The sequence below is a fragment of the Salvia splendens genome, chromosome 18 (genome assembly GCF_004379255.2).
Source record: "Salvia splendens isolate huo1 chromosome 18, SspV2, whole genome shotgun sequence".
Classification (NCBI taxonomy): domain Eukaryota; kingdom Viridiplantae; phylum Streptophyta; class Magnoliopsida; order Lamiales; family Lamiaceae; genus Salvia; species Salvia splendens.
The window spans coordinates 1,504,208-1,635,525 of NC_056049.1; the positions used below are offsets into that span (position 1 = coordinate 1,504,208).

Here is a 131,318-nt window from a genome sequence, read left to right on the forward strand (position 1 = left end):
TTTAGTGTATTAAGTAGATAATAAAAATAAGAGAGAAAAAAAATAGAAAGAATAGAGTAGAAAGTGAATAAAGGGAGAGAATAAAGTAAGATGAAGAATAAATATTAATTATGGAAATGATTGAACTACGATGGAACTTTTGAAAAAAATGACTAAACTATGAGAGAACGAATGAAGTATTAATTATCGATTCTTGCATATCTAATTGTCACCCAACACATTTATGATCCGCGTTTCTATGTCTGGATAGGCCGCACACAATAATTTTCTTGAGTTTATTATTGGAACTCCTCATTTTGTTTAAAGGGCCGATGTAACCATTACTAGATCTCTCTCTTTGGTAGATGAAAATTGACAGGCATTTTTTGGTGAATGATGATTGACTAATAACGTCATGATGTCGTTGTTAGTATGCTTCTGTTTCTGTGTTTATGTGCGAGGTTAGATAGAAGGTTTATTTCGTTGTTCTTGTTATTTTTTTTTCGAACTGCTTGTGCATTGCTAGCTCACCATCTTTTAGCTTCAGTATTTTAAACCACACCATAAACACCCATCATCTTTTCCACATATCCGGTCATTCACTTTTTCTAAATGGGATAAGTTAATTGGTCACTTAACTTTGCAGCTATTTGGTGAAACATGATCTTGAAGATATTGTGTGGTTGTACCTTTGATGCATTATTTTGCTACCTTGTTCGGACCATACATGAAATAATACTCTAGGTGTCCTTTGAGAGTCACTTGGTGGTAGACAAAGACATTTTATCTAAATTTTATAGCCTTTGTTAGTGCAAGTGGCCCCTCTTTTTTTAATACAACGTCACATGATTGGTTGCCTTTACAATACTCAAATTTAATTTCTAATTGGTGGGTAGATATTTGACATTGAAAAAGAAGACCATGTGCCACACTTCACAACCATTCTTCCACTCTTTCCTTAGTATCATTTGCCTATAAAAGGGGTTGTGTTTGTTCAATTGGAAGAATCACAAGAAACTTGCCTAAGAGCCAAACTACATTTTTCTCCTCAAAATATTTTCATTAATTAGGGTTTAGTTTAGCATTATCTTTGCTCATTTCTTGAGTACTATGGCCTCTATAGTAGGTGAGAATTGGGGGTATGTGGACGGCCAAGATTGGCCGGAGAACTCTGAGCTGTCGCCACGAAACCACAACCTCCTCATGTCGTTACTCGATGAAACTCAAATTGATGAGTGTGATGATGAAAGGCTAACAAAACTGATCCAATCTTTGCAAGATGAGCTTGATTGTGCAGATCATTATGCATGGGAGAGTGATCATTTGGTGGATTGCCAATCATCGAACGACGATGAATCATGGGGTCAAGGGCTTCCCTCGATGGCGGTCGTTGATCATCTTGATTGGATGGATGTGGAGATGGTCCCTTCTTCACCTAGCGGTGGTGGTTGGTGCATGGATCACCAAGGACAAGGGGTGATTGATGATGATGATGATCAATTTGGTTTGATGAAGAACAACTCTTCTCCTCCCCTTCTCGAAGATGAGCAAGATTTTTGGCATGGACAATTTGAGTATGATCAATAGCTTACATGTAGATTCATAATGTATGTGGACAATAAATTTCTCAAGGTGTCATGAGAATTAACCTCAATTTATCCCCGATTTATTGCCCCAACTCCAAGAAGATAATAAATCTCTAATGTCTATACATGCTGTTTATATCGTAGAGTTACAATATAATCAGTATAATTATATTATATGATCAGTATAGTGTTATAATTGACAGAAATCCATGAGTTCCATCCTAAAACCAATTGGTGATAGGAGGAGTGGTCCATTAAAATTATATAGTGGTTTCAAGTCTATGTGAACACCGACGTGGGATAGTTGTAATATATTAGTTTAGTTTTATTTGCCAACACCCTCCCTCAAACACTTCAAGGTGAACCTTCGAGGGGTTGGACTTTTTCTGATCGATTGAACGACTTGTCCAATTTTTTTCTGATGGGTTGGATCACTGGCCCAAATTTTAAGCCCAGATATACTGCTGTCATTTTTTTTCGGTTTCAGTCCAGATATACTGCTGGATCAGTTAAATTTGACCCACAATCGGGGATCCACTCTGATATCATAATAGAAATCCATGGGTTCCATCCTAAAACCAATTGGTGATAGGAGGAGTGGCCCATTAGAATTATATAATAGTTTCAAGTCTATGTGAACACCGAGGTGAAATAGTTGTAATATATTATTTTAATTTTAATTGTCAACAATAATATACTCTAACATATCTTCGTGCTACAATCACTATAGTATAGTGGTATTACATAATATACTCTATATATTATTACACTCGATAATTGAACTTAAAATCTCATCTCTTTCAAGAAATTGTTATATTGAATGAGGCAGATAAAATAGTATGTGAATGTAATTAATATGAATAAAGTAGTTTGAAATTCATACCACTAAGAGCAAGTACAAAAAATTTCGATCTCGAATGACAGTTGTGTGCAATTTCTTATGGATTACGTCGAAATTAGAGAGTACGTCAAAGATTGTGATTTAAATTTTAAATAGCAATTATTTGTATAAAAAGAATTACTTATAGATCCATCATACATTGATGTAAATTTTTTTTATGGATGTATTCATTCCGTGCACGTGTGGTCTTCCAAACCCTTGTAGATACATTCATCAATTTATTGGCATTCCATCAAAAAGAGGGCAAATTGACTATATATTTAGGGAACTGTTTCTACAGAATAATTAAGTACTTATTTATGCAAAGTGTAGATGGGTGATAAATGATCCATCTACATACTCATTCTTAACAAGAATAATTAATAATTTTGTAACTATATTTCTTTTAATCACAGGTGTCATATTTTATTAGGAATATAATGGCATTTTTATTCACAACACAAATTTTTTACACAATTATCACTTTTAAGTTTTAATCATAAGAATAATCACACAAGTTTTTGTGATTTATTTATTCTTAATATTTGTTCACATGACAAATAGGTCAAATTATAGTTTTGTCTAATTTTCAATGTATCCATTTATTTATACGGGGTATTTGGTTGTTGGTATTTTTTGGGATCCATCAAAATATAATACTCAATCATTTATCAGTATTCTAAGTATATATAGGCATTTTTAAACATTAAATGATTTATGAAAATTCATACAAATTTTTAATAATATATACATGTGACTCATTTTTTGTATTTCACTTTCGTTGAAACCCCTCGAATAATTTTGGGTTTTATACTATTGGAATAATTAAATGCCTTTAGCCAAAAAAGATAACTCTGCTTTAAACAATTCAAATTCAACCGACCAGAAATGTCTCTTTTACAGTACGTGGAAGCAATTTTTATATTAAAATTTATTAATATAAAAAATATGGTGTTCAGTTAAATTGTCTGCGGCAGTGATCAGCATAATGTTGGGAAATGTCATGACAACGTGACCATTTATAATTCGTTGAAAATCTTGGGCGTTTCAGTGAGAACTTTTTTTAAATTTAAAATTTTGAGAATTGAAATCATATCATTTTCTATTCTCGATATTAATATCAGTTGATATCACAAATATATCAGTTCATGATATTCAATTAGGAACTATTATTTATAATCAGCAAACTGATATTAAGTCGGGAATCGATAGGTTTTATGATAGCTACAAAAATATTAATGTATTTGAGAACTGATATAGTTCTCTGTTTAAACTTTTAAAAAAACTCTGAGAATGGTTCCATCTTCTGTATCCACATAAATTCAATTATGAACTTGAAAACTTGAATATTGGTTCTCTTTGGTTACTCAGATGCTATAGTGCTTGAGAGTTTGAGTTTTTTAAGCCCTTTAGACGTTGTAGCTCAAAACAATTCAATTATCATCAAAGACTGACGATCTTTCTCTATTTATGAATTTCGATTAAATAGTGTTATCGGAGGAGTACCAATGACATTTTTACATGTGGCATTCATATTCTTTCTGTGTATTTTGTAGAATGTTGTTAACAATTGCTTTCGTTGTGAATTTATTCTGTAAAAGTGTCAAAGTATGAAAGATCTCTGTATAACGAGGTCTTGTTTGTTGTGCTTTTTTTAGACCTTTGTTGCTTCAACACTTGCAATGCAAAAATTATTTGAGTTGGACATCATAAGAGTTGCAATCAAAAGAAACACAAAAAATTACAAAAGTCTTCTACTTGAAAATTTTATGCATACAAACAACTAGCAATGCAAAGTTGTGTGCAACTCCTTTGTACAAATGATGATACCCTCAAACCTCATTGCATTTCTATATTAGTTTTTTTTTTATCAAAACACCATTATACAATACTAACACATACAAGAATCCTCCCTTCGCATTTTCAAACAAACATTACAAAACCTTGTCGCCGGCTGGAACCGCAACATCTCCGGTCTCAGAGGTGTTGCTAACGGAGAGGTTTTCCGTCTGAACGTTGTCCTTCAACTTCAATGAGTGGTCATTTGAAGCCGGCGCTGGAGGGGAAGCGGCTGAACTTGGAACGACTAAACCAGCATCCGTAACCGCAGAATCCACGGATGATGTAAGCGACTTGTCATCCGTGGAATCCAACTCCACAGGCATCTCTCCCTTCGTCTGTCTCATTTTCCGAGAGAGCGAGAACTTCAGCTCGCGAGAAGATCTTCCAGCGTGTTTCAGAATGCCCTTCGCCATGTCCTTGCCGTTCCCCTGGCTGGGGCTCTCCGGCACGGTTTCTTCACGCGGAGTCTTGGAAGACAGAGGTTGCGCGTCTTTCTCGTCACCTTTCGGAGTCTTGGAAGGCGGGGACAAAACGGAGTCGTCTATTATCAACTTGACACCACCTTTCTTGATGTTAGAAGACGCCTTGGTGTTGAAATTATCTTTGGGGGACAGTTCGGACTCTCTAGGCGAGGTCGCCTTGTCAGCTTCCCTCGGGCTCCGTCTGAACACTGACCCGATCTTTCTCAAACCTCTCTTGACCGGATTACCTGATTGCGGCTTGTTAGAATCCGAGTTCTCGTCAGTGCTGCTGCTCTCGTTCTGACCAGAAGTCCGTCCACCGACTGAATCACCGCCCTCGACTTGAACTTGTCTGCTGATTTCGTGACGTTTGCTATTCTTCGGCTTCCTTGCCTCCCACACTTGTGTGACCTCTCTGCCCGGATGGTGGATCCAAATCCCAGTCTCGGACTGCCCTTCAACGTCAATTGGGTCGAACTTATCTCCTGCTTTTGGGAACGATACTCTCTGAGACGAGTCATCCGCCAAGGAGCCTCTGCTTCTGTCACCACCGGCTTCTTCTTTCCTTTTCTCACCACCGGCATCTTCTTCACCGTTCGTACACTCTGCAGCCTTCTTTCAGCAGCTCGAAATGTTAGCACATCGGCTATTGCAGTAAAAACGAATAACAACAAACTAGCAGTCTATTATCAATGGATTTAGCTATAAATCGGCTAGTTTACGTTCTTTTTTTCGAAATCAAGTACAAGTTCGTGCTAATTTAAGTTTAAAGAATACCTTTCCAGTCAAATCAGATACAGTTACAGCAAGATGCAATCTTCCTGTCTTTATATTCTTGAGAGGTAACCACAAGTCATACCTCTGGCCATCCCGATACTCGTTGATGTTTATGCAACAATCTCTGCAACGATTGAAGACCGTTTTATATAAATCATCATGTGTGCAACATGAAGACTCAATATGGAATACGGCATTACATACAAAGATAAATAGATAAAGAAAGCAACGGCATAACCCTCAGACACGAAGGAATAAAGTCGAACGAGAACACACCCCATCTTGTCATCATATAAGTGGTCCTTATCAAGAACTTCAAAAATAAGCAAGTTATCTGATTCCCAAGTGAAGATAGGAAACTTGAATTCCTCGTGCCATTTTGGCGAAAGAGTTTTCTTCCTAGTCTTGGTCCGGAATTTAGAAAGGCCGAACTGTAAGTTAACATATGGATCCGCCAATCCTGAAAATCAACTCGTGTTTGAACCAGTGTATCTTGTGAAAATTGTAGAAGAAACGCTAAAACTAACCATTCAAGTCCGACGGATTCAGTTCAGTGGCTTCAAGAACTGTCACGGTAGCAAACGCTATTGATGCCTTTGCATCGACAGTGAACCAATTTCCTAAAGTGCGAAAAACGAGGTTAATGAGTAATTGAACTTGCGAAAATACAAGAAATGCAATACTAATAACATCACAACATCACTCAAGCTCGTATTAGATTTACAATTATAGCAGGTAGGAAATAAGGAAACCAAAACCGAACTCCCCAAGACAACGAGTTCAATGGCTATATCAGGACATGAGTACCTGGTTGAGGTGACACAAATTTTTCAACGTCAACCACCAGCATATTAGGCTGCAGAAGTTACAGAGAATAGTTAGCGAATCAGTTGTTTACGGAGAAAAGAAACCAAATAATATACGTCTATATACGAAACATAAAATTACAATATCTCACCTCCACCAGAGTTTGTTCAAAGACGAGGGACAGAAGATTATCCTAGTACAAGAAACAGACATTAGCATATTAAGGTAAGCGTGCAAACAACAGTCTCACGCCAAGCGTCCATGACTGTCTCCGTGTGTGTGTGTGTGAATGACGTAGCTATGTACTTACTATCCAGCCAGCTATCCCAGGAATCTCTGTAACATCGAGACCATGAGTGAAGAGAGGCTTCACAGTCATCTGAAAATATGGCGGTGCAGAAAAGCACACACGCAAGCGGCTAATGAAAGGCCATCCACGCAGGAACTTAACCCCAACCAATACCTACACGAAACATCTCGATCACTGCTCCATTTTTTCAAGAAAACTAATGATGATCACGGCATCAAATGACTTCATCTCACCTTTCCCTCAACGTGCATTCCTAGCATATGCAATTTAGTATACATTCCAAAACCCAATCTCTTGCTCAGTTTCACACCAAGTATAGCGCTCATATCGTCCGCAGTTCGGAAATTCATACCTAGTTCCAAAACCTGCAGAAGTTCAACACGAACATCAGGAACGTCACCACCCCATTTGCTTTGCTCACCAGCCTCACTTACCAAGTGGTCATCGCCATTGGAGTGACCAAGAACCCTCATTTCTGTAAACATCGGCGGGGTTCTTCCCAAGTAAAGATGCTGAAGATCAACATCTTTCTGCATTCAGGCAAACGGAACTATCATTAATAGAAGCCAAATCGACAAGGCAGCAGGTAAAATGGGGTTGTTTCAACTTCAAGTCATACCACGGTCCACGGCTTGTACTTTTTCAAGAACCATGGGAAAATAGGGAGGAGAATTTTCTGAGAAACGATCTCTTCCATGCAGATTGGCCATATCTTCTCAATAGCATGATTCAACCATCTAAGAGACTCGGAATCTGAAAGCACCTACCGAATCACAGAAAATATCAAGTGCATACAATAGATTTCAATGAAAGAGTACAAATAAAATAACTAAAAACATTGTCATAAAAAAGTTTTATAACTTCCAACGATATAAAGAACTGAGGCTCTGTTCGGTATCAACGAATTGGAGCCTTCAATTCCAATTCCTCCCAATTCCACAATTCGAATTCCATATCAAAAGTAGATAATTGGAATTCCAAATATTTATAAAATTGGATGCTTTCACACACTACACGCACACAACACACATGCTACACACATACTACTCACATACACACACACTATATAATTTCACTATATAATATCTTCAAATTCAGTTTCATATCAACAACGCAATTTTTACCAAACGAAGGATTTGGTTGAATTCATTCAAATTCAATTCCATAGAATACTAATTCCAATTCAGTTTATCAAACGGACCCTGATTCTTTTTTATTTAACTCCTTCAAGGCAAGCATCAAGAATATCTCTTGCTCTATTTTCTATTAAGGGGTCAACCTCATCAACCAAGACTACTACAAAAAAGGCATATTTTTAACAAAATTGAAATTGAATAAAAACCCCCAAAAATCAGAAATTATCATTCAATAGGAAGTGGAAGTTAATTACCCGTCTCTGATCGGACTCTCTCTTCTCCTCAAATTGCAATTTCTTTCTCAGTTTCAGCACATATAATTCATGAACCTTCAAACATCAACCAAAAATTAATCATCACGCAGAGCTGAAATAAACAAGAGTGATGGAGAGAGAGAGAGAATAAAAACTCACCAAATAGAGGTATATTAGAGAGAGAAAATACGCAATTGGATGGCAACAGTTGAATGAATTCAGAAACCAGAGAAAAATCAGCACAATGCACACATGATGCAGAAGTGTCGAGTCGAGAACACTGCCCATCTCCCTCTCAAAACCCTCTTAAATCAATTATTATTCACAAAACCAAATATACAAAAATCTCACGCACTAAAACTATACTAACATACAAAAAAAACGATCTTTTCAAAATCCTCCGGTCTACTGTTGACGGGGGGGGGGGCACCGTTGACTCCAATTTTACTATTCGAATTAAACGACGGCGGCGAACTCTTCTTTTTCCGGCGACGGCGTCGTATTGAAAAATTGACGCGGCGGATTCGCGGAAAGGTTGATTATGATTAGGAATTGTTTGAGTGAGGTAGTGGATTGAGTGTTGGTGCGGAGATTTAGCTGAGATGGCGGCGGGGGAGGTTGGATTTCTGGTTTTCCGTTATGTTTTTCTGTATTTGGAAAAATTGGTAAAATTGAGGGAGAAAAGGATTAGAGCATCTCCAATGCTGGCGGACGTCAAATAGCCGTCAAATAGCCTTCACACTGCCACATCATCAGCACTACAATTCTCCTGCCACATCAGCTTGCCACATCAACTGGACATCAAATAGCCATCAAATAGCCTTCACACTACCTATCCACATCACTAATAACAATTATATAATTTAATTTACAATTGTATCAACATACATAATTTAATTTACGAGACAAATACGGAAAATTCGAATAATAATATTAAAATTTAAAAAGTACATTACTTTTAAAAAAAAGTACAACAATTTAAAAAAATTACAAAAAGTAAAAAGTACATTAATTTAAAAAAGTAAAACAAAATCACTCATCGCCGCCGTCCTCGTCTCCGTCGTCGCCCAACGCTTCTTCACTGCCGTCGCCGCCGCCTCCGTCGCCACCTACGCCGCGGCTATTCCCGCCGGTGTCCCTCCTCATCGCCTCCAGTTCTTCACGCTGGCTCTGGAGCAATACGCGAAGAAAATCCTTCACCTCGGGGTCCACCGCCGCTTGGAAGTCGGCTAAGGTCTTCACCATTTGAGCGCGCGTTTGTTGGCGCGCGAAGAATTTGAGCTCCTCGGTAGACCTGCCGAGGGGGGATGCCGAATGGACATCCTGGGAACTCGGTGTGCCCCCCCCCTCGCAACCTGCTGCGCCCGCCTTTGCCCAACCGGGCGAGGTCGGCGACCGAACGACCGAGGAGTCGGGACCTCCTGGGCCGTCTCGGGGAGGTCTGACGAACCACCGCTGCTGCCGCTATAATCTCCGGTATAGTTCAGTCTCTGCCTCTTCGGCCAGCCAGCGTCGACGCCTGCCCGGAATTTCTCCGACTCGTTGAGCACAACGTAGCAGTTCCAGTAGGTGAACTCATAGTACTTCTTATCCGGATCGGGGTAGGCTCTTTCCGCAATCCTCCTGCAGTCTTCCTCTGTTTGGCCACTGGTCTGCATGCGGAGGGCGTTGGCGTACAAACCCGAAAATCGAGAGACGCCAGCCCTGATTCGGTCCCAGCACTTCCGGACCTCCTCCCCGGTGCACGGTCTCCCTTCAGGGCAAAATGCCCTGTAGGCTGCAGCTATCTTCGCCCACAAGTTGACGATCCTCTGGTTGTTTGAAACGAGAGGATCGTCGCAAACACTCACCCACGCCTTGGCAACCGCAACGTTCTCCGCGTCCGTCCACTTCCTCCGGCCCCGGATTTCGGCGCGGGGCTGCGACGACTCGCCGACCTTCTTCGCCTTGCCCTTCTTCTTACCCCGCCCTACTCCCTGGCTTTGAATGAGAGTTTCAGAAACGTCGTTAATATCAAAACCCAAGTCCGCTAAGGAGAAGGTCTCCGAATACTGTGCATCCGTTGGGGTCGATGTGTGCGAAGAACCGGTGGAAAAATCAAAAGTCAGCCGATAGGCGTTGTCCCCCCCGTGCGTCGCCTGCGACTGTGGAATCATATGTTGCGCCGGTGGCATCATCTGCTGCGCCGGTGGCTGCATGCCGGGTGCCCACCCCGGCATCATCTGCATAGGGGGCTGCATGCCGGGTGCCCACCCCGGAATCATCTGCTGCCACGGGTACACGTTGTAGTACCCGCTCATTGGAGGCCAACCACCTCCCCCAGGAGCCGGGGAAGTATGGGACCCTGCCCCGGGAGTCGGGGGCGTCTGAGACCCTACACCGGGAGCCGGGGGAGTCTGAGACCATCCCCCGGGATTAACTGGAGTACCTTCGTAGTTGTTCTCCATTGCTCGTTATTGATCTTGTACAGAAAGTAAGGTAGAGAGAGAGTACTCGTTAAAACAAGTGGTGCGAATGAAAATGAGGTTCAACGCGCGTATATATTGTGTTTTGCGAAAAAAAAAAAAAAATATTTAAATCCGACGCCGGTTTGGCGCCGATCCGGGAGCCACAATGGCGCCCGTGAGGATCGGCGTGGGAACCGGCGTCAGCGCGGGAATCGGCATGGCGACGCCGATTTTGACGCCGATTTCGCCCACGCCGGTTCCAATGGTTCGGCGTCAAACCGGCGTGGGCGAAAAATCGGCGCTCCGGTGGTGACGCCGACCATTGGAGATGCTCTTACGTGTCGGTACCACGTAAGGGGCCCACAACGCGGCTATGAAGTGGATAATTTTTTAAAATCTTAATTAAAAATGTATATAAGTATACTAAAATGGAGATTTAACGATGTGTGAATGAAAGATTTGGTAAGGATGTGAACGAAGAATATCCTTCAATAAGATTGGATAGAGACAAATATGGAACAAGTTTGCATGATGTGGCATAGAGAATATCCTAAAATTTGAAATCTTACATTATTTCAACAGATTAGATAATCAAATTTAATCTAGTTAATAAAAAGTGGATTAAATATATATAACTAATAAAAGAACACTAGTTTTTATTTTAAATCACTGATACTATAGGAGTAGTATAATACTACTATATCTTTACTCACTTTGTCTTATATGTTACTCACACTATTATTACAGTAATAAACTCTATTAGTATTAGTTATTTTATCAATTATACAAACATTTTTTCTATAATTAAAATTTAAAATTTTGTCAAAATAATCAAGTAAACATTATATAGAGATCCAAACCATCAAATGAAGTCATTAGATCAGTATCTATAAAATTTTAATATAAATATACTATTTGCAAACATTGTTACTCATGCACTCAGACCTCATAGTAGTTCTGCCCGTACTCGCGCTCATTTGTCTCGTCAGTGCCGCGCTGCGATGCCATATAATAAATGTATTATGCATTAAAGATAACTGGATTTGGATTAATCATTCAGTTAGGTTTATTTAATTATTTCCTTATTTATTTAAGTAATATAATTAATCTAATGAGTCATATGAATTCATCTTTAGACAAATATCTTTCCTTATCTCTTTTTTCTTTCTTTCTCCACATTATATATTTGTCCTTTTTTGACAATAAATAATAATGACCCACGAAAGACTATTAGCACGTCGGCAACAATGTCACTTTCATATCTTTGCAAATTGCAACTATTTTTTAAAATAAAGTCACTTTCTGATCATATAATTTTGTCAAAGATTAATTATGCATATAGTCTAGATTTGAAATAAGGGTAACGTGGAACCCTCAATGCTGTAACACCACTTATTTCTTGTTTAGTACTTAGTAATAGATATTTATCGTGACACGTAATTTAGGGTCTACATAACCTTCGAGCATAATTAACGAATATGAATATGTACACTTTTAACATACTTTTAGCATTATTCAAATGTTTTCGAGCAGTGTGCATAATTTTAAGTACTCACTAATTAAACATCTATTTTTCTCATATTCCATTTCATTTTTTTAATTATTTATAATTTCTAATTTAATTAATTTACAAATAAACAAAAAATACTAACATTTCATTATTACAATGAAAATTAATGATTTAAAAATATATAAAATTATATAACTATAATATATAAACTCTAAAATAAAATAAAAATAATATTGGAGAATAGGTATATTTATAGAAAAAATCAGAATAAAATAATTAGATTAAAATTTCCTTTTTTGAAAAATTAAAATAATGTAATTTGGTGGCTTTGATTGGACAATAAAATGTGTGCTCTTACACGGACACGCGTTTAGCAGCCCACAATGCCAGTAGAACTCGCTGGTACGTGCTCAAGATGGTGATTGAGCACGCCACCATCTTGGGCACGCGAGTGTGGTCAGGGGCGGACCTACATATAAAGGGGTAGGGCTTTAGCCCCCTAATGAATCTAATTTTTTTTAAAAATTTATATTATAAAGTTTCAAAATGTATCAATGTTTTACACATATTATAGTATAAAAGTCCCTATTGATAATTTAAATTACTTGAAAATTTATTTTTAAATAAAATTTTGAAAATTTAGCCCTTTCTCGTATTTATTTCTGCGTCCGCCCCTCGTATTTATTTCTGCGTCCGCCCCTTAGTGTGGTTACCATTATGTCAATAAGTAGAGTTTGACGATGGATTAGACTACATGGTACTTGGTAATAATATCAAAGCCGTAGAATTAAATGAGTAGGAGTAAATTATAAATTATAGCGACATATATTTGACTAAGAATTAATGGAGCAATAGCAACTTGCAAACACAAAATTAAATTGTTGTTTTCTATATTATTTAAATAAACTCTTAAAACTGAATAGGCTAAAAGCCTAAGAAGGTTATTTTCATTCAACCCATCTTTTTCAAGTAAACTATTAGTAAAATTTGTCTAAAACTGCTCTCTCAATCTAAGATTAAAACTTGGCATGAATTGGTGGGCTTTAATCTGGGCTGTAGTATAAAATGGTTGGCTTGAATCGGGCCATAATAAAATAAACGGCCCTTTCATATATAAACTATTACAAAGCCCAAATATGTCATTTCAATTGCTCCATGCAAAACTCTACCTTTTATCGAATAAATAAACTGGTCCGATTAGGAAAATTGCACACTTTCAAAGAATTTGCACAAAGTTTATGATTTTTCAAGCTTTTTTGTTTGTCTATACATGTAGAAACTTTTGATTTCATACATTTTCTAGTTGAGATTTTGATTCATGTACTAGAAATTCGTAATATTTGTGTAGTTGGTGGAAGTTCTAATGAGCTTTTTGATTCACTAATATCATTGATTTCTGGTCTTGATCAGGAAACATTTAAAGGCATAATGGCAAGTAAGTATTGTAATTGATGGTGAGGTTATTTTCATGGAAATTCATCATATATTTTCAGTTTCAAGAATTGCTGATGAAGCCCGCAGGGGCGTAGCGCAGTTGGCAACGGAGGGGCAAATCTTGCTGCAAGAATTGCTGATGAAATTTTGGACTTTGCACATTTGAACTTGTCATATCCCAAAATGATAGACCTATAGCAGTCCCAGCCAACATGGTTTGTGGTTTGCAAGATATTGAAGCCAATTTGTGAAAAAGAGTTTTTTAATCTTGGTCTCAAGATAATTCTTGTGAAATGGTGATTTGGTATTTGTGAAAAATGTTAAATAAAATTTTGAAACTAGGCCATGATATATACTGGATTTTGCTCGATATTTGATATTTTCTACGAATTTTAAAAGTTGCTAGTAAAATCGAAATCTGAGGTGGAAAGTTTAAGTGAGAGGTCAATCTATCAAACGATGCCATTTAAATAAGAAACTTTAGCTTAAATTTAGTATTTTTCACTAAATTAAAAGTTATTAAAAAAATCATTGATTCTGATCTAAAGCATTAGTAAAGAGAGATTAATAAAAGACATAGGCTGTGGATCTTGTACATTCAATTGGCACTTGTTGTATTTCCATATCTCTTTTATTTTTGCTAGAATCTTAAATTGTGAGAAATTAATTACAATGATCAAAATTATTATTTTGTGACCAATTTTTATGTTCATTTCAATACTACCAAATTTGAAATAAAGTTTGTAATTTTAAGACCATTTGCAGAATTGTAGTAACAATTAATTGAAAATTTTATAATAAAATATATAGAACAGAAAGAGTCTATCAATCCTATGCAAAATTATAATAACACGAAATATATAGCAAGTATAAATTAATTAGTGAATTTGAATTAATACAACCTTGCCCCAACATGATTGAACAAAGACGACAAGTGTTGGGGTCATGATCTCATCTCAAACTTTATTCCAACATATCAGAATAATAAGAAATAAAACAAAATAAAAGTAACAAGATTTATCAAATTAATAAATAAAGAAATGAAAGCGTCAGATTCACATGATGATTTTTGAGCTGTGAACATGAAATCGCCAGCCTGTGAACCGGTTAGGAATCCAACGTGAATATCTGCTGGCCGATTCCCTCTCTTCTGCGGCCACGATCTTCTCTCCCCAATCCCGATTTAACAACATTTTTTATTTTATTTTATTTATTATATCAACAATCCAATTCCATTCCCCATCCTTCTTCCTTCACTCTTTACTTCATCCGCAGCTGCTCAACTGCCTCCGCCGGCGACGACTGTGGATTCAATCTCCCCGCATTGTCCTCGCTTCGTGTCTGTCTCACTGATTTCGGGGTAAAGTTTGAGTCTTTTTTGGATTGGATCTGCGATTTCTTGCTGGAATTAGATTTTGGTACTTTGATTTTTTTAGAAAAATTGAATCTTGATTGTTGGGTTTAGTTTTGATGGGAAATTGGTTTTGGGGATTTGGACCCATTGATTAATTTTGCTTTGATTGCAATGCCAAGTAATTCTTCTTTGTGATTAGGATAGTTGACATTGACATTTAGATCTGTGTATGGCTGCATTGTTTCTTCAGTTTTTTGATTGGATGTAAGCATTGTAGCTTATTGATTGCCATTTGTCAGTTGAATTTGTAGATATTTAGAAGCTTTTGAATGGGTTTTCTCTCTTTTCTTGCGTTTGTTGGATTAGCTCAGTGGAAAGATTAGTACTCTTGAATGTGCTTCAAGATAATGGCCTATGTTGTTGACTTGCAGCTCTGAAATCTGATTGTGGGAGTAGCTTCCTGTCGAGAGATTTGTCAATTTCGATAGTAAATTTAGCTGTATTCGAGAGTTTAAGATGATCTTCTGGCTGAAAAATATGCTCTTTGATTACTTTTGAGGATTGCTTATGGTTTATGGAGAATGAGAACTTATTGTTTACTCTGCAGAGGCGAAGTTTACGTGAACGGAGATGGTGGCAAAGGGATTTACTGTTGACTTAAACAAACCCCTTGTTTTCCAAGTAAGATTGGTTTGCTTATTGATGAATCACGAATGCATTGGTTATATTTGTGTTTTTAGAGTGTATACCCTTTCTGCGTAGTGCCTAGAATCTTTCGTGTTTTTCTCTTCCATCATATGTAATCGAATAGTGGCTGTTAACGTTGATGCTATACATGATTCTTGCCATAATGTTGGTAGTCTGAGATTGTTAAGTAAATGGTTGTTGTCACAGTTTCATACGGTGGCCTAGAAAAAAGTATTTCGAGTATTCAACCCTGTTTATACATCTCTCATTCTTCTTGTTCTAATCCATTTCTCTGATCTTTCATAGGTTGGCCATCTTGGTGAGGGTTATCAGGAGTGGATTCACCAGCCAATTGTCTGCAAAGAAAGCCCTCGATTTTTTGGAAATGACATTGTTGAGGTATTGATGTTATTCACTGAGAAGAAATCTATAGCTATGCAATTGTTTTTCTTTGTTTTTTAAGTAACTAAACACTCTCTTTGAACAGTTTTTGACAAAGAATAAATGGTGGTACATTCCTCTTATTTGGCTTCCGGTCGTTGCTTGGTTCCTCGTGAAGTCCATTTATATGGGTAATACAATTCCTGATGTGGCGTTAGTGGCGGCCCTTGGCATTTTCACCTGGACGTTGATGGAATATTCCCTACATCGATTCCTCTTCCACATTGAGACGAAGACTTATGTGTGAGTTTGCTCTTACACCTTTCTCCAATTCGTCATCTTAGTCTCCGTGTATGTATCTCGATTCCTATCATCTCGTCTTTGCTAAACACACTGAAATTCTCAACAACTTGCAGGGGTAACACACTTCATTATCTTCTGCACGGCTGTCACCACAAGCACCCGATGGATGGTCTACGCCTCGTTTTTCCACCTGCCGCCACTGCTATTCTTTTGATTCCAGTGTGTTTTCTCTTGCCTTTCAAGAAACAAACACTCCTCTCCTTTTCCAGCCAAAAAGATTGTATCTTTCTTGCAAATTATGTTCTAATTTTTCAATTTGTTCACCAAACATCAATTGCAGTTCTGGAACTTAATTAAATTGGTGTCTGCTCCCTCCACTGCTCCTGCTTTATTTGCTGGTATACTTCTCGGTTACGTGATGTACGACGTTACTCATTACTACGTGCACCACGGGCAGCCAATCAGTGAATTCCCGAAAAATCTCAAGGTAAAAATGATGCCCTTCTCGCTGTAAACATATGAAAGAATCATTCCATTTCTGGTTCTACACAATAGGCCATATTCCCGAAGAGTGGCTGTAACGCGGCTTTCCCTCCTTTGTTATGCAGAGATATCACCTAAACCACCACTTCCGCATCCATGACAAAGGCTACGGCATCACTTCCTCGTTCTGGGACAAGGTCTTCGGAACTCTACCACCATCAAAAGTCGAAGGGAAGAGTCGATAATTTTTTTTTGCAGTGGATTCTTTCATTAGTATAAGCTACTAAAATCGCCTTTTCTGAACAAGCTTTTCGTATCCACCATTTGGTTCGTCCAGCTTCAACATGTACGTCGTGTTTCCTTAGCAGTTTCCGAGCAGTTGCACCTTTGTAATTTGTGGATCCAATTGTATAAGTTGCTATGGAGTGAGTGTGTGTTTATCTACTTGTTTAGGAACTGCTATTAATATGTACAATTTTAAAAAAAAATCAATTTCCAGTTTTAGATGAGTTCAAATGTGATCATATATTCAATTTAGATTTTTTAGTATGATTAAAGTGAAAATGAAACTCCTTGATGATAAAATTAAGATTCAAACATAGCATATATCTTCTAAAACTCTTACATTAATTTACTAAGCAAATAGAAATCAATGCATCATGCTCTTCTCCTCACTCTGGTTCATCAATGGCAGAGTAGGAATGCTCTGTTCATGTCTGAAGAAATTGCCAGGATCAGCCTTCGTCTTCACCTCGACGAGTCTGTTGAAGTTATCCTTGAAATATCTCGCTCCCCACGAGCTTGCCTGTATGAAGCTCGTGGCGTTTGTGTTCACTCCTAAATCGAGATCTCTGTAGTTGATGTACGCCTCTCTTGGGAACATGGAGGCGAACGCCGCCATGTAGTTGTACAGCCTTCGAATCCACTCCACGTGCTTGGCGGCTGTCTCTGGCTTGTCGTCGTTCCAAAGGCTCAGATACTGAATCATGAAGATCACTCCCTTTCTGTGTGGGAACGGAATCTCGGATTCCGAAATCTTCGACATTGTCCCACCGTAGGGGTTGAAGATCATCAATGGGGAGTCTTCTTCTAGAAGCTTCTTCCATAGCCCTTGGAGCCCTTCTTCTGGTATGGGAGTTCTGACGAAGTCTGACTTGGCTTTGAAGTAGTTTTTGAAGAGGGATTTCCCTTGTAGGAGAATCTCCGGCGGGGTGTTGCCCGGAAAGCCGGCGATGTAGAGGACGGACTGGATCCAGCTCATTTCCGTGCAGTCTTTCTTGGTGAGCCCGAGTTCCGGGAAGCTCTGTTGCATCACTTGGAGTAGTTGGTCGGCTCGTCCGAGGAAGACAGCGTTGTAGAGCGTCATTATCGTCCGCTCGTCTTTTCCGGCGGCTTTCGCCGGCTGGATGATGACTCGGACGAAAAGGTCGTCGTCGATGTTGTCGGCGATGTGTTGCCACTTGTAGAGTATCTGGGTGGCGCCTTGCTCGAGTGTCTTGGGAACCGTGAATACGGTGACAGTCTCGGGGACCGGGACGAGTTTGACCTTCCATGCGAGGATGACGCCGAAGCTGGCCCCGCCGCCGCCCCGGATGGCCCAGAAGAGGTCCTCCCCCATCGACTCGCGGTCGAGGATCCGGCCGTCGGCGACGACGATCCTTGCGTCGATCACGTTGTCGGCGCCGAGGCCGTACTTCCGCATCATCGTGCCGTAGGCGCCGCCGGTGATGTGGCCGCCAATGCCGAGGCTCGGGCACAGGCCGGCCGCGTAGCCGTGGGTCTTGCTCCGCTGGGAGATCCGGTAGTAGAGCTCGCCCACGGTCGCGCCGGCCTGGGCCCACGCGCTGTTATTCTTGAGGTCGACCGTGACGGAGCGGAGGCGGGAGAGGTCGAGGATGATGAAGGGCTCGTTCGCCGCGGTGGAGATGTAGGAGAGGCCCTCGTAGTCGTGGCCCCCGCTCCGGACCCGGAGCTGGACCCCGAGGTCCTTGGTGCAGGTGACCGCAACTTGGACGTGGTTCTCGGTGTAGGGGGTGAAGATGAGCTCGGGTTTGGGCACGGAGGAGACCAGACACCGAAGGTTCTGCGCGGAGGATTCTAGTAAGGCGGTGAACGAGGCGTTGTCGGGGGCGGAGAAGGCGGTGGAGAAAGGGATGGAGAGCTCGGAATTAAGAGTGATGCATTGGTAGAATTTGTCTTGGATGGTTTGGGAGGATGTGGGCAAAGATAGTGCAAGAATTGCTAGGGTTAGTGTGAGAAGGAATGAGGTTAGAGATCCCATGTTGCTTAATTGGTTTTGTTTTGAAGAGAGAGTGGGACTATATATAGATTTTGGTGGTGCTCTTTGGTTGATGGTGGTGTGACCTAATTTCATTGTCTTGTTCAAGATTTGGACATTATGTGTCCGAGGATTGAAGCACAAATTGCTCTGGGAAATTGCAAGATTTTTTAGGCCATGTTTTAAGACACTATTTTCTTATAGTAGGAATCATGTTTCTTGCCTTCTAATATCATCTCATTTGTTGCTTCAAGGGTGTGCCTTAAAGGTAGTTAAAATGTCATGTTAATTGATTCTTTTTGGACTCATTTTGCCACATTAATATACTGGTAAAGTTTATTGATTTGGATTTGGAGTTTTAGAGAAAAAAAAAATTGATCATACAACTTTATTTTATGGGGAAACAATCATTAATTTTTGACTAAAATATATCTGGAATTTTTAATTATGGAGGGAATTTATGCATAATGTGTGAAGAATGTTAGCCATAGCATGTTACTTTTGGGCAACTAAATTTGTCCAAATACGGTAGTTATAGAAAATAGAAATTCTCTAAATGTAGATAAATGATTTTTTTTTTGTAATTTCATTGATAGACTTCTAAATAAGAGCATCTCCAGTGGGCGGATGTCCCACTCGGACATCCCAAAAACACCTCCTGCCACGTCACTAGGACTTCCCATCCCACTGCCACGTCACTAGGACATCCACTGCACAATCCGCCCTTCCCATCGCCCTTTCCACTAGGACTTCCCGCAATAAAAAAAATCACAATAATGTAATTACGTAAAAACGGAATTATAATTTTGACACGGAATACGGGAAAGCAAAATACGGGCAAAAATACATAGTCATAAAACATAAAAAAAACATAGTTAGAAAAAAAACAAAATACATATAGAGTTTTAAAAAAAAGTGGTGCGAATGAAAACAAAATACATATAGATTAACATAAGTGGTGCGAATGAAATGAAGTTCAACGAGCCGTATATATAGAGTTTTAAAAAAAAATTTAATTACCGGACGTCCGGGTCGGACGTCCGACCCACTCCACAATGGCGGACGTCCGCCCGCCCGTCGCCCGCACGTCCGAGGACACCCGACGTCCTCACGGGACGTCCGTATCCGACCTTCGACGCCACAATGGCGGACGTCCGACCGGACGTCCGCCAGACGTCCGCCATTGGAGATGCTCTAACACTCATTGTGAAAATAAGCTGATAACTGATGAGGAAAATATAGATTTCGGGTACATATACTCGTTATATTATCCATTAGAGATGCCGAATTAAAGAAAGTAATTTAAAATTGAAACGAAAAAATGGAATAAAAATATTGATATAATTAATTGATTGGCCCAAATGGAAATGTTGGGGTAATGGGTTGCTCGTGAATGCTCTGTACATTATCGCGTGCACACCACAAAGCCTCTAATACGAAGTGCCACAATTAAAGTTTATATATTAACCATAGTTATAAATTAGTAGTAGTTGAGAAAAGAGACCCATCCATTCTTATCGGAACGTAGGAGAGTCGATCATTGGCTTTGAGTATGGAACAACTTTTAATTTATTTCTCGGTCTATGGCTCTATCCTTCTAGGTGTCTATAATTGAACGAGTAGATTATTATTGGGTCCTACTGTAAAACAAGGGATACAACAATAATTTTTAAATATTATTGTTAATATAATTATATAAAATTTTAATAATTGTACTCTTAATTTTTATTTTATTCCTAAAATACAACTCACTATTGCACATATAATTGTGGCCCAATAACTAATTAAATCGTTAACCCATGCTTGATTTGTGAGCATGCACTTATAAGAAAAAATATATACTTCTCCCTATCTACTAAAAATAGAGTCTTTTGGAACGACACAAATTTTACTGTTAAATTGTCAAAATATTGTCAAAATATGAGAGAGAATGAGAAAGTAATTGATATGGTGTTAATTGATATTGAGCCACGCTTTGTTAGTAGTGTAATGTGTCATGAAAAGATTTCTAAAAATAGAAAGTGGACATAATTTATTTCAAGAATCTAAATACTCAAATGTGTGAAAACCCTGTATGAGATTGGGTGAAAACCATGACTACAACAACAGCAAAAGATTGCAGTGTGTGCACATTATTAATTTTGAGAATCTTAATACTCTAATGTGTTCATACAATGATATTTCAAGATAAGTTAACCCTAGGAATTATCAACACAATCAAATAGTAATAACACATGATTTGAGCATAAACCAATATCTAAACCAACTCAAGGTGTTTAAATCTTACACAATCATACCAAACACAATAATATACATGTTTAAATCATACTTATCTGCAACTACACACCACTAAATACTTTTCTAAACCACAATTAATATTGAGAAAAATACACATTTGCAAGAATCTAGAGATTTTTGCTGAAATTTAAGCCCACTTGTTTGAAAAATGAAATTTAAGTTGGTAGTGGAGTGGTTGTTTCTGCATTATCATGAATGATAAGCCATCCACTGCCGCAAAGTAGTTTCCTCAGATGAATCCCACTTAGTTGTATGCAATTCTTGTCATAGTTTAGTGCAAATTAAACTAGTGATGTAAAACAAAATTTCCATGTACTATAGTGGTAGGTATAGATATATATATATAGTGTAACCATTTATGCTAAACTCAAATTTAAAAAAATATCTTCTATATTATGCTTTTCTTACTCTTAAAATATGAAAAAGTTTTTGGTTTCGTTTTAGCGTAAACCTAAAATATGTATTTTTTACTTAAAAACTCAAAATAGAATTGGTTTTGAAGTACCATTAATTAGAGCTAATAGTCTACCTTATTTTAGGTTTGTGCGATTTATAACTCAAATAGTTGTATAGTTAATGAGTTGCCAATGATTTCTATTTATTTATTTGTATTTACAGGAGGGCTATTAGCCAAAAATTAAAGTTATTTAGCAATTCTCAGTAAATAGGGGCTTAGAGTGGTTGATTATATATAAGCTATTCTCAATAAACACATCTTGGTTATGCCTTTGGGCCTAATATGAGTCCATAAACCATTAATATTTAATGGATCGTATACTGGGTTTTCCTCAATATATTTATGGGCTTAATATCATATTGATGGTTTTGTATCCTATTTTGTTTGTGTATGCGATAAAAATAAAATAAATGTTTAAGAACATTGCTAATGTTTTTAATACTTTTCTTGGTAATTAGGCATTTCTAATACCTTTCTGCAGTTTCAGTTGTAATTAAGATTATTTAAGAATATTATATTAATAGGAAAACCTAGGAATTAGGATGCACGTATGAGGGACATAAAATTCCATGACATTTGGCCTTTTAGATATACTCGACTTTGGACAACTCTATCTCTCTCCCAAATGGAGTACCTATACCCTCCACTTTACATCTGATCAATATATTATTTGGTTAAGATCTCTTAAATGCTTGATTTCATGAACTTTGATGTTATTGTGTATTGTGTTTACTAACGAGTGTGTGTATCAAAGTGATTTATATAAGGAATAGTTGGCATGCTTAACGGGAAGATTTGTGTTTTAGCACTAGGGTTTTTTACATGTCACTTCCATGATCCTCTTCTCCATTGGGACGCCCTGATGCAGGTCGTCGCATCTATCTTTGCCATCACCCTCTTCATTTTTTGGAAGGCCTTATTTGCGCAACAGAAACATCGGATTAGGCATGATGATAGATGTCAGCAACAACATTCATTATGTCTGATCCCATGAATTTTTGTTTTCGATTCCGTCACTAGATTTAACCTTTGCAACTAATAATATCTTTGTCCTTAATCTCATATGTATATATACACACACACATAATAATGATAATAAGAATAATATTTGTGCAGTTAGAGCAGTTTGACAAAATAGTAGCCCAACTATTATGCTCCACACACTCGTATATTAATGTCTACAACTACAAAATAATGATAAAAAGTTATTTCATCCAACTAATAAATCAAGATCAAAGTGTTCACCACCACAAGAAAATCGAGAAAGCCAAAAAAAAAGATAGCTAATAAATATCCGAATTCATTAAAATTTCATAAACTAAAATAAATAGAAATTATAAATAAGTACAAAAATCTGTATGACGACGTATCCAAATTTACCCCTCTATTTCCCTCCTTTCCTCCCTCCACGAAAGGGCAAAACCGGAATACTCTGCTCATTCCTGAAAAAGTTATCCGGATCAACCGCCGTCTTCACCTTCACCAGCCTATCAAAATTCCCCTTGAAATACTTCACGCCGTAAACTTTTCCGTCACCGTAACTGTTCTCGCCGTTATCCGTCGTCCCAATGTCCAAATCCCTGTAGTTCAGATACGCCTCCCTCGGATTCTCCGAAACGTACGGCGCCATGAATCCGTACATCTCCCTTATCTGCTCCACGTAGTCCTTGTCCGCCGCCTCTCCTTCCTCGTCCCAATTCACCGAATACTGAATCTTGAATTTATTCCCCGCGCGGTGTGGAAACGGCGTCGAAGATTCCGGAATCTCCGCCATTCTCCCGCCGTACGGATTGAACACTAACCCCACTTTCCCAATTTCCACTATTTTGTTGAAAATTTTCCCCAAATCGGAAATTGAAATTGTTTTCTTCACGTAGTCCGATTTCCGTTTCAAGAAGTTGACGGAATCCGGCGATCTATTTAAAAGTACAGATGGAGATGTTTTGTTGTCGAAATTCCCCCAAAACAGGACTGATTCAATCCATGATATTTCCCGGCAATCAGACTTTTTAAGCCCGAGTTTCGGGAATTGCGAATCCGTTATCGGGAGAAGCTCGTCGGCCCGGCCGAGGTAAAGCCCGATAAACGTCGCGCGGACGCTCCGTTTCTTGTTCCGGGTGACCGGCTGCAGAAGCGCCCGGACGAAAAGGTCGTCTTCAGTCGTGTCAGCGAAATCCTGATACTGGCTGAAGACGTCCGTCGCGTTGTCCGCCTCGTATTTCTCGAGGCGAAAAACGGTCACTGTGGCCGGGACTGGGACCAGCTTTATTTTGTAGCTGATGATTACGCCGAAGCTGGCTCCGCCCCCGCCGCGGATGGCCCAGAACAGATCCTCGCCCATGGAGGATCGGTTCACAATTCGGCCGTCCGCGACGGCGATCTTGGCGTCGACCATGTGGTCGACGCTGAGGCCGTGCTTCCGCATCAGGGTGCCGTACCCGGCGCCGCTGATGTGGCCTCCGGTGGCGACGGTTGGGCAGACGCCGCCGGGGAAGGCGCGGACGGGGCTCTGCGCCGAGATCCTGTAGTAGAGTTCTCCGAGGTAGGCGCCGGCGCCAACCCAGGCAGAGTCGGCGGCAGCGTCGACCTCGACGGAGCGGAAGTTGAACATGTCGAGGACGACGAAGGGGGTCGCGGAGACGTAGGAGAGGCCCTCGTAGTCGTGGCCGCCGCTGCGGATTTTGAGGAGGACGTTGAGGCGCTTGGCGCAGGAGACGGCGGCGGCGACCTGGAGGGCGGAGGTGGGGGTGATGATGGTGGTGGGTTTGGGGGTGGAGGAGAGGTTGAAGCGGCGGTTGCGGATGTAGGATTGGAGGAGGGTGGGGAATAAGGGGCTGTTTGGGGAGTAGAGGGTGGTGGTTATTTCGGATTGGGGGATTTTGGTGTCGGAGAAGCATTGGGCAAACGAGTCGTAGACATCTTGGGCGGAAGTGTGGGTGATGGTGAGAGTTAGGAGGATTATTGAGAGGGAAAATCTATTCATTTTAGGGAAGAGAGAGAGAGAGGTGCTCTTTTGCAGTGTGGTGAAAGATTAGTTTGGACGCACCTATATATTTATTGGTGATGGATTTAGGTAGAGAGGGAATAAAAGGAAGGATATGATTGGGGTGGATTCGGCTAATTCTCACCTTATGCAATTAAAATAATTTCATAACTTAATCATAAATGAATAATCATATGAGTTGTAGTCATCTCATTTAACTAAAATAATCTCACAACTTAATCGTAGATAAATTATCATATAATAATATGTCGTAGCAACTAGCAACCAAATAACACCTTATAGTAATAGTATATGGCATGGTGCATAAAAATTTAATAGGAAAAATATGAAAAATATATTATCTCTGTCTCATTGAAATACGCATTATTTCTTTTTTCGCTCATTGCTTACAAATAATCTACTGTATTTATGGAAATATTTTTTCATTCTCTCTTATTTTACCAACTATTCATTAAAATTTATATCATTCCAAATAATTTATTTTTATGAGACAGAAGTAATATTATTTTTACTGTATGCAATATAATGTAATATCCTCTTTTGACTTTGTGTTTTAAAATCATGAAGAAATCTAAGTGAAAAATTAATGCAACAGAAATGATAAAATGAGACATCGCATATGAAGGAAGCATTAGTTAAAGTTGAATACTCCATATCGGAGTGTAGGAGAAATACATATCGAAAAAAAGTAGTGGACCATGTTATAAAAAAATGAGGGAAGATTAAGTATAATTTCTTGCAACTTTAGCACATTGGATTTTGTGTTTTTGTTGTTTTACCAAAATGTAGACATGTTAATCAGTATGTAGGATTTCAGTGGAAAATTATTTGGTGTTAGTTAACGACAGGGTTAAATATCTATAAATTACTGGTTTTGAGAAGATAATTAAACTTTATAATATCTAATATGTTATATTACGATATTTGCCTTTACTAATTGAGTGACTATAGCGACTAATCATAGGGGATTAACAGTATGATTTGATGGATAATTGCATGATTGGAGGCACTAATTTCCGTGGTGGACTTGTGCACCCACTTTACTTAATTTCCATGTGAGGTTTTGACGATTTCTACGTGTGGAAAATATGTACGGAGAAGGATATATTAAATTGGTCTACGATGATGCACAGTTTAATTGATAATGGTGTCGTTCGATTGACATTAGTCATTATCAAAGATAATGGTGTCGTTTGGCTGACATTAGTCATTATCAAATGGTTATCTATCTATTATTAATATATTATTAAGTGGTTATCTATCTAGGGTTAAGTTACGAGATTCAATCCCATAAATTAAATACTCTCTTCGTCCATTCGAAGTCGGTTTGACTTTTCTGCACTTGTTTTATAAAAATGATTATAAATAATTAAAGTGGAGAAATGATAAAGTAAGAGAGAATAATGCAGAGAATAGTCCCTTAATATTTAATTTGAAATATAATCTTGTTAATCGAATAATCCGAAGATGCTTTATTTCTATCTAATAGATTGTGAAAAAAATAGGAAACCGTTATGATAAAAAGATAGATAAGAAAATGTTTTAAGAGTAAAGATAAATTAACAAAAATTGTACATACAAAAAGCCCCTTCTTTTTAAAACGGTTTTTATTTAAACCGGTTTTCTTATTAACTATTATTTCTTCAGTTAATTACCCTTTTGTTATATTTGTAAAATTAAATCACTATTAAATTACATAGACTATACATTATGGAAAATTTGAAAATATGGAAGATCACTAACAACAAAAAATATGAAAGTAGTAATGCATCAGGTTTGCTCAACCATTTTAATCCTATCTACTTGGTGTTCTTATATAGCGTGGAATCATATTAGGTTCCAATTGTTTCTTATTCTTAGATTGCACTCAAACAACTTTAAAATTATATGTATATATTATTATTCAATTTTTATAAATTAATTTTTTACAGAAATTTATGAAGAAACAAAATTATTTTTTATTATAAATTTATGAAAAGAATGAAACATAAAATAAATAATTTCCCACTTGTTAACATTAAAATTTACAAAATGATAAAATATAACAAAAGCAAACAAATGAAAACAAAACAAAGTTACTTTTAATTTAAAATAATTTCGTATGTAAATTTACACGAAAAAATATAAGTTAAAAAGAGAAAATGGTTATCCCAGACTCCAAGTCTCCAACATGACTTGTGCTATTACATTACTATAATTATGTTAATTCTAATTTATAGGAATAATATAGTAAAGACTACAAAAGGTTGCAAATGCCTATATTTATTTTGTGTAATGCTAGTATTAAGAAATAAAGTATGCATATATATACTCATTTTATACTTTAGAATTTAAGAATTAATTAAAATAATTGGATTCAAACGACTATAATAACTCTAAGATTTTAATTATATACACATGTAGTAGTAATTTTTATAACTTAGAATTTAAAGATAATTTAATAATGAAATAATTGGATGCGAATGGCTATAATTATTTTGTAATTCGTTGAATGATAACACTAAGAAATTAATTATATACGTATGTAATCGTTTTTGTAACTTAGAATTGTAAAGATGATTTAATAATAAAATAATGAGATGCGAATTGGTATTACTATTTTTTATTTCATTGGAGGATAACACTAAAAAATTAATCATATATGCGTATAGTCATTTTTATAATTTATAATTTTAAGAATTATTTAATAATAAAATAATTAGATGTGAATGACTATAATTATTTCTTTGGATGACAACACTGAGAAATTATTGTATACACATGTAGTTATTTTATAGTTTAGAATTTTAAAGATTGTTTATTAAAAAAATAATTGAATGAGAACGACTACGATTATTTAGTTCGATGATAACAATAAGAAATTAATTATATACACCTGATGTTACTTTTATTAACTTATAATTTTAAAGATAATTTTAAAGATGAAATAATTAGATGTGAATGACTATTATTATTTTTTAATTGGATGATAACACTATGAAAATAATTAAATATGTATATAGTCATTTATAACTTGATGATTTTAAGAATTATATAATAATAAAATAATCTGATTTGAATGACTATAATTGTTTCTTGGATGATAACACTAAGAATATATTACAATAGTCAATTTTATATTTTAGAATCATAAAGATTATTGATTAATAATATATAATGGACATGAACCATTATGATTATTTAGTTAGATGATAACAATAAGATTTTAGTTATATATACTTGTAGCCATTTTTATAACTTAGATATTTAAAGATGATTCAATAATGAAATAATTGTAAGTGAATGGCTATTATTATTTTATATTTTATTAGATGATAATATTAAAAAAGCAATTATATACGTAGGTAGTCATTTTATAACTTAGAATTATAAAGTTGATTTATTGATAAAATAATGAAATGTGAAAGTTAGTTTAAAAGATAATTTAGTTTGTATGGGGGAGTTTAAATTTAGAGGAAATGGAATGAAGAAATATCCTTTTTCTTGTTAATGGAAGAAGAAATTGTGCAGCCAATATTATCTACCTAATTGAATAGATCGATTCAACAGAATTGATTACAAACTATGCAATTGATTATGTAGTAAATCAATTCCTAAATATATAAACGTTGATGCAGGAAAACGCTTTCCTAAATTATTATAGGAGGGTAATTATGTAATACATCAAATTAATTAATAATTATAATTTAATTTTATATGTAAAATACCTAAAATGTCCAACTTTGTACATACAATTTTGTTAATTTATCACTACCCATGTTTTAAATCATTTGATCATAAAGCTAATCTTAACTACTAAAAGGATCATACATTTAATATTGTGATTCAAGTCAAAACTGTTTATTAGCAAACACAAGCTCAAAAATTGATACAGTATAATAATTCATGCATATTAATCAAATTATAAGTTTAAAATAATTTGCTGGTTATATCCGTTCGGTCAATTAAATTATAAAATAATACTTATCAACCGATTTTTAAAATATTCTCTCTCTGAGAAAAAAAAAACTTATTCATGGTTCAATTGGTAGGTAATGGAATTAATTAGGGGAAGATTCAACAATTCCAAAGTCAAACAAACCTTATATAGTTATTTTATGTTTGACTTGGTCTCTTCCAAATTATGTGTCCTAAAATTGCGCTATATCTTAGTCGCGTAAATGTCTACGCCGCATATTAAACTTTGGACATTTTGAAAATTGAAAATTATTATTCTACTGAGTTTGTCGTTATATGCATTTTCTAGATGATATAGATGAAAAGTATTTAAAAAAAAATGAAAAGTATTATATATGAAGATGAAATGTAATGTTTGAAAAGTCCCTGTTGTGAGTTATGAGTTGTGACATTGACCCTTTATAACATTTGGCATTTCATTTTTCGTGTATATAAAAACATTGAAATATCTTCAGAGATAAAGAAGAGCTATTAATAGGTTCATAAGTTGTGGGCTGTTGCATTATGGAATGACTTAATTGATAGAGCCACGAAAAAATATCAGTAAATTATTAAATGGGTGATTTGATTCTGATTGTTAGCAATCCAAAATTTCGACACTAACTTGTCTTCATGATTTACTCACGTGATACTATCGAAAGTTAAATAAAACGATTTCATATTTTAGACAAAGGAACTTCGCCGTATTATAACTAAATTAAATGATTTTTTGTCGATTTATGGTTTATTTTAAGAGATAATGGGATGGAAGAGAAAAAAAGAGAAACGAGGAATGTGATATAAGGAAGTACAACAAATGAAATTATTGAATTTAGTACAATACGATGTTTAAGCTACTTACAATGTACGTCATTTTGGCTGAATTTCGATAGTGTCACGTAAGTAAGTCGTCAAGCCTTGTCAGTAAAATTTTGATTGCAAATCAATAGGTTGATAATTTATAAACATATTTTTTAAGTTGACAAGTAAAATCAATAGTTTGATTTGTAAAATTAGAATTTAATGAAAGTTTATAAATTTACAAGAAAATACCCATGGTATAAACATTTCAAGGATTTAATATAAAAATTCACTTTCTTATGTTCATGTCTATAGATTTATTAGTCAAGTAAGTTTATATTAGAATTTATTATTAATTAAATTCATTGAAAAATTTTAATTATGAGAAATAAAGTTCAAAATCTTGACCCAACTTTTGTAATGTTGAGACTTGAGAAAGGTCATCCAATTTAATTATAGGCCCAATAGCCATTATAGGTTGTGGTTATTACTAGCAAAAATATTATACGGAGTAAGCAATAGTACAATGTTAGAAGAGCTAATGGACCAAACCATCAATTTATTTTAAAACCTATAGACTAAACGATAACATTTAATCAACTAAGTTGCATTTTATCGTAAAATTATCTAATTTCTATTTGGGTGAAACTGGAATGCTTTGCTCGTTTCTGAACAAATTATCGGGATCAACAATTGTCTTGATCTTCACCAATCTATAGAAATTTTCCTTGAAATATTTTAGCCCATAGACCTTTCCCTGCTCATAGCTATCTAGACCTCCATCATTGATTCCGATGTCCAGATCTCTATAGTTCAAAAACGCCTCCCTAGGCGATGCTGACACGTATGGCGACATATAATCAAATAGCTGGCGTGTCAAATTCACGTATTGATTCGCCGCCACCTCGCCGCCTTCTTCCCAGTTCGTCGCATACTGTAGCTTCGCAATGTTGCCGGCTCTGTGAGGGAAAGGCTTCGCCCACGACGGAATCTCCGCCATTCTACCGCCGTAGGGGTTGAACACCAACTCCGGAGCTTGCAATTCCACCATTTTCCTTAATATGAGCTCAACTTCTGGCTTTGGAATCGGCTTCTTTAAGTAATCCGATTTCCTTTTTAGGTAATCGACTTTTGGGGGTTTTCGATTCAGAAGAGCAGTCGCCGGAGTTCCCGGCTTAAAACTACTCCAAAATAGCACTGATTCGATCCAGCTCATTTCCAGACAATCTGTCTCTTTCAATTCCAATTCAGGAATTTTCTGGTGCATAAGGGAAAGTAATTCCCCTGATGCACCAAGGAACATTGCGACGAATCTAGCCCGATTCGTCGCGACGTTCGAGACGTTCACAATGTCCAGGCTCATCCTGATAAAAAGCTGCGGCGGCAGTTCTGTCGCCGCAGCCTCTACGTAACGGTAAACGAGGTTCGTCAGATTCTCGTTAAACAACCGTTGGATTCTAAAAACCGTTACTTTCGGCGGGACCGGGACGAGCTCGATTTTATACGACACCACGACGCCGAAGCTATACCCTCCGCCGCCGGTGATCGCCCAGAACAGATCCTCGCCCATGGCCTCCCGGTCGAGGAGGCGTCCTCCGGCGTCAACGAGCCTCGCGTCAACGATGTTGTCGACCGAGAGGCCGTGCGCGCGGATCATGTTCCCGTAGCCGCCCCCGCCGAAGTGGCCGCCGACGCCGACCCGGGGGCAGACTCCGGCGGGGAAGCCGAGGGCCGCGCTCTTCTCAGCGATGGCGTAGTAGACCTCGCCGAGGATCGCGCCGGCCTCGACCCACGCCGTTCCGGCGTCGGCGTCGACGTCGACGGCCCGGAGATTGAACAAATCTAGTATGAAAAAATCGGAGAAATCGGAGCGGTAGGAGAGGCCCTCGTAGTCATGGCCGCCGCTGCGGATTTTGATTTGGAGGCCGTGGGATTTGGCGCAGACGACGGCGGCCTGAATGTGGGAGATTTGGAGAGCGGTGAGGATGAATTGGGGCTTTGGAGTGGCGGAGGAATTGAAGCGGAGGTTGTTGAGGTAGTTTTGGAGGAGGGAGGAAAAGGAGGAGTTGTTTGGACTGTAGAGAACTGCAGAGGTCGGACTGGAGGGGTCGGAGTGGTCGTCCAGGCACCGGAGGAAAGACTGGTCAACTGTTGAGGCTGATGAGAGAGAAAATAGGAGAGCTAAGAAGATGAGTTGGATTGTTTTTATTGAACTTTCCATTTTTATTGTTTCTCTGTAAATTGGAGTGAGTTGGATTTGCAGTATAAATTGAGACGATGAATTTAGATAGTATCGACAGGCTGATTGATCATTGATATTAGCTCTTCTTGTATTTTTCAAATAATAAATTAAAATTTTTTTCCTAACTTTTATAACTTTAATGAAAGTTGAAAACTAAAAATAATTAACAAATTTCGGGCTAATCCTATTGAATTTTGAGCTATTCGGTTTACGGTCATTTAGATAGTGATCATTTTTCAGGTCATAAAATTTCTAATTCTAGTATTATTAAATTGTCGGACTATATAGAGTTTTAGACCAATCCATAAAATTTGGCACAGATAGAACATCGAAGGAGATCATCCCCTACCACCTTATCTTTTCAAATTTTCACAATTATAAAGTATTTAAATATATTCAAATTTAATGTAAATTATTATATAAAACTCCTAACAATAATTTCAAGAACCTAATTTTTTTTGCATAGTTCAAAACATTTTCCTACTACTCTTTTATTAAAAAAAGTACAAACTTTTTCAAAAATTAATATGCCCTTTAGACACCAGCTCAAAATTTGTAACAACTTTAGTTAATTCTATAAATTGCTAGGTCTTTGAATAACTTTTGTTTTTTTGTCTTTATACGCGAACAAGGATAAATCTTTTCCCGTATATACCTAAGAATTAGATAATTTAATTTGACCAAATCATTTGTTGCCGGAAAACAATATATTAAACCTCTTTTACTTATTCAAACTTGCCCTATTAGTTTAATAAAGTTTTCATGTAATGTTTTGCATATTTTCTATCTATAAAAAGAAAAAGAAAAGAAAACAAAGAACACAAACTCATCTCAACACCATGAAAACTCCAACCTTTTCTTTGATTCTTCTTCTCATCTTCTCGTCCTCATCGGCAGCTTCTGCCGCCGGTGACTTCCTACATTGTCTGTCTGAGAAACTCGACAACTACTCGTCAATTTCCAACATTGTTTACACCACAAGCAATTCATCATACACTTCCATCTTGGAATATTCCATCTACAACCTCAGATTCGATACGGAATCCACACCGAAGCCGCATGCAATCATAACCCCAGAACACGAATCTCAGATCCCGCCTGTCATATACTGTGCCAAAACAGCTGGCCTCGAAGTCAGGACACGAAGTGGTGGCCATGACTTCGAAGGGCTATCTTATGTATCACGAGTCCCGTTTGTTGTCATTGATTTGATCAATCTCAGTGAAATCACAGTCGATGTTGGGTCAAAAACTGCGTGGGTCGAAGCTGGTGCCACCATCGGCTCGTTGTATTACAGAATCGCGGAGAAAAGTCCGATTCTTGGATTTCCGGCGGGTGTTTGCCTAACACTCGGTGTCGGAGGCCACTTCAGTGGAGGAGGCTATGGCTATATGCTTAGAAAGAATGGCTTGGCTGCTGATCATGTGATCGATGCAAGAATAGTCGACGTCAATGGTAGAATTCTAGACAGAGGATCAATGGGCGAAGATCTGTTCTGGGCCATCAGAGGAGGTGGCGCTGCCAGCTTTGGTGTAGTTGTTGCCTGGAAGGTACTATTCAAAATTCGTCCAAATATGCTGTTGAGTTAGTTATATTTGTTTTAGTCCACAATAAGAGACTTGCTCTGATATGAGATTCCATTCTAAAATCAATTACTGCATCTCTCTTATAAAAGATATCTTAATCATAGCATGAGACATGATTTTAGAAGATTTTGTTTAGTGTGTTAACTGCACAAATAAAATATTTATAAATATATTAATATGAGAGTGAAAAAGTAACAGAAGTAATAATTATGACGGGATAAAATTTAGTTGGATATATTAACGTTGATTTAGATTTATTTAAAATGAAACTGTAATAATATGTATGAGACAAACTAAAAATGCATTAGAGTACATATAAATAGAATTGCCCATAAAACTTATATAGTCGTTGAAATTATGTCTTTTACACTATTGAAATATATGTTTTGAAATTGATATAAACAGGTACGATTAGTGAATGTACCTGAAAAAGTCACCATATTCTCGGTAGCCAGAACGTTAGAACAAAACGCAACTCAACTCATCCACCGCTGGCAATACGTCGCTCCCAACATCGACGACAATTTGTCAATGGGAATCATGATATCCCGGTCGAGCACCATACAAAACGGAACCACTCCGACCATCCGCGCCTCCTTCTCCGGGCTCTTCCTCGGAGACGCCGAAAAATTGCTGCCGCTGATGCAGCAAAGTTTCCCGGAGCTCGGCCTAATGCGAGAAAACTGCACCGAGACGAGCTGGATCAAATCCACCGTCGCCTTCGCCGGAAACCCCATCCAAACACCGCTGCAAATCCTGCTCAACAGAACTCAGCCCCAAAAAGGATTCTCCAAACAGAAATCAAACTATGTGAAGGAACCAATTCCTCAACAGGGCTTTGAAGGATTATTGGAAGAATTCTTCAAAGCAGAGGAAGCTACGAGAGGTTTATTGATCCTCGTTCCTTATGGCGGGAAAATGGCGGAGATCTCCGAATCCGCCATTCCTTTTCCTCATAGAGGCGGGAACCTGTACATGATCTCTCATCGTATCGGTTGGGAGGAAGAAAATGCTCGGGATTCGGAGAGGTACGTAGGCTGGTCGAGGCGGCTTGAGGACTACATGACTCCTTACGTTTCGAGTAATCCGAGGGAAGCGTATCTCAACTACAGAGATCTCGACCTTGGAGTTAACAACGTTGTGGGGGAGACGAGCTACGAGCAAGCAAGTGTTTGGGGCAAGAGATATTTCAAGGACAATTTTGATCGTCTTGTTCGGGTGAAAACCATGGTTGATCCGGGGAATTTCTTCAGAAACGAACAGAGCATTCCGCCGTTGCATTCCAAGTGGAAATGAGGGGATTGAGAAATCAATTTTTGTGGATTGTGCTTGATTATGAATAAGGCCTTGTTAAATTTGTGTTGTATTATCTTTTGTTGGTGTAATATACTGTATAACTTTGATGATATAATGAAATTGTTATTTTTTTATCCGCTTTTCTCCACCGAGTTAAATAATTTCTTAAAAACCGCGACAGTTAAATATGAGACATTTATTAGGAATTCGGAGGGAGTAACTTTTAATAGGGACTTTTCGCTCATTAGAAAAGATAACAATGAGATTTTGATTTGAAGGATTTTGAGATCTATTATTCGACATAATATATTGGCCAAATTTATAAGTTTTGATCAATATCAGAATTTTTTAAAAATATTAATTATATCTGTATAATTTTAATTGTGGTGGAGTATATTTTAATTGTCTAAGTGGAAAAAAATTCTAGCTAGACACATATATAAAAACTAAAGATTTGGCTAACTAGGTACTAGGTGTATCAAATAATAATCAGCCAAATGTTTTGTTTCTATCACACACATCGGCATACCTTTTCTAAATTTGAGATTATATGCGACAATGAATAAAAATGTTATAAATCGACTATTTTTAAAATTTGCAAAGTTGACTAAAATGGATCATCTATGGTTATTTTATTTTTTTGGCAATTTACTCCAATTTAATTATTAATGCGGCCAGATAATTAAGTAACTGCCATGTTGAAATTAATAATGGTCTTAGACGTTAGAACATGGGAATTAAAAAAAAAAAAATTTTAATCCATAATTTAATGAATTTGACTTGGATTAGTTGGTTTAGGTTTCCATCAATGTTTTTTAATTGGCTGAAGTTCAATTGATATTGTGAATGACATTAATGACGGTAGAAAGTTGAAACCCATACTTTAAAATGCATATTTGTATATAGTTCAAAAATATGAAATTTAAGTTTGAAAAATATGAATTATAAATTTATAATTATTAGACTATCCTCAAATCCAAATCAATAAGACAAATGAAAAAAAAACCAAAATTATGATATAACGAAATTAACTATAAATCGACCAAAGTTTGAAAATTTTCTGGCAATTATTTGAAAATAAAAGACAAAATTAGTGGTAATGCAATATTGAAAGAGTTTGTCAACTTGCATGTGATTACCAGAAGAAAATAATTGAGAAAAGAAAGGCATCTAAACAGGAAATGTTTTAATAAATAAAAATAATGATGATAAATAATAGTAATTGCTCCCCACATGTGAACACCCACCTGTATATAGATAGTGTCGCAATCTGAGCTCACAGCCAAGAACCTAAATGCCAAACCATATCGCTGCCAACCCGCTTTTGACAACATTTTCAAATTCAAGAAGTCACAGCAGATCTTGTAAGTGAGGCATAGAGTTGTTGGAGCCATTTCTGGGCATGGGCAATCAGCCATCATAAAAAGCTCACTCCAAATCAAAACTGGAGATACCCCATGTGCAGCTTGCTTAATTGCTTGGCCAATCTTCCCCGAGCCCAGGTGAACCGAGGCCCTCTAAACCCCATGTCACCTAAACTGTAATAAAAAATAATTTTTTGAAATAATGCACACACACTCGATCTAGAAGATGAGCTCCCTTGTTTCTCATCACTATTCAACATTGCGTTAAAGTCCCCAGCCAGAACCCATTGTTGGCAATTGAAACTAGAAAAATAACATATAACTGTCCCACATCGAAAAACTGAAACTAGTATATAAATCCATGGGCCACTCCTCCTATCACCGATTGGTTTTAGGATGGAACCCATGGATTTCTATCATGGTATCAGAGCGGGTCGCCTACTGTGGGTCAAATTTAACTAACCCATCAGTATATCTGGGCTAAAACCGAAAAAATGACTGACCCAACAGTATATTTGGGCTTAAAATTTGGGCCAGTGGTCCAACCAATCAAAAAAAAAATTAGGCCAGTTGTCCAATCGATCAGAAAAAAGGTCCAACCCCTCCAAGTTCACCTTGAAGGGTTTGAAGGAGGGTGTTGGCAATTGAAACTAGAAAAATAACATGTAACTGTCCCACATCGAAAAACTGAAATTAGTATATAAATCCATGGGCCACTCCTCCTATCACCAATTGGTTTTAGGATGGAACCCATGGATTTCTATCACCCATGGCTCACTTACCGTCTCTGCGATCAGCCCAAGATACTTCCAAGGCACACGACGACAAGCTAGTTGCGGGCTGCCATACACAAACGTGACAAACATCGAGCTCGGGTTGTGTCCTCTTTTCACTCTACAATGAATAAATTGCCGATGATTGTAAACTACTTCTACGGAGAGAAAGTATTTCCAGCAAATCCAAATTCCTCTGGAATAACCAGCAACTTCCACTCGATGTGAGTAAGGGAATCAATGTAAATGATAACATGATGAGATTAAATATTTGAGTTCAACAGTTCCTTTGTTATTACAATTATAGTATTTATTATGTATAATATTAAGAGACTATAATTCGGATAAAATTTTGAATTCAATCGGGAGCCACATTTTATATGCTAATTGACCAAATCTAAACCGATGAATTTTAAGATCTAATACACACATGCCATTTTTGTGTTTTTATAGCTAATCGAATCTGTATTAATTGAAAAGAGAATTTGTATATATTGTAAAAGATAAGTTCTGTTTAATTCAACACATATATGTATATTGTTGAACGTAGATTTGTATATTGTTTTAAACATATTTATAATTTATTTTAAATGCAAATTGAAAGAGCACATCTTACCTATAAATCTATAATCTATAATCTATAATCTATCTATATCTATAAATATATAAAGCCACAATTTGACTATTCACTTTTGCCGCCAAATTTCATAAAACGATACCCAAATCTTACTTTAGAATTTTAAGCTGACCTAAAATATTACTTTCCTCTGTCCCTGAAAATTTGTCACATTTTTCTATTTTCGTCCGTCCCACAAATTTTGTTATATTTCACTTTTTTACCATATTTGTTAATTGACCCCACATTCCACTAACTCATTCCTACTCACATTTTATTATAAAACTAATACTTTAAAAGTAGGACCCACTGTGTACTAACTTTTTCAACTCACTTTTCATTACATTTATTAAAATTCGTATCCGGTCAAATTGTGACAAAATTGAATGAACGAAGAGGGTACATTCTTTTAGAGTTGTCATTTATATATGTCAAATCGATACAAAGTAATTGTCCATAACACATTGGACAATAATACATTGATCATTACGAAGCTGCCAAATAGTACTACGGAAACATTTATCAATCTTCAGCCATGTGCTCTAAATCAGCCTCCATTCGTCCCACAAAAATATGATTCTTTTTTTAGTCTATCCACAAGAATATGCATTTTTCAGTTTAGGAAACTCTTTTCTCTATAATGAGGTGGACTCATTTCTCACTAACAATACTTTAATTAATATTTTTTCTCTTTACTTCTCTTTTATTTTACCAATTTTGCATTAAAACTGTGCCGAATTCAAAGTGCATATTCTTTGAGGACGAATGAAGTATTGTTGAAGGCAGAAATGAATTTATTAAACTTAAAATCTATTCAAAATGGAGGTAAAATAACTACAACTTTGCATATAAATACCAGCTCTCAATAACGAGTGTGTGCATATTTTCTAGAGAAAAACACAAAATTATTCTCTATCATAATAAGTTGACCCTTTTTCATATTTCGTTCGTACATGCGTGCGTCACATAAATATTAATTTGACTTATTATTGGCCAAAGACGATGATCTATAACATAATTTTAAAATTTATTGACGATAAATAATTTGCAGCTTTAATTTGCAAATCTCAAAGCGAAATTGTTTGATATTTGCAAATTAGGCTAGGGTATTATTTCTATATTGATTAATTAATTAATACTAATCCCTAAGTACTAGTATAATTATAGATAACTTATAGAACTATTTAGACTAATAATTTTAAAAGATGATTTTATTATGAAACCAATGAGAATAAATAATAAAGCTTAACATTGGAACCTGGAAGAATAATTAAATATAAACGAATGAACTATAGAACTTCGGGGTTCATTAACCAATCGATCTATCGATAATGACTTAATTCAACGTTCATTGTCAAATCATGTTTTTACTAGAACGATCATAAATTTAGTCTAAATAAAACTTTTCTGCATCTCTAAACTATATAGAAAGGTGTAATTAAAATAGGGTAATGATATAATGCAAACTCTATATATTGTATAAACTCCAAATTTTACAATACAGTATCAACACAGCGTCAATACAATGTCAACATAATATAAATTTTAAGATTTTGATGTCAACACAATGTCAACCCAGTGTCAACACAATGTCAACACAACATCACCGTTGACATTGTGTTGACATTTTCTATTGCTATTATTTAGTCATTTGTTGAAATTTTTTAATGGTCCAAATTATAGTTTGTATAATATTTAGAGTTTGTATTTGATTACATCCCAATTAAAAATATGATGATGGATATAGACATTTCACACGTGCACAAAATGACTTCAATTATTTTGTCTTTTATCTCTTCAAGCTCATTTGAATCCAAATTAAACAAACTCGTCAAATTAGACAGCCTCAAATAATTCTAACAATTAAGAATTAAGATCAGAATATTCTAAATATAGTATTATCAGTCTGTCAATCAAATCTGACCAAGTTTTGTTCAAGATTGACATGCCAAATTAACTCAGTTTTTTTAATTTGCATCAACTTGAATTTATTATAAAATACTACAACTACTAAACTAACTTTTCAAAGATCTGAATATACGACATAGAAAACACTTGAAACATGATTTTGAGCTAGCCTAACCCTTCACTATATCACCAATACAACCAAAGATTGTTATAAACGGCATGCATAACAAAAAGTAATAAAAGAGACAAACTACACTAGAAAATTATTCGTAGAGAAATTACAAATAAATTAGGATAACAACAATGACTTAACCTTATTACTAGAGCTAATTAGGATTAAATACATAACATAACATATAACATCACAATGGTCTTATTCATACCTAAATCTTAGATTTCTCACTCCCCTTTTTTCCACTTAGATCGCAACGGCGGAATGCTCTGTTCGTTCCTGAAAAAATTCCCCGGATCAACCATGGTCTTCACCCGAACAAGGCGATCGAAATTGTTCTTAAAATATTTCCTTCCCCAAACACTAGCTTGCTTGTAGCTCGTCTCCCCCACAACGTTGTTAACTCCGATATCGAGATCTCTGTAGTTGAGATATGCCTCCCTCGGATTACTCGACACGTAAGGAGTCAAGTAATCCTCAATCCTCCTCGACCACCTCACGTAGCTCTCCGAATCCCGAGCACTCTCTTCTCCCCAGTTGATGAGATGAGTGATGAGGTAAAGATTGCCGCCTCTATGAGGAAACGGAATGGCGGATTCGGAGATCTCCGCCATTCTCCCGCCGTAGGGCTGCAAAAGGAACGTCAAACCATCCATGGCTTCGTCTTTGTAGAACTTTTCCCATATCCCTTCGAAGCCCTGTTTTGGGATTGGCTTCTTCACGTAGTTTGATTTCTGTTTGGAGTAGCCTTTGGGCTGAGTTATGTTGAGGAGGATTTGCAAGTTTTCGATGGGGAAGCCGTTGATGCCGAGGGTCGATTCGACCCAGCTCGTCTCGTTGCAGTTTTCCCTCTTTAGGCCGAGCCCGGGGAATGTTCTCTGCATCAGGGGAAGCAGTGTGTCGACGCCCCCGAGGTAGAGTGCGATGAACGAGACGAGGACGGTCCGGTTGGCTGGTGACTGGGCAGTGCTCGGTCGGGATATCATTACGTCGATAAATAATTCTTTGTCGATGCTGGGAGCGACGTATTGCCAGCGGTGGACGATTTGAGTTGCGTTTTGTTCTAGTGTTCGGTCTACTCTGAAGATGGTGACTTTTTCTGGTACATCCACTAGTTGTACCTGTTTAGATTAATTTAAACGAGTACATAAGTTTGATGTACTTCTAATTATACTAATTAGGTTTATAATGGAACTTTGACTATTTATTTAAACATTAACTGATCCAACAATATATATCTTAACAAACACAAAAATATATAATCTAACAATATATCTACACTTTAAATATAAATTAGTATGACGGCCGGTCAAAGAAAAGAAGTTAAACTCCTAGAAATGTTTGACTTTGATATACTTTATTTAGTGAAAAATTATAGTTTTCGAATTATACCTTCCAAGCAACAACTACACCAAAACTGGCGGCGCCGCCGCCTCTGATGGCCCAGAACAGATCTTCGCCCATTAATTTTCTGTCGAGAATTCTGCCATTAACGTCGACTATTCTTGCATCGATCACATTATCTGCAGCCAAGCCATACTTCCTCATCAACAAGCCATAGCCTCCTCCACCGAAGTGGCCTCCGGCGCCAAGTGTCAGGCAACCACCCGCCGGAAATGCAAGAACCGGGCTTTTCTCCGCGATCCTGTAATACAAAGAGCCGATAGTTGCACCGGCTCCAACCCACGCAGTTTTTGCCGCGGCGTCTACAGTGATTTCATTTAATTTGATCAAATCAATGACCACAAACGGGACTCGTGACACATAAGACAGTCCCTCTGCGTCATGGCCGCCGCTGCGAATCCTGACTTCAAGGCCAGCCTTTTTGGCGCAGTGTACGACAGGCGGGATCTGAGATTCGTGTTCTGGGGTTATGATCACCTGCGGTTTAGGTGTAGATTCCGTGTCGAATCTGAGGTTGTAGATGGTATGTTCCAAGATGGAAGTGTATGATGAATTTCGTGTGGTGTAAACAACGTTGGAAATGGAAGAGTAGTTATCGAATTTCGTCGACAGGCATTGTAGTAAGTCACCGGCGGCCGAAGCTGCCAATGAGCACGCCAAGATGAGGAGAAGAATCAAAGAAATGGTTGGAGTTTTCATGGTTTAGAGATGTGTGTTTTGTTCTTTGTTTTTTTTGATTTATTTATAGACGGAGCTTTTCTATGCTAATAATGCAATTTTGTTTGAATATTACATCAGGTTTGAAATCCTATTCTTGTCTATGAAGAACTTTTCAGGTCAAATCAAATTATACAATCATAGTTCAGTCAATTGCTAGGCTAAATTCAAAATATTATACTTCTTCGTCCGCGAATAGGAGTCCCGGTTCATTTTTACCATAAATGGTAATAGGGTCCCACCTTCCACTCACATTTTATTTAAAACTAAAATATTCAAGTAAGACTTCTATTCCACTGACTTTTTTCCACTCACTTTTCTTAATATTTCTTAAAACCCGTGCCGCCAAGGAGTGAGACTCCTAATGGCGGAATGCGGGAGTAATTAAAATCAAATTTAATCCATAAAAGTAAACTGGATAATTGGTCAAATTGCGTTGTGTAAAGGGACATGCGTATGCACGAATTGAAATCTTTCGCGAAACATTAATTAAGTAAAAGTAAAATGGTTGAATTCTTATGAAATTATAAAGTTAAAAGCAGAAATAATATTAAATAAAGGCATCAACAAAGTGGAATAAAAGAATTCCAGAAAAACTAGAATTATATGCCAAAGGTGATACATAACGTCTACTCCACCTTATTAGCTTGAATAATAATCTTTTAATTGACTGAAATCTGAAATGAAAGGCTGAGGGCATAATGGTCTAGTACTAATTAGCTATCCTTATTTCAAAGTTTGAAAATATTAAAGGTTTATTGAGATTTGAGAATCTCCTAAGTCTAGCAAATCACTAAATAAAATGGACTCATACACAATATGAAAAGCAAATCACAAAATAAACAACTGATTTACATTAATGAAAAGCAACACAACTCAAATTTTACAACGTCTTATTCATAATCATACACAGTGTTCCCTAAATCTTTAATTTCTCAATCCCCTGTTTTCCACTAGTAATGCAACGGCGGAATGCTCTGTTCGTTTCTGAAGAAATTCCCGGGATCAACCATGGTTTTCACCCGAACAAGACGATCAAAATTGTCCTTGAAATATCTCTTGCCCCAAACACTTGCTTGCTCGTAGCTCGTCTCCCCCACAACGTTGTTAACTCCAAGGTCGAGATCTCTGTAGTTGAGATACGCTTCCCTCGGATTACTCGAAACGTAAGGAGTCAAGTAATCGTCAATCCTCCTCGACCAGCTTACGTAGCTCTCCGAATCCCGGGCATTTTCTTCTAACCAACCGATGGCATGATTGATCAGGTACAGATTCCCGCCTCTATGAGGAAAAGGAATGGCGGATTCGGAAATCTCCGCCATTTTCCCGCCATAAGGCATCATGAGGATGAATAAACCACTCATAGCTTCTGCTTTGTAGAAGTGTTCCCATATGCCTTCAAAGGCATGCTGAGGAATTGGTGTCTTCACATAGTTTGATTTGTCTTTGGCGAATCCTTTTGTGGGTTGAGTTCTGTTGAGAAGGATTTGCAACGGTGTTTCGATGGGGTAGCCGCCGAAGGCGAGGGTGGATTGGATCCAGCTCGTCTCGGCGCAGTTTTGCCTCACTAGGCCTAGCTCGGGGAAGCTTTGCTGCATGAGCGGGAGCAATGTGTCGATGCCGCCGAGGTAGAGTGCGAAGAAGCTGACAAGGACGGTCCGATTGCTCGATCGGGATGTCAAGACTCCGATGAACAAATCTTTGTCGATGTTGGGAGCGATGTATTGCCAACGATGGATGAGATGAGTTGCGTTTTGTTCTAATGTTCTGTCGACCTGGAAGATAGTGACATTTTTGGGAACATCCACTAGTTGTACCTGAATAAATTAATTTTAAAACTTATACTCCATCCGTCCACAAAAATAGAGTAGATTTGTCATTTTTGAATATCCACAAAAAATAGAACACATTTAAAAAAGGAAAGTTTTCAACCACTTCTCTCTTACTTTTTTCTCTTCTCTGTTGCTAATAATATGGACCTCACATTCCACTAACATTACTGCTCTCTTACCTTTTCTCCTTCTTTCTTACTTTTTTTCCCTTATCTCTTACTAATAATAAAGACCCCACATTCCACTAACACAACTTCTTTCTTATTTTTTCCCTTCTCTCTTACTTTACCAATTTCACATTAAAACTCGTGTCATTCATAATGTGTCCTATTTTTTTATGGACGGAGGGAGTATATCATTGTGTAGATAAATCTATTTTATATCTGATTGATTTTAAAATGGGATCCTACAAACTATAATAATGGTATCAGAGCGGGCCTCTAATCTGTGGACTTAAATTTTAATTGACCAAACAGTATATTTAGGCGAAACAGAAAAATATCTGATATAACATATATGTGACTTTTGACCTCTAACCTTCAATTTTAGTGAAGTGAAGTTTTTTTTCGTAATACCTTCCAGGCAACAACTACGCCAAAACTGGCAGCTCCACCTCCTCTGATGGCCCAGAATAGATCTTCGCCCATTGATTCTCTATCAAGAATTTTGCCATTAACGTCGACTATTCTTGCATCGATCACATGATCGGCAGCCAAGCCATACTTCCTCTGCATTAAGCCGTAGCCTCCTCCACCGAAGTGGCCCCCGACACCAATAGTTAGGCAACCACCTGCTGGAAATCCAAGAACCGGACTTTTCTCTGCGATTCTGTAATACAAAGAGCCGATGGTGGCACCAGCTTCAACCCACGCAGTTTTTGACTCGGCGTCCACGGTAATTTCACTGAGATTGATCAAATCAATTACCACAAACGGGACTCGTGATACATAAGATAGTCCCTCGAAGTCATGGCCCCCACTTCGAGTCCTGACTTCAAGGCAAGCTTCTTTAGCGCAGTGTATGATAGCCGGTATTTGAGATTCGTGTTCTGGGGTTATGATCGCCTGCGGCTTTGGTGTAGAGTTCGTAGCAAATCTAAGGTTGAAGATGGAATATTTCAAAATGGAAGTGTAAGATGAATTATTTGAGGTGTAAACAACATTGGAGATCGAAGAGTAGTTGTCGGATTTCTCGGAAAGACACTGTAGGAAGTCACCGGCTGCAGACGCTGCCAATGAGCACGACAAGATGAGAAGAAGAATCAAAGAAATGGTTGGAGTTTTCATGGTTTAGAGATGTGTGTTGTGTTCTTTCTTTTTTTTAATCTTTTTATAGATGGAGCATTGTCAAAACATTGCATCAGAGCTTGATTAAACTAACATTACTAGTTTGAAATCATATGCTTCTTCACTAAGATAAGTTAAGGTCAAATTAAGTTATCCAGTTCTCAATATATGGAAGAAGATTGTATTTGTTTATGTATAAAAACCAATAGAGACAAAATTATACAGTTTGAAATTACAATTGAATGAAAACATGTAGAGTATTTATTTTTACTTAAGTTCATGACATACATAAAAAATACCAAATTACATGAAATGTCAATGCTCTACGTCCTAATCAATTGCTATCAATAACTTGTTTAAGATAAGTACGTCACACAAACATAAATATAATCGATATTCAATAGAATGAGTCATTTTGTGTGTGATTAGTGAGATATACTATAAATTTATTTTAATAGTACATGTTATACCAACAAGAGAGCACAATTGGAGAAATCCGAATTATCAGAATGGAAGAAACCAGTGGATCTTCACCATAAAAAAATTAACCCTTTATTTATTTATCCCTAATTGTTATGACTTTTTGCAGTAACTGGTGGAATACAATATGAGACAATTAATAAAGACGAAAGATATTAAATGATTATGTGATTGGCAAACCTTATTTGAAAGACTTTCTTTTAGTTCCAAGAATGAGAACTACACATAATATAGAGACGTATAACATAAAATGCATGAAATTCTATTGCTCAAATGATGAAGGTGGTGTTGAGTTGGATTGGTATAACATTTTTCAAGTTACTAAATATACTTAAAAAACAAATACTCCATTCGTCTCCCATTAGAAGTCTCATTTGAATTCAACACAAGTTTTAAGTAATATAAAGAAAAGTGAGTGACCCGTTAGTGGAAGTGAGACCTACCTACCATTTATAGTAAAAGTGAACTGATACTCTGTAATAGCCGAAACTCAGATTCTCGAGAACTTCAAGATGAATACTAGACTTTGAATAAAGAATGAGAGAATATTTTATTTCTTGAATAGAAGTATAAATACAGTATAAAGATATTCAAGTCAATGAATTACAAATGCTAGAAAGAAATATACACCAACTAACATCGAACTTTTCGTACATGTTGGGAAGTAAGTCGAACTATACTATTACATGGTTGAGCCCTAGCAACTATGGCGTTCTTCACCATCAGGCCGCCACGACCCAGATTTCAGAAAATGCTCGAATGGGAGAGACGTCAAAGGAGCACTCTCTCCGCGGCTAGCCGCGCGAGGCTGCCAACACCTAGCCAAAAATAGACCAAACCACACGTTAGGTGGGAGTTTTGGATGCATAAATAAAAGACAACTAATACCATGTAATAAAAAAGGAGGAACCTTACCTTTCGGAAAGGTGAGACCGAGCTGGGCCGAGAAGGGCAAGGTCAGCCAGCAAATTCCCCTCCACCAACTGCACACTGCAAGGCTGCAGTTGACAGCTTGTACCACCTGCATTTAGACCTGCCATGGTAAAGGAAATCAGCCACAAATGCCATCTCCTGAGTGCACCTGCAACAAAGGACGAAAATTCATAAATAAGTTCAGTATTAGACCACACAATAAGCCAAAAACAGTTAAAGGGTGTGGAGAATAGCGTGGACTCAGCAACCCCACTAAAACCACGAGTACACCAGCCCCAAGATCAGTTAGAGAGGAACAAGGACTTAGAGTACATGCTCTGCAAAGCTGCAGAGAGAGAGAGAGCAGCAAGCTGCACAGCCTGTTAATTCCTTTCCAGCCAAGTACATCAGACATTGTGCAGCTTTCAGTTACACGATAGTCTATAAAAGAGGATAACCCCCAGCCCTTGCCTCCTCCACAACCAATTGTTGAAATTCTGGTGAGCTAACGAGTAAGAGAGGCTGAGACCAAGGGCTGGAACCAAGAGGCAGAGATCAAGGCCGTGTTACACCCCAACTGTAAATCTCAGCAGGTAACTCTTTCCCACAACCAAGAATTATAGCATCATGTAGACATCACAAGCATGTTAGAAAAACTCCATAGTTTCAGAAGCATAAGCATGAAACTATTATAGGAGAGCAAGTGGAATCGATAGCAACACCATACGATAGTAGTCTCGCAATGTCACTGACTAACCTAGAACGAGAACACGCTAGGCCATAACTGAGAAAGGAGGATATAGCAGAAGCCCCAACCGGACTCGAATAATCAAAGATGTTCTTTTAAGCTTACAACTTTGATTCACTAGAGAGTAACCAAATCATTAAATGCAAGAGAAGCTTAGCTTGGGAAAGGTCGTTTAACGACGGAGCTAGTCAGCGGGGAAGGGATGGGGAGAAATCTGCCGAACCGCGGTAACGCGCGACGACTACGAACGGCACGACCAGCGTCTCCACCGCTAACAAGCAGCGGAAGCTACTCGCCGAGTCGGGTGCAGAGGCGGCGGCGACGGGGCGTCGCGACAGAGGCGGTGCATCAGAGAGAGAGAGATCTCTGGACACCGATCGTCCCTCGCCGGAGACGGTGGCAGTGGAGACGGCGGCCACTGGAGTAAAGGAAACTCGACGGAGGGAGCTCGAAAGAAAGAAATCCGCCGCTGCTCTTCACGCCAAGCCGGAGGATTTGCAGCTGCTATGCTACTTCCAAATAGGGATTTGTTTTTCCCTAAGTTCTATTCCCGATTTTGGAGTTTGGAGAGAAAGGGGAATTAGGGATTTAAGTTTAGAATTTGAAATGGTGAAGAAGAATGAGAAAGGGGCCGACGTATGGGGGGTGTTCTTTTTCTCCTTGCCTAATTTGGGCCTCCCCAATTGATAAGGCAATTGGGCCTAGGCCTAGTAAATAAATGGTACAAGTTGGACAAGTCAACTAATATAGGTTATTTTGCTATGAGAGAGAAAAATACGTCTTGGGCCGATTTTAATTAAGTAAGAAATATTCTGGGCCCGAGAATATTTTTAGGACCATTAACTTGGTCGAAGCCGTCATCCTAGATCAATTTCAAAAGTATAATGGAATTAATTTCCTAAGCCACTGAAGAAAGGAATGTTTAAGCCGTGTTGAAATAATATTCGATAAATAATTAAAGCGGACTTTATTAGTCACAGAAAGTATTTTTAAATACTTAAGATAATCCGGGAATTTAGTGTACCCGCACAGTTCGGCCAGTTTCCGAATAAATTAAATCGCCGATTTAATTACAGAATATAGAGTTCTAATTTTTTAGAAAGAAGGAAATAAAATAAAGAGCACACGCTTAGGCATGCATGCATGCAAGATGAATAATTACTTAAAGCCTAATTTAAGTATATTAATTTTGTAAAGGAACGTCGTCGTACGATGCGTAATCTCAGGACAGGAAAGCGCCCGTTTGCAAGAGTTTAAGCAATTGAGGTGGGCTTTCTTTCTCTTCTTCCTCTTGAAGCGTGTTTTATGTGAAAACATGATTATTTTGAATGAGTTGTCATGCCATGTTTTGTTTTATGATTGCCTATCTGTTGGCTATGCCAAACCAGTTTAAATCGAATTCGGATCCCAATAGATCAGTAAATCCTACTCGGACTAGTGTACGCATAAGGACCGTGAGCTAGAGCCAGGTTGGCCGGTCCAGGGGTCGTGAGCTAGCGCCAGGTTGGCCGGCCCAGTGATCGTGGAATGTGGCCACATTCCCGATTCACGCAGTTTGATATGGCATATCATCAGAAGTTTAAAAGACTACAGTCTGTTTCAGAAAGAAATAACAGATTTTAGTGACCGGGACTTGTTTTTAGAAAAACCCCGCGTTCACTCAGCTTGGCTGACAATTAAAAGAAAACAGTTTTCGGCATAAGCCCACTGAGTATATCAAGTACTAAGCCCTGCATATTGTTTTCCTTAATGTGCAGGTTGATTGGTCGAGGCAGATGAGGTGTTGGGACAGAAGGCTAAATAATTAGAAGGATAGCTGGTGTAGTATGTCTTCATACATATTACATCTGTCTTGGAACTCTTCCGCTGCGTAAACTTAGACTTGTTTTATTAAAGACAATGTCCCAGAATTCACTCTGGTTCAGTATTAAGTTATCTTTATCAATTTCAGACAATGTTTCCTTGAATTAAGTTATATTCATGAGGAGTTGAGACAGTTCAGTATATTTAGTCGCGAAATAGCTAAACTTTCTTTAACTAGGGAGTTGTGGTCGTGACATACTCCTAATGGCGGATGACTAAAATGGTAAATCGGAACTCCTATTGACAGACGGAGGGAGTACTAACAATTTTTTCACATACCTCATAAACAAATAACAGTTTTTTTTAATGTACTTAAAAAATAAATAACTACATTAAATCTATTTCTTGAATTTGAAAATAATATACAATATTTTACAATTGACATACATTACCCAAGAAAAGCACCCTCAAATTTTACAACGTCTTATTCATAATCATACACAGTGTTCCCTAAATTTTTAATTTCTCAATCCCCTGTTTTCCACTTGGAATCAAACGGCGGAATGCTCTGTTCGTTTCTGAAGAAATTCCCGGGATCAACCATGGTTTTCACCCGAACAAGACTATCAAAATTGTCCTTGAAATATCTCTTGCCCCAAACACTTGCTTGCTCGTAGCTCGTCTCCCCCACAACGTTGTTAACTCCAAGGTCGAGATCTCTGTAGTTGAGATACGCTTCCCTCGGATTACTCGAAACGTAAGGAGTCATGTAGTCCTCAAGCCGCCTCGACCAGCCTACGTACCTCTCCGAATCCCGAGCATTTTCTTCCTCCCAAACCATACGATGAGAGATCATGTACAGGTTCCCGCCTCTATGAGGAAAAGGAATGGCGGATTCGGAGATCTCCGCCATTTTCCCGCCATAAGGAACGAGGATCAATAAACCTCTCGTTGCTTCCTCTGCTTTGAAGAATTGTTCCAATAATCCTTCAAAGCCCTGTTGAGGAATTGGTTCCTTCACATAGTTTGATTTCTGTTTGGAGAACTCTTTTTGGGGCTGAGTTCTGTTGAGCAGGATCTGCAGCGGTGTTTGGATGGGGTTTCCGGCGAAGGCGAGGGTGGATTGGATCCAGCTCGTCTCGGCGCAGTTTTGTCTTACTAGGCCGAGCTCGGGGAAGCTTTGCTGCATGAGCGGGAGCAATGCGTCGATGTCGCCGAGGTAGAGTGCGAAGAAGGTGACAAGGACGGTCCAATTGCTCGATCGGGATGTCAAGACTCCGATGAACAAATCTTTGTCGATGTTGGGAGCGACGTATTGCCAACGATGGATGAGTTGAGTTGCGTTTTGTTCTAATGTTCTGTCGACTTGGAAGATAGTGACATTTTTGGGAACATCCACTAGTTGTACCTGAATAAATTAATTTTAAAACTTATACTCCCTCCGTCCACAAAAAATAGAGCATATTTGTCATTTTTGGATATCCACAAAAAATATAACACATTTAAAAAAGGAAAGTTTTCAACAACTTATCTCTTACTTTTTTCTCTTATCTCCTACTAATAATATGGACCCCACATTCCACTAACTCTTACCTTTTCTCATTCTCTCTTACTTTTTCCCTTATCTCTTACTAATAATAAAGACCCCACATTCCACTAACACAACTTCTTTCTTATTTTTTCCCTTCTCTCTTACTTTACCAATTTCACATTAAAACTCGTGTCATTCATAATGTGTCCTATTTTTTTATGGACGGAGGGAGTATATCATTGTGTAGATAAATCTATTTTATATCTGATTGATTTTAAAATGGGATCCTATAAACTATAATAATGGTATCAGAGCGGGCCTCTAATCTGTGGACTTAAATTTTAATTGACCAAACAATATATTTAGGCGAAACAGAAAAATATCTGATATAACATATATGTGACTTTTGACCTCTAACCTTCAATTTTAGTGAAGTGAAGTTTTTTTTCGTAATACCTTCCAGGCAACAACTACGCCAAAACTGGCAGCTCCACCTCCTCTGATGGCCCAGAATAGATCTTCGCCCATTGATTCTCTATCAAGAATTTTGCCATTAACGTCGACTATTCTTGCATCGATCACATGATCGGCAGCCAAGCCATACTTCCTCTGCATTAAGCCGTAGCCTCCTCCACCGAAGTGGCCCCGACACCAATAGTTAGGCAACCACCTGCTGGAAATCCAAGAACCGGACTTTTCTCCGCGATTCTGTAATACAAAGAGCCGATGGTGGCACCAGCTTCAACCCACGCAGTTTTTGACTCGGCGTCCACGGTAATTTCACTGAGATTGATCAAATCAATTACCACAAACGGGACTCGTGATACATAAGATAGTCCCTCGAAGTCGTGGCCCCCGCTTCGAGTCCTGACTTCAAGGCAAGCTTCTTTAGCGCAGTGTATGATAGCCGGTATTTGAGATTCGTGTTCTGGGGTTATGATCGCCTGCGGCTTTGGTGTAGAGTTCGTAGCAAATCTAAGGTTGAAGATGGAATATTTCAAAATGGAAGTGTAAGATGAATTATTTGAGGTGTAAACAACGTTGGAGATCGAAGAGTAGTTGTCGGATTTCTCGGAAAGACACTGTAGGAAGTCACCGGCTGCAGACGCTGCCAATGAGCACGACAAGATGAGAAGAAGAATCAAAGAAATGGTTGGAGTTTTCATGGTTTAGAGATGTGTGTTGTGTTCTTTCTTTTTTTTAATCTTTTTATAGATGGAGCATTGTCAAAACATTGCATCAGAGCTTGATTAAACTAACATTACTAGTTTGAAATCATATGCTTCTTCACTAAGATAAGTTAAGGTCAAATTAAATTATCCAGTTCTCAATATATGGAAGAAGATTGTATTTGTTTATGTATAAAAACCAATAGAGACAAAATTATACAGTTTGAAATTTCAATTGAATGAAAACATGTAGAGTATTTATTTTTACTTAAGTTCATGACATACATAAAAATACCAAATTACATGAAATGTCAATGCTCTAGGTCCTAATCAATTGCTATCAATAACTTGTTTAAGATAAGTACGTCACACAAACATAAATATAATCGATATTCAATAGAATGAGTCATTTTGTGTGTGATTAGTGAGATATACTTTAAATTTATTTTAATAGTACATGTTATACCAACAAGAGAGCACAATTGGAGAAATCCGAATTATCAGAATGGAAGAAACCAGTGGATCTTCACCATAAAAAAATTAACCCTTTATTTATTTATTTATCCCTAATTGTTATGACTTTTTGCAGTAACTGGTGGAATACAATATGAGACAATTAATAAAGACGAAAGATATTAAATGATTATGTGATTGGCAAACCTTATTTGAAAGACTTTCTTTTAGTTCCAAGAATGAGAACTACACATAATATAGAGACGTATAACATAAAATGCATGAAATTCTATTGCTCAAATGATGAAGGTGGTGTTGAGTTGGATTGGTATAACATTTTTCAAGTTACTAAATATACTTAAAAAACAAATACTCCATTCGTCTCCCATTAGAAGTCTCATTTGAATTCAACACAAGTTTTAAGTAATATAAAGAAAAGTGAGTGACCCGTTAGTGGAAGTGAGACCTACCTACCATTTATAGTAAAAGTGAACAGATACTCTGTAATAGCCGAGACTCAGATTCTCGAGAACTTCAAGATGAATACTAGACTTTTGAATAAAGAATGAGAGAATATTTTATTTCTTGAATAGAAGTATAAATACAGTATAAAGAAATTCAAGTCAATGAATTACAAATGCTAGAAAGAAATATACACCAACTAACATCGAACTTTTCATACATGTTGGGAAGTAAGTCGAACTATACTATTACATGGTTGAGCCCTAGCAACTATGGCGTTCTTCACCATCAGGCCGCCGCGACCCAGATTTCAGAAAATGCTCGAATGGGAGAGACGTCAAAGGAGCACTCTCTCCGCGGCTAGCCGCGCGAGGCTGCCAACACCTAGCCAAAAATAGACCAAACCACACGTTAGGTGGGAGTTTTGGATGCATAAATAAAAGACAACTAATACCATGTAATAAAAAAAGGAGGAACCTTACCTTTCGGAAAGGTGAGACCGAGCTGGGCCGAGAAGGGCAATGTCAGCCAGCAAATTCCCCTCCACCAACTGCACACTGCAAGGCTGCAGTTGACAGCTTGTACCACCTGCATTTAGACCTGCCATGGTAAAGGAAATCAGCCACAAATGCCATCTCCTAAGTGCACCTGCAACAAGGGACGAAAATTCATAAATAAGTTCAGTATTAGACCACACAATAAGCCAAAAACAGTTAAAGGGTGTGGAGAATAGCGTGGACTCAGCAACCCCACTAAAACCACGAGTACACCAGCCCCAAGATCAGTTAGAGAGGAACAAGGACTTAGAGTACATGCTCTGCAAAGCTGCAGAGAGAGAGAGAGAGCAGCAAGCTGCACAGCCTGTTAATTCCTTTCCAGCCAAATACATCAGACATTGTGCAGCATTCAGTTACACGATAGTCTATAAAAGAGGATAACCCCCAGCCCTTGCCTCCTCCACAACCAATTGTTGAAATTCTGGTGAGCTAACGAGTAAGAGAGGCTGAGACCAAGGGCTGGAACCAAGAGGCAGAGATCAAGGCCGTGTTACACCCCAACTGTAAATCTCAGCAGGTAACTCTTTCCCACAACCAAGAATCATAGCATCATGTAGACATCACAAGCATGTTAGAAAAACTCCATAGTTTCAGAAGCATAAGCATGAAACTATTATAGGAGAGCAAGTGGAATCGATAGCAACACCATACGATAGTAGTCTCGCAATGTCACTGACTAACCTAGAACGAGAACACGCTAGGCCATAACTGAGAAAGGAGGATATAGCAGAAGCCCCAACCGGACTCGAATAATCAAAGATGTTCTTTTAAGCTTACAACTTTGATTCACTAGAGAGTAACCAAATCATTAAATGCAAGAGAAGCTTAGCTTGGGAAAGGTCGTTTAACGACGGAGCTAGTCAGCGGGGAAGGGATGGGGAGAAATCTGCCGAACCGCGGTAACGCGCGACGACGACGAACGGCACGACCAGCGTCTCCACCGCTAACAAGCAGCGGCAGCTACTCGCCGAGTCGGGTGCAGAGGCGGCGGCGACGGGGCGTCGCGACAGAGGCGGTGCATCAGAGAGAGAGAGATCTCTGGACACCGATCGTCCCTCGCCGGAGACGGTGGCAGTGGAGACGGCGGCCACTGGAGTAAAGGAAACTCGACGGAGGGAGCTCGAAAGAAAGAAATCCGCCGCTGCTCTTCACGCCAAGCCGGAGGATTTGCAGCTGCTATGCTACTTCCAAATAGGGATTTGTTTTTCCCTAAGTTCTATTCCCGATTTTGGAGTTTGGAGAGAAAGGGGAATTAGGGATTTAAGTTTAGAATTTGAAATGGTGAAGAAGAATGAGAAAGGGGCCGACGTATGGGGGGTGTTCTTTTTCTCCTTGCCTAATTTGGGCCTCCCCAATTGATAAGGCAATTGGGCCTAGGCCTAGTAAATAAATGGTACAAGTTGGACAAGTCAACTAATATAGGTTATTTTGCTATGAGAGAGAAAAATACGTCTTGGGCCGATTTTAATTAAGTAAGAAATATTCTGGGCCCGAGAATATTTTTAGGACCATTAACTTGGTCGAAGCCGTCATCCTAGATCAATTTCAAAAGTATAATGGAATTAATTTCCTAAGCCACTGAAGAAAGGAATGTTTAAGCCGTGTTGAAATAATATTCGATAAATAATTAAAGCGGACTTTATTAGTCACAGAAAGTATTTTTAAATACTTAAGATAATCCGGGAATTTAGTGTACCCGCACAGTTCGGCCAGTTTCCGAATAAATTAAATCGCCGATTTAATTACAGAATATAGAGTTCTAATTTTTTAGAAAGAAGGAAATAAAATAAAGAGCACACGCTTAGGCATGCATGCATGCAAGATGAATAATTACTTAAAGCCTAATTTAAGTATATTAATTTTGTAAAGGAACGTCGTCGTACGATGCGTAATCTCAGGACAGGAAAGCGCCCGTTTGCAAGAGTTTAAGCAATTGAGGTGGGCTTTCTTTCTCTTCTTCCTCTTGAAGCGTGTTTTATGTGAAAACATGATTATTTTGAATGAGTTGTCATGCCATGTTTTGTTTTATGATTGCCTATCTGTTGGCTATGCCAAACCAGTTTAAATCGAATTCGGATCCCAATAGATCAGTAAATCCTACTCGGACTAGTGTACGCATAAGGACCGTGAGCTAGAGCCAGGTTGGCCGGTCCAGGGGTCGTGAGCTAGCGCCAGGTTGGCCGGCCCAGTGATCGTGGAATGTGGCCACATTCCCGATTCACGCAGTTTGATATGGCATATCATCAGAAGTTTAAAAGACTACAGTCTGTTTCAGAAAGAAATAACAGATTTTAGTGACCGGGACTTGTTTTTAGAAAAACCCCGCGTTCACTCAGCTTGGCTGACAATTAAAAGAAAACAGTTTTCGGCATAAGCCCACTGAGTATATCAAGTACTAAGCCCTGCATATTGTTTTCCTTAATGTGCAGGTTGATTGGTCGAGGCAGATGAGGTGTTGGGACAGAAGGCTAAATAATTAGAAGGATAGCTGGTGTAGTATGTCTTCATACATATTACATCTGTCTTGGAACTCTTCCGCTGCGTAAACTTAGACTTGTTTTATTAAAGACAATGTCCCAGAATTCACTCTGGTTCAGTATTAAGTTATCTTTATCAATTTCAGACAATGTTTCCTTGAATTAAGTTATATTCATGAGGAGTTGAGACAGTTCAGTATATTTAGTCGCGAAATAGCTAAACTTTCTTTAACTAGGGAGTTGTGGTCGTGACATACTCCTAATGGCGGATGACTAAAATGGTAAATCGGAACTCCTATTGACAGACGGAGGGAGTACTAACAATTTTTTCACATACCTCATAAACAAATAACAGTTTTTTTTAATGTACTTAAAAAATAAATAACTACATTAAATCTATTTCTTGAATTTGAAAATAATATACAATATTTTACAATTGACATACATTACCCAAGAAAAGCACCCTCAAATTTTACAACGTCTTATTCATAATCATACACAGTGTTCCCTAAATTTTTAATTTCTCAATCCCCTGTTTTCCACTTGGAATCAAACGGCGGAATGCTCTGTTCGTTTCTGAAGAAATTCCCGGGATCAACCATGGTTTTCACCCGAACAAGACTATCAAAATTGTCCTTGAAATATCTCTTGCCCCAAACACTTGCTTGCTCGTAGCTCGTCTCCCCCACAACGTTGTTAACTCCAAGGTCGAGATCTCTGTAGTTGAGATACGCTTCCCTCGGATTACTCGAAACGTAAGGAGTCATGTAGTCCTCAAGCCGCCTCGACCAGCCTACGTACCTCTCCGAATCCCGAGCATTTTCTTCCTCCCAAACCATACGATGAGAGATCATGTACAGGTTCCCGCCTCTATGAGGAAAAGGAATGGCGGATTCGGAGATCTCCGCCATTTTCCCGCCATAAGGAACGAGGATCAATAAACCTCTCGTTGCTTCCTCTGCTTTGAAGAATTGTTCCAATAATCCTTCAAAGCCCTGTTGAGGAATTGGTTCCTTCACATAGTTTGATTTCTGTTTGGAGAACTCTTTTTGGGGCTGAGTTCTGTTGAGCAGGATCTGCAGCGGTGTTTGGATGGGGTTTCCGGCGAAGGCGAGGGTGGATTGGATCCAGCTCGTCTCGGCGCAGTTTTGTCTTACTAGGCCGAGCTCGGGGAAGCTTTGCTGCATGAGCGGGAGCAATGCGTCGATGTCGCCGAGGTAGAGTGCGAAGAAGGTGACAAGGACGGTCCAATTGCTCGATCGGGATGTCAAGACTCCGATGAACAAATCTTTGTCGATGTTGGGAGCGACGTATTGCCAACGATGGATGAGTTGAGTTGCGTTTTGTTCTAATGTTCTGTCGACTTGGAAGATAGTGACATTTTTGGGAACATCCACTAGTTGTACCTGAATAAATTAATTTTAAAACTTATACTCCCTCCGTCCACAAAAAATAGAGCATATTTGTCATTTTTGGATATCCACAAAAAATATAACACATTTAAAAAAGGAAAGTTTTCAACAACTTATCTCTTACTTTTTTCTCTTATCTCCTACTAATAATATGGACCCCACATTCCACTAACTCTTACCTTTTCTCATTCTCTCTTACTTTTTCCCTTATCTCTTACTAATAATAAAGACCCCACATTCCACTAACACAACTTCTTTCTTATTTTTTCCCTTCTCTCTTACTTTACCAATTTCACATTAAAACTCGTGTCATTCATAATGTGTCCTATTTTTTTATGGACGGAGGGAGTATATCATTGTGTAGATAAATCTATTTTATATCTGATTGATTTTAAAATGGGATCCTATAAACTATAATAATGGTATCAGAGCGGGCCTCTAATCTGTGGACTTAAATTTTAATTGACCAAACAATATATTTAGGCGAAACAGAAAAATATCTGATATAACATATATGTGACTTTTGACCTCTAACCTTCAATTTTAGTGAAGTGAAGTTTTTTTTCGTAATACCTTCCAGGCAACAACTACGCCAAAACTGGCAGCTCCACCTCCTCTGATGGCCCAGAATAGATCTTCGCCCATTGATTCTCTATCAAGAATTTTGCCATTAACGTCGACTATTCTTGCATCGATCACATGATCGGCAGCCAAGCCATACTTCCTCTGCATTAAGCCGTAGCCTCCTCCACCGAAGTGGCCCCGACACCAATAGTTAGGCAACCACCTGCTGGAAATCCAAGAACCGGACTTTTCTCCGCGATTCTGTAATACAAAGAGCCGATGGTGGCACCAGCTTCAACCCACGCAGTTTTTGACTCGGCGTCCACGGTAATTTCACTGAGATTGATCAAATCAATTACCACAAACGGGACTCGTGATACATAAGATAGTCCCTCGAAGTCGTGGCCCCCGCTTCGAGTCCTGACTTCAAGGCAAGCTTCTTTAGCGCAGTGTATGATAGCCGGTATTTGAGATTCGTGTTCTGGGGTTATGATCGCCTGCGGCTTTGGTGTAGAGTTCGTAGCAAATCTAAGGTTGAAGATGGAATATTTCAAAATGGAAGTGTAAGATGAATTATTTGAGGTGTAAACAACGTTGGAGATCGAAGAGTAGTTGTCGGATTTCTCGGAAAGACACTGTAGGAAGTCACCGGCTGCAGACGCTGCCAATGAGCACGACAAGATGAGAAGAAGAATCAAAGAAATGGTTGGAGTTTTCATGGTTTAGAGATGTGTGTTGTGTTCTTTCTTTTTTTTAATCTTTTTATAGATGGAGCATTGTCAAAACATTGCATCAGAGCTTGATTAAACTAACATTACTAGTTTGAAATCATATGCTTCTTCACTAAGATAAGTTAAGGTCAAATTAAATTATCCAGTTCTCAATATATGGAAGAAGATTGTATTTGTTTATGTATAAAAACCAATAGAGACAAAATTATACAGTTTGAAATTTCAATTGAATGAAAACATGTAGAGTATTTATTTTTACTTAAGTTCATGACATACATAAAAATACCAAATTACATGAAATGTCAATGCTCTAGGTCCTAATCAATTGCTATCAATAACTTGTTTAAGATAAGTACGTCACACAAACATAAATATAATCGATATTCAATAGAATGAGTCATTTTGTGTGTGATTAGTGAGATATACTTTAAATTTATTTTAATAGTACATGTTATACCAACAAGAGAGCACAATTGGAGAAATCCGAATTATCAGAATGGAAGAAACCAGTGGATCTTCACCATAAAAAAATTAACCCTTTATTTATTTATTTATCCCTAATTGTTATGACTTTTTGCAGTAACTGGTGGAATACAATATGAGACAATTAATAAAGACGAAAGATATTAAATGATTATGTGATTGGCAAACCTTATTTGAAAGACTTTCTTTTAGTTCCAAGAATGAGAACTACACATAATATAGAGACGTATAACATAAAATGCATGAAATTCTATTGCTCAAATGATGAAGGTGGTGTTGAGTTGGATTGGTATAACATTTTTCAAGTTACTAAATATACTTAAAAAACAAATACTCCATTCGTCTCCCATTAGAAGTCTCATTTGAATTCAACACAAGTTTTAAGTAATATAAAGAAAAGTGAGTGACCCGTTAGTGGAAGTGAGACCTACCTACCATTTATAGTAAAAGTGAACAGATACTCTGTAATAGCCGAGACTCAGATTCTCGAGAACTTCAAGATGAATACTAGACTTTTGAATAAAGAATGAGAGAATATTTTATTTCTTGAATAGAAGTATAAATACAGTATAAAGAAATTCAAGTCAATGAATTACAAATGCTAGAAAGAAATATACACCAACTAACATCGAACTTTTCATACATGTTGGGAAGTAAGTCGAACTATACTATTACATGGTTGAGCCCTAGCAACTATGGCGTTCTTCACCATCAGGCCGCCGCGACCCAGATTTCAGAAAATGCTCGAATGGGAGAGACGTCAAAGGAGCACTCTCTCCGCGGCTAGCCGCGCGAGGCTGCCAACACCTAGCCAAAAATAGACCAAACCACACGTTAGGTGGGAGTTTTGGATGCATAAATAAAAGACAACTAATACCATGTAATAAAAAAAGGAGGAACCTTACCTTTCGGAAAGGTGAGACCGAGCTGGGCCGAGAAGGGCAATGTCAGCCAGCAAATTCCCCTCCACCAACTGCACACTGCAAGGCTGCAGTTGACAGCTTGTACCACCTGCATTTAGACCTGCCATGGTAAAGGAAATCAGCCACAAATGCCATCTCCTAAGTGCACCTGCAACAAGGGACGAAAATTCATAAATAAGTTCAGTATTAGACCACACAATAAGCCAAAAACAGTTAAAGGGTGTGGAGAATAGCGTGGACTCAGCAACCCCACTAAAACCACGAGTACACCAGCCCCAAGATCAGTTAGAGAGGAACAAGGACTTAGAGTACATGCTCTGCAAAGCTGCAGAGAGAGAGAGAGAGCAGCAAGCTGCACAGCCTGTTAATTCCTTTCCAGCCAAATACATCAGACATTGTGCAGCATTCAGTTACACGATAGTCTATAAAAGAGGATAACCCCCAGCCCTTGCCTCCTCCACAACCAATTGTTGAAATTCTGGTGAGCTAACGAGTAAGAGAGGCTGAGACCAAGGGCTGGAACCAAGAGGCAGAGATCAAGGCCGTGTTACACCCCAACTGTAAATCTCAGCAGGTAACTCTTTCCCACAACCAAGAATCATAGCATCATGTAGACATCACAAGCATGTTAGAAAAACTCCATAGTTTCAGAAGCATAAGCATGAAACTATTATAGGAGAGCAAGTGGAATCGATAGCAACACCATACGATAGTAGTCTCGCAATGTCACTGACTAACCTAGAACGAGAACACGCTAGGCCATAACTGAGAAAGGAGGATATAGCAGAAGCCCCAACCGGACTCGAATAATCAAAGATGTTCTTTTAAGCTTACAACTTTGATTCACTAGAGAGTAACCAAATCATTAAATGCAAGAGAAGCTTAGCTTGGGAAAGGTCGTTTAACGACGGAGCTAGTCAGCGGGGAAGGGATGGGGAGAAATCTGCCGAACCGCGGTAACGCGCGACGACGACGAACGGCACGACCAGCGTCTCCACCGCTAACAAGCAGCGGCAGCTACTCGCCGAGTCGGGTGCAGAGGCGGCGGCGACGGGGCGTCGCGACAGAGGCGGTGCATCAGAGAGAGAGAGATCTCTGGACACCGATCGTCCCTCGCCGGAGACGGTGGCAGTGGAGACGGCGGCCACTGGAGTAAAGGAAACTCGACGGAGGGAGCTCGAAAGAAAGAAATCCGCCGCTGCTCTTCACGCCAAGCCGGAGGATTTGCAGCTGCTATGCTACTTCCAAATAGGGATTTGTTTTTCCCTAAGTTCTATTCCCGATTTTGGAGTTTGGAGAGAAAGGGGAATTAGGGATTTAAGTTTAGAATTTGAAATGGTGAAGAAGAATGAGAAAGGGGCCTACGTATGGGGGGTGTTCTTTTTCTCCTTGCCTAATTTGGGCCTCCCCAATTGATAAGGCAATTGGGCCTAGGCCTAGTAAATAAATGGTACAAGTTGGACAAGTCAACTAATATAGGTTATTTTGCTATGAGAGAGAAAAATACATCTTGGGCCGATTTTAATTAAGGAAGAAATATTCTGGGCCCGAGAATATTTTTAGGACCATTAACTTGGTCGAAGCCGTCATCCTAGATCAATTTCAAAAGTATAATGGAATTAATTTCCTAAGCCACTGAAGAAAGGAATGTTTAAGCCGTGTTGAAATAATATTCGATAAATAATTAAAGCGGACTTTATTAGTCACAGAAAGTATTTTTAAATACTTAAGATAATCCGGGAATTTAGTGTACCCGCACAGTTCGGCCAGTTTCCGAATAAATTAAATCGCCGATTTAATTACAGAATATAGAGTTCTAATTTTTTAGAAAGAAGGAAATAAAATAAAGAGCACACGCTTAGGCATGCATGCATGCAAGATGAATAATTACTTAAAGCCTAATTTAAGTATATTAATTTTGTAAAGGAACGTCGTCGTACGATGCGTAATCTCAGGACAGGAAAGCGCCCGTTTGCAAGAGTTTAAGCAATTGAGGTGGGCTTTCTTTCTCTTCTTCCTCTTGAAGCGTGTTTTATGTGAAAACATGATTATTTTGAATGAGTTGTCATGCCATGTTTTGTTTTATGATTGCCTATCTGTTGGCTATGCCAAACCAGTTTAAATCGAATTCGGATCCCAATAGATCAGTAAATCCTACTCGGACTAGTGTACGCATAAGGACCGTGAGCTAGAGCCAGGTTGGCCGGTCCAGGGGTCGTGAGCTAGCGCCAGGTTGGCCGGCCCAGTGATCGTGGAATGTGGCCACATTCCCGATTCACGCAGTTTGATATGGCATATCATCAGAAGTTTAAAAGACTACAGTCTGTTTCAGAAAGAAATAACAGATTTTAGTGACCGGGACTTGTTTTTAGAAAAACCCCGCGTTCACTCAGCTTGGCTGACAATTAAAAGAAAACAGTTTTCGGCATAAGCCCACTGAGTATATCAAGTACTAAGCCCTGCATATTGTTTTCCTTAATGTGCAGGTTGATTGGTCGAGGCAGATGAGGTGTTGGGACAGAAGGCTAAATAATTAGAAGGATAGCTGGTGTAGTATGTCTTCATACATATTACATCTGTCTTGGAACTCTTCCGCTGCGTAAACTTAGACTTGTTTTATTAAAGACAATGTCCCAGAATTCACTCAGGTTCAGTATTAAGTTATCTTTATCAATTTCAGACAATGTTTCCTTGAATTAAGTTATATTCATGAGGAGTTGAGACAGTTCAGTATATTTAGTCGCGAAATAGCTAAACTTTCTTTAACTAGGGAGTTGTGGTTGTGACATACTCCTAATGGCGGATGACTAAAATGGTAAATCGGAACTCCTATTGACAGACGGAGGGAGTACTAACAATTTTTTCACATACCTCATAAACAAATAACAGTTTTTTTTAATGTACTTAAAAAATAAATAACTACATTAAATCTATTTCTTGAATTTGAAAATAATATACAATATTTTACAATTGACATACATTACCCAAGAAAAGCACCCTCAAATTTTACAACGTCTTATTCATAATCATACACAGTGTTCCCTAAATTTTTAATTTCTCAATCCCCTGTTTTCCACTTGGAATCAAACGGCGGAATGCTCTGTTCGTTTCTGAAGAAATTCCCGGGATCAACCATGGTTTTCACCCGAACAAGACTATCAAAATTGTCCTTGAAATATCTCTTGCCCCAAACACTTGCTTGCTCGTAGCTCGTCTCCCCCACAACGTTGTTAACTCCAAGGTCGAGATCTCTGTAGTTGAGATACGCTTCCCTCGGATTACTCGAAACGTAAGGAGTCATGTAGTCCTCAAGCCGCCTCGACCAGCCTACGTACCTCTCCGAATCCCGAGCATTTTCTTCCTCCCAAACCATACGATGAGAGATCATGTACAGGTTCCCGCCTCTATGAGGAAAAGGAATGGCGGATTCGGAGATCTCCGCCATTTTCCCGCCATAAGGAACGAGGATCAATAAACCTCTCGTTGCTTCCTCTGCTTTGAAGAATTGTTCCAATAATCCTTCAAAGCCCTGTTGAGGAATTGGTTCCTTCACATAGTTTGATTTCTGTTTGGAGAACTCTTTTTGGGGCTGAGTTCTGTTGAGCAGGATCTGCAGCGGTGTTTGGATGGGGTTTCCGGCGAAGGCGAGGGTGGATTGGATCCAGCTCGTCTCGGCGCAGTTTTGTCTTACTAGGCCGAGCTCGGGGAAGCTTTGCTGCATGAGCGGGAGCAATGCGTCGATGTCGCCGAGGTAGAGTGCGAAGAAGGTGACAAGGACGGTCCAATTGCTCGATCGGGATGTCAAGACTCCGATGAACAAATCTTTGTCGATGTTGGGAGCGACGTATTGCCAACGATGGATGAGTTGAGTTGCGTTTTGTTCTAATGTTCTGTCGACTTGGAAGATAGTGACATTTTTGGGAACATCCACTAGTTGTACCTGAATAAATTAATTTTAAAACTTATACTCCCTCCGTCCACAAAAAATAGAGCATATTTGTCATTTTTGGATATCCACAAAAAATATAACACATTTAAAAAAGGAAAGTTTTCAACAACTTATCTCTTACTTTTTTCTCTTATCTCCTACTAATAATATGGACCCCACATTCCACTAACTCTTACCTTTTCTCATTCTCTCTTACTCTTTCCCTTATCTCTTACTAATAATAAAGACCCCACATTCCACTAACACAACTTCTTTCTTATTTTTTCCCTTCTCTCTTACTTTACCAATTTCACATTAAAACTCGTGTCATTCATAATGTGTCCTATTTTTTTATGGACGGAGGGAGTATATCATTGTGTAGATAAATCTATTTTATATCTGATTGATTTTAAAATGGGATCCTATAAACTATAATAATGGTATCAGAGCGGGCCTCTAATCTGTGGACTTAAATTTTAATTGACCAAACAATATATTTAGGCGAAACAGAAAAATATCTGATATAACATATATGTGACTTTTGACCTCTAACCTTCAATTTTAGTGAAGTGAAGTTTTTTTTGTAATACCTTCCAGGCAACAACTACGCCAAAACTGGCAGCTCCACCTCCTCTGATGGCCCAGAATAGATCTTCGCCCATTGATTCTCTATCAAGAATTTTGCCATTAACGTCGACTATTCTTGCATCGATCACATGATCGGCAGCCAAGCCATACTTCCTCTGCATTAAGCCGTAGCCTCCTCCACCGAAGTGGCCCCGACACCAATAGTTAGGCAACCACCTGCTGGAAATCCAAGAACCGGACTTTTCTCCGCGATTCTGTAATACAAAGAGCCGATGGTGGCACCAGCTTCAACCCACGCAGTTTTTGACTCGGCGTCCACGGTAATTTCACTGAGATTGATCAAATCAATTACCACAAACGGGACTCGTGATACATAAGATAGTCCCTCGAAGTCGTGGCCCCCGCTTCGAGTCCTGACTTCAAGGCAAGCTTCTTTAGCGCAGTGTATGATAGCCGGTATTTGAGATTCGTGTTCTGGGGTTATGATCGCCTGCGGCTTTGGTGTAGAGTTCGTAGCAAATCTAAGGTTGAAGATGGAATATTTCAAAATGGAAGTGTAAGATGAATTATTTGAGGTGTAAACAACGTTGGAGATCGAAGAGTAGTTGTCGGATTTCTCGGAAAGACACTGTAGGAAGTCACCGGCTGCAGACGCTGCCAATGAGCACGACAAGATGAGAAGAAGAATCAAAGAAATGGTTGGAGTTTTCATGGTTTAGAGATGTGTGTTGTGTTCTTTCTTTTTTTTAATCTTTTTATAGATGGAGCATTGTCAAAACATTGCATCAGAGCTTGATTAAACTAACATTACTAGTTTGAAATCATATGCTTCTTCACTAAGATAAGTTAAGGTCAAATTAAATTATCCAGTTCTCAATATATGGAAGAAGATTGTATTTGTTTATGTATAAAAACCAATAGAGACAAAATTATACAGTTTGAAATTTCAATTGAATGAAAACATGTAGAGTATTTATTTTTACTTAAGTTCATGACATACATAAAAATACCAAATTACATGAAATGTCAATGCTCTAGGTCCTAATCAATTGCTATCAATAACTTGTTTAAGATAAGTACGTCACACAAACATAAATATAATCGATATTCAATAGAATGAGTCATTTTGTGTGTGATTAGTGAGATATACTTTAAATTTATTTTAATAGTACATGTTATACCAACAAGAGAGCACAATTGGAGAAATCCGAATTATCAGAATGGAAGAAACCAGTGGATCTTCACCATAAAAAAATTAACCCTTTATTTATTTATTTATCCCTAATTGTTATGACTTTTTGCAGTAACTGGTGGAATACAATATGAGACAATTAATAAAGACGAAAGATATTAAATGATTATGTGATTGGCAAACCTTATTTGAAAGACTTTCTTTTAGTTCCAAGAATGAGAACTACACATAATATAGAGACGTATAACATAAAATGCATGAAATTCTATTGCTCAAATGATGAAGGTGGTGTTGAGTTGGATTGGTATAACATTTTTCAAGTTACTAAATATACTTAAAAAACAAATACTCCATTCGTCTCCCATTAGAAGTCTCATTTGAATTCAACACAAGTTTTAAGTAATATAAAGAAAAGTGAGTGACCCGTTAGTGGAAGTGAGACCTACCTACCATTTATAGTAAAAGTGAACAGATACTCTGTAATAGCCGAGACTCAGATTCTCGAGAACTTCAAGATGAATACTAGACTTTTGAATAAAGAATGAGAGAATATTTTATTTCTTGAATAGAAGTATAAATACAGTATAAAGAAATTCAAGTCAATGAATTACAAATGCTAGAAAGAAATATACACCAACTAACATCGAACTTTTCATACATGTTGGGAAGTAAGTCGAACTATACTATTACATGGTTGAGCCCTAGCAACTATGGCGTTCTTCACCATCAGGCCGCCGCGACCCAGATTTCAGAAAATGCTCGAATGGGAGAGACGTCAAAGGAGCACTCTCTCCGCGGCTAGCCGCGCGAGGCTGCCAACACCTAGCCAAAAATAGACCAAACCACACGTTAGGTGGGAGTTTTGGATGCATAAATAAAAGACAACTAATACCATGTAATAAAAAAAGGAGGAACCTTACCTTTCGGAAAGGTGAGACCGAGCTGGGCCGAGAAGGGCAATGTCAGCCAGCAAATTCCCCTCCACCAACTGCACACTGCAAGGCTGCAGTTGACAGCTTGTACCACCTGCATTTAGACCTGCCATGGTAAAGGAAATCAGCCACAAATGCCATCTCCTAAGAGTAGTTGTCGGATTTCTCGGAAAGACACTGTAGGAAGTCACCGGCTGCAGAAGCTGCCAATGAGCACGACAAGATGAGAAGAAGAATCAAAGAAATGGTTGGAGTTTTCATGGTTTAGAGATGTGTGTTGTGTTCTTTCTTTTTTCAATCTTTTTATAGATGGAGCATTGGCAAAGCATTACATCAGAGCTTGATTAAACTAACTTTGCTAGTTTGAAATCATATGCTTCTTCACCAAGATAAGTTTGGGTCAAATTAAATTATCCAGTTCTCAATATATGGAAGAAGAATGTATTTGTTTATATATATATAGAAAGACAAAAATATAGAGTTTGAAATTGACAGCATATCTTTTCTCAAGTTCATGATCTACATTAAAAAAACAAATTTCATGTAGTTAAAATGTCAATGCTGATGTCCCATTCATATGCTATCAATATCTCATTTAATATAAGTAATTAGTCATTTTTCATGTGATTAGTGACATATAAATAATTTTATGGCAATACATGTTATACCAAAGGACAGAGAACAAATTTAACAAATTTCCAGAAGGGAAGAAATCAATGGGATGCTTATGCTTTTTTCCTAATAATCGTTGGAATACTTTGCTCGTTTCTGAAGAAATTATCTGCATCTACCATCGTTTTCACACGAACAAGACGATCGAAATTATCCTTGAAATACTTCTTCCCCCAAACACTCGCTTTCGCATAGCTCGTTTTTCCACCAACGTTGTTCACTCCGATATCAAGATCTCTGTAGTTGATATACGCCCCCCTTGGATTCTTCGATGCGTAAGGAGTCATGTAGTCAAACAGCCTCCGAATCCAACCAACATACCTTTCGGAATCTTTCTCTTCCTGCCACACTACTAAGCTTCCAAATGTGTATAAATTCCCTTTTCTATGGGGGTAAGGAATGGCGGAGTCTGGAATCTCCGCCATTCTTCCCCCATAAGGTGCCATTAGCACGAAGGCCGAGGCAGCCTCGGCCTCGTAGAAATGTTGCCAGATTCCTTCAAATTCTTTCTCGGAGATTGGATTCTCCACGTAATCCGGCTTTCCTTTGAAGTATGCGATGTTTGGTTGAGTTCTGTTTAGCAAGATTTGCGGCGGAGATTCAGTTGGGATTCCGTCGGCGTAGAGAACGGATTGGATCCAACTCATCTCTTTGCAGTCTTCTCTTTTAAGGCCTAACTCGGGGAAATGTTCTTGCATCAACGCCAGCAATCGGGCGCCGCCGCCAAGAAACTGCGAAAAGAAAGAAGCGTTTATCGTCATGTTCCTTCCGCCTCGGCCGGAGGCATTGGAGTTCACTCTGCTTATCATGATTCCGAGGAACAAATCTTTGTGGATATTAGGAGCGACGTATTGCCAACGATGGATGAGTTGAGTTGCGTTCTGTTCCAGCGTTCTGCTCACTGAGAAGACAATAACTGTTTCTGGAACATCCACCAATTGTACCTTCCAGGCAGTGATCACGCCGAAACTGGCGCCACCGCCACCTCTAATGGCCCAGAACAGATCCTCGCCCATTGACTTTCTGTCTAGTATTCTGCCGCTGACGTCGGCTATTCTCGCGTCGACGACGTTATCCGCGGCGAGGCCGTACTTTCTCATCATGAGGCCCCAGCCGCCGCCGCTGAAGTGGCCCCCGGTCCCGACTGTCGGGCAGATACCGGCGGGAAAACCTAAAACCGGACTTTTCTCAGCGATTCTGTAGTATAATGCGCCGATGGTCGCGCCGGCTCCGACCCAAGCGGTTTTTTTCTTGACATCAACAGTTATTTCGCTGAGATTGATCAGATCAACAATCACGAAGGGGCGTTGTGCGACGTATGATAGTCCCTCGAAGTCATGGCCTCCGCTTCGGGTTCTAATCTCTATGTTTGAGCTTTTGGCGCAGTATATAACAAGCGGGATTTGAGATTCGTGTTCTGGGGTTATGATCGCGAGTGGTTTAGGGTTAGATTCTGTGGCGAATCTCGGGTTTCGGATGGAGAATTGGAGGATGGAAGTGTAAGAAGGATTGGTTCTTGTGAAAATTATATTTTTGGAAATGTAAGAGTAGCTGTGGAGTTTTTGGGATAGGCAATCGAGAAAAAGGCGGCGGCCGACGCCATATGCCGCCGGCGAGAATGAAAAGAGCACGAGAAGAAGGAAAGTAAAAGATGAAGTTGTAGTAGTGTTCATTGTTAGGTTTTTGTAGGATGGAATAGGTCTTAACTTATTACTAGATATACTTTTTATAGAACATTCACTCTAGTGTCATAATCAAGATAATATTATATCATGTGTATGCATATAGATATTTTGTAAATGGAGGAAGTTGAAATTGAAAAAGTTGCTTATGAAAGCACCATATATAGTGTATGCTTTTATAAGATTTGTGTGTGTGTGTGAAAGTTTTCCTATTCAACATTTTACAAAAGTTAAAATTCATCATTCCATACAGACTTTTGAGTTTTGACCTACAACCCACACAACCACCGGCTCAAGTTGTATAATTCAATTTGATCACTATAAACATGTGGACAGGGGATATATAAGATATTTTATTCGTTTTGAACAGAAGAATTAAACCTTAATTCATTATTCTTAAGACAATTGCCCGACAAATAAATCAGTCCAAAAGAAAGCATATTCGGTATTGCACAATCTAGCTGTATGTCATACAATGAGTGTCATATTTTTAAATTTTTTTTTGGAAATGAGTGTTTAGACTTTAGAGAAATAAGCCACTTTTATTTCCATAAACAAAACAAACTTTTATTTTAATAATGAAAACGCAATAATGGAGGTCGGTTTTAATGTTTTATGTGTATAAGAAATTGATTCGACATTGGGTTGCTCGAAATTCGGAACGGAAACTATTTGGAAGAAATAGATAATTTCTTTTTTTATTTTTATTATCAAATAAAATATCTTTCCAAAAGTCGTGCTTATATTCTTCATTGCACACGACTTTCTCAATGTATACCATATTAAAAATGAGTCCATTCACCTCCTTAAAAGAACTAATTAGTGGAATGATTATTCAAACTTATATAGATGCTACATGATTGTCAAGTCGATTTAGAACAAAATTTAAGAGATTGATCCATCATCAACGTCGACCATTTTTCCTTCAACAAATGGAGGATAAACAATAGTAATAATAATTTAGTGAGGTTATTTGTTAAGGGATAATTCCCTTAACAAGATTCCGGCGTCGCGATTGCTATCGGCAGTAAAAGGTAGTCGAGGGAGCTTTGCCCGTCGATCAAACCAAGAACAACACAAAATTGAAATAAAAGTGTGAAAATAAAATAGGATAATTGTATTTCTGGATTGATTGAGAAGAATACAATGACTCCTAAGACTATACTAACTTAATGAACAAGAAAATAAAAATCCTAAGAGATATATGGAAAAGATATGCTAAATCAATACTAAACTAAAGGATATGCTAAATCAATACTAAACTAAATAATAGAGATATATGGATATATTGAAGATATGCTCGTATCATCTTAGAAATTTACATCTTCGTAGAAATTTACATCATAAGATTGGATATTGACTACTTAGTTAAATTAACTTTACAAAACAATAATCAACAATTTTTCCATTCAATTATATTTTATTTTAGTAACCTAATTGGTTGTCTCATCCACTACAATTTGGGCCTGTCAATTGAGGCAATGAATATCCATTGCTAAATTTATCCATAAGCCCACCAATTTTTAGGACTATTATTAAAATGTCTTCATGCAAATATACCAACCACTTCTTTAAATTAAACAAATGTGGAATGACGGATTTAAATTTAAATATATTATTCTAAGTTATATTGACTACTCCCTCGGTCCATGAATAAATGTTTCATATTTGACCGGCACGGGTTTTGAGAAATAGTTTGACTTTAGAAATAAAGTTGATAGAAAAAGTTAGCAAAATGTGGGACCTAAGTATATTGGTTTTATATTAATATCTGAGTGGAATTAGGTGATGGAACGTAGGGTCCACATACTTAATATAGCAAAAGTGAAATGAAATATTTATTGGTGGATGGACGAAAAATAAAAAAATATGACATTTAATACCGGACGGAGAGAATATTTGTGCTAACATGCATGTATCTACATGATTAAGACTTAAAGATGACTGGGAATAAAACAAATGAGTTACTACTATTAATGACTGGGATTATTCTATACAAAGTCAAAAGATTCATCTCTTTGAACAAAGAATTGTTTAATCCATTTTATTACAGTCGTGATATGTGGTTTTATTTTATTTTTCAAAGTTGGCAACGCATATTATAGATTATATCTCGCAAATTGAACTTTGGTTTTCTATGAATTTTATGAAATTAAAATTTTTAATAATATTTTTCTATGTTTTATAAAAATTAAACTAAATATATAAATTGAAACGAACAATATTAAACGTGCATCAAACCAGAACGGTACTCACAAAAGAAGGTCATATAAAGTATAGATATATTTTATTTAGCAAATATTTTTCTTAATACATTGTGTCTATTGTGTATGTATCGGTATGGAATATTTTGGATATTTATCATTTTATTGCGTCGGTTATTTCAATATAATTGCTTAATTTTATGTTAATGCGAAACATATAATAATACTAACTCAAAAAAAATGACTAGTATTATTGCTGCTAAATCTATACTGTTATTATAAAAATATGCATTTTGGTAAAATTTGGTATTTTCATAAACTATAAAATTAATTCACTGCATAACAATTTAACAATAATATTTAATAAAGCTACTTCGTTCGACTGTTTGACCTTATAATTTATGCTTTTTTCAACAAAGCTACCAACACAACACAAGTGGGCAAACATTAATTAAAAGTAAACATTCATTAACAGTATGTTGCATGCATTGTACATATAAAAAATATAACAAAAAGTCACATTTTCCATCATAAAATTTGTTCATTAACTCCAAAGATATCTTGCATTCTCATCACATCAACTCCAAAACTAAAACAACTTTCAATTAGTACAAAAGAAGAGAGTAAACCATAAATCATTATTACCAGAAAAATAAATTTTCAAATGTAACAAATCATCTCAATTCTCGATCTTCTTTCTTACTGCAAGGCGGAATGCTCTGTTCGTTCTTAAAGAAATTGGTTGGATCAACCATGCTTTTCACCCGAACAAGACGATCGAAATTATCCCCGAAATACTTCACTCCCCAAGCACTAGCCTGCGCGTAGCTCGTGTTCCCATCAACATTGTTCACTCCAATGTCGAGATCTCTGTTATTATAGTACGTCGCCCTCGGATTCTTCGAAACGTAGGGCGTCATGTAACTGTGGTACCTTCTGCTCCAGCTGATGTACTTTTCAGAATCATGTGCCAAACTTTCCTTCCACGCCACTGTTAAAGCAACTTTGAACATGTAAGCGCTCCTATGGGGGAAAGGGATGGCGGATTCCGAGATCTCCGCCATCCTTCCACCGTACGGGAGCATGAGCTCGAATGACTCGGCCGCCTCGGGCTCGTAGAATTGAGTGTAGAGGCCTTCTAGGGCCTCTGCAGAGATTGGCTTCACCGCATAGTCGGATTTCATTTTTAGGAGTCTCAGACCGGGTTGGTTCCGGTTAAGAAGAAACTCGAGCGGAAGTGGCGCGGGTGGCGGGATGATGGGGGCGGTCGCGAAGTATACTGTCGATTCGATCCAGCTCATTTCTGAACAATCTTCCCTTCTTACGCCCAGCTCAGGGAATCTCTCTTCCAGTATGGGGAGGAGTCTGTTCACATCCCCGAGGAAGAGAGAGAAAAAAGAGGCGAGAATGGTCGGGTTGGCCCCGGTTTGGGCGGCGGTCAGCCCGAAAAAGAATATTCCAATGAATAAATCCCTGTCTAGCTTTGGCGCCATTTCCTGCCAGCGCTGTATCAACTGAGTTGCGTTCTGTTCCAGTGCCCTGTTTACTGTGAACACAGTGACTTTTTCTGGAACGTCCACCAGCTGGACTTTCCAGGAAACGATCACGCCGAAACTGGCGCCTCCGCCGCCTCTGATCGCCCAGAACATATCCTCGCCCATTGATTTCTGATCCATGATTTTGCCGTTGACGTCGATTATTCTCGCGTCGATGACGTTATTGACGGCGAGGCAGTATTTGCGCAGCAATGTGCCTTCGCCGCCTCCGCTGAACTGCCCGCCTATGCCCACTGTTGGGCAGAGGCCGGCAGGGTACGCCAGTGTGGAGCTCTTTTCTGCTATCCTGTAGTATAAAGTACCGAGCGTCGCACCGGATTGGACCCATGCGGTTTTCTCCTCGACGTCGACGTTGATTTCACTCATGTTGATCAAATCTATGATCACAAACTGGTTCTGGGAGACATAAGACAGTCCCTCCAGGTCATGGCCACCGCTTCGGACTCTGATCTCGACACCATACTGCTTAGCGCAGTATATGACAGGCGGGATTTGGGATTCGTGTTCTGGGGTTATGATCACCTGTGGCTTGGGAGTGGACTCGAACGCAAACCTCAGGTTTCGGATGGAGAACTGGAGGACGGAGTCGAAGGATTATTACAAAAAAAACTAACTAAAATTTTGTATCTCTTCAAAACATCATTTGTAAAATTTTATAATTCACCAATTTAAGATTATATGATACTACTGTATGACACATAATTGATACATTAGTGACTTCATGCTTACTAGGGGAGATGCGGATCTCCTACGTCTCCAACAATGGTACACCATTCCTACCCCAACACTCATAACAAATAAAATAATCTTATAAACATATAAGTGATGGTGGGATTATTTTATTTTATTGGAGTTTTGGAGTAGGAATGGTGCACCATTGTTGGAGTAGGAGATCCGCTCCGCACTAGGGAGTCGGAACGGCATCCTAATGATGAGGAGGAAAAATATATTTCCAACTGACATCATCACTATGCACATGTGTACAATATGACATCATCAATATATACACAACATATGCAAAACACTAAAGAGACACTATATTAGTCATTTGTGTCTAAATAAGAAGGCTTTGGCTTTCCAGAAGGCACCCTCCCTCTCAAATACTTGGGCATTCCCCTTGCATCAAAGAGACTAGCTACCTCAGACTACGGCCAATTGATCGACAACCTGAGGGACAAGATAAAAAAATGGCCAAGCAAGACTATTTCTTTTGCAGGGCGTTTGGAACTGATTACTTCTGTCTTGCAGGGCGTGGAATCATACTGGCTCCAAGCCTTTCCGATTCCAGGGACAGTCATTGAGAAGCTCATTGGTATTGCTCGTTCTTTCCTTTGGGGAAAGAAGTACGGTCAAGTTGCTTGGGATGATGTCTGCAAGCCAAAGAAGGAAGGAGGTTTGGGAATTAAGAACCTCAAGGCTTGGAATTCGGCGCTCCACGCCAAGATCCTCTGGAACATTCACTCAAAGAAGGACTCCCTCTGGATCCGATGGATTCATGCAGAATATCTCAGGAATGGTTCGATCTGGGAGTGGACGGCACACAAGAAGAATGATTCGGTGCTCATCAAGAAGCTCTTATCCATCCGGGATGAGATGTTGGACAGATGCACTAGAGACGAGACCACAGCACTCTGGAGCACTTGGTTCGCGGAAAAAGGGGTTCATGAGGCGTATGAGTGGTTTAGGTCGAGAGGTGAGAGACGATTCTGGGCTAAATATGTATGGAAGGACGTTGTCCCTCCTAAGTACTCGTTCATTACTTGGCTCGCACTTCAAGGACGCCTTTCCACACAAGATCGCCTTTACTTCTTTGAGAACTTGGACCCTACATGTCAACTTTGCCGACGGGAGAAGGAATCAACAGACCTTCTCTACTTCAAGTGCTCGAAGACATGGGCAGTTTGGGGATAGATCATGCTCTGGCTTGGCATTGCGAGGAGATCGACGACGATTAGGAGTGTCATCAAATGGGCCGGACGGCAGACTAGAGGATCACAGATTGTTCAGATCGCGAAGAGGATTGCACTTATGGCTTCAGTGGCAATCATTTGGAGGACGCGGAATAAGGTTATCTTTGATGGGAAAGCATGGAAAACAGCTAGGGTCATCTTTGAGATCAAGGAAGCTACCTATAGCATCTTGTACTCACGTTTCTCGCACGAGCAGGTTCTCCATCTTCCAGACAGATGATGGAGTTTCTCGGGTATTAGTTGTTTGGTCTTCAACACACTTTGAGTCACTCATCAGGGTACTCTTTTTCCCCTTGGGGAGTTTTATCCCATGGGGTTTTACCCCCAAGGGGTTTTAACGAGGCCCGCTCACTCTAGGTTTCGATGGGTGATTTGAAATGTGATCGGTCTTTGTTGTAGCCGACTTGTGGCTATGTCTTTTGTCACGACTGCCCCTTAGAGTTAATAAAAGCGGGCGATCGCGACTTAAAAGGGTTTAAATGAACGGGCATAGAAGACTAGAGTTTCAATAAAAGTTTGACCAAGAATTAAAGTTTACTAATTAAACGACCAAAGATATTTAAAATAAAAGCAAAGACCAAAGGTTTGACATTTATTAAAAGGTAACGAGTTTTCAACATTCAATCAAACAGTTTCATAGTTAAATAAAAATATAAGTAAAGAAAATATCACAGCGGAAGCATCCAAGAGAAGAGTGAAGTCATGTGTGAAGACACAACGACGCCCGGAGTTTCAAAACAACCATATTATTAATTCTGCTCAACACCACCAACCGCTCGTCGCTGCTCAACCTGCACATAGAGAAAACATATGCAGGGCTGCAAACCAGGTCACTAGACCGGCCAGCCCGTACGCTAGCACACGATCTACCATAGGTGTACACTAAACCACGTAGGGTTTGCGGCCCTACGAGGACCCGAATTCGATTTATATAACAGTGGCAACAGCCACATCAGATAGGCACGTTAAAACAAATCACGGCATGATAATCGCTTTAAACCACCCTTATAGCTCCACAGTCATACGTAAAAGATTTTAGTAAAAGAAAACCCACAAATAATGTAGGGTAGAAAAGAAGCCCACCTCGACCGTTTAGATTTCAACTACTGCTTTCCCTTTGTTATCACGCTTCGCGCACGAGTTATCACCTTTAGATAATATATATCTTATCAATCAGTTACAAACTTACAAACATCGATTTAATATTATGCATGTCCCCAACATTTCCCTTTTCCCATCTTTGAACACACATCACGTCATCACATATATCAATCATGTATATCACTTATAACAACATAGTTGTTTTTGTAAAGGTAGAAAACTTATAACAACATAGTTGTTTTTGTAAAGGTAGAAATCTGGCAGCACTGCGCAACCATTTTATAAAAATCCTCAAAACTTCACACGACTTCCGTTAGGGCTAAAATTTTACCACAAGGCAGTAGACTCATCAAATAACTTCCAGTTAAATATTCATATCAAAATAACCTTTTTAAGTCGGTCAAATTGAAAGCATAACCTACTGGTCGAGAAAACAGTTTCCGCCAGAAAAGCGCAGTCTACTTAAAAAATTCACCATAAATTCATCTTTCGTCCAAATGAGTTGAAATTCACACACAACATAGAACACATCATGAAGTTTACTCAGGAAAAAGAACCGATCAAATAGGAGTTCATTTGGTTGGTCAAATACATGTCGGAACATACTGTCCGAACTTACAGCTTTTCATGCCTTTAAAAATTCGAATTAGGGTTTATCCCTATTTATTCAAAATCAACCTTTTCATGGTTTTAACACACAAACATGCTCAAAAGAGTCCTTATACTCATGCTTTGGTAACATCATATATCATTCATCATAGATTCATTAAATCATCAAACAATTCATTCAAAACGCAATCACACATGCAAACACAAATTCCCACCGATTAAATCTCTTAGATTTGAAATCCTACACCCACTACGTGCATGAGGGAACAAAAGAAGAGTTTAGATGGAGAGGAATAAAGAATAGAGGCTTGAAAGTACCTTTCTTGAACAAAACAATCGGTAGAAACGTTTAAAACTCTTGGTTCTTCAACAAATTCTTGGCGAATCGAAAGGATCTTGAGTAGAGTAGGAGAACAAGTGTGGGAGAGTGGAGAAGAGGGAGGGGGCGTGTGATTTGAGAGGGAGGCGTGTGAGTGTGGTGGCTAGGGCTTAGGTTTTAGCTTTATTTATAGAATTGGAAAGAATATATATCCCACAATTAATTAAAAAATTGGGAGAATAATTGAAAGAGATTTGGGGATATTTGAGGGAGGAAATGGCGTGAATAATGAGGGAGAATAAGGAGGATTTTTGAAAATCATGGCTAATTAATTAGCCTATGATTTTATTTGGTATTTCACGGAGTAGAATAAATAAATACGGAGCAGAAAAATTAATAAATCCTCCCATAAAATATAGGGAGTAGGCGTGTAAAATATTCCTCCCACAAGGAATAATTTCCAAACCTTTAATAAAATAAGGTAGGGAAAGATTTGCTAGGATATTCCAATTAAAACATGGAAAGAAATAATTAAGGGATCAAAATAAATAATGAATAAATTCCCTCCTCCCAAAAATTAGGAAATCTCCCTTAGGAAAATAACAGGGGCCGATTTTTATCAAGAAGGAAATAAGATAATTAGGCTTTGGATTTAATTTGGATAATTATCCCAACACAAATAATTAAATCCAAGAAAAGAATTCCTCTCCAATAGTTAATAGTGGTCGAAAATTTCTCCACAAAAGGGCAAGGTAATCATTTATGACCCTAATTACATCTCACTCCCCTTAAAATATAATTCACCGCAATATATTTCATTCCACATCAATTAATTATAGCGACGTCATAAAATCAACGAATTTGACTCGGTCAAATCAAAATTAGGTCATCAAAGCAAACACATAATAAATCGTCATTTAATTGCGGCAATCAAAGCAATAAATACAACGTCTTAGGGTTCGAAAATTAGGGTTCGAAAAGTGGGGCGTTACATCTTTTGTTTTTCCTCGGGTATGCCCGAGCGTATGATGTATACGTTTGGTTTGGTTTATTTCATCATTTATTCATCAAAAAAAAAAAGGCATCAGCAAGCAAGATTCATGAGAATCAAGATCAACTTAGTAAGAGAAGTGACCTCCCCCAAAACTCCATATAACTTGTAAAGGGGGAGAGATGCAATCATCCAAACAAAGGGGCCTACTCAAGTTCAAAAATTTACAAATCTACGCGAAGGAGTCCAGTCGAGCCGAGATGAGCTTTTTTACCGCGTTAGAAACACCTTTCTCATACCATTTCAGTATCAGGATGGAGCAGTTCTTCGTATTCCAGCTGCAAAAGAGCAACATTCGTGACTATTATCAGAGCTTTGAGAAATTTTGATGAAAAACAAGGTGAAAAGTGAAGAATTATCCATCTACCGTACTTGACTGCATTCTAGTTTCATCCTTCTGTACTCTTCCTGCGCTTGTCTTGAACGGAACATAGCCTGCACTTTGACAACGGACCTCTCGATACGCTCCTCAGCTTGCTTCCTGCTGGCCTTGAAGAAGTTCTCTTCCGCGTCACTCTCTTGATTCGGATCGTGAAGAGTCTCATCAGCTTGGACTTCAAGTCCGCAGAAGCCTTTCCTTTTCCGGCGCCATCGCAGTATTGCTTTCTCGAGGATACCAACATAGATTGACAAAATTTATGAGATTTTCATACGCCCCTGCAATTGTGGGCCAGAATGACACATCGGATTTCATAGTGTGAGTAGGTAAAACAAGAGATAGAGAGATAAAATTCATCATTGATCTAATACCATATTTGAAATGAGTCACTCACCGTCATAATATGTGGGACCTAATTTAAGAGATTTTAACACAAACCAAGAGTGATTCTTGCGTTTGGTTGAAAATATTCAAATCGTTACACCATACAAACGACATACATCACAAGCTGTAATAAAAATAAATAAATATAACAACTGTGTAAGGGGGGAAAAGAATAGTAAGGAACAAAAAAGTATAGTCACAAATGGAGCATGTATGTTTACCTTTTGGGTTCTAACGTATATACAATTTGAGGTCGAAGTTGTCGTACTCTTCTTGCTGCTCCTTTATAATTTGTTGTGCCGAGGCCACTATAGAAGCGCCGCATTCAACAATACTAATTTCTTGGAGAGTTGAGATATCTCCAATGGCGCTGGGGATTTCCTCTAGCCTATTACAGTTTAATACATGCAGCTTCCGGAGTTTAGGGAAGTTGGGCTCATTGGCTTTCCAGCGCACCAGATTTAAGAATTGTAACAGAAGGAACAGCCGTGAGCGAAATTGATCTCCTTCTGTCACCTCCCACTCTTCCTCTTCCTCTTCCGCCGTTTCTCCCTCTCTTTCGAATGGACATTCCATTATTCTCAGCACTTCCAGATTCGGTAGTGTACACAGAGTTGTCAACAAACTCCTAAATACTACACAACCAAGAAGAGACAACTTTCTAAGATTAGATGGAAATCTGAGTGTGTGCAGAAAACGGCTACCATCTTTATCCAATTGAGATTCACAAAGCAATATTTCGAGCTTGTGAAGATGGCTAAGATCAACTTCAATGTTTGGTGAGTCTTCATAATAGATTCCCAACTTTATGATATTTGGTATTCCTTCAAAAAAGCCACTACTAATCAGCTTAGGAGTTATCCACACAATGTAAAGAGTCTGCAGCTTCTTGAGATCAAATTTTATCTTCTTGATTTTCATTATAAATTCTGCAAACTTAATATGTATTAGCTCATACATCTCCCATAATTCAGATGTCACATAGCGCATAAAGTGTGGACAAATCAAGGTTTGCAGATTGTGCAATCTTGACATTCCATCAGGTAAACCCGAAGAGCAGTTGATAGCTAAGTAGCGTAGGTTGACAAGTTGTAAAATTTCTTCTGGGAACTCCTCCAATAACATACCCATAATATCCAAGATCCTAACCAATCTTAACATGCATAAAACAGGGGATACATTGATCTTATCACTAGTGCATATAAAAGATCGGGCAAGTGACATTAATTGGGGTGAAGCACACACATCCTCCATGTCATATGATGACTCAACACTTACACGCCGCATCGAATTCTTAACGTGTAAAAACTTCTCCTCATTAGCTTTCCTTATACATAAATCCCTCAAAAGATCATGGACAGAGTAACTCAATGCTTTCCCATTTTGCTTTTTTTGTGTAACCAAAAGTAGATTCCTCTCCACGAGAAGTTTTAAATAATCCTTAGCCTCTTCCTCCAAACTCTTATCACCAATAGATTTCACAAATCCCTCAGCTATCCATAGCCTCATAAGTCTAGATCCCTTTATCTTGCTATCTTCTGGAAAAGCCCCCATATATAAGAAACATGGTTTCAAGTAAATGGGTAAGTGGTTATAACTCAAGGAGAGTATATTGGAGAACCGCTCCTCAGATTCAACAATGGAAGCTCTTACATCTGTTGAAAGATGCTTCCATGCATCTATTGATCTTTCGACCTTTGACAATAGCCCACCAATCACTTGAATGGCAAGGGGAAGCCCGCCGCATTCACTCGCAATCTTAATTCCTATCCATTGGAAATCAAGAGGGCAATCCTCTTCTCCAAACACAATTTGGCGAAGTAAATCCCAACTTGCTGACATATTAAGCAATTGCATGTCATGATGTAAACTCTTGGAGTTTACAATATATTGGGCTACATGAGCTTCCCTGGTCGTGATCACAACTCGACTCCTGTTATTGTTGTTTGGGAGATACATCCTTATCTCATCCCAGAACTTGGTGCTCCATATATCATCTAACACAATCATGTATCTGCGCCCAAACAACCTCTGATACAGTATATCTTTCAACTCATCTTCATTACATCCATTTAGTTCATCATCAATCTTTTCATCTGGGCGACGAAGAAGACTTAATAGAATATCTCGCATATTGGGAAGTTGTGAAATTGCAGCCCAACCACGATAATCAAAGTGGGAAATAATGAGGCGATCATCATAAAGATTTCGAGCAAGAGTGGACTTACCTATGCCACCCATCCCAGTAATAGGGATGATCTCCAGCTTGGTCTGCATATTTGTAAGTCGATCCTTCAACTGCAGCATATCTGCATCAACTCCCACCAAATTGTTCTTGGAGGTCCATAAAGCTGGCATCTTCTTTTCCACCACCTCCACGAGGTTTACAGATTCAAGTTGTTGAATTGCTAGCTGCACATCATGCGAGGAAGAAGCGCCACTCGATGATGAAAGGCTAGTTGAGATCGTCTTCTTCCTCTCCATGAGCTTCTGCACTTGTTCCATTGCCAAATCCAGCTCTTCAGTTACTTGCTGCAGATCTGGTGTGGAAAAGGTCAAGCTCGGGCTTTGGGGGTTGGAAAGCTTTTGATAAACCATGTGTGATTCAATAATGTCTTCTGCTTTATATGAAGCATCTCTGATTCGGCTCTCCAATTTACTTGGTAGTATATTGGTGAGGGAAGGCTTTTCAAGAATCTGCAGCAGAGATTCAACCTTTTCGAACAGGGATTGGAGTTGTGGTTTGTTGTGATCAAATTTCCAGCATGTTTGTTGAGGATCAAGGATTTGCTGTAGGATGGTGAGGAGGGATTGAAGGTTGTAAGCCATTTTTCCAATCTCTTCCTAATTCTCACTGGAAAAAGGAATTGCAGAATCTATGACAAGTTGATCCACAACGCTGACCTCAAGAATGAGTGGTCGACAATAATTGCCCGATTCCAAAAAGAATGCAAATAATGGATAAGTTGCAGTGCCAAGTGGGAGGCGGAGAGGAAATACACAGCACAATGTTGTGCTAGGAAACGACGCCGTATTGCATTCTATTTCCTTATTGTGATTCTGATTACTAACCACTTACTTTAGGTATTAGGAGTAGTAATTAATTATTCATTTTACAACATTTTTTTACAGAGAAATGGAAACGAATAATGTATGCAAAATAAAATAATAGTAATAAATTATTATGAAGAAACTCAAATTTATTATAAATTATGATAATCATAATCATTTTTGTTAAACATTTAATTTAATTTTTCTATTAATACTTTAGCCAATAATCATTTTATCAATTGTGTATTAAAACTCGTTCAGTTTCAAATGTTATCTAATACTCTTTTTAAGGACGAGGAAGTAATAAATTTTAATAGGTTACAATAGTGAATTTAAAACATAGTTTTTCTTATATTGTTCTTTTAATTTATTAATTTTTAATTCAACATCTACATTGTTAAATCTTTTCAAATAAAAAATCTTTGTGAGATTTAATGGCATATATATCTTTATCGGGATATGATCCGTTGCTAACTTTTTTTAAGTTGATAACTTGTTAACTCATCAATGTAATATATTAAAAATGCCAACATAAACTTAAGTTGATGTTTTAATACGTTATGTTGACATTGATATTTAAAATGTCAACACGGTTTATTAAAATGTCAACACAAATATGCGTTGACATTTTAATGTGATCGTATTGATATTTTTAATATATTACATTAATGAGTTAGCAATTTAAGAAAAGTAAGCAACGTATCATACCCTCTATCTCTCTATATAGTACTTCCTACACCCCTCTGTAGCTGAGTCGTATTCTTTTTTGGGTTGTCACACTGTAGCTGAGTCTTTTCTCTTTTTTGGCAACACAAACTTGATTGTGGGCTAAAGTATTAATAGAAAAATTAAATTAAATGTTTAACAAAAATGATTATGATTATCATAATTTATAATAAATTCAAGTTTCTTCATAATAATTCATTACTATTATTTTATTTTGTCTACATTATTCGCTTCCATTTCTATGTAAACAAAATGTTGTAAAATGAATAATTAATTACTACTCCAAATACCTAAAGTAAGTGGTTAGTAATCAGAATCACAAATCAGATAAGGAAATAGAATGCAATACGGCGTCGTTTCCTAGCACAGCATGGTGCTGTGTATTTCCTCCACTGCAGAGGATCCGCCTCCTGCTAAGTGTTCTGTGACTTATTTATAGAGGACGATAGAGAAGTTGGACAACATAATTAACACTAGTATACTGTTGAACTTTATTGGAAGTGGAGAAACCTTTTAATTATTTTCTCGTTTTGTGTGTACTAAGTTTACTTCTGATTATATATAGTCGGTCTACCATATATGCTGATTACTAGTACATTTTAAAATTTATGGATTTAATCTTTCTTCTATTTAAAATTTTTTCAACAATACAAAATGCCAACAACTTTATCAAGTTTTTGTTATTTATATGTATAATAATACATTGCACTCCCTCCATTCCATAAAATATGCGCTCTTTCCTTTCTAATGCACTTTAGATTCAGTACATGTTTTAATACAAAATTGGTAAAGTAAGAGAAAAATAGAGAAAAAAAGTAATTAAAATATGGTTAGTGGAGAATGTATCTCACCTCATTAGAGAGAAAATAGTTTCAACAATTAGAAAGTGCACATTCTCGTGGGACATACTAAAAAAGGAAGAGTGCATATTCTTATGGGACAATAGGAGTTTATATTAAGTACAAGAGTGATATAAGTAGAGTAGTAAATATTTAGATTTCATAAATTTTAAAACATTTATTTTGTTACATAGAGAATAAGATGCAATATGGATCACAAATTATAAATACTTTAGGACAAAAAAAATAAAAATCAATATAAAAGATAATTTTAACTAAAAAAATATAACAAAATAATATATACTTAGAAATTAGTAAAAGTTTAGATTTCATAAAGTATTTGTAGCTTTTATTTTCATAATAAAAAGAAATATGAATTGATAAGATAAAAAAGTAAAGAATGAAAAAAATATATTCTTGTTGAGGGTAGAACCCTAGACCTCTTAGTTAAAATCCTAAAGCTATTGCACTACTAGATTTTATATGGTACTTTTTGAAACATATAGTACTCCATATTTTTAGACTCCACGGAGGGAGCGGATATTCCATTTTCAGCTCGATTCCAGGGAAAATTTAGACTCTTCAAACAACTTGACTAGATTATATATGATGATTTTTGAAACAAATAATGTTTTTGATTCATGAGATTCAATCTCAACTAAAATAATCTCACAACTAAAATTATTTTAGTAAAATGTCATGAATCAAAAACATTAATTAAGTAAAAGGTTCATACGACATGTAATTTCGCGAAAGATTTCAATTCTAGTTTGAAATTACAATTGAATGTGTAGATGTTAATTGCTTAGTTGCAATCACTGATGCAGATTGAAGCCATAAACGAGCTCCATCAGCTGAGGAGACTCAGGAGCCGTCAGATCTTCAGCTGAGTGTTGTTTTAATCCTAGCCGTAGGATTTGAAAAGTTAGTTAAAAATGTTGTTAGGCGCCTGTTTAAAAGGAAAGAGGGGGAAACTTGTATGTTCGAGATTTTCCCAAATTCAATCTGTAATTCTTCCAAGTTTTGATACAATCTTCGAGAATTCTTTCCCAAAACACTTTGTCGTCGTTTCCAATCAAACACATCTCCGATTTAATTCGTTACAAGTGGCGCCGTCTGTGGGAACGTCGGAGGTGTTGATATTTGGCATCTGTTTGAAGCTCTGGATCGAATGCAATGGCTTCGAGATTTGAAGCGGAGAAGTTCACGGACAAGAACGATTTCGGTCTTTGGAGAATGAAGATCCGAGCGTTGCTGATACAGCAGGGTTGGCGGACGCGCTGAACAAAGATGATCCAGATGCGGTGCTCGATGAGAAGGCCAAGATCAAGCGGTCGGAAGTACATGAGGCCCCAGCCGCCGCCGCTGAAGTGGCCCCCGGCCCCGACTGTCGGGCAGAAACCGGCGGGAAATCCTAAAACCGGGCTTTTCTCAGCGATTCTGTAGTATAATGCGCCGATGGTCGCGCCGGCTCCGACCCAAGCGGTTTTTTTCTTAACATCAATAGTTATTTCGCTGAGATTGATCAGATCAATAATCATGAAGGGGCGTTGTGCGACGTATGATAGTCCCTCGAAGTCATGGCCTCCGCTTCGGGTTCTAATCTTTATGTTTGAGCTTTTGGCGCAGTATATGACAAGCGGGATTTGAGATTCGTGTTCTGGGGTTATGATCGCGAGTGGTTTAGGGTTAGATTCTGTGGCGAATCTCGGGTTTCGGATGGAGAATTGGAGGATGGAAGTGTAAGAAGGATTGGTTCTTGTGAAAATTATATTTTTGGAAATGGAAGAGTAGTTGTGGAGTTTTTGGGATAGGCAATCGAGAAAAAGGTGGCGGCCATCGCCATATGCCGCCGGCGAGAATGAAAAGAGCACGAGAAGAAGGAAAGTAAAAGATGAAGTTGTAGTAGTGTTCATTGTTAGGTTTTTGTAGGATGGAATAGGTCTTAACTTATTACTAGATATACTTTTTATAGAACATTCACTCTAGTGTCATAATCAAGATAATATTATATCATGTGTATGCATATAGATATTTTGTAAATGGAGGAAGTTGAAAAAGTTGCTTATGAAAGCACCATATTTATAGTGTATGCTTTTATAAGATTTGTGTGTGTGAAAGTTTTCCTATCAACATTTTACAAAAGTTAAAATTCATCATTCCATACAGACTTTTGAGTTTTGACATACAACAACACAAGGTTCAACCACTGGCTCAAGTTGTATAATTCAATTTGATCACTATAAACATGTGGACAGTGGATATATAAGATATTTTATTCGTTTTGAACAGAAGAATTTAATCTTTATTCATTATTCTTAAGACAATTGCCCGACAAATAAATCAGTCCAAAAGAAAGCATATTTTAGAGAATTGAGTGTCATATTTTAGAGAATTGAGTGTCATATTGCATAAGCTAGCTGTATGACCCATATTTGTTATACAATGAGTGTCATATTTTAAAATTTTTTTTGAATTGAGTGTTTAGACTTTAGAGAAATAAGCCACTTTTATTTCCATAATAAAATAAACTTTTGTTTTAATAATGAAAACGCAATAATGGAGGTCGGTTTTAATGTTTTATGTGTATAAGAAATTGATTCGACATTGGGTTGCTCGAAATTCGGAACGGAAACTATTTGGAAGAAATAGATAATTTCTTTTTTTATTTTTATTATCAAATAAAATATCTTTCCAAAAGTCGTGCTTATATTCTTCATTGCACACGACTTTCTCAATGTATGCCCTATTAAAAAATAGTCAGTCACCTCCTTAAAAGAACTAATTAGTGGAATGATTATTCAAACTTATATAGATGTTGCATGATTGTCAAGTCGATTTAGAACAAAATTTAAGAGATTGATCCATCATCAACGTCGACCATTTTTCCTTCAACAAATGGAGGATAAACAATAGTAATAATAATTTAGTGAGGTTATTTGTTAAGGGATAATTCCCTTAACAAGATTCCGGCGTCGCGATTGCTATCGGCGGTAAAAGGTAGTCGAGGGAGCTTTGCCCGTCGATCAAACCAAGAACAACACAAAATTGAAATAAAAGTGTGAAAATAAAATAGGATAATTGTATTTCTGGATTGATTGAGAAGAATACAATGACTCCTAAGACTATACTAACTTAATGAACAAGAAAATAAAAATCCTAAGAGATATATGGAAAAGATATGCTAAATCAATACTAAACTAAAGGATATGCTAAATCAATACTAAACTAAATAATAGAGATATATGGATATATTGAAGATATGCTCGTATCATCTTAGAAATTTACATCTTCGTAGAAATTTACATCATAAGATTGGATATTGACTACTTAGTTAAATTAACTTTACAAAACAATAATCAACAATTTTTCCATTCAATTATATTTTATTTTAGTAACCTAATTGGTTGTCTCATCCACTACAATTTGGGCCTGTCAATTGAGGCAATGAATATCCATTGCTAAATTTATCCATAAGCCCACCAATTTTTAGGACTATTATTAAAATGTCTTCATGCAAATATACCAACCACTTCTTTAAATTAAACAAATGTGGAATGACGGATTTAAATTTAAATATATTATTCTAAGTTATATTGACTACTCCCTCGGTCCATGAATAAATGTTTCATATTTGACCGGCACGGGTTTTGAGAAATAGTTTGACTTTAGAAATAAAGTTGATAGAAAAAGTTAGTAAAATGTGGGACCTAAGTATATTGGTTTTATATTAATATCTGAGTGGAATTAGGTGATGGAACGTAGGTCCACATACTTAATATAGTAAAAGTGAAATGAAATATTTATTGGTGGATGGACGAAAAATAAAAAATATGACATTTAATACCGGACGGAGAGAATATTTGTGCTAACATGCATGTATCTACATGATTAAGACTTAAAGATGACTGGGAATAAAACAAATGAGTTACTACTATTAATGACTGGGATTATTCTATACAAAGTCAAAAGATTCATCTCTTTGAACAAAGAATTGTTTAATCCATTTTATTACAGTCGTGATATGTGGTTTTATTTTATTTTTCAAAGTTGGCAACGCATATTATAGATTATATCTCGCAAATTGAACTTTGGTTTTCTATGAATTTTATGAAATTAAATTTTTTAATAATATTTTTCTATGTTTTATAAAAATTAAACTAAATATATAAATTGAAACGAACAATATTAAACGTGCATCAAACCAGAACGGTACTCACAAAAGAAGGTCATATAAAGTATAGATATATTTTATTTAGCAAATATTTTTCTTAATACATTGTGTCTATTGTGTATGTATCGGTATGGAATATTTTGGATATTTATCATTTTATTGCGTCGGTTATTTCAATATAATTGCTTAATTTTATGTTAATGCGAAACATATAATAATACTAACTCAAAAAAAATGACTAGTATTATTGCTGCTAAATCTATACTGTTATTATAAAAATATGCATTTTGGTAAAATTTGGTATTTTCATAAACTATAAAATTAATTCACTGCATAACAATTTAACAATAATATTTAATAAAGCTACTTCGTTCGACTGTTTGACCTTATAATTTATGCTTTTTTCAACAAAGCTACCAACACAACACAAGTGGGCAAACATTAATTAAAAGTAAACATTCATTAACAGTATGTTGCATGCATTGTACATATAAAAAATATAACAAAAAGTCACATTTTCCATCATAAAATTTGTTCATTAACTCCAAAGATATCTTGCATTCTCATCACATCAACTCCAAAACTAAAACAACTTTCAATTAGTACAAAAGAAGAGAGTAAACCATAAATCATTATTACCAGAAAAATAAATTTTCAAATGTAACAAATCATCTCAATTCTCGATCTTCTTTCTTACTGCAAGGCGGAATGCTCTGTTCGTTCTTAAAGAAATTGGTTGGATCAACCATGCTTTTCACCCGAACAAGACGATCGAAATTATCCCCGAAATACTTCACTCCCCAAGCACTAGCCTGCGCGTAGCTCGTGTTCCCATCAACATTGTTCACTCCAATGTCGAGATCTCTGTTATTATAGTACGTCGCCCTCGGATTCTTCGAAACGTAGGGCGTCATGTAACTGTGGTACCTTCTGCTCCAGCTGATGTACTTTTCAGAATCATGTGCCAAACTTTCCTTCCACGCCACTGTTAAAGCAACTTTGAACATGTAAGCGCTCCTATGGGGGAAAGGGATGGCGGATTCCGAGATCTCCGCCATCCTTCCACCGTACGGGAGCATGAGCTCGAATGACTCGGCCGCCTCGGGCTCGTAGAATTGAGTGTAGAGGCCTTCTAGGGCCTCTGCAGAGATTGGCTTCACCGCATAGTCGGATTTCATTTTTAGGAGTCTCAGACCGGGTTGGTTCCGGTTAAGAAGAAACTCGAGCGGAAGTGGCGCGGGTGGCGGGATGATGGGGGCGGTCGTGAAGTATACTGTCGATTCGATCCAGCTCATTTCTGAACAATCTTCCCTTCTTACGCCCAGCTCAGGGAATCTATCTTCCAGTATGGGGAGGAGTCTGTTCACATCCCCGAGGAAGAGAGAGAAAAAAGAGGCGAGAATGGTCGGGTTGGCCCCGGTTTGGGCGGCGGTCAGCCCGAAAAAGAATATTCCAATGAATAAATCCCTGTCTAGCTTTGGCGCCATTTCCTGCCAGCGCTATATCAACTGAGTTGCGTTCTGTTCCAGTGCCCTGTTTACTGTGAACACAGTGACTTTTTCTGGAACGTCCACCAGCTGGACTTTCCAGGAAACGATCACGCCGAAACTGGCGCCTCCGCCGCCTCTGATCGCCCAGAACATATCCTCGCCCATTGATTTCTGATCCATGATTTTGCCGTTGACGTCGATTATTCTCGCGTCGATGACGTTATTGGCGGCGAGGCAGTATTTGCGCAGCAATGTGCCTTCGCCGCCTCCGCTGAACTGCCCGCCTATGCCCACTGTTGGGCAGAGGCCGGCAGGGTACGCCAGTGTGGAGCTCTTTTCTGCGATCCTGTAGTATAAAGTACCGAGCGTCGCACCGGATTGGACCCACGCGGTTTTCTCCTCGACGTCGACGTTGATTTTACTCATGTTGATCAAATCTATGATCACAAACTGGTTCTGGGAGACATAAGACAGTCCCTCCAGGTCATGGCCACCGCTTCGGACTCTGATCTCGACACCATACTGCTTGGCGCAGTATATGACAGGCGGGATTTGGGATTCGTGTTCTGGGGTTATGATCACCTGTGGCTTGGGAGTGGACTCGGACGCAAACCTCAGGTTTCGGATGGAGAACTGGAGGACGGAGTCGAAGGATTATTACAAAAAAAAACTAACTAAAATTTTGTATCTCTTCAAAACATCATTTGTAAAATTTTATAATTCACCAATTTAAGATTATATGATACTACTGTATGACACATAATTGATACATTAGTGACCTCATGCTTACTAGGGGAGATGCGGATCTCCTACGTCTCCAACAATGGTACACCATTCCTACCCCAACACTCATAACAAATAAAATAATCTTATAAACATATAAGTGATGGTGGGATTATTTTATTTTATTGGAGTTTTGGAGTAGGAATGGTGCACCATTGTTGGAGTAGGAGATCTGCTCCGCACTAGGGAGTCGGAACGGCATCCTAATGATGAGAAGGAAAAATATATTTCCAACTGACATCATCACTATGCACATGTGTACAATATGACATCATCAATATATACACAACATATGCAAAACACTAAAGAGGCACTATATTAGTCATTTGTGTCTAAATAAGAAGGCTTTGGCTTTCCAGAAGGCACCCTCCCTCTCAAATACTTGGGCATTCCCCTTGCATCAAAGAGACTAGCTACCTCAGACTACGACCAATTGATCGACAACCTGAGGGACAAGATAAAAAAATGGCCAAGCAAGACTCTTTCTTTTGCAGGGCGTTTGGAACTGATTACTTCTGTCTTGCAGGGCGTGGAATCATACTGGCTCCAAGCCTTTCCGATTCCAGAGACAGTCATTGAGAAGCTCATTGGTATTGCTCGTTCTTTCCTTTGGGGAAAGAAGTACGGTCAAGTTGCTTGGGATGATGTCTGCAAGCCAAAGAAGGAAGAAGGTTTGGGAATTAAGAACCTCAAGGCTTGGAATTCGGCGCTCCACGCCAAGATCCTCTGGAACATTCACTCAAAGAAGGACTCCCTCTGGATCCGATGGATTCATGCAGAATATCTCAGGAATGGTTCGATCTGGGAGTGGACGGCACACAAGAAGAATGATTCGGTGCTCATCAAGAAGCTCTTATCCATCCGGGATGAGATGTTGGACAGATGCACTAGAGACGAGACCACAGCACTCTGAAGCACTTGGTTCGCGGAAAAAGGGGTTCATGAGGCGTATGAGTGGTTTAGGTCGAGAGGTGGGAGACGATTCTGGGCTAAATATGTATGGAAGGACGTTGTCCCTCCTAAGTACTCGTTCATTACTTGGCTCGCACTTCGAGGACGCCTTTCCACACGAGATCGCCTTTACTTCTTTGAGAACTTGGACCCTACATGTCAACTTTGCCGACGGGAGAAGGAATCAACAAACCTTCTCTACTTCAAGTGCTCGAAGACATGGGCAGTTTGGGGATAGATCATGCTCTGGCTTGGCATTGCGAGGAGATCGACGACGATTAGGAGTGTCATCAAATGGGCCGGACGGCAGACTAGAGGATCACAGATTGTTCAGATCGCGAAGAGGATTGCACTTATGGCTTCAGTGGCAATCATTTGGAGGACGCGGAATAAGGTTATCTTTGATGGGAAAGCATGGAAAACAGCTAGGGTCATCTTTGAGATCAAGGAAGCTACCTATAGCATCTTGTACTCACGTTTCTCGCACGAGCAGGTTCTCCATCTTCCAGACAGATGATGGAGTTTCTCGGGTATTGGTTGTTTGGTCTTCAACACACTTTGAGTCACTCATCAGGGTACTCTTTTTTCCCTTGGGGAGTTTTATCCCATGGGGTTTTACCCCCAAGGGGTTTTAACGAGGCCCGCTCACTCTAGGTTTCGATGGGTGATTTGAAATGTGATCGGTCTTTGTTGTAGCCGACTTGTGGCTATGTCTTTTGTCACGACTGGCCCTTAGGGTTAATAAAAGTGGGCGATCGCGACTTAAAAGGGTTTAAATGAACGGGCATAGAAGACTAGAGTTTCAATAAAAGTTTGACCAAGAATTAAAGTTTACTAATTAAACGACCAAAGATATTTAAAATAAAAGCAAAGACCAAAGGTTTGACATTTATTAAAAGGTAACGAGTTTTCAACATTCAATCAAACAGTTTCATAGTTAAATAAAAATATAAGTAAAGAAAATATCACAGCGGAAGCATCCAAGAGAAGAGTGAAGTCATGTGTGAAGACACAACGACGCCCGGAGTTTCAAAACAACCATATTATTAATTCTGCTCAACACCACCAACCGCTCGTCGCTGCTCAACCTGCACATAGAGAAAACATATGCAGGGCTGCAAACCAGGTCACTAGACCGGCCAGCCCGTACGCTAGCACACGATCTACCATAGGTGTACACTAATCCACGTAGGGTTTGCGGCCCTACGAGGACCCGAATTCGATTTATATAACAGTGGCAACAGCCACATCAGATAGGCACGTTAAAACAAATCACGGCATGATAATCGCTTTAAACCACCCTTATAGCTCCACAGTCATACGTAAAAGATTTTAGTAAAAGAAAACCCACAAATAATGTAGGGTAGAAAAGAAGCCCACCTCGACCGTTTAGATTTCAACTACTACTTTCCCTTTGTTATCACGCTTCGCGCACGAGTTATCACCTTTAGATAATATATATCTTATCAATCAGTTACAAATAGGGATGTCAATTTAGCCCGCAACCCGTGGGCTGGCCCGAATAGCCCGCCAAATTTATAGGGTTAGGGTTAAAAATTTCCAGCCCGATAAAATCACGGCCCGATTAGCCCGCACCCGATTAACCCGCAACCCGTTAGGGCCAGACCCGAAAACCCGATGGGCTGGCCCGGAAACCCGATAAAATTTATATTGTTCTATTTGTTTGACTCTAATTCGACATTTCATTGATTATTTTATAATATAGATTACTGAAAAAATAAATTTCCATTTTATATATTAAATATATAAATTATATATTAAGTTTTTATTAATATAATAATAGATAAATGAATTAGTAACTTCAAATTCACTAAAAATATATTTAAATTTCTAAACATGCTTTAAAATTTATGTTTATTTTGCATAAATCTCAAATATTAGTATTTGATCATGTTAATATTTGAGTTTACGCATATATCTCAAATTTATCATAATTAAATATTTTACATTTTATAAATATAACTAATTTTCACTATTATTTATTGGATTGATCGCATGTTAATTTTATCGGCAGCAACCCGATTAACCCGATGGGCTAGCCCGAAACCCGAGCTTTTAGGGTTAGGGTTGAACTTTTATAACCCGAAAAAATAACAACTCGATTAGCCCGCACCCGATTGACCCGCAACCCGAATAGGGTTGGCCCGAAACCCGGTGGGCTGGCCCGATTGACATCCCTAGTTACAAACATCGATTTAATATTATGCATGTCCCCAACATTTCCCTTTTCCCATCTTTGAACACACATCACGTCATCACATATATCAATCATGTATATCACTTATAACAACATAGTTGTTTTTGTAAAGGTAGAAAACTTATAACAACATAGTTGTTTTTGTAAAGGTAGAAATCTGGCAGCACTGCGCAACCATTTTATAAAAATCCTCAAAACTTCACACGACTTCCGTTAGGGCTAAAATTTTACCACAAGGCAGTAGACTCATCAAATAACTTCCAGTTAAATATTCATATCAAAATAACCTTTTTAAGTCGGTCAAATTGAAAGCATAACCTACTGGTCGAGAAAACAGTTTCCGCCAGAAAAGCGCAGTCTACTTAAAAAATTCACCATAAATTCATCTTTCGTCCAAATGAGTTGAAATTCACACACAACATAGAACACATCATGAAGTTTACTCAGGAAAAAGAACCGATCAAATAGGAGTTCATTTGTTTGGTCAAATACATGTCGGAACATACTGTCCGAACTTACAGCTTTTCATGCCTTTAAAAATTCGAATTAGGGTTTATCCCTATTTATTCAAAATCAACCTTTTCATGGTTTTAACACACAAACATGCTCAAAAGAGTCCTTATACTCATGCTTTCGTAACATCATATATCATTCATCATAGATTCATTAAATCATCAAACAATTCATTCAAAACGCAATCACACATGCAAACACAAATTCCCACCGATTAAATCTCTTAGATTTGAAATCCTACACCCACTACGTGCATGAGGGAACAAAAGAAGAGTTTAGATGGAGAGGAATAAAGAATAGAGGCTTGAAAGTACCTTTCTTGAACAAAACAATCGGTAGAAACGTTTAAAACTCTTGGTTCTTCAACAAATTATTGGCGAATCGAAAGGATCTTGAGTAGAGTAGGAGAACAAGTGTGGGAGAGTGGAGAAGAGGGAGGGGGCGTGTGATTTGAGAGGGAGGCGTGTGAGTGTGGTGGCTAGGGCTTAGGTTTTAGCTTTATTTATAGAATTGGAAAGAATATATATCCCACAATTAATTGAAGAATTGGGAGAATAATTGAAAGAGATTTGGGGATATTTGAGGGAGGAAATGGCGTGAATAATGAGGGAGAATAAGGAGGATTTTCGAAAATCATGGCTAATTAATTAGCCTATGATTTTATTTGGTATTTCACGGAGTAGAATAAATAAATACGGAGCAGAAAAATTAATAAATCCTCCCATAAAATATAAGGAATAGGCGTGTAAAATATTCCTCTCACAAGGAATAATTTCCAAACCTTTAATAAAATACGGTAGGGAAAGATTTGCTAGGATATTCCAATTAAAACATGGAAAGAAATAATTAAGGGATCAAAATAAATAATGAATAAATTCCCTCCTCCCAAAAATTAGGAAATCTCCCTTAGGAAAATAACAGGGGCCGATTTTTATCAAGAAGGAAATAAGATAATTAGGCTTTGGATTTAATTTGGATAATTATCCCAACACAAATAATTAAATCCAAGAAAAGAATTCCTCTCCAATAGTTAATAGTGGTCGAAAATTTCTCCACAAAAGGGCAAGGTAATCATTTATGACCCTAATTACATCTCACTCCCCTTAAAATATAATTCACCGCAATATATTTCATTCCACATCAATTAATTATAGCGACGTCATAAAATCAACGAATTTGACTCGGTCAAATCAAAATTAGGTCATCAAAGCAAACACATAATAAATCGTCATTTAATTGCGGCAATCAAAGCAATAAATACAACGTCTTAGGGTTCGAAAATTAGGGTTCGAAAAGTGGGGCGTTACATCTTTTGTTCTTCCTCGGGTATGCCCGAGCGTATGATGTATACGTTTGGTTTGGTTTGGTTTGGTTTATTTCATCATTTATTCATCAAAAAAAAAAAGGCATCAGCAAGCAAGATTCATGAGAATCAAGATCAACTTAGTAAGAGAAGTGACCTCCCCCAAAACTCCATATAACTTGTAAAGGGGGAGAGATGCAATCATCCAAACAAAGGGGCCTACTCAAGTTCAAAAATTTACAAATCTACGCGAAGGAGTCCAGTCGAGCCGAGATGAGCTTTTTTACCGCGTTAGAAACACCTTTCTCATACCATTTCAGTATCAGGATGGAGCAGTTCTTCGTATTCCAGCTGCAAAAGAGCAACATTCGTGACTATTATCAGAGCTTTGAGAAATTTTGATGAAAAACAAGGTGAAAAGTGAAGAATTATCCATCTACCGTACTTGACTGCATTCTAGTTTCATCCTTCTGTACTCTTCCTGCGCTTGTCTTGAACGGAACATAGCCTGCACTTTGACAACGGACCTCTCGACACGCTCCTCAGCTTGCTTCCTGCTGGCCTTGAAGAAGTTCTCTTCCGCGTCACTCTCTTGATTCGGATCGTGAAGAGTCTCATCAGCTTGGACTTCAAGTCCGCAGAAGCCTTTCCTTTTCCGGCGCCATCGCAGTATTGCTTTCTCGAGGATACCAACATAGATTGACAAAATTTAAGAGATTTTCATACGCCCCTGCAATTGTGGGCCAGAATGGCACATCGGATTTCATAGTGTGAGTAGGTAAAACAAGAGATAGAGAGATAAAATTCATCATCGATCTAATACCATATTTGAAATGAGTCACTCACCGTCATAATATGTGGGACCTAATTTAAGAGATTTTAACACAAACCAAGAGTGATTCTTGCGTTTGGTTGAAAATATTTAAATCGTTACACCATACAAACGACATACATCACAAGCTGTAATAAAAATAAATAAATACTCCCTCCGTCCCGCACTACTCGCACTTATTTCCTTTTTGGGCGTCCCAAGTTACTTGCACTCTTTCCATTTTTAGTAAAAAATTTCACCTACAGCCGTCATTTTTGACTTTCATATACACTCATTCCTTAATCTCCGAGCCGAAAAGAAAATGAGCGAGTAGCCCGGGACGGAGGGAGTATAACAACTGTGTAAGGGGGGAAAAGAATAGTAAGGAACAAAAAAGTATAGTCACAAATGGAGCATGTATGTTTACCTTTTGGGTTCTAACGTATATACAATTTGAGGTCGAAGTTGTCGTACTCTTCTTGCTGCTCCTTTATAATTTGTTGTGCCGAGGCCACTATAGAAGCGCCGCATTCAACAATACTAATTTCTTGGAGAGTTGAGATATCTCCAATGGCGCTGGGGATTTCCTCTAGCCTATTAGAGTTTAATACATGCAGCTTCCGGAGTTTAGGGAAGTTGGTCTCATTGGCTTTCCAGCGCACCAGATTTAAGAATTGTAACAGAAGGAACAGCCGTGAGCGAAATTGATCTCCTTCTGTCACCTCCCACTCTTCCTCTTCCTCTTCCGCCGTTTCTCCCTCTCTTTCGAATGGACAATCCATTATTCTCAGCACTTCCAGATTCGGTAGTGTACACAGAGTTGTCAACAAACTTCTAAATACTACACAACCAAGAAGAGATAACTTTCTAAGATTAGATGGAAATCTGAGTTTGTGCAGAAAACGGCTACCATCTTTATCCAATTGAGATTCGCAAAGCAATATTTCGAGCTTGTGAAGATGGCTAAGATCAACTTCAATGTTTGGTGAGTCTTCATAATAGATTCCCAACTTTATGATATTTGGTATTCCTTCAAAAAAGCCACTACTAATCAGCTTAGGAGTTATCCACACAATGTAAAGAGTCTGCAGCTTCTTGAGATCAAATTTTATCTTCTTGATTTTCATTATAAATTCTGCAAACTTAATATGTATTAGCTCATACATCTCCCATAATTCAGATGTCACATAGCGCATAAAGTGTGGACAAATCAAGGTTTGCAGATTGTGCAATCTTGACATTCCATCAGGTAAACCCGAAGAGCAGTTGATAGCTAAGTAGCGTAGGTTGACAAGTTGTAAAATTTCTTCTGGGAACTCCTCCAATAACATACCCATAATATCCAAGATCCTAACCAATCTTAACATGCATAAAACAGGGGATACATTGATCTTATCACTAGTGCATATAAAAGATCGGGCAAGTGACATTAATTGGGGTGAAGCACACACATCCTCCATGTCATATGATGACTCAACACTTACACGCCGCATCGAATTCTTAACGTGTAAAAACTTCTCCTCATTAGCTTTCCTTATACATAAATCCCTCAAAAGATCATGGACAGAGTAACTCAATGCTTTCCCATTTTGCTTTTTTTGTGTAACCAAAAGTAGATTCCTCTCCACGAGAAGTTTTAAATAATCCTTAGCCTCTTCCTCCAAACTCTTATCACCAATAGATTTCACAAATCCCTCAGCTATCCATAGCCTCATAAGTCTAGATCCCTTTATGTTGCTATCTTCTGGAAAAGCCCCCATATATAAGAAACATGGTTTCAAGTAAATGGGTAAGTGGTTATAACTCAAGGAGAGTATATTGGAGAACCGCTCCTCAGATTCAACAATGGAAGCTCTTACATCTGTTGAAAGATGCTTCCATGCATCTATTGATCTTTCGACCTTTGACAATAGCCCACCAATAACTTGAATGGCAAGGGGAAGCCCGCCGCATTCACTCGCAATCTTAATTCCTATCCATTGGAAATCAAGAGGGCAATCCTCTTCTCCAAACACAATTTGGCGAAGTAAATCCCAACTTGCTGACATATTAAGCAATTGCATGTCATGATGTAAACTCTTGGAGTTTACAATATATTGGGCTACATGAGCTTCCCTGGTCGTGATCACAACTCGACTCCTGTTATTGTTGTTTGGGAGATACATCCTTATCTCATCCCAGAACTTGGGGCTCCATATATCATCTAACACAATCATGTATCTGCGCCCAAACAACCTCTGATACAGTATATCTTTCAACTCATCTTCATTACATCCATTTAGTTCATCATCAATCTTTTCATCTGGGCGACGAAGAAGACTTAATAGAATATCTCGCATATTGGGAAGTTGTGAAATTGCAGCCCAACCACGATAATCAAAGTGGGAAATAATGAGGCGATCATCATAAAGATTTCGAGCAAGAGTGGACTTACCTATGCCACCCATCCCAGTAATAGGGATGATCTCCAGCTTGGTCTGCATATTTGTAAGTCGATCCTTCAACTGCAGCATATCTGCATCAACTCCCACCAAATTGTTCTTGGAGGTCCATAAAGCTGGCATCTTCTTTTCCACCACCTCCACGAGGTTTACAGATTCAAGTTGTTGAATTGCTAGCTGCACATCATGCGAGGAAGAAGCGCCACTCGATGATGAAAGGCTAGTTGAGATCGTCTTCTTCCTCTCCATGAGCTTCTGCACTTGTTCCATTGCCAAATCCAGCTCTTCAGTTACTTGCTGCAGATCTGGTGTGGAAAAGGTCAAGCTCGGGCTTTGGGGGTTGGAAAGCTTTTGATAAACCATGTGTGATTCAATAATGTCTTCTGCTTTATATGAAGCATCTCTGATTCGGCTCTCCAATTTACTTGGTAGTATATTGGTGAGGGAAGGCTTTTCAAGAATCTGCAGCAGAGATTCAACCTTTTCGAACAGGGATTGGAGTTGTGGTTTGTTGTGATCAAATTTCCAGCATGTTTGTTGAGGATCAAGGATTTGCTGTAGGATGGTGAGGAGGGATTGAAGGTTGTAAGCCATTTTTCCAATCTCTTCCTAATTCTCACTGGAAAAAGGAATTGCAGAATCTATGACAAGTTGATCCACAACGCTGACCTCAAGAATGAGTGGTCGACAATAATTGCCCGATTCCAAAAAGAATGCAAATAATGGATAAGTTGCAGTGCCAAGTGGGAGGCGGATCCTCTGCAGTGGAGGAAATACACAGCACCATGTTGTGCTAGGAAACGACGCCGTATTGCATTCTATTTCCTTATTGTGATTCTGATTACTAACCACTTACTTTAGGTATTAGGAGTAGTAATTAATTATTCATTTTACAACATTTTTTTACAGAGAAATGGAAATAAAATAATAGTAATAAATTATTATGAAGAAACTCAAATTTATTATAAATTATGATAATCATAATCATTTTTGTTAAACATTTAATTTAATTTTTCTATTAATACTTTAGCCAATAATCAAGTTTGTCAAATAATCCCCCCTTTCTTAAAATAGACTATTTGCTATTTTGGAATATCTCTTATTAAATTTCATTTAAAGAAACTTTTTCCTTTATAATAAAATGGGTCACACTGTCCACTAACAATACTCTAATCATTTTTTTTTATTTTTTCTATTTCTCTCATTTTATCAACTGTGTATTAAAACTCGTTCAGTTTCAAATGTTATCTAGTACTCTTTTTTAAGGACGAGGAAGTAATAAATTTTAATAGGTTAATTTAAAAAATAGTTTTTCTTATATTGTTCTTTTAATTTATTAATTTTTAATTCTACATCTACATTGTTAAATCTTTTCAAATAAAAAATCTTTGTGAGATTTAATGGCATATATATCTTTATCGGGATATGATCCGTTGCTAACTTTTTTTTAAGTTGATAACTTGTTAACTCATCAATGTAATATATTAAAAATGCCAACATAAACTTAAGTTGATGTTTTAATACGTTATGTTGACATTGATATTTAAAATGTCAACACGGTTTATTAAAATGTCAACACAAATATGCGTTGACATTTTAATGTGATCGTATTGATATTTTTAATACATTACATTAATGAGTTAGCAATTTAAGAAAAGTAAGCAACGTATCATACCCGCTATCTCTCTATATAGTACTTCCTACACCCCTCTGTAGCTGAGTCGTATTCTTTTTTGGGTTGTCACACTGTAGCTGAGTCGTTTCTCTTTTTTGGCAACACAAACTTGATTGTGCGCTAAAGTATTAATAGAAAAATTAAATTAAATGTTTAACAAAAATGATTATGATTATCATAATTTATAATAAATTCAAGTTTCTTCATAATAATTCATTACTATTATTTTATTTTGTATACATTATTCGCTTCCATTTCTATGTAAACAAAATGTTGTAAAATGAATAATTAATTACTACTCCAAATACCTAAAGTAAGTGGTTAGTAATCAGAATCACAAATCAGATAAGGAAATAGAATGCAATACGGCGTCGTTTCCTAGCACAGCATGGTGCTGTGTATTTCCTCCACTGCAGAGGATCCGCCTCCTGCTAAGTGTCCTGTGACTTATTTATAGAGGACGATAGAGAAGTTGGACAACATAATTAACACTAGTATACTGTTGAACTTTATTGGAAGTGGAGAAACCTTTTAATTATTTTCTCGTTTTGTGTGTACTAAGTTTACTTCTGATTATATATAGTCGGTCTACCATATATGCTGATTACTAGTACATTTTAAAATTTATGGATTTAATCTTTCTTCTATTTAAAATTTTTTCAACAATACAAAATGCCAACAACTTTATCAAGTTTTTGTTATTTATATGTATAATAATACATTGCACTCCCTCCATTCCATAAAATATGCGCTCTTTCCTTTCTAATGCAATTTAGATTCAGTACATGTTTTAATACAAAATTGGTAAAGTAAGAGAAAAATAGAGAAAAAAAGTAATTAAAATATGGTTAGTGGAGAATGTATCTCACCTCATTAGAGAGAAAATAGTTTCAACAATTAGAAAGTGCATATTCTTGTGGGACATACTAAAAAAGGAAGAGTGCATATTCTTATGGGACAATAGGAGTATATATTAAGTACAAGAGTGATATAAGTAGAGTAGTAAATATTTAGATTTCATAAATTTTAAAACATTTATTTTGTTACATAGAGAATAAGATGCAATATGGATCACAAATTATAAATACTTTAGGACAAAAAAATAAAAATCAATATAAAAGATAATTTTAACTAAAAAAATATAACAAAATAATATATACTTAGAAATTAGTAAAAGTTTAGATTTCATAAAGTATTTGTAGCTTTTATTTTCATAATAAAAAGAAATATGAATTGATAAGATAAAAAAGTAAAGAATGAAAAAAATATATTCTTGTTGAGGGTAGAACCCTAGACCTCTTAGTTAAAATCCTAAAGCTATTGCACTACTAGATTTTATATGGTACTTTTTGAAACATATAGTACTCCATATTTTTAGACTCCACGGAGGGAGCGGATATTCCATTTTCAGCTCGATTCAAGGGAAAATTTAGACTCTTCAAACAACTTGACTGGGGAGCGTTATTCTCCTATTCATCCCTTAGATCCTTTATTCTTCTTAATATAAACCGTTAGATCTCATTCATCAACGGTCCAGATGATCTGCATTATTACACTACAATGGTGCATTATTAGTCGGTGTGCATTATTCAACTGAAAATCTGCATTATTATACTATAATAGTGCATTATTAGTCGGTGTGCATTATTCAATGGAAAATCTGCATTATTAAATGACACGTGGTACTAATCTAACCGTCGGATGACAAAATCGTGGGGCTGAAATCAAGAAGGAAAAAGGAGAAAATATGCAAAAAGGAAATGAATACATCCCCAACTTGACTAGATTATATATGATGATTTTTGAAACAAATAATGTTTTTGATTCATGAGATTCAATCTCAACTAAAATAATCTCACAACTAAAATTATTTTAGTAAAATGTCATGAATCAAAAACATTAACTAAGTAAAAGGTTCATACGACATGTAATTTCGCGAAAGATTTCAATTCTAGTTTGAAATTACAATTGAATGTGTAGATGTTAATTGCTTAGTTGCAATCACTGATGCAGATTGAAGCCATAAACGAGCTCCATCAGCTGAGGAGACTCAGGAGCCGTCAGATCTTCAGCTGAGTGTTGTTTTAATCCTAGCCGTAGGATTTGAAAAGTTAGTTAAAAATGTTGTTAGGCGCCTGTTTAAAAGGAAAGAGGGGGAAACTTGTATGTTCGAGATTTTCCCAAATTCAATCTGTAATTCTTCCAAGTTTTGATACAATCTTCGAGAATTCTTTCCCAAAACACTTTGTCGTCGTTTCCAATCAAACACATCTCCGATTTAATTCGTTACAAGTGGCGCCGTCTGTGGGAACGTCGGAGGTGTTGATATTTGGCATCTGTTTGAAGCTCTGGATCGAATGCAATGGCTTCGAGATTTGAAGCGGAGAAGTTCACGGGCAAGAACGATTTCGGTCTTTGGAGAATGAAGATCCGAGCGTTGCTGATACAGCAGGGTTGGCGGACGCGCTGAACAAAGATGATCCAGATGCGGTGCTCGATGAGAAGGCCAAGATCAAGCGGTCGGAAGTACATGAGGCCCCAGCCGCCGCCGCTGAAGTGGCCCCCGGCCCCGACTGTCGGGCAGAAACCGGCGGGAAATCCTAAAACCGGGCTTTTCTCAGCGATTCTGTAGTATAATGCGCCGATGGTCGCGCCGGCTCCGACCCAAGCGGTTTTTTTCTTAACATCAACAGTTATTTCGCTGAGAATGATCAGATCAATAATCATGAAGGGGCGTTGTGCGACGTATGATAGTCCCTCGAAGTCATGGCCTCCGCTTCGGGTTCTAATCTTTATGTTTGAGCTTTTGGCGCAGTATATGACAAGCGGGATTTGAGATTCGTGTTCTGGGGTTATGATCGCGAGTGGTTTAGGGTTAGATTCTGTGGCGAATCTCGGGTTTCGGATGGAGAATTGGAGGATGGAAGTGTAAGAAGGATTGGTTGTTGTGAAAATTATATTTTTGGAAATGGAAGAGTAGCTGTGGAGTTTTTGGGATAGGCAATCGAGAAAAAGGCGGCGGCCGACGCCATATGCCGCCGGCGAGAATGAAAAGAGCACGAGAAGAAGGAAAGTAAAAGATGAATTCATTGTTAGGTTTTTGTAGGATGGAATAGGTCTTAACTTATTACTAGATATACTTTTTATAGAACATTCACTCTAGTGTCATAATCAAGATAATATTATATCATGTGTATGCATATAGATATTTTGTAAATGGAGGAAGTTGAAATTGAAAAAGTTGCTTATGAAAGCACCATATATAGTGTATGCTTTTATAAGATTTGTGTGTGTGTGTGAAAGTTTTCCTATCAACATTTTACAAAAGTTAAAATTCATCATTCCATACAGACTTTTGAGTTTTGACATACAACAACACAAGGTTCAACCACTGGCTCAAGTTGTATAATTCAATTTGATCACTATAAACATGTGGACAGTGGATATATAAGATATTTTATTCGTTTTGAACAGAAGAATTTAATCTTTATTCATTATTCTTAAGACAATTGCCCGACAAATAAATCAGTCCAAAAGAAAGCATATTCGTTATTGCATAATCTAGCTGTATGACCAATATTTGTCATAAAATGAGTGTCATATTTTTAAATTTTTTTTTTTGGAATTGAGTGTTTACTTTAGAGAAATAAGCCACTTTTATCTATATAAATAAAATAAACTTTTATTTTAATAATGAAAACGCAATAATGGAGGTCGGTTTTAATGTTTTATGTGTATAAGAAATTGATTCGACATTGGGTTGCTCGAAATTCGGAACGGAAACTATTTGGAAGAAATAGATAATTTCTTTTTTTATTTTTATTATCAAATAAAAATATCTTTCCAAAAGTCGTGCTTATATTCTTCATTGCACGACTTTCTTAATGTATGCCCTATTAAAAAATAGTCAGTCACCTCCTTAAAAGAACTAATTAGTGGAATGATTATTCAAACTTATATAGATGTTGCATGATTGTCAAGTCGATTTAGAACAAAATTTAAGAGATTGATCCATCATCAAGGTCGACCATTTTTCCTTCAACAAGTGGAGGATAAACAATAGTAATAATAATTTAGTGAGGTTATTTGTTAAGAGAGAATTCCCTTAACAAGATTCCGGCATCGCGATTGCTATCGGCGGTAAAAGGTAGTCGCGGGAGCTTTGTCCGTCGATCAAACCAAGAACAATACAAAATTGAAATAAAAGGGTGAAAATAAAATAGGATAATTGTATTTCTGGATTGATCTAGAAAAATACAATGACTCCTATTTATAAGACTAGCTTAACTTAGTGAACAAGAAAATAAAAATCCTAAGAGATATATGGAAAAAATATGCTAAATCAATACTAAATTAAGTAAGAATATGCTAAATAAATACTAAACTAAATAATAGAGATATAAGGATATAGTGAAGATACGCTCGTATCATTGTTCTTAGAAATTTACATCATAAGATTGGATATTGACTACTTAGTTAAATTAACTTTACAAACAATAATCAACAATTTTTCCATTCAATTATATTTTATTTTAGTAACCTAATTGGTTGTCTCATCGACTACAATTTGGGCCTGTCAATTGAGGCAATGAATATCCATTGCTACATTTATCCATAAGCCCACCAATTTTTAGGACTATTATTAAAATGTCTTCATGCAAATATACCAACCACTTCTTTAAATTAAACAAATGTGGAATGACGGATTGAAATTTAAATATATTATTCTAAGTTATATTGACTACTCCCTAATAAATATTTCATATTTGACCAGTACCTCAAAATAGTTTGACTTTAGAAATAAAGTTGATATAAAAAGTTAGTGAAATGTGGGGCTTAAGTATATTGATTTTATATTAATACCCGAGTGAAATAAGGTGGTGGAATGTAGGGTTCACATACTTAATATAGCAAAAGTAAAATGAAATATTTATTGGTGGACAGACGAAAAAGGAAAAATAAAATATTTAATACGGGACTGAGAGAATATTTGTGCTAACATGCATGTATCTACATGGTTAAGACTTAAAGATGACTGGGAATAAAACAAAATGAGTTACTACTATTAATGACTAGGATTATTCTATACAAAGTCAAAAGATTCATCTCTTTGAACAAAGAATTGTTTAATCCATTTTTTTACAGTCATGATATGTGGTTTTATTTTATTTTTCAAAGTTGGCAACGCATATTATAGATTATATCTCGCAAATTGAACTTTGGATTTCTATGAATTTTATGAAATTAAATTTTTTTAATAATATTTTTCAATGTTTTATAAGTATTAAACTAAATATATGAATTGAAACGAACAACATTAAACGTGCATCAAACTAGAACGGTACTCACATATGAAGGTCATATAAAGTATAGATATATTTTATTTAGCAAATATTTTTCTTAATACATTGTGTCTATTGTGTATATATCGGTATGGAATATTTTGGATATTTATCATTTTATTGCGTCGGTTATTTCAATATAATTGCTTAATTTTATGTTAATGCGAAACATATAATAATACTAACTCAAAAAAAATGACTAGTATTATTGTTGCTAAATCTATACTGTTATTATAAAAATATGCATTTGGGTAAAATTTGGTATTTTCATAAACTATAAAATTAATTCACTACATAACAAATTAACAATAATATTAATAAAGCTACTTCGTTCGACTGTTTGACCTTATAATGTATGCTTTTTTCAACAATGCTACCAACACAACACAAGTGGGCAAACATTAATTTAAAGTAAACATTCATTAACAGTATGTTGCATGCATTGTACATATAAAAAATATAACAAAAATCACATTTTCCATCATAAAATATGTTTATTAACTCCAAAGATATCTTGCATTCTCATCACATCAACTCCAAAACTAAAACAACTTTCAATTAGTACAAAAGAAGAGAGTAAACCATAAATCATTATTACCAGAAAAATAAAATTTCAAATGTAACAAATCATCTCCATTCTCAATCTTCTTTCTTACTGCAAGGCGGAATGCTCTGTTCGTTCTTAAAGAAATTGGTTGGATCAACAATGCTTTTCACCCGAACAAGACGATCGAAATTATCCCCGAAATACTTTACTCCCCAAGCACTAGCCTGCGCGTAGCTCGTGTTCCCATCAACATTGTTCACTCCAATGTCGAGATCTCTGTTATTATAGTACGTCGCCCTCGGATTCTTCGAAACGTAGGGCGTCATGTAACTGTGGTACCTTCTGCTCCAGCTGATGTACTTTTCAGAATCATGTGCCAAACTTTCCTTCCACGCCACTGTTAAAGCAACTTTGAACATGTAAGCGCTCCTATGGGGGAAAGGGATGGCGGATTCCGAGATCTCCGCCATCCTTCCACCGTACGGGAGCATGAGCTCGAATGACTCGGCCGCCTCGGGCTCGTAGAATTGAGTGTAGAGGCCTTCTAGGGCCTCTGCAGAGATTGGCTTCACCGCATAGTCGGATTTCATTTTTAGGAGTCTCAGACCGGGTTGGTTCCGGTTAAGAAGAAACTCGAGCGGAAGTGGCGCGGGTGGCGGGATGATGGGGGCGGTCGCGAAGTATACTGTCGATTCGATCCAGCTCATTTCTGAACAATCTTCCCTTCTTACGCCCAGCTCAGGGAATCTCTCTTCCAGTATGGGGAGGAGTCTGTTCACATCCCCGAGGAAGAGAGAGAAAAATGAGGCGAGAATGGTCGGGTTGGCCCCGGTTTGGGCGGCGGTCAGCCCGAAAAAGAATATTCCAATGAATAAATCCCTGTCTAGCTTTGGAGCCACTTCCTGCCAGCGCTGTATCAACTGAGTTGCATTCTGTTCCAGTGCCCTGTTTACTGTGAACACAGTGACTTTTTCTGGAACGTCCACCAGCTGGACTTTCCAGGAAACGATCACGCCGAAACTGGCGCCTCCACCGCCTCTGATCGCCCAGAACATATCCTCGCCCATTGATTTCCGATCCATGATTTTGCCGTTGACGTCGATTATTCTCGCGTCGATGACGTTATCAGCGGCGAGGCCGTATTTGCGCAGCAATGTGCCTTCGCCGCCTCCGCTAAACTGCCCGCCTACACCCACTGTTGGGCAGAGGCCGGCAGGGTACGCCAGTGTGGAGCTCTTTTCTGCGATCGTGTAGTATAAAGTACCGAGCGTCGCACCGGATTGGACCCACGCGGTTTTCTCCTCGACGTCGACGTTGATTTCACTCATGTTGATCAAATCTATGATCACAAACTGGTTCTGGGAGACATAAGACAGTCCCTCCAGGTCATGGCCACCGCTTCGGACTCTGATCTCGACACCATACTGCTTGGCGCAGTATATGACAGGCAGGATCTGGGATTCGTGTTCTGGGGTTATGATCACCTGCGGCTTGGGAGTGGACTCGGACGCAAACCTCAGGTTTCGGATGGAGAACTGGAGGACGGAGTCGAAGGACGAGCTAGCGGTGGAGTGAACGTCGTTGGCGAAGTAGGTGTTGTTCATGGACTCGTGAGAGAGACACGTCAGGAAATCCTCGTGCTCGTCGGCAGAAGCTGCCGAGGCGCACGAGAAGATGAGGAGGAGAGTGAGTGAGAGGGTTGGGATGGAAGGAGTCTTCATGGTTAACGATTGTGTTAGAAGATGATGGTTTGTATGACAGTTGGGATGGTAGTTTCTATTTATAAGAATTTGAGGGTTGGAAGTTAGTGTTAGTTTTGTTTATTTAATTGCCTTATGTTAGTATTGAAGTACTAATAGTTACTCAATATTCAAACATGTAGTGCAGCCTTATTTGATTTTCATTTTTCAGAGACAAGGAGTAAGAGAAGTAGGGAGTAATTTTTATTTTTTATTATATACAGTATATATTTGGCGGCTCACACCAGCAGTCTACATGGAATGTTATTTCAAAATGTGTAGGTTTCTTGGTCATTTCTTAGTCACTTAAATGGACCATTTGTTTAATTAGGATAAAAAAATATCACTTGCAACCTATCGTTGTCGATGTAGTAGCTGGCACAAGATGAATTTTGTCTGTGACATATGGAAATAACATGATAGCATATATACTAGTTATTAAATATGTTGTGTCGCATGGTGTTTGTATTACACTCGCTCATTCTCTCGATAAATTATGTAATAGTTATATCACCGTAAACAAATTGATGAATCAAAATAAAATATAGACATAAATGTTAATCCAGTGGTAGAGTGATTAATGTCTAAAGTCAAAGTTTCAAGCTCCTATCTACTCTGACACAATCCTTAATTAAAAGTTTTGTTTATGTTAAAAATAAAAGATAGATACGCCACAAGTACAAAAAAAAATCATATTCATCGTCAAATGATGAAAAAGAGTTTATAAATACTGTTTAAGTCACTTAAATAAAACAAAATTACTTTGGTCAAAATACTTTTCAAACCAAAGTACATCAAATTCAAACCGAAGTTTCGAGTCATGAATATTGGGATAGATAATGATTTTATTTTTGTAAGCCCAAAAGTATGTTTTATTTTGGGCCCAAGGTAACTCAACAAGCCCATTAATATTTTAAGCCCAATCAATTTTTGGGTGTGGGCTGATGATGGAAAGAGTTGGTCGGATTAAAGAGGATAAAATAAAGCATGGGGCTAATTGTTGAATTGGTTGATCAACACACTATAGTGGGTTACGAATATATGATTAGGTTCGGGATTTAATTATAACCTACTTTCTAAAAATGGCCAAACTTAACATGTTTTTTCTTTTGATTTAAGACTAAGACAATTACCACTATCTCAGTGGCTAATCCTTATGTTGATTTCTAAACCCATAAGAGACGTTCGTCTAAAGATTTAAGACTGCTTCATACCTAAAATTAAGGATCGATCATCTAACACGTTATTTAATTGATTGACATATAAAGAAAAGATGATTCAAATATACATTTCACACTCAGGAAAAATATTCTAACCTTTATTTTGAAAATTAATCAATTTATAAGTACAATATATAGAACAAGTTGCCGGTTAGTGTTTCTAAGTCCACCTAGAATTGAACGGTGGAATGCTCTGTTCATTCTTGAAGAAATTGGTCGGATCAACAACTGTCTTCACCCGAACAAGACGATCGAAATTGTCCTTGTAATATTTCTTCCCCCAAACGCTGGCTTGTGCATAACTCGTCTTCCCATTAGGGTTATTCACTCCAATATCGAGATCTCTGTAGTTGAAATACGCTTCCCTGGGCGAGCTTGAGACATAAGGAGTCATGTACTCGTAATACCTTCGAGTCCAGCTTATATATTTCCCCGCATCCGCAGCCTCGGAGTTTTGCCATGAAGCAACACTAGAAAGCATGTAGAGTGCGCCAGCTCTGTGGGGAAACGGAGTCTCTGATTCCGATATTTCATCCATTCTTCCCCCATATGGTACCGTGTAGTATATCGTCTCATCCGATGCTTCCGGTTCACGTAACAGACTCACCATACCTTTAAACACGTTTAAAGGAATGGGTGTCCGGACATAATCCGACTTGGCTTTGAACTGCCTCCGACTGGGCTCAGTCCGATTGAGCAGAGTATCTAGTGGATAGATTGGCAATTGGCTGCTAAATAAGGTGGATTGGATCCAGCTCATTTCTATGCAGTCTTTTCTCATTAGCCCTAACTCGGGGAAGATTTCTTGCATGTATGAAACTAGCCTGTCGGCGCCGCCTTGGAAAACTGAGAAGAAGTTAACTTGGACCGTCGTGTTCACCTTTAATACGATTACAGCGACAAATAGATCTTTTTCGGCTTTAGGAGCTACATATTGCCAGCGGTGCCAGAGCTCTGTGCCGTTCTGTTCTTCCACGCTTCTGGTGATTGAGAAAACCGTGACTGTTTTTGGAACATCCACCAGTTGCACCTTCCAGCCAGTGATCACGCCAAAACTGGCACCTCCGCCGCCTCTGATCGCCCAGAACAGATCCTCTCCCATTGATTTTCTATCCAGAATTCTTCCATGAACGTCGATTATTCTTGCATCAATAACGTTATCTCCGGCTAGGCCATGCTTTCTCATCATAGCGCCGTAGCCACCTCCACTATAGTGGCCACCGACACCTACGGTAGTGAAAATAGCCCCTGGAAACCCTAGAGTAGGGCTCTTTTCTGCAATCATGTAGTATACGGTACCAGTGGTCGCACCTGCTTCGATCCATGCTGTTTTGTCCTCCACATTGACTTTGACTTCACTGATATTGATCAAATCGATGATCACAAACGGGACTTGTGACACATAAGACAATCCCTCCGTGTCATGGCCACCACTCCGAGTTCTGATTTCCAGACCAGTTTGTCTGGCACAACGTACGATAGGCGGGATCTGGGATTCTTGCTCTGGGGTTATGATCACTTGCGGTTTAGGAGTGGATTCCGATGCGAATCTAGGGTTGTGGATGGAGAATTGGAGGATGGAAGTGTAGGAGGAGTTTGAAGGAGTGAAAACATCACTGGAAATGGAGGAGTAGTTCTTGAATCGGTAGGTGAGACATCGAAGGAAGTTGTCTTGTTTGTTAGCAGAAGCCGCCAAAGTTGATGATAATATGAGAAGAAAGAATGAAAGGGCTGAGTTTGAAAGATTTTTCATGATTTTGGGTTTTGAAAATATGAGTTTTAAGTTTTAAGTTTGTGTTTGTTGTTTTTGGGTTTTATAAAGCAAGTTCCAACAATTGCAGGAGGTGTTTATATAAATATTATTCTTCCTATTTTTTTTTCAACGGTTGATTTCTGAATTCTGAATTTTTAATTATGCGACAGCTAAGATCGGTGACCTCAGATTGCTGAATTACTTCTGGATCTACTTAATGAGATAATTGACTACATACCAATCCTTTTTCCGTCCTAAAAAAATACTAAGAACTATTTCTATTTTGGTGAATCCTCAAAATTTTATATTTTCTATTTTATAAAGCTTTTGAGGATTCAACAATAATTTATAAAAACTATTTCCATCAATTTTTTTCTTTCTCTATCTTATTTACTATCTTATTTACGTGTATTAAATCTCGTGTCGTTTCAAAAGTTTTAATTTTTATAAAATGAAGATAGTATTAACCAAGTCATGGTTTTGGTAAGCGATGAACTCATTATTTTATGATATATATATTGACATTCAATCGGTAGAAAATGGAATAAGTCAATAAAATTTTATTTTAGGTATAACGGTCAAGTAAATCGTCCGGACCATGACCAATCGACCATATAACATTATTAATTGAAACCTAATTTAATTAATATATTTTTGTTTATAAACTTAGGGACGGAGGAATGTATGATTTGAACCACTAAATTTTAGACACAATTCTGTTTTTTTAATTAGTCTCTTTTATATCTCTGTAATTAAAATAAATGATTGAAAATTAGAAATAAAACATAAATTTCTAAAGATGATATATATTATAAATGATCATTTTATAAACTGAAATCAAACTTGGTATTCATACTATATTAAATATAAATTGTGCCTGAGTGCTGGATATACTCAAACCAATAGTTAAAAAGTAAATACAGAATACAATAAAATGAATTGAAAAAAATGAATAACGTGATTAAAAAGTTTCTAATAGTATTTGCCTAGAGCTAAGCCCAACAATAGTTAAAGCCCACAAGTTTTATGGGTCTGGACTGATGATGGAAAATATATAATTGTAAAAGTAAATAAAGTGCAGGGTTCAATACCAATTTATGATTAGGTTTGGTATTTAATTCAAACCCAATTTAATATGTAATTTTCAAGCAAAGAAACAAAGATTCAAATATATGCTGCACAATGTCAAAATATAACAATTATATTGCAAATTAATCAATTTATAAGTAGAATAAGCTCCTCTTAATTCCCTATCAAAGTCCACATAATTAGAATGCAAAGTTGGAATGCTCTGTTCATTCTTGAAGAAATTGGTCGGATCAATTACCATTTTGACCTTAACAAGCCGATCAAAATTATCATTGTAATAAGGGTTCCCCCAAATACTGGCTTGTGCATAACTAGTCTTCCCATTAGGGTTATTCATAACTAGTCTTCCCATTAGGGTTTTGGATGGAGAATTGTAGGATGGAAGTGTAAGATGAGTTTGAAGGAGTGCAGACATCATTTGAAATGGAGGAGTAGTTCTTGAATTGGTAGGTGAGACATTGAAGGAATTTGTCTTCCTTATCAGCAGAAGCTGCGAAAGTCGATGACAATAAGAGAAGAAGAAAGAATGGAGTATGAAGACCCGACAAAATCCGACAACTAAACAAGACATAATTTTGACTCAACTTATTTTAACACAAGTAATACCCGCAAGTGTATGGGGCTAGTGTAGCAATTAGCAAGCAAGAGTATCGTATCCCACAGAGACAAGATTAAATCAACTAAAGTACCACGAACAAACGTTGACTATTATCTAGACAATCGAAAAGGAATTACTTCAATAACTTCGATTACCCATTTTATGTCTCTAGGATTACTAGGAAAGTCGCTAGTCTAGGTTCAGCCCCCTCTCGAGTGTACTCACCACGTTGATTAACCCTTAATATTGAAGTCTCCTTCTAATATGTTTAGATTAACTCCAAGGAACAAAAGACCCAATCCCTCACAAAGGATCCCCTCTCTTGAGTGTAGATTATCAATGTGGTGTTCACTCTTTGATCACCCCTAGTTAGGTATCTCTCGATTACTACTATCTAGGAAACAAACCCAATTGGTAGGTAAGTAATTGAATTGAAAAAGCACAAGAGTGAACAAAGAAATCACAAGAGCAAAGCAATCTAAAGAAATTATTGAATTAATCACAAACATCCATTGTAGTCTTCACAAAAACTTCACAATAAATTTAGCTACTCATGTTATTACTCATGTTCTTCATGAAAACCAAAACAAAGGATTCAGTCAAATACATAATAAAGCAAATAGACACTCCTATGAGATATATCTATCGAATGGAAACTTCAATCTTGCGATTTGTAATCTTCAATCCTCAAATTTCTCTTCCAAGTGTTCTTGGGAGTGTGTGAGAGTGTGGTAGGCGGTAGCTGTAGAATAGATTGAACCATAGGCTTTTTCTCCTTTAAACCCCCATAAAAAATCTTGTTTTGGGCAAAAGAATACACCAAAACAACGTACCCGGCCGAGTGAAATTGTAAAGGGTAAAAAATCACCCGGCCTGGTGATGATTTTCGACCAGTTTCTGACCCTTTCAGCGTAGAATCACTGTACCCGACCGGGTGAATTTACAGGGTAATAATTTATAACCTTTATTTTGAAAATTAATAAATTTATAAGTACAATATACAGAACAAGTTGTCGGTTAGTGCTTCTAAGTCCACCTAGAATTGAACGGTGGAATGCTCTGTTCATTCTTGAAGAAATTGGTCGGATCAACAACTGTCTTCACCCGAACAAGACGATCGAAATTATCCTTGTAATATTTCTTCCCCCAAACGCTGGCTTGTGCGTAACTCGTCTTCCCATTAGGGTTATTCACTCCAATATCGAGATCTCTGTAGTTGAAATACGCTTCCCTGGGCGAGCTTGAGACATAAGGAGTCATGTACTCGTAATACCTTCGAGTCCAGCTTATATAATTCTCCGCATCCGCAGCCTCGGAGTTTTGCCATGAAGCAACACTAGAAAGCATGTAGAGTGCGCCAGCTCTGTGAGGAAACGGAGTCTCTGATTCCGATATTTCATCCATTCTTCCCCCATATGGTACCGTGTAGTATATCGTCTCATCCGATGCTTCCGGTTCACGTAACAGACTCACCATGCCTTTAAACACGTTTAAAGGAATGGGTGTCCGGACATAATCCGACTTGGCTTTGAACTGCCTCCGACCGGGCTCAGTCCGATTGAGCAAAGTATCTAGTGGATCGATTGTCAATTGGCTGGTAAATAAGGTGGATTGGATCCAGCTCATTTCTATGCAGTCTTCTCTCATTAGCCCTAACTCGGGGAAGATTTCTTGCATGTATGAAACTAACCTGTCGGCGCCGCCTTGGAAAACTGAGAAGAAGTTAACTTGGACCGTAGTGTTCACCTTTAATACGGTTACATCGACAAATAGATCTTTTTCGGCTTTAGGAGCTACATATTGCCAGCGGTGCCAGAGCTCTGTGCCGTTCTGTTCTTCCACGCTTTTGGTGATTGAGAAAACCGTGACTGTTTTTGGAACATCCACCAGTTGTACCTTCCAGGCAGTGATGACGCCGAAACTGGCAGCCCCACCGCCTCTGATTGCCCAGAACAGATCCTCTCCCATTGATTTTCTATCCAGAATTCTTCCATGAACGTCGATTATTCTTGCATCAATAACGTTATCTCCGGCTAGGCCGTATTTTCTCATCAATGTTCCATACCCTCCTCCACTAAAGTGGCCACCGACACCGACGGTATTGCAAACACCCCCTGGAAACCCTAATGTGGAGCTCTTTTTTGCAATATTGTAGTATACAATACCGAGGGTGGAACCTGCTTCGATCCAGGCTGTTTTCTCCTCCGCGTTGACTGTGACTTCGCTGAGATTGATCAAATCAATTAACACAAACGGGACTTGTGATACGTAAGATAATCCCTCCAGGTCATGGCCACCACTTCGAGTTCTGATCTCCAGACCACTCTGTCTAGCACAACGTATGACTGGCGGGATCTGGGATTCGTGTTCTGGGGTTATGATCACTCGCGGTTTAGGAGTGGATTCCGAAGCGAATCTAAGGTTTTGGATGGAGAATTGTAGGATGGAAGTGTAAGATGAGTTTGAAGGAGTGTAGACATCATTTGAAATGAAGGAGTAGTTCTTGAATTGGTAGGTGAGACATTGAAGGAATTTGTCTTCCTTATCAGCAGAAGCTTCGAAAGTCGATGACAATAAGAGAAGAAGAAAGAATGGAAGAGTTGAGATTGAAGATGTTTTCATGATTTCTGGTGTTGATGATTTGAGCTTGTGTCTGTTGTTTGTAAATGGTTCCCCTATTTAAAAGTTCCAATAATTGAAGTAGTTATGAATATAAATACTTAATTCATGTTCGTGTATGATTAAATATTTGCCTTATTTACATTGTTACGTTATATAACTCATTAATTAATTGCTCAAGAAGTTGTCATTGTTAAAAAAATCATTAGCAATATCAATTAATGCGTCTCAAATCTCAATAGTTGACATTTTCATTAGAATTTTATTAAACACTGCTGAGCACGTAACAACGACATTATGTTGTTCTTTAATTGTTGTTGAATCGATCCACTTATATATTTTACAGTCCACATTACACGCAAGTTTTATTTTTTATCATTCCTTTTTAATTTCAAATTTAAAATTTTATTAATCGTGGAGGACTTTTAATTTTAAATATGCAATATTGTTGGAAAATCGAGAAGAAAGATGGATTCCTATGAGTTTGGAATGTAGTAATATCTCCGAATTTGAAAAATAGAAACTTTTGAAATGATATAAGTTGTAATGAATAATTGGTAAAGTAAAAGATAATAATTGAAAAATGAGTAAAGTGGGAAAAAGACTAATGAAACTAGTGTTAGTGAATTGTGGGGCATACTTCTTAAAATAGAAAGTTTCTATTTAAAGGACAAACCAAAATGGTAATAGTTTCTACTTTTAAGATACGAATGTAGTATTAATTAGAAATGAACACATATTGGACCCGTAAAATAATGAAAGGGCGACGATTCTAGTAAGGCATGCGTTGCAGATGTTCTGAGCGTGGGAGTGATACAATAAATGGAGGGGTGAGGTGGGTGACGTTCCGCCCCTTTACTCAATGGGATAGCGACGTGACGCCCACTCGTAGGCCGACGTGAGTGGGATTCACTATTTCGATTTTAAATTAATACTCCCTCCGTCCCCCAAAATTCGTCACCATTTGACCCGGCATGGGTTTTAAGAAATATAATAGAAAGTGAGTTGAAAAAGTTGGTGGCATGTGGGTCCTACTTTTATATATTAGTTTTATAATAAAATGTGAGTGTGAATTAGTTAGTGGAATGTAGGGTCCACTACAAAAAATGGTAAAAGTGAAAGGTGACAAATTTTTAGGGACGGACGAAAAAGAAAATAGGTGACAAATTTTCAGGGACGGAAGGAGTATTGTTTATCAAAAAAATATTTTTAAATTCAATTACTATAATCTACTAGGAATAATATAGTCGTAGTATTTTAGTCATTCAAGCTAGCTGATACATTTCTTTTGAAAATATGATTTAAGATATTGGTATTTAAAGGATAAACAAAGAGAGAATAAAATGAGTAAAAGAATAAAGTAAGAGAGAAAGAGATAATAAAGGAAGAGATGAGATAAAAGTTTTGCTATAAAATGAAATGGAGCAAGTAATTTGGGACGAATGGAGAAAATGAAAATGTTAATCAACTAATTGTGATAAAAGTGAAGACGATTGAATGTTAATCAAGAACATTAAATTTATATTGCAATGATAAAAATGTTAAATCAAGTATCTATATAGCTTAATTTCCATTACTTTTTTCTATGCCACTCTTTAATTATGTCACGCTTGCATTTCCTAGTGATAGAAAACATAGTTGATCGCAACTAGGGGAGGGTTACAAAACCAATTTCGAAGAATAATACCCGAAGATAAATAATCCAAAGAAAACACAAGAATTCTGGCGGAAGCGTCAAGACATGGTGATAGGCTAGTTTTCGTCACTCGGAATTGGTCACTTTTCGCAGTTATTAGTTGAATATTTGCATAAGAAGATGCTATTTTGGCAGGGAATGGATCATTATGTTCGGAAGCTGCTTAATGAGGGCACAAAGAGGAAAACATGCAAGAAATAGGGCAAAATGACAAAGAATGGAAGAAAGTGAAGGAAGAAGGCAAAGAAGACTCAAACTGCCCAAGCTGTTGGACTGGCCAGTTTGAACCTAATGGGAAAATGACTAAAGCCACTTCCACACACTTATCAAGGATGTATCCCACTTGCTACACACGCCCATTTCTTCCCTTGGAGAGTAAAAAAGAAGGAAAATATCATTTATTGGATATATGTATTAAAAATACTTTGTTACCACTAACCACTTTATCACTTAGCTTTAGTTTAGTTTAGTTAATTATCTCTCTAGGAAACTTTTTTCTCTTCCTTAAGAAGAGAGATTTCAAACTCAAGGCTGCCAAAAATCTTTGTTCATCATGGGTTGAAGTAGTAGTAATTTAGTAGTAGTGTTTAATTTCTCTAGTTGCTTGTTCTTAACCTTTGTAGTTCTTTTGCATCTTTCTTACTCTTAGTGATTGTTGTTGTTCTTGTTTCAAAAGCCCATTTCAAGTAGTAATTTCTCTAAGTGTTGTGTATTTAGTGTGCTTTAAGTTTAGCTCTTGTTTGATTTCAGGCTTTAGCTTGTTGTTTAGTTTTAGTGTTGGTTATGTTCTTATTTAGTTAAAATTTCTTTCCAAACTTTTAAATCAGTTTCTCAAGCTTTTTCTTAGTTAGTTTATGGTTAAAAAACGTGGAGAAGGAGTTAGAAAAGTCTCAAAAAAATCAGCCATGCGTTGTGTGTTTTCGGCACCTCGCCGGGTGTCATTTTCGTATGATTTGGAATGAGTTTGATAAGCTCGGTTCTTAAATGTTCTTCCACCATATTTAAGTGTTCTTAAGCTTTCTTTATCTTCTTCAATGAGTCTTTATGTTTCAGCTTTTAGTTTGGTGTTTTCAATGCATGTTTAGGTAGTTTAATTGTTGATCTTGTGTTTCTCTAGCATTTTTAATTATGTAGCAGCCATCTACTCTTTTTCTCCTCCTTAATTTATGTGCCTTTAGTGTAGGATTAGTAGTTAAAATCAGCTTTTAGAAGTAAGTGAAAAAACCATTAGTTGCAATCTTTTATCCAATGGTTTTACACCTTGGGTAATAAGGTTTAGGAGACAACAAGTACATGATTCCTTTTCACTTTTGGCAGCCCTTTTAGCTTAGTTAAGTTCTGCACTCCACCTTCCACTTACATCTAATTTAGTTTAGCTTGCTTTAGACAATATTTTGCATGTCACTATCCTAGTTTCTAGATTTCTTTAGTAGTTAACACTTAGTTTATTTTCCTTAGCCTTTTAGCTTAGTCTCTTTTGCTTTCTAATCTTAGGAATGTTCATGCATGTAGCTGCTCTGTTTTTATTTCCGAATGGTCTTATTTTCGCAAAGTGTTGTAATTTTCTAGCTACTGCTTTTATTTCTCTGTCAAACTGCCCAGTTTATCAACTTGTCCAGTCTGCATTCCAGTTTAAATGCTTTCTTTTACTTGCATGTTATTTTCATTTTTAGTTCCCACATTAGTTTAAGTGTTATTTATATTTCGTAGTTCAGTTCCCACCCCTAATTTAGAGCGTGGCGGCATCGCCAAAACCTTTCTAAGTGTGGAAGTACATAACGGATGCTACCGTTCCTCGTGGGTTCGACACCCTAACTTACCATATGCTAATTAATAGTATTTTGGAAAGTGGGAACTTATAAAACTTGTTGAATAGGAAGGGACACGCGCCTACGACACGCGTGCGAAATCCCGTCCTTTCACATGGAATAATACCGAGTATGAAGACCCGACAAAATCCGACAACTAAACAAGACATAATTTTGACTCAACTTATTTTAACACAAGTAATACCCGCAAGTGTACGGGGCTAGTGTAACAATTAGCAAGCAAGAGTATCGTATCCTACAGAGACAAGATTATATTAACTCAAGTACCACGAACAAACGTTGACTACTATCTAGACAATCGAAAAGGAATTGGTTTTGTTCTAACACTACTAAAAGCATATAAAAAGTAAAAGTAAACAAAAGTAACAAAAGATAATTAAACACAAGAAAGAGTATCACAAGGAGAAGAGTAGAGCTTTGGATCCAAGTACAATAGAAATGTCGTGCAATTACTTCAACAACTTCGATTACCCATTATATGTCTCTAGGATTACTAGGAAAGTTGCTAGTCTAGGTTGAGCCCCCTCTCGAGTGTACTCACCTCGTTGATTAACCCTTAATATTGAAGTCTCCCTCTAATATGTTTAGATTAACTCCAAGGAACAAAAGACCCAAGCCCTCACAAAGGATCCCTCTCTCGAGTGTAGATTATCAATGTGGTGTTCACTCTTTTATCACCCCTAGTTAGGTATCTCTCGATTACTACTATCTAGGAAAACAAACCCAATTGGTAGCTAAGCAATTGAATTGAAAAAGCACAAGATTGAACAAAGAAATCACAAGAGCTAAGCAATCTAAAGAAGTCCTTGAATTAATCACAAACATCAATTGTAGTCTTCACCAAAACTCCACAATAAATTTAGCTACTCATGTTCTTCATGAAAACCAAAACAAAGGATTCAATCAAATACATAATAAAGCAAATAGATACTCCTGTAAAATATATCTATGGAATGGAAACTTCAATCTTTCGATTTGTAGTCTTCAATCTTCAAATATCTCTTCCAAGTGTTCTTGGTAGCGTGTGAGAGTGTGGTAGGCGGTAGTTGTAGAATAGATGGAACCCTAGGCTTTTTCTCCTTTAAACCCCATCAAAAATCGCATTTTTGGCAAAAGAATACGCCAAAACAACGTACCCGGCCGGGTGGAATTGTAAAGGGTAAAAAATCACCCGGGTGATGATTTTCGACCAATTTCTGACCCTTTCAGATCACTGTACCCAGCCGGGTGAATTTACAGGGTAATAATTCACCCGGCCGTGTGAAAGTTTCTAGACAGCGCAGTGTTCTTATAACGGTCATAACTTCTTCTACCGAACTCCGATTGAGGCGTGCGAGAAACCCACACCAATATCTTTCAAAGACGAAGAGATTGATATGCATTATGGGCTGATTGAACTTCAAAATATCCAGTAAAAATTGTCTCAAACTAAGGCTGCTGCGCATCCACATATTTTGTACCTTTTTCTACACATTCTTAACAAAATGGTCAACATACCAACATAATAGAGAAGTAGATATAAACAAGTCTAATAATAGATAAAGTATGATCAAATTCATACAAAACCACCCTCCAAAACCATGTAAAATCCAAGTATGTCAAATTTCCAACGACTCTGCTTATAAGGCTTAAATAACAAATACAAACATTATTGTTAGAGGATGATATGGTTTATCTTCCCTATCGATTGGTAGAGCACAAATAAAGGTGATTGGCGTGAATTGAGAGAGATTGGGAGAAGAATCGGTTTTCTCCAGAAGGGAGAAACCGTGATTAAGAGAATGATAAATATTAATTTAATTTATTGTGCTTAATAATAATAAAAGACTCTACCCATATTTATAATATGTGTGGTACAAAAATATCTCCTATAAACTAGGAAAACAAATCAATCCTAACTTCTAGGGAAAGTAAATCAAATCATAACAATTAAATAATAAAACATAAAATAAGATAACTAATTATACAGATAGATTATAAGCTCCCTCCAGGATTAAAATAAAATATCAGGTCCTATCAGAGAATCACAAAAAAGAATAATCAGAAAACCATACTCAACAGCATATCTCTTAATTCCCTTTTCTAGTCCACTTCGCTTGCAACAGTGGAATGCTCTGTTCGTTCATAAAGAAATTGGTTGGATCAACCACTGTCTTCACCCGAACAAGACGGTTGAAATTGTCCTTGTAAAACGGCTTCCCCTAAATGCTAGCTCGTGCATAACTTGTCTACCCATTAGGGTTATTCACTCCGATGTCGAGATCTCTGTAGTTGTAGTATGCTTCCTTGGGCGAGCTTGACACATAAGGAGTCATGTATTCGTAATATCTGTCCGGATCTCCTGCCTCAGAGTTTTGCCAGTAAGTCAAGCTAGCAAGTTGGTAGAGTGCACCGACTCTGTGAGGAAACGGAGTTGCTGATTCTGATATTTCATTCATTCTTCCACCATATGGAACCATATAGTACATAGTCCCATCTGCTTTCGGTTCGCGTAGCATACTCACCATGCCTTCGATCACGTTTAAAGGAACTTGCTTCCGGACATAATCGGACTTGGTCTTGAGCTGTCTGAGACCTAAGGGTTTGAGTCCGGTTGAGTAAAGAATCTAGTGGATCGAACGACATTTGGTTGATAAACAAGCCGGATTGGATCCAACTCAATAATGGTTGATAAACGACATTTGGTTGATAAACTAACCCTAACACGGGGAAGATTCTTGCATGTTCGAAACTAATCTGTCGGGGCCGCCTTGAAAAACTGAGAAGAAGTTAACTTGGACAGTCATGTTCACCCTTAACACGATGACACCGACGAACAGATCTTTGTCTGCTTGAGGCGCCAAATATTGCCAGCGATGCCAGAGCTCAATACCATTCTGTTCTTCCGCATTCCTCGTGATTGAGAAAACAGTGACGGTTTCTGGAACATCCACCAATTGCACTTTTTAGGCAGTGATCACGCCAAAACTGGCAGCTCCGCCACCTCTAATCGCCCGGAATAGATCCTCGCCCATTGATTTTCTGCCAATGATTCTTCCATGAACGTCGATTATTCTGGCATCAACAATGTTATCTGCAGCTAGGCCGTGCTTTCGCACCATTGCTTCGTAGCCTCCTCCACTGAAGTGCCCACAGACGCCTACCTTAGTGAAAATAGCCCCAGGAAACCCTAGTGTAGGGCTCTTTTCTGCAATCTTGTAGTATACAATACCAGTGGTTACACCTGCTTCAATCCATGCAGTTTTCTCCTCCACGTTGACCGTGACGTCACTGAGATTGATCAAATCAATGATCACGAAAGAGACTTGTGACACATAAGACAATCCCTCCATGTCATGGCCACCACTTCGAGTTCTGATCTCCAGACCACTCTGTCTGGCACAACGTACGACAGACGGGATCTGGGATTCATGCTCTGGGGTTATGATCACTTGCGGTTTGGGAGTGGTTTCCGATGCCAATCTGATGTTTTGAATGGAGAATTGGAGGATGGAAGTGTAAGATGAGTTTAAAGGAGTGTAAATATAATCTGAAATGGAGGAGTAATTCTTGAATTGATAGGTGAGACACTGAAGGAACATGTCTTGTCTATCAGCAGAAGTTGCCAAAGTGCATGACACTGTGAGAAGAAGAGAGAATGAAAGGGTTGAAATTGAATGAGTTTTCATGATTTATGATTTTTGTTTTGAGAATATGGGTTTATGATGTTTGAAATGCATGCATGGCTCCCCTGTTTATACTATATATTCAAAGTCCACTGTTGCAGCTTTATTTGAAATTGACCTTCACAATTTTTATATTTTTAATATACCCTTCTTTAATTTCCAAGTTAAATTTACTAGTCAAGTCATGGTCATTTTCAATTTTACACCTTTTATGGTATGCTATGAAACCCATTATTTTTATAAGTACTAAGTTTGGAAACAATATGAAATTAAAAGGAAATTAAATATAATTACAGAAATTAAAATAAAACCATGAAAAACAATAATATTATGATTTCGCTCCTTAAATGATGTCAAATTAATGGCCAAATTCCATCGTATGATGTACGAAACATGATAAGTTTGACACGTCAGCCCGTTTCGAAATCCTAGTGCGAATTTCAATTAATTATGACTGAATTGCATTATGAATGTTATGAGTCCCTAATTTCGAGTTTGTTTCTTTTAATTAATTGGCATTGAAAATTGGATTCCGATTAATTAGGTACATAAGCTTACTTATAATTAACTGAATTATATCAAATTCAAGTTGCAGGAATAACTTCTAGTTATGTTGGGTTGTTGATTTTCTTTTATGAACCAAGTCATGGTCTTGATATACATGTATTTTCTGTGATATTATTTTTGTATTCAATCCGTAGAGAATAGAATAAGTCAAACACATTTTAATTTGGGGATAAGGCCATCCACAACGCTGTTCCTATACCGTTCCTAAACCGTTCCTTAAACCACTATTTGAGGGCCCCACTGTACTTTTTTACTCCATTCCTTAACTAAGGAACGGAACCTGCAACCCTCGTTCCTTAACCGTTCCTTAACCGTTCCTTAAATTACTATTCATTCAATTTCATTTTTTTTAATTTCAACTCAATTCAATTAAAAAAACAAACACATTTTATTAAAAAACACACAACATTAAAACAAAGTTACAACTTAAACTTAAAAAAATAAAAAGCACACAATTAAAATCATAAAAAAATAAAAGTACACAATTTTAATAATTTCATCCGCCAAAGTTTGCCCAAATGTGCTCAATTAGATCATGTTGGAGTTGGGTGTGGGCGCTAGAGTCGCGTGTCCTTGCACGAATAGATAACCGTTCTTGTATAGACGGATGCGCTCCACTTCGCGGCGGACTACTTGCGGTTGAGCTTCCGGGGGATTCGGGGTCGAACCAATTTCCCGCCTCGGGTCCTTCGTCTTGGACAATCATGTTGTGCAAGATTATGCACGTATACATGATGTCGACCATGTTCTCCATGAACCACGTACGAGCCGGGGCTTTGATGATGTTGAAGCGCGCTTGGAGAACCCCGAACGCCCTCTCCACATCCTTGCGAGCAGCCTCCTGCTTCTGCGCAAAAAGAGCCTGCTTTGGGTTCGCAGACCCACTGCACGTCTTCACGAAGGTAGGCCACTTCGGGTAGATGCCATCGGCGAGATAGTACCCCATTTTATAAAGCCGATTGTTGGCGACGAAGTTGATGGCCGGCGCTTTACCATCCAAAACTTCGGTCAAGAGGTCGGACTGGTTGAGCACGTTTACGTCGTTGTTCGACCCGGGGACCCCGAAGTACGCGTGCCAGATCCAAAGGCGGTAGTCGGCAACGACCTCGAGTATAACGGTTGGGTGGGTACCTTTGTGGCCGCTCGTGTAGGACCCCTTCCACGCCACCGGGCAATTCTTCCATTGCCAGTGCATGCAATCGACGCTGCCGAGCATCCCTGGGAATCCGTGCACTGTTTCGTGAAGGTCGAGAAGGAACTGACAATCGGCCGTGCTTGGCCTCCGGAGAAATTCGTCGGTGAAGGCTGCCCGGACGCCTTTGCAGAATTTGAGCAAGCACATTCGCCCAGTGCTATCTCCGATGTGGAGGTATTCGTCGAACATGTCGGCCGTTTGTCCAGTCGCAAGCTGGCGGATTGCTGCAGTACATTTCTGCAGCGTCGTGTGGCTGGGACGTCCGACCGCGTCGAACCCTTCCTGGAAGAACTCTTCCCGGGCTGCCAAAGTATTCGCGATGTGGAGAAATAACGGTTTCCCCATGCGGAAACGGCGACGGAAGTACGTATCTCCCCAAACCGGGTTATCGCAGAAGTAGTCGCGTACTAACCTTGCGGCGGCTTCCTCCCGGTTACGATGGATGTACGTACGGGAGCGACGTTGGGGCGGAGCGGCTTCTTCCGCCTCCCGTCGTCGATCTTCTTCAAGTGATTGTTCCAATATTTGACGCATTTGTTCATAAGGATCCATTAGTTTGATTAAATTTGGGAGAAGGAAAATAGAGTTGATTTGAGATGAAAATTGGGGTGGAAATAGAGAGAAATAGATGTGTGTTTGTGATTGAAATGAGTATGAAATAGGAGTATTTATAGAGTAAATAAATAAATAATAAAAAAAAACCAAACGGCTATAAAATTAACGGTCTCATTACCGTTAATAAAAAAAAATTTTATTTTTTTTTTATTAAATTCGAAATTTTTTTTAAAAAAAATGAAGTATTGCGTCATCGGGACGAAGCCCACTCGCGGGGCAGCGAGTGGGCTTCACGCGTCGAATGGGAGTCCGCCACGTCGCCTCGGCGCGTGGCGGAACGTTTCGTTCCGCGTTCCGGAGGAACGAAACGCGGCACGGCATGGGAACGGTGGCGGCACGGAATGGCGACGGAACGCACGCTGCAACGCGTGCCGCCGCGAAACCGTTCCTCCGGAACGGCGACGGCACCGCGTTGCGGGTGCTCTAAGGGTCAAGTAGTTCTCGAATTATTGGGACATATTGAAGAAAATCGTCTTGCCCATAATCAATACTACAAGATAAAAATTGAAACTCAAATTATGGAGTATATATTATACTTGACGGAGGAATATGTATGTTAAAAAATACTACATCATTATATGAGACAATAAACATTAATTAATAATATTTCTGAAAATAAGTTTAAAAATTAAATTGCATTCTAATAATGGAATTTTTAGTCCAATACAGTTAATAAAACATAATGATTAAATGATAAAAGGTATAATATGTTCTATGTGGACATATTCAACCATAATTGACAATATAAAATTGAATTAAACACAATAAACTACTATTATATGTTCTATTTGACAGAATTAATAATAAAACGTTGTTCCTTTTTAATTAAAATCTAAAAAAAAGGAAACAACGTGTACAATGAACATACGTTTTTTCATCATTAATTGCTCTACTTAACTAGATATATCAATTTCATCATAAGTCGTTACTATATGGTTGACAATAATTTATGTTTCTCCAAGTCATGGAAAACCTTTTTATTTTTATCGACAAAATCTAGAAGGTGTTTGGATCTAATTAAATCAAATTTTGTTCGATTGTGGTGAACGCAATTCAATACTAAGCCTCGATCGTGTATGATTAAATCTACCTTATATATGAGCCTTGATGGTCTCATATAAAAGTAAGATGGGGAAGCCATGTTTTTTTTAATAATATCGTTGATTTTTTATATTTTATGTGAATAATTGTGCGAAAGCCGCCCCTATCTCCCCAATGAAATAGGAGTACATAATAATTATTGACTCAAGATTTGAACTTGATATTTATAATTTCGCAAATTGTTGAAAAAACCATGAAATTTGGTTAGTTTCTAGTCCGGCCTGTAAATTTTAAAATTAGTCGGAAACATTATCAAATTTGGATTTGTTCGCAACTACCCACACAGTGAACAATTTACTCATTGCAAACAAATCCAAACTTCATCGGCTTATTAAAAGTTGTAGGAGACATAGCAGAACTTGATCAAATTTAATGGATTTTTTCGGCGATTTGCGATTTATAGTATATACTCCTAAACCAACACTCCATTCCGAACTCGTCTTACACTTCCATCTTGCAATTCTCCATCCGAAACCCTGATTCGCGTCGGAATCCACACCAAAACCGCAACTGATCATAATCCCACCGCACAAATCCCTCCCTTAAATGGTGTAACTCCTATAACAAAATTAATCTCGAAAGATTTCAATCTCGAATATCCAAACACCATCTATGTGAATATTATTTGTAAACGCTCTTATCCATTAAAATTTTCTGCGGATTGAAAGTCAAAACTATAATAAATCGATATAATCACCTTGACTTGGGATTGGTATTTAATATTAGCAACTTGTATTTATTCATTCAATTTACTTAATATTAATTAACTATATACCAAAAAGATAACATCTTCATTGTAGTACAAAACAAATAAACTAGAGATTGGCAAGCAAGGGACTCAGATATGAACTGTTTAAAATGAAAATACTTTTATCATTCCTCCAATAATCAAATAGGCAATGGAATTTAAAGAATGACACATTAATCACAAAGCGTTTATTAAAGAAGAATTTCATGTAAAGCAGCCATAGCAATTGACATTTAACATGCTATGAATATTTTAAACCTCGATGTTTTTATAAATAGGGCACAATCCATGCTTCTCAAACAACACAAACACATACTCATATTCTCATAATCATAAACCATGAAAACTCCTTCAAATTCAACTCATCTCTCTTTCTTTCTCCTTCTCATCTTGTCATGCTCATCAGCAGCTTTTGCTGATAGGCAAGACAATTTTCTTAAATGTCTCTCCAAAACAAGCAACTACTCCTACTTTTCAAATGATGTCTACACTCCTGCAAACTCATCTTACACTTCCATCCTCCAATTCTCCATCCGAAATCTTAGATTCGCGTCGTTATCCACTCCTAAACCGCAAGTGATCATAACCCCAGAACACGAATCCCAAATCCCGCCTGTCATACGTTGCGCCAGGCAAAGTCGCCTGGAGATCAGAACGCGGAGCGGCGGCCATGACATGGAGGGATTGTCTTATGTCTCCCGAGTCCCGTTTGTGGTACTTGATTTGATCAATCTCAGTGAAGTCACAATCAACGTGGAGAAGAAAACAGCGTGGATTGAAGCAGGTGCAACCACCGGTATCGTATACTACAAGATTGCAAAAAAGAGCCCTACTCTAGGGTTTCCTGGGGGTATTTGCCCTACCGTTGGTGTCGGTGGCCACTACAGTGGAGGAGGCTATGGCACATTGTTAAGAAAATACGGCCTAGCCGGAGATAACGTTATTGATGCAAGAATAATTAACACTAATGGCATAATTCTTGACAGAAAGTCAATGGGGGAGGACCTTTTCTGGGCCATTAGAGGCGGAGGAGGTGCCAGTTTCGGCGTGATCACTGCCTGGAAAGTCCAACTGGTGGATGTTCCAAAAACCGTCACAGTATTCTCAATCAATAGGAATGTTGAACAACAAAATGGCACAGAACTGTGGCACCGCTGGCAATACGTGGTGCCCCAAGCCGACAAAGATTTGTTCGTAGGAGTCATCGTATCCAGGGTGAATACGACGGTCCAAGTTAACTTCTTCTCAGTATTCCTAGGCGGCGCCGACAGTTTATTTTCATACATGCAAGAAATCTTCCCAGAGTTAGGGCTGAAGAGAGAAGACTGCTTAGAAATGAGCTGGATCCGATCCACCTTATTTAGCAACCAAATGCCAATCAATCCACTTGAAACTTTGCTCAACCGGACCCAGGCCGGTCTTAGGCAGCTCAAAGCCAAGTCGGATTATGTTCGAACTCCCATTCCTTTGAACGCGATTAAAGGCATGGTGACTTTGTTGCGTGAACTAGAAGCAGATGAGACTATTTACTACATGGTGCCATATGGAGGAAGAATGGGTGAAATACCAGAATCGCAGACTCCGTTTCCTCACAGAGCCGGTGTACTCTACAAACTTGCCGGCTTGACTTACTGGCAAAACGCTAAGGCTGCAAACGCGAGCAGTTACATAAGTTGGAGTCGCAGGTATTATCAATACATGACTCCTTATGTCTCAAGCTCGCCCAGAGAAGCATACTACAACTACAGAGATCTTGACATTGGAGTGAATAACCCTAATGGGAAGACAAGTTACGCACGAGCCAGCATTTGGGGGAAGCCATATTACAAGGATAATTTTGATCGTCTTGTTCGGGTGAAGACAGTTGTTGATCCGACCAATTTCTTCAAGAATGAACAGAGCATTCCTAACACAGGTAGTACCGACATGGGAGTCGGAGAAGATGCTCATGAACAGACAGGCTCTTCGATAGCTCAAGTGGAGGAATCAAAGTATGTAGTAGTAGCGCCATACAAGAGACCACGCGGACAGACGAGGCCACGTGATCAGTTTGCGGATTACGTGCCTGATAAAAGCTAATCGTAGCTTTAGTTTTCCCTTTTTGAGTTATTTCCTTTTGAGTTATTTTGTTATTTAATTTATGTAACGAGGTCGGGCTTTCACCGTCCCTAAAATTGAGTTGATCGGTAGTTTAACGCCCCACTTTTTAAACCCTAAATTTTTTGCAATTAATATTTTTAATGTTGTGAAGTCCGTGAATTAAATATTGAGTGGATTGTTATTTGATATTTTTGTGACCTATTTTTGAGTTGGAGTTTTGACTATGCTGTTTTGAATAATTGATGTGTGGTGAATTTAATAGTTTTCGCATAATCAACAACTTGTCTTTGAGCTCGAATTAGTGATGATAAAATCACAACTTGATCTTAATAATTCCTTTCCGTGAGGAATACTTATTAGACACAATTCCGTGTTATATCCGATAAATTAAATAAATAATACAAATTCAATATTATGAAAAATAAATTGTGGGCTACATAAATTATAAACAGGGTCTTAGCACAATTCCCAAATTTCCTCTGTTAATTTAGCAATCAAATACCAAATTTCCTCCCTCCCACATCTCACGCTCCTTCACTGCAACCTGCAAAGAAATCTTTCCAAAAATTAGACCTCAATCAATTGAAATAACCACCAAAATTACTCACTCCATACACGGCTATATATCACTCCTCTACCCTAATCACTCTCAGCCGCTACATACAACACACTCCACAATTGAGAAATTCTCAACTAACTACTCCCACTGTGAAGCAATTCGGCAGGAGAGGGGATACCGAAAGAGACACCAATTGTTCTTCCCAACATCAATTCTCTATCACGAATAATCGAAAACCAAACTCGAGGGAGGACACCGTTTGTTCATTTACCATCTGCAAATTGAAGGTATACACTTTCCCCATCCAAATCCATATTCCATACTTGTGCATCTCATGAAACCAGTCATCGAAGCAAATCAATAATTCAAACAATATAGAACAAAGTACTGAACTTTAATTAGCGAAACCAAATTAAGAACTTATCTTCGGGGGCCGCCGGAGAGGCGACGGCGGTGGGTGAGGGCGTCGAAGCACTAAATTGCTGTTCAATTTTTGTTGTGAATTTGAGAGAAGCCGACGTTATTTTTGGAATGGGGAGTTTTGTTCTTCATTGTTTGTTTTCGGCATGAGCCTACTGAGTAGTTTATAGTACTCAGCCCTGCATGTTTTTTCCTTATGTGCAGGTTGAGCGGCGACGAGCTTGGTGTGGTGTTGAGTCGAACTTGGATTATTGTTGGATTTTATTTTGAACTCCGAGGGTCGTTGTGTCTTCATACATGGCGTCACTCTTACTCTTGGATGCTTCCGCTGAGATAATAATTTTTTTTCGCAATTATATTTTGAACCCCTTTTATTCTTGGATTATTAATTATGAAATAGTGATTGGGTGTCGTTGGATTTTAGACATAACTCTGATTTTTCTTCTGTTATTTAAATATTAAGTATTTGGTCAAACTCGTTATTGAAACCCTAGAAAAATTCTCATTCCTCAAAGTTCCATTAGTCACGACCACCCCCATTTATTGACTCTAAAAAGGGCGGTCGTGACAGGTGGGGTATGTTGGGGATAGCGTAGCGGAAGTACACATTTAGCAAACGGATCCCTACGGAATAGTTAACGAAAGAAATGAATGTTTGTGGTGTGGTTTCTTGAGTAAAAAAAGAGATAAAAGAATTTTGAGACCATAAATATTGAAAAGAAGGAACAATTGCTGTTACAACGTCGTGGATGGCCTTAAATTTCTTTTTACATGGAGGAGGCTGAACTTTTTGATATCTCTCAATAAATTATTTTGAAATTTCTGTTAATTTCAGTATATTATTATTTTAATAGATTTGATTATAAAATTTTCTTTATTACACAATAATGTCCAATTAATATTTATTTTTGAAAATTGGGGCTTAAAAAGTATACATTCGAATAACGGAATATTTAGCCCTAACACTTAATTTACATAATATAAAGATCAAATGATGAAATGTATTAATGTATCATATTCCTATTTGGACATCGATATCATCAACCATAATTGACAATTACAAAAATGAACAGAAAATTATATTTTAAAAAGGAAATATCGTTTTTGAAATGAAAACGATCAATCTGAAATTGACTTTTAAATTCTCTTCCATCCTGAATCCTGGGTTTTGACATTCAAATTATACTATAGTATTAATTTTATGACGAAGTCAAAGTTGTTCTTTTTATTTAATGAACCAAGTCAAGTCACAACTATCTAGGTTCTCTGATATTTTAACCCCAGTCAAGTTTTTTTTATATCATTATTAACCTCAGTCAAGTTGACAATATTCTGTTTCTTCATTCATGGAAAACCTTCTTATTTTATCGACAGCTTGTAGAATTTATGTTGATCTAAATCATATGTTGTTCGATGGTGGTAAACAAAATTAATACTTCGTCCTGGGATAAGTTGTGTAGGATTACTCCTACCTTATGAGAAAGCTATTTTTTTTTCTTTCGTATAATATTGTCAAATTTTCGGTTTTTTGTGTGAATTGTTGAGCAAAAGCCATATCTTCACAATGGAATATATATAAGAAAATTAATGATTCAAAATTCCTAACTCAAGATTCATAAGAGGGCAAATTTAATAGGAAAATCATGAAGTTTGGTCAATTTCTGGTCTATCCCGCAACTTTAAATGTTATGTGTTGGATATTTTAGTGTAATTGGATTAACTGGTTTGATCAATAAGATCATAATGATACATCAAATAAGTTGGAAGTACGGAGTGTACACTTACTTGAATTCGTTATGACTAGACGGGGGTTCGGGGGCAACGCCCCCGAGTAGCGGGGTCCAAGGGGCGGCAGCCCCTGGCTGGAAATCTTCATCCGGAAATGCAATTTCGGAAAGTTGAAGGACTATTATGCAAATAACTATTACTCGCCAAAACTGTTATTTTCGGTTGTGAAACGAAAGGATGCAACGTTTCATCTTCAACCTCCTACTTCCTCCTACTTATTGATCATTTGTGGTTCGAAATAGACACATAGAATTACATACGAATCTTCTAAAAACCTGAATTGTATCCGATCAGAATTTTGGTAGAACCGCCAAATTGTTTTGATCTGAAAGTGTTTCTTCACGCCTTTCAGTACATCCGTTTGTTCATATTTCTGGAAATCTCCCTACATTATGTTGAAAAACTATGAAGTTTGAATTTGTTTGCAATCACCCCACTCCGAAATAAACAATATCGCCTACATGTATATATTGTTTATGATCTCGTTTTCAGTATGAATAGACAACGCCGTTTAACTCTGACGGTGACATCTACAGAAGATTTTGTTGCTAAAATATCATATACGTACAATTTAACAAAAAGAATTTATCGTAGGATAATTGCTAACAAATCCATCGGAAACCCCAGTTTCACATCGGGATCCACTCTGCAACACTAATCACAACCTTAATTACTACTCCCTCCGTTCCATGTTAATAGAGTCATTTTTCTATTTTGGGAAGTTCCAAGTTAATTGAGTCATTTCTATTTTTGGCAAAAAATAATTCACCTTTTTACTTTATTTTCTCTTACTTTTTTCACCATCCATTTAACACACTATTTTCAAACTCCGTGCCGAAAAGAAATACATCTATTAACAAGGAACGGAGGGAGTATAACACTGACAAAATTAATCTCAGAAGAATTCAATCTCGAATATGCCTGAACACCGTGTATGTGAAATATTGTTAACGCTATCAATTCATTCTCAAATACCACAAACACAACTTCTGCAATGAAGCCGCGTCCCATCCATTCAAATTGTCTGCGGATTGAAAGTCAAAGCTATCATTGAATCTACGTATATAATCACCATGACTTGGAATTGGTATTCACCTTATCTAAAATATTCAGAAACTTAAATTTGGTCACAGTTTACTTAATTAATTAAGGATACCAAGAAGATAGCACCTTCATTGGCAAGGGACTCCTCAGAAATGAACTCTCAATTACAAGGATATATTAAATGTTTAATAATGAAAATACTTTTATATTTCCACCAAGAATAAAATAGGCAGTGG

At 37.8% G+C, this 131,318-nt stretch overlaps 17 protein-coding genes, 3 long non-coding RNA genes and 4 pseudogenes across 24 annotated transcripts; 3 read left to right on the forward strand and 21 right to left on the reverse strand.

Moving 5' to 3' along the window:
- Positions 1-4,175: 4,175 nt before the first annotated feature.
- Positions 4,176-8,711, reverse strand: LOC121777505 (C2 domain-containing protein At1g53590-like). 3 transcript variants are annotated; one of them, XM_042174780.1, is made up of 12 exons: positions 8,192-8,711; positions 8,033-8,107; positions 7,262-7,405; positions 7,077-7,172; positions 6,876-7,007; positions 6,643-6,795; positions 6,484-6,525; positions 6,333-6,381; positions 6,053-6,145; positions 5,802-5,985; positions 5,526-5,649; positions 4,176-5,360 (listed from the first exon to the last, which is right to left on the reverse strand). In XM_042174780.1, the coding sequence occupies exons 1-12, from the start codon at positions 8,318-8,320 to the stop codon at positions 4,380-4,382; spliced, it is 2,202 nt and encodes a 733-aa protein (XP_042030714.1). In that variant the 5' UTR covers positions 8,321-8,711; the 3' UTR covers positions 4,176-4,379. The 3 variants fall into 3 exon arrangements, with proteins under 3 accessions (XP_042030714.1, XP_042030713.1, XP_042030715.1); XM_042174779.1 differs by having other exon boundaries at positions 4,176-5,363; XM_042174781.1 differs by having other exon boundaries at positions 4,176-5,363; positions 7,262-7,395; positions 8,192-8,236.
- Positions 8,712-14,479: 5,768 nt separating this feature from the next.
- On the forward strand, positions 14,480-17,135 carry LOC121777735 (dihydroceramide fatty acyl 2-hydroxylase FAH2-like). The gene is made up of 7 exons (XM_042175080.1): positions 14,480-14,783; positions 15,385-15,458; positions 15,771-15,863; positions 15,952-16,148; positions 16,262-16,367; positions 16,489-16,635; positions 16,757-17,135. Exons 2-7 carry the CDS (start codon positions 15,408-15,410, stop codon positions 16,874-16,876), a joined length of 714 nt encoding a protein of 237 aa, XP_042031014.1. The 5' UTR covers positions 14,480-14,783; positions 15,385-15,407; the 3' UTR covers positions 16,877-17,135.
- Positions 17,136-17,243: 108 nt separating this feature from the next.
- Positions 17,244-19,062, reverse strand: LOC121777734 (berberine bridge enzyme-like 15). The gene has a single exon (XM_042175079.1). It carries the CDS (start codon positions 19,003-19,005, stop codon positions 17,281-17,283), a length of 1,725 nt encoding a protein of 574 aa, XP_042031013.1. The 5' UTR covers positions 19,006-19,062; the 3' UTR covers positions 17,244-17,280.
- Positions 19,063-22,922: 3,860 nt separating this feature from the next.
- On the reverse strand, positions 22,923-24,697 carry LOC121777412 (berberine bridge enzyme-like 21). The gene has a single exon (XM_042174666.1). The coding sequence runs from the start codon at positions 24,645-24,647 to the stop codon at positions 23,049-23,051; it is 1,599 nt and encodes a 532-aa protein (XP_042030600.1). The 5' UTR covers positions 24,648-24,697; the 3' UTR covers positions 22,923-23,048.
- Positions 24,698-30,039: 5,342 nt separating this feature from the next.
- Positions 30,040-31,626, reverse strand: LOC121777838 (berberine bridge enzyme-like 8). The gene has a single exon (XM_042175189.1). It carries the CDS (start codon positions 31,624-31,626, stop codon positions 30,040-30,042), a length of 1,587 nt encoding a protein of 528 aa, XP_042031123.1.
- Positions 31,627-32,486: 860 nt separating this feature from the next.
- On the forward strand, positions 32,487-34,573 carry LOC121776258 (cannabidiolic acid synthase-like). The gene is made up of 2 exons (XM_042173419.1): positions 32,487-33,197; positions 33,639-34,573. The coding sequence occupies exons 1-2, from the start codon at positions 32,487-32,489 to the stop codon at positions 34,527-34,529; spliced, it is 1,602 nt and encodes a 533-aa protein (XP_042029353.1). The 3' UTR covers positions 34,530-34,573.
- A 4,995-nt stretch (positions 34,574-39,568) lies between these two features.
- Positions 39,569-41,465, reverse strand: LOC121776412 (berberine bridge enzyme-like 8). The gene is made up of 2 exons (XM_042173589.1): positions 40,755-41,465; positions 39,569-40,483 (listed from the first exon to the last, which is right to left on the reverse strand). The coding sequence occupies exons 1-2, from the start codon at positions 41,463-41,465 to the stop codon at positions 39,590-39,592; spliced, it is 1,605 nt and encodes a 534-aa protein (XP_042029523.1). The 3' UTR covers positions 39,569-39,589.
- Positions 41,466-42,303: 838 nt separating this feature from the next.
- Positions 42,304-44,622, reverse strand: LOC121776129 (cannabidiolic acid synthase-like). The gene is made up of 2 exons (XM_042173270.1): positions 43,891-44,622; positions 42,304-43,300 (listed from the first exon to the last, which is right to left on the reverse strand). Exons 1-2 carry the CDS (start codon positions 44,599-44,601, stop codon positions 42,437-42,439), a joined length of 1,575 nt encoding a protein of 524 aa, XP_042029204.1. The 5' UTR covers positions 44,602-44,622; the 3' UTR covers positions 42,304-42,436.
- Positions 44,623-45,606: 984 nt separating this feature from the next.
- On the reverse strand, positions 45,607-47,389 carry LOC121777381. The gene is made up of 2 exons (XR_006045475.1): positions 45,997-47,389; positions 45,607-45,899 (listed from the first exon to the last, which is right to left on the reverse strand). It is a non-coding gene; the product is annotated as an uncharacterized LOC121777381 (long non-coding RNA).
- Positions 47,390-48,924: 1,535 nt separating this feature from the next.
- On the reverse strand, positions 48,925-51,269 carry LOC121776239 (annotated as a pseudogene).
- A 980-nt stretch (positions 51,270-52,249) lies between these two features.
- LOC121777365 lies at positions 52,250-54,036 on the reverse strand. The gene is made up of 2 exons (XR_006045473.1): positions 52,642-54,036; positions 52,250-52,543 (listed from the first exon to the last, which is right to left on the reverse strand). It is a non-coding gene; the product is annotated as an uncharacterized LOC121777365 (long non-coding RNA).
- A 1,535-nt stretch (positions 54,037-55,571) lies between these two features.
- LOC121776269 lies at positions 55,572-57,916 on the reverse strand (annotated as a pseudogene).
- A 980-nt stretch (positions 57,917-58,896) lies between these two features.
- Positions 58,897-60,651, reverse strand: LOC121777377. Its single transcript, XR_006045474.1, has 2 exons — positions 59,289-60,651; positions 58,897-59,190 (listed from the first exon to the last, which is right to left on the reverse strand). It is a non-coding gene; the product is annotated as an uncharacterized LOC121777377 (long non-coding RNA).
- Positions 60,652-62,218: 1,567 nt separating this feature from the next.
- On the reverse strand, positions 62,219-64,562 carry LOC121776259 (annotated as a pseudogene).
- Positions 64,563-65,542: 980 nt separating this feature from the next.
- LOC121777548 (berberine bridge enzyme-like 8) lies at positions 65,543-68,298 on the reverse strand. The gene is made up of 2 exons (XM_042174838.1): positions 65,935-68,298; positions 65,543-65,836 (listed from the first exon to the last, which is right to left on the reverse strand). The coding sequence occupies exon 1, from the start codon at positions 68,289-68,291 to the stop codon at positions 66,672-66,674; it is 1,620 nt and encodes a 539-aa protein (XP_042030772.1). The 5' UTR covers positions 68,292-68,298; the 3' UTR covers positions 65,543-65,836; positions 65,935-66,671.
- A 2,880-nt stretch (positions 68,299-71,178) lies between these two features.
- On the reverse strand, positions 71,179-84,411 carry LOC121777839 (berberine bridge enzyme-like 8). The gene is made up of 2 exons (XM_042175190.1): positions 84,166-84,411; positions 71,179-72,582 (listed from the first exon to the last, which is right to left on the reverse strand). The coding sequence occupies exons 1-2, from the start codon at positions 84,403-84,405 to the stop codon at positions 71,179-71,181; spliced, it is 1,644 nt and encodes a 547-aa protein (XP_042031124.1). The 5' UTR covers positions 84,406-84,411.
- On the reverse strand, positions 77,157-80,836 carry LOC121777351 (putative late blight resistance protein homolog R1B-16). Of its 3 annotated transcripts, XM_042174588.1 has the most exons (4): positions 78,095-80,836; positions 77,884-77,997; positions 77,483-77,767; positions 77,157-77,388 (listed from the first exon to the last, which is right to left on the reverse strand). In XM_042174588.1, the coding sequence occupies exon 1, from the start codon at positions 80,700-80,702 to the stop codon at positions 78,105-78,107; it is 2,598 nt and encodes an 865-aa protein (XP_042030522.1). In that variant the 5' UTR covers positions 80,703-80,836; the 3' UTR covers positions 77,157-77,388; positions 77,483-77,767; positions 77,884-77,997; positions 78,095-78,104. The 3 variants fall into 3 exon arrangements, with proteins under 3 accessions (XP_042030522.1, XP_042030520.1, XP_042030521.1); XM_042174586.1 differs by lacking the exon at positions 77,884-77,997; XM_042174587.1 differs by having other exon boundaries at positions 77,884-80,836.
- Positions 84,412-87,331: 2,920 nt separating the features above from the next.
- LOC121777840 lies at positions 87,332-101,945 on the reverse strand (annotated as a pseudogene).
- Positions 94,041-97,922, reverse strand: LOC121777469 (putative late blight resistance protein homolog R1B-16). The gene is made up of 3 exons (XM_042174737.1): positions 95,160-97,922; positions 94,367-94,651; positions 94,041-94,272 (listed from the first exon to the last, which is right to left on the reverse strand). Exon 1 carries the CDS (start codon positions 97,765-97,767, stop codon positions 95,170-95,172), a length of 2,598 nt encoding a protein of 865 aa, XP_042030671.1. The 5' UTR covers positions 97,768-97,922; the 3' UTR covers positions 94,041-94,272; positions 94,367-94,651; positions 95,160-95,169.
- A 2,772-nt stretch (positions 101,946-104,717) lies between the features above and the next one.
- Positions 104,718-106,498, reverse strand: LOC121776296 (tetrahydrocannabinolic acid synthase-like). The gene has a single exon (XM_042173465.1). It carries the CDS (start codon positions 106,456-106,458, stop codon positions 104,830-104,832), a length of 1,629 nt encoding a protein of 542 aa, XP_042029399.1. The 5' UTR covers positions 106,459-106,498; the 3' UTR covers positions 104,718-104,829.
- Positions 106,499-107,856: 1,358 nt separating this feature from the next.
- Positions 107,857-109,449, reverse strand: LOC121777841 (cannabidiolic acid synthase-like). The gene has a single exon (XM_042175191.1). The coding sequence runs from the start codon at positions 109,447-109,449 to the stop codon at positions 107,857-107,859; it is 1,593 nt and encodes a 530-aa protein (XP_042031125.1).
- A 2,645-nt stretch (positions 109,450-112,094) lies between these two features.
- LOC121776517 (cannabidiolic acid synthase-like) lies at positions 112,095-113,766 on the reverse strand. The gene has a single exon (XM_042173684.1). The coding sequence runs from the start codon at positions 113,756-113,758 to the stop codon at positions 112,163-112,165; it is 1,596 nt and encodes a 531-aa protein (XP_042029618.1). The 5' UTR covers positions 113,759-113,766; the 3' UTR covers positions 112,095-112,162.
- Positions 113,767-119,508: 5,742 nt separating this feature from the next.
- LOC121777842 (berberine bridge enzyme-like 18) lies at positions 119,509-120,948 on the reverse strand. Its single transcript, XM_042175192.1, has 3 exons — positions 120,249-120,948; positions 119,985-120,200; positions 119,509-119,855 (listed from the first exon to the last, which is right to left on the reverse strand). Exons 1-3 carry the CDS (start codon positions 120,946-120,948, stop codon positions 119,509-119,511), a joined length of 1,263 nt encoding a protein of 420 aa, XP_042031126.1.
- A 4,544-nt stretch (positions 120,949-125,492) lies between these two features.
- Positions 125,493-127,411, forward strand: LOC121776473 (berberine bridge enzyme-like 18). Its single transcript, XM_042173647.1, has one exon. It carries the CDS (start codon positions 125,511-125,513, stop codon positions 127,248-127,250), a length of 1,740 nt encoding a protein of 579 aa, XP_042029581.1. The 5' UTR covers positions 125,493-125,510; the 3' UTR covers positions 127,251-127,411.
- The last annotated feature ends 3,907 nt before the right edge of the window (positions 127,412-131,318 follow it).

Bases quoted from the DNA above. Each gene is read 5' to 3' on its own strand.
- LOC121777505 (XM_042174779.1), bottom strand. From the start codon at position 8,320: ATGGGCAGTGTTCTCGACTCGACACTTCTGCATCATGTGTGCATTGTG. The intron at 7,406-8,032 runs GTAATTAACTTC...GTGATTCGGTAG, and splicing joins GAGAGTCCGATCAGAGACGG to GTGCTTTCAGATTCCGAGTC. The intron at 5,364-5,525 runs GTATTCTTTAAA...AGCTGCTGAAAG, and splicing joins TATCTGATTTGACTGGAAAG to AAGGCTGCAGAGTGTACGAA.
- LOC121777735 (XM_042175080.1), top strand. From the start codon at position 15,408: ATGGTGGCAAAGGGATTTACTGTTGACTTAAACAAACCCCTTGTTTTC. The intron at 15,459-15,770 runs GTAAGATTGGTT...GATCTTTCATAG, and splicing joins ACAAACCCCTTGTTTTCCAA to GTTGGCCATCTTGGTGAGGG. The intron at 16,636-16,756 runs GTAAAAATGATG...TTTGTTATGCAG, and splicing joins AATTCCCGAAAAATCTCAAG to AGATATCACCTAAACCACCA.
- LOC121777734 (XM_042175079.1), bottom strand. From the start codon at position 19,005: ATGAAATTAGGTCACACCACCATCAACCAAAGAGCACCACCAAAATCT.
- LOC121777412 (XM_042174666.1), bottom strand. From the start codon at position 24,647: ATGAATAGATTTTCCCTCTCAATAATCCTCCTAACTCTCACCATCACC.
- LOC121777838 (XM_042175189.1), bottom strand. From the start codon at position 31,626: ATGGAAAGTTCAATAAAAACAATCCAACTCATCTTCTTAGCTCTCCTA.
- LOC121776258 (XM_042173419.1), top strand. From the start codon at position 32,487: ATGAAAACTCCAACCTTTTCTTTGATTCTTCTTCTCATCTTCTCGTCC. The intron at 33,198-33,638 runs GTACTATTCAAA...TGATATAAACAG, and splicing joins GTGTAGTTGTTGCCTGGAAG to GTACGATTAGTGAATGTACC.
- LOC121776412 (XM_042173589.1), bottom strand. From the start codon at position 41,465: ATGAAAACTCCAACCATTTCTTTGATTCTTCTCCTCATCTTGGCGTGC. The intron at 40,484-40,754 runs GTATAATTCGAA...TAATCTAAACAG, and splicing joins GTGTAGTTGTTGCTTGGAAG to GTACAACTAGTGGATGTACC.
- LOC121776129 (XM_042173270.1), bottom strand. From the start codon at position 44,601: ATGAAAACTCCAACCATTTCTTTGATTCTTCTTCTCATCTTGTCGTGC. The intron at 43,301-43,890 runs GTATTACGAAAA...TAATTTATTCAG, and splicing joins GCGTAGTTGTTGCCTGGAAG to GTACAACTAGTGGATGTTCC.
- LOC121777548 (XM_042174838.1), bottom strand. From the start codon at position 68,291: ATGAACACTACTACAACTTCATCTTTTACTTTCCTTCTTCTCGTGCTC.
- LOC121777351 (XM_042174586.1), bottom strand. From the start codon at position 80,702: ATGGCTTACAACCTTCAATCCCTCCTCACCATCCTACAGCAAATCCTT.
- LOC121777839 (XM_042175190.1), bottom strand. From the start codon at position 84,405: ATGAACACTACTACAACTTCATCTTTTACTTTCCTTCTTCTCGTGCTC. The intron at 72,583-84,165 runs GCGATCATAACC...CCCAAGCCACAG, and splicing joins AATCTAACCCTAAACCACTC to GTGATCATAACCCCAGAACA.
- LOC121777469 (XM_042174737.1), bottom strand. From the start codon at position 97,767: ATGGCTTACAACCTTCAATCCCTCCTCACCATCCTACAGCAAATCCTT.
- LOC121776296 (XM_042173465.1), bottom strand. From the start codon at position 106,458: ATGAAGACTCCTTCCATCCCAACCCTCTCACTCACTCTCCTCCTCATC.
- LOC121777841 (XM_042175191.1), bottom strand. From the start codon at position 109,449: ATGAAAAATCTTTCAAACTCAGCCCTTTCATTCTTTCTTCTCATATTA.
- LOC121776517 (XM_042173684.1), bottom strand. From the start codon at position 113,758: ATGAAAACATCTTCAATCTCAACTCTTCCATTCTTTCTTCTTCTCTTA.
- LOC121777842 (XM_042175192.1), bottom strand. From the start codon at position 120,948: ATGAAAACTCATTCAATTTCAACCCTTTCATTCTCTCTTCTTCTCACA. The intron at 120,201-120,248 runs GTTTTGGCGTGA...TGGATGTTCCAG, and splicing joins TAGAGGTGGCGGAGCTGCCA to AAACCGTCACTGTTTTCTCA. The intron at 119,856-119,984 runs GTTAGGGTTAGT...TCAAACCCTTAG, and splicing joins CATGCAAGAATCTTCCCCGT to GTCTCAGACAGCTCAAGACC.
- LOC121776473 (XM_042173647.1), top strand. From the start codon at position 125,511: ATGAAAACTCCTTCAAATTCAACTCATCTCTCTTTCTTTCTCCTTCTC.